Here is a 144,179-nt window from a genome sequence, read left to right on the forward strand (position 1 = left end):
TAAGAAAAACAAAACCCTTGTAGCAAAAGTTCAGTCAAGCAAAACAATTTTCAGGATTAGCTCAGTATAAAAATAGTACCAGTAGTAAAGTTCTTTATAACTATTTCATTTAGGGGCAGCTAGGTGGTGCAGTGGATAGAACACTAGCCCGTAAGTCAGGAGGACCCGAGTTCAAATTTCAGACACTTAACACTTCCCAACTGTGTGACCTGGGCAAGTCACTTAACCCCAATTGCCTCAGCAAAAAAAGAAAAAAAGAACTATGTTGATCCCAACAACAAACATAGGAGGTAAATGTATTTTGTCATGCTACTAGCCCATCCCTGCCTTGCACACCTGAAATGAGGAGCAAAGGGGGTATTCCATAATGTGATGATTTGGGCTGTTCCAGAACCGATCATTGAGTTACTTGTTCTGTGTGGCTGTTTGTTCAGTGTTTTCACCTTTCCAGGAAGTTATAGCAGTGGCCACACTCTGACAAAATTGTCAGGGCAGATCGGCTTGCCAGACTCAAACCTCTCAGGAGGAGTTAAGGAGGTATCTGCCCTAGATGTGTGAAGACTTTGCTAGGCAGAATTGGTACAGGGAAGAAGTAAGAAAAATTTGGCCCCCTGGACATGAAGGTGACTGAAGTTCATCAAGGGAGCACGTAGAGCTTGGTAACACATTGAAGATGCTGTCATCTGCCACATCCTGGAGCATCACCAGTTCTTTTGTCCTATCACTGGACTTCAACAATTCTGAAAGAGGCTGCAATTCTGTCTTATTTAAATTCAATTCACATGCAAAATGAACCATCACCTATGATGTCCTCTTCGAAAATGGATTTGTATATGTTTGTATATTGTTATTCACATTTTACAGATAAAGAAACTGAGTCAAACAGTAGTAGTTAAACTACTTGCTGAACATCACACAGTTTTTAAGTGTCTGAGACCGCATTTGAACTCAGGTCTTCCTGATTCCAAGTTCAGTTTTCTATCCACCTCTAGATGTAATGTTCAAACAGTGAATTTATAGAAACTGATTTCTTTTAGCCTTTTTAGTTAAATTTTTTTCTTAAATTAAAAAGTATTTATTTTTTCTATTTCTGACTTGCTTCTTCCAAGAGCTTAAATAATTTAAAGACTTGGGAGTGATTTTGTTATATTCTAATTATCTTAAAAGAGGGGGAATTATATTTTTTAATTACCAATAATCATTTTTTTCTAGTTTCTATTCAGTGTCCTTGTAGCTAACAGTGAATGTTTTTAATCATTTCCAAACTCTTTTACTTTGACCGAATCTTTGAATTTAAAAAAATATGGTAAAAAGACATTTCATTTCAGTTGTAAGGAAGTTACATTTGTAATTGCAAGGAAAAGTTTGGTAAATTGTCCTATCTTGTTACACTAGAGTTTCTGCATCACTGAAGAGTGAAAATTTGTGAGAAACGAGTTCATTAAATATTCTGGGACTAACTCCAAAGCTTATCATGCTGTAGAAAAGCAGTAATTCATTACTTATTTACCACTTCCTGGCATTCCTATACACCTAGACATCAGCCAATAAAAATAACTGTGGGAAAAATCCTAGCAAGCATCAAACCCACAATTCCCTTAATTGCTGGTAGTGGTAGAAAAATTTAAAGGGGAAAAAGTTGTTTTCCTCAAATTCAAAGATGCTTGTTAAGCCTGGATTCCCGTGGGTTTTATACACTATTGAGAGCTGCAGCTTGTGCTCAGACCACAGGGCTGAAGGTATTTCACACACTGGGTGGTCTGGAAAAGGAAGAGATAATAACCCTGACATCTATTCAAAATGTACATGGCACTGTGCTTCCTGCTGTGAGTACAAGAGTAAAAAAAAAAAAAAAAAAAAAAAAAAAAAAATCAATCCCCACTAGAAGGAACTCATATTCTACAAAGAGAAATGACATATCCAAGATTGTTAAATATTAAGTATGAACATTTACACTTCAGAAAGCAGCAAATGTTATAAATCAGGGTCAGTTTTGTGGCTTTTCTAGCCCTAAAAGTTTGTCATCTAGCTACCTCTAGGCCTAATGTTCAAATAGTGAATTTACAGAAATTGATTTCTTTTAGCCTTTTTAGTTAATTTTTTTTCTTCAATTAAAAAGTATTTATTTTCTCTACTTCTGACTTACTTCTTCCAAAACCTTAAATAACTTAGACTTGGGAGTGGTTTTATAAAGCGGTAATTGACTCTCCCTTAGCCCAGTGCCTAGCACATAGCAGGCACTTAATGTTTATTCACAGACTGCCCAAATATAATATTAATATAAGTCTGCATCAGAGGTGGGATTGGAACCATCATCCTCCGATGCTAGAGCCAAGGCTTTCTCCACTGTAAGTTATGGAAAATTGAGAGAATATGCAAAACAAGAAGAATGGTTTGTTGATTTCAGGGGGACTACTAGTAGTAATCTAACTTGGATGGAATACAGGGTAAATACAGGATTCTAAATTCTTTTTCATTCCTATGGACTCACCTCTATCACATCACACCAAATGTTTTTAGGAGGTTTGTCAATTAAAAAAAAGTTTTTGAAAACTTCCTTAAAACATCTTTCAGATCAAAGTTTTAAATTTTTACTTCAGAATTATGAAGCCTTTAAAATGTAACAGGCTCTTAAAGGCAAATTTGCCAAATCTAAGATATTCCAGCTCCAGAAAACTGCAGCTACATCATGATTTATTAATGGGGCTAAGTCCTGAAAAAAAGATATAATCAGTATTTTACTTGCAGTAACATCACCATAGATTTGTGAAATGAACTATTAGTTACAAAGAATTTTCACGTATCTATTTTCCTTGATCTTCATGATACCACTGGAATACCAGCTCATTCTAAATGCCTAACTTGGGAGTAGGGGAGCAGGGTAAGAGAATTGGAGGTGGTGGTGGAAGCAAACATGGAGAATATTGTTGTTTTAATCCAGTTATTTTCAGCATTCCAACTCTTTGTGCTTTCCATTTGGGATTCTCTTGGTAAAGATATGGTTTGCCATTCCTCCTCCAGATCATTTTACAGATGAGGAAAAACAGGATTAGGTGATTTGCCCAGGAACACACAACTAGTAAGTATCTGAGGCCAAATTTGGATTCAGGGGAAAAAAAAAAAAGGCTTCATGATTCCAGGCCCAGTGCTCTACCCAATGTGTCACCTCGATACCAGAAAAATGTATTATAAAACAAAATTAATTCACAACCTGAACAAAACTACCTTTTAAGTTCAAGCCATCTCTTTTCTGTATGACAGACACAGATGTATAGTTCAAGCATGTAGTAGATTTTTATTAAGCATAACTTTGGTTCTAAGTATTCCACCCTCATTTTTTTGTAATACTTTCAGTTAAAAACAATTATACAAGAGCAAATACAAAAAATATTAAATTATGAAATTATGAAAACAAACCCATTAAGGCTCCCTTTATATATATTATATACACTCAAACAAGTCAAGGTTTTTTCAGATAGAAGAATAAAGTCATAGTGTAGCTTAGAAAGCAACACAAATTTGTTACCATGCTATCAAAGTGGGAGACAACAAAATTTTCAAATATTTTAAGAGGACAGAAAAACAGTTCAAATAAAACATTGGACCATTGCAAAATTAGAAAGTGGCTCAATAACAGAACTGCTCAGAAAATTTCTACAAATTCTAACCAAATTGTATAGCTTTTTGATGTTAAAGGAGATTTTGCTTGCCATATTTAACTCAGACTTATAGGTTGGACCTATTGGATCCTAAGATGAACTCTAACTATATATTCTACCTGTCTTGTAACAACAAACCATACTTTCACACTATATTTACAGTGCTGTTTGGAGGCATTTTTATTAAGCTAAAAAAGCATTCAGCACACCTACTAGTGGGTTTGGGAGGAAAATATCAATCCACTATTATTACTCCTTTTGGTTATTCCTCACTACTGCCATAGAAGAATAAGCTTCAAGCAAACTAAAGATACTGAGGGATAGGAAGATCCTTTGAAAGGACTGAACTGAGCAGGCAAAGCATATTGGTGTCTTCAATTTGAACAGCCCAATAATATCTGTCAAATGGGAGATTGACCACAAATGGAGGAAACTAAAGAGCTAAGATCCTGCTGAATTATGGAGAGTTATGGACTTATCCTAAATTCTGGTACTATAAATCACTCCATTGATCTCACACACAAAAGGAAGAAATCTAGTCAATATGAGATTAGAAATATCCTCTTGAGATGATCCATCACCATACTTTCTCTTCTCAAAAGTAGAGAAATAGGAGGAAAATCTCAGCCATTACCATTTCATTAAAAAGACAAAACTAATAGGATAAAATAACATTTTTGCCTATATTCATATTTGTATTTTATAGCAATAAGCCTCACTGATATACTGGATAATCTATTCCAAATATAATTTGCTATTTTTTAAATTTTATGTTGTAACTTTACATATTTGTGCTATGCTGTTCACTTGAGGATTTGAAATCTGGTCCTACAAAATATCCCTCAATGATGCCAATTTCTATTATGGTTTTCAAGGCCTTCAGATGGCTTCGAGGTTAAACTTTATATGAAGTCAAGCAAAAAATAATGTCTTGCCAAAAGAAGTCACTGGCTCGATATCCTAGACAGAGAACAATACTGAAGCTACACATTTCCCAATTCCATCCAAAATAGGAGGCACATGCCTAAGATAGAAAATATATTTGCATAAATATTTAGTTATAATTCATAATTGGGAATTGCTTCTTAACAATGCTCTGGCTAGCAAGAAGAATCTTAGCAATCTCTCCCTTAAAGTTGGCTTTTCCTGAGAGAGGGAATTTAGTAGTCATTACGACTGAGACAGTGGTAATATGTTGCCTTCATAAGGAAAAATACAAACAGTAAAGGCATGTGTGATCATTAATCAAAAATTTTCAAAGTTTCAGTTCTAGCATTCAAAATGTACAAATGCAAGAAAATCTTCTAATGTAAGTCTCCTTGAGACCAGTTTACACTCGCATCAAACATTAAGTCAAAATATCTTGCTACAGAGCTCCCACTTAGGATGTTCCCCATGTGGCTAAAAGCAGACCAAAGTAATAAAAAGGATTTTGACCTCTATTTGTAACACTGAACTTAGGTCTACAGAATCCCAACATTTTGCCTAAAAAACAGGCTTGAAAAAACAAGAAAAGAAAATACTGAGAGGGACAACTATGTTAACAAACCATCAGAGAATTTGTTAAATACCCTCCTTTGGATTGGAATGTTAACCAAACAATATATTGCTGATCAAAAATAGAAATGACTGAAAAAAAGAAAAAAATTTTTTACATAATCTATGTACTATGGTTTTCCTAAAAATGGGTTCAGAGTTTGGAATTTTTATTAAAACTTTCTCACAGCTTTCTAATTCTGTAAATTCAAGATCAATTAAGATATAACCTGTATTGATCATTTAATACAAATGAACATTTTTTCCATACTTCGGTGTTAAGATTTAACCCATGCTAAGATTTTCAGGCTTTCCAAACCAGAATCACAGTTGTAAAAAGTAACAGATTAAGCACATTTTTATGTAAGCTAAGTTCTTTAAAAGATAACCAAGAGTTAGAAAAATAATATTTTTTTAAAAGAAGAAAAAAATACAAATATTATGTCCCCACTACAGTTAGATCGGAAGAAACCAAGTAGTGCAACACTTAAGACTCCAGTGTCCTCATCCTTTCTTTTGAATCTCTGAAGACAAGTCTGTTATACCAACAATAAGCTGCTTATCTGCTGGTCAACATATTTCATTTGGCGAATCTGAACTGCAGCTATCATAGTCAATTTATTCCCCCTAAATTCAAGGAAAACTGATAAACAAAATAACCCTTTTTAAAAATTGAAACTTCTGCTGGCTGGCATTTTCTCAAAAACCGATGTCTCTCCATGCTACTCTTGGCTCAAAAGGAAGCAGCACTGGAGATGATCCTACAGGAACGTCCTCTCTGCAGCAAGGGGCTAAAATCCAGCAAGTTTTTTGTATAGTGTATGCCTAAGAATCCTGGACTTCTGCCATTTCTTGGCCTGTTCTTCTCAGGTTGCCTTTCACCTTCACAAATTCTGGGGCATTTTCCTGCTCCTCTTGAATCTTCTGTTTTTCAAGTTCAAGCTTAAATGAAAGAAAAAGTTGGGGAAAAAAAAAAAAGATGCTACTTAGAATAATAAGTTTCTTTTTTCTTTTCCTTTTTTTTTTTTGCTGAGGCAGTTGGGGTTAAGTGACTTGCTCAGGGTCATACAGCTAGGAAGTGTTAAGTGTCTGAGGCCAGATTTGAACCCAGGTCCTCCTGACTTCAGGGCTGGTGCTCTATCCACTGTGTCACCCAGCTGTCCCGAATGATAAATTTCTGTAAAAATTTCTTAAATAGTCATCCCTTCTCAACAGTTACTACTCACATCCACCAAACTCCTACTTTTCTCTATTTTACTAAGATGAAAAGAAAAAACTATTCCCATTTTAGAGACCAATTAAAATGTTACTGATCAAGTAACACCAATATGTCCCTACATCATAGGCCTTTCCTTTTCTTTCCTTTCCTTTCCTGAGTTTCACTCCATCCATTTCCTTCACTGAACACATTTTTCCTACCCAGAGTTCTTGTACATTTGTCAGCTGGGCTCCCTTTGTGCCTCACCAAGCAGATAACATTCATTGTCCCACCCCTGCCTACTCACTTGCTCCAACTTTTGCTGTCGTTTCAGTAGTTCTATCTCCAAATCAGATTTCTTTTTCTGGGCTTCCTCTTCCTTTTGTTGTTTTATCACCTGGTCTCGTTTTCTCTTCTCCATCACTTTCTGTAGCTCTGGTTTATTCTGAGGTGCAAGGCCCCTTCAAAAGCAAACACATTTCAAGTTTAACAAGAAAACTGTTGGTTTTTAAAGTATCTACTCACAGTTAACCAAAGCCATCCAAGGCAGGGACAGAGGAATACTGTGGTAAGATAGCCTGATATTCTAACCCAATAGGTGAATAACCAAAAGATATGGATTCAAATTCTCTCCTTACCATTTAATCCTTGTGTGACTGAACTTGGATAATCACTTCCTTCCTCCAGGCTTCATATTCCTCATTTGTAAAATGAAGAGGTTGGTTTTGATGACGGATCAGAATGTTTTTTGTGTCAAGGACCCCCTAAGCACCCTGGTGAAGTCTCAGCACCACTTTCTCAGGAAAAAATTCACAATTATAGGGAAGTATATAGGAAACTAATTAGCTGAAACAAAAATATGGCTTTTCTCCCAACCAACTTCAAAGGCTACTTCTATTCATGGACTTTCTTAATGATCCATGGACATGAGTTTAAGAATCTCTGGTCTAAATCAGATCACCTTTTGAGATCCTTCTGGTACAGAAAATCCCGCAATGCTCAGTTGCCAACTAACAAACCCTCATTCCAAACTGACTCACAGGGTGGCAGCCAAGGAGAACAGGCCCAGTCTTCCCAACCGTGACACAGAAAGGGTTCAGAAGACCTGGTACAACCCACTCCATTTCCCAAATGAGGAAACAAAAAAATCAATGAAATTAAGTGACTTGGCCAAAGTCACCCAGCAGAGCAGGCAGTTAAGTCTACATCTTCTGACTCTTCCTTGCACGTTCTTTCATATGAGCAGAGATTCAGAGTTAGAAGCAGCTTCAGTCATGATAAAACATTCCATTTTATAGATAGGAAAGTAAGGACCTTTCAGAAAGGTAAGGCATTTTGTCCAAAGTCACACAATTAATGAATATGGCAGAGCCAAGATTCAAATTCAGAATTCTGATGCCAAATCCTCTATTTTTTCTACTATACTACAAAGTCCTAAAAAAATATTAAATGACATAACTTTAAAAATAAACATAGTAAAAAAAAATCTGGGGCATCTAATAGGAAAAACACGATTGGCCAGTCTCAATTAATGAACAAGTAATTACTCAAAAATCCAGGAAAAAGCATGAAAATTCAGGAGGGAGAGGAATGTGCATCATTATTAAAACAAAACTAAACATAGATATCCACTATCAAAGAATACTGTGTAGCATGTTCATTTATTAGTAGCTTATTCTATTCCCATACGAAATGGACATTCTCTATCTGGAAAGAACCATGTTTGTTCCCTATAATCCTTTCCAGTCTTCACATTAATTCAAGTCAACAAACAGATATTAAATGCCTACATACAAGGCATTGTCTTAGGCATTAAGGCAGAAAGACAATAATGAAATAATCCTTGCCTTCAACATTACAAACTATAACAATGTTGCACAAAATAATTTTAGGAGATAAAACTACATTTAATTTGGGTGGGATAGGGTATTAAAAATCAGGAAAAGTCTCATGTAATATTTCTAAGTATCCCTGAAATGTAACATTAACAATTTGTAAACTGGTATAAAATTCCACAGCTGAAAGGTGGCTTATTAAAAATCAAGTAACAAAAATGAAGCAATCCTGCCAAGAACATCAAATAATACATTTAGTCTTAAATAACTGAAATACAAATATTTCAATCACATGTTCATAGCACCTTACTCATTTAAAAAGGAGTGGGGAGTAAAGGAATTATAGTTTTATACACTGAGTGATTTATGGCTCAGTTACCTCATTGTAAGCTGTCTATATTTTATGAATCAAAATGCTGACAGATTAAAGGATAGCAATATTTTTCTTTTTAAAAATTATGAAATGGTTACCAAAAAGTACCCCATTTAATAACTGGATTTAACTAATAATACAGTAAGATAATGCTATGTTACTGCTTCAAATTTTTAGGGTTAAGGAATTTAACTGCCTACAATATTAAAAATTACAATACTAAAAATTCATTTTTATATGCTACTATCCTAATGTACTTCTATTAACAAATTTTCCAGCTTATAGAAGGATCCAGGATCCACAAATCTGATATTCTTCTCAATAAAGGAACAGTTTAAATATTATGTAGGATTCAATTTCTGTTTAAAGATTTTATATAATAGCACCAGTAATATAAAATATTTATTAACAAAAAAATCAGGAACAAGGTGCTCAGACATTATTTCAAATATACTAGAAGTTGTTAAGATTTTAATTAATATTTCATGACAATGAATTGCTTTTAATTTTCTATGTGTGCACAGGAAAAGTCTAAAGCTCTTCATTTTGATTCTCTAAATCAAAGAGAGTTTGTGAGTTTATAACTATGGCTCTGGTAAAATAAAAATTCATCCTTCTTCGATTATTCTTATAAGTGTATGGATTGCAGCATGGGGGAAGGGAAGAGAAATGTTTTTGAAAATTAAAACAAAGGGGGAAAAAGACAAATGTTTTCTTAAATATTGGGTAAAAAGCAGTAGTGTTATTATCCAAGTTATGATAGACAATCCATTCAAATCAAACAAAAGAAAACAAATAGTTATGCTAGTTGCTTCAGAAACAAATGAAAAGGTGAAAGAAAAAAAAATTCAGTATGATCCTAGATTCTAGAAATTATGGTGGCAATATATTCATTTCAAATAACTGCATATCTTTAGATCTTCTTTCTGAAAGCAACTGTAATTCTTTAACAATTCAAAGCAAAATTTTGAGTCATATAAAAAAATGTTCTAAATCATTATTAATTAGAGAATGCAAATTAAGACAACTCTGAGATACTACACTTCACACCTCTGAGATTGTCTAAGATAACAGGAAAATATAATGATGAATATTAGAGGCTTGTGGGAAAACTAGGACACTAATGCATTATTGGTGGAGTTGTAAACTGATCCAACCATTCCAGAAAACAATTTGGGAACTATGCCCAAAGAGCTATCAAACTGTGCATACCCTTTGATCTGGCAGTGTTTCTACTGCGTCTGTATCACACAAAAGAGATCATAAAAGAGGAGAAAAGACCCACATGTGCAAAAATGTCTGTGGCAGCCCTTTTTGTGGCGGCAAAGAACTGGAAATTGAATGGATGCCCATCATCTGGAGAATTGCTGAATAAATTATGTTATATGAATGTTATGGAATAATATTGTCCTATAAGAAACTATCAGCACGATAATTTCAGAGAGGCCTAGATGATATTAAGTTAAGATGAACTGATGTTAAGTGAAGTAAGCAAAAGCAAACTAAAATTGTACACAGTAACAAAAAAAAAAAATTAGATTATGATCAATTGTGATGGACTTGGCTCTTTACAACGAGGTGATTCAGGTCAATTCCAATAGATTTGTAATGGAAAATGCTATCCTCATCCAGAGAGAGAACTATGGAGACCGAATGTGGATTAAAGCATCGTATTTTCATCTTTTTTATCTCATTTTTTCCCTTCTGATTTGATTTTTCTTGCATGGCATGAAGAATATAGAAATATGTTTAGAAGAGTTGCACATGTTTAACCTATGTCAAACTGCTTACTGTCTTGGGGAGAAAGATGTGGGGGATAGAGGGAAAAAAATTTGGAATACAAGGTTTTGCAAATATGAATGTTGAAAACCATCTGAGCATTTTATTTTTCCAAATACATGGAATTAAAATATTTAGTCAGGGCAGAAAGAAGACAATCAAGATGAAGTAAAGGACAAAGCACACAGGCCACGGACGAGGAAGCTTCCTCCAAAGGGTCACCATCAAACATATGTAAAAGATTTTCAATAGTTACATATTTTAACATAAATTAAAGTTAATTTCATGAATAAAATAATGTAAATTTTTTAAACTTCCATTTTCAAGAATAGGTATTAATGTATAAAAATGAACATAAGCAAGAAAAAAATGAACATGGAAAAGAAAAGAAATAAAACACTGAATGCTTGTATATTTTGTCTATAAACTTTTATTTTCTGAAAACTAGCTCTAGATATACTCATATATTGGCTTTAGCATAATGATAATCTTATCCTTGTTCTCTAATCCTTTTTGGTGATTACGAGCCATATGTTGCTGTAATTGTTGTCTCACTACCTGAGTAAAGTTAATATTGATTTCTTTTTTAGTTTTGCTTTATTTATATTACTTTATGTTTTATATATCTTCCCATATTTCTTTAAATTTTTCACTTTAATTATTTTATCGCTCAATATTATTTTAATCTGCTTAGTCTCATCCTAAAATTCTAGAGATCTATTTTGTTTCAAGGTTTTTACTACTGGGAAAAATAAAAAACCACAAAAAGAATAACAAAATAAAACTGTGCTATAAGAATTATATCTGGAAAGATGTTTTTCTTTTTCTATCTATAATCCTTAAGTAGTGTGATCCCTTGGAGAAAGGGTATAAGAATTTAAAAATACTTATTGCCTAATTCCATATTGATTTTGTTAAAAGTGTGGACCAATTTTCAGCTCTTTCAAAAGAATGATTGTGTACCTATAGAATTATATATAGAACTTTAATACTAACCCAAAGTACCATAGTTTCTGATTGTAAAAGACATTCAGTTCCCCATATTGTTGCCTCAGTCTGACTTCTTCTAGGCTTAACATATTAAACATATTAAATTTCATAGAGATTTCTTAATTTTTGACTTTGATTTGATTTGAAACCATGCAAGATGGTGTAGTTGTTTCAGTTTATATGGACTCCACATTGGGTAAAAAATCCTTTGGGACAATATAGACATGAATCTCAAAGGACAAGAATAAGTAGATAAATAAGTGGAAAATAAATAGAAACAGAGTGAAATAACTATATTAATGAAGTGGCCTAAACTCACTTAAGTATTGACATATAATCTACATGAATACAAGAATAAGTGCTTCTGTCTTGCATTACTTATCAATTTTCATCCATCAAGTCAGATGCTATTTCCTGTTTTTGATCTAAAATATCTATGAAAATTTTTCCCAGTATGTACATACTAACATGAGAATTTAGAGCTTGCTCCTTTCTAGCTCTAAAATATTATTATTATATGATGATATCTATATCTATGTATTTTATATCTTCTAATTATAGGTAAAAATAATTTTTAACATTCATTTTTTAATGTGTTACAAGTTCTCTCCCTCCCTACCACTCTCATTGAGAAGACAAGCAACTTAATATAGGTTATATGTGTGTAGTCATGCAAAATTTATTTCCAATTCAGTCAAAACAAGAGCAAAAAAAAAAATAAGTCTAGAGAAAAGTATGTTTTAATCTATATTCAGACTCTATCAGTTCCTTCTCTAGGGATGGAATTGAATCATATTTATAGAGCCATTCTTCAAATGATAAATGATCAAAAAGATATGAACAGTTTTAATATGAGAAGGGGGAGAAATCCCCTTTTCCACTTAAATGAAGAACCTAAAAACTTTCTACAAAATAACATTTTCTATCATAAGTTCTTCAGAGTTGTGCAACTTATACAACTGTATTGTGGAGAATAAGTCATTCATACTTGATCATTATGTGTGTGTGTGTGTGTGTGTTTTTAAGAACAACATGAATTTATTACCTGTAATATCCTAGAAAATGCTTTTTGGAAGTATAGGTGGCCAAATATGCCATGTCATATTTACATATGCTATTTAGTTCACTCATAGAATAATATGTCTCCAAAGGGTATTAAACAAGTAGATGACCACTCTATATGATGTACAATTAAATCATTCTTACTAGCTTTTTTCCTTGCTAAAAATGCTGATAATTGTCCAAAGGGAAACAAAGTAGGCAATTACAGATTTCTCAGTCATTTAAATACTGAATGCCACACACACACACACACACATACACACACGAAATCTGCCCGTCTTCCATTCCATTGAAAATCTTGTGTTTGCCAGATGAAGGTAATAGTTGCTTGATTCTTATTAAACTGTATCCAGATCACAAATTCAAAGATTTGATCTAAAACTTGGGTGAGACCCAAAAGATATAACAAACTAGTATTCCATTAATCTCAAATATGACTTCCCTGAACATAATCCACATAAAATTGAGGCTGAAGATAACTATATTAGCTGAGTTTAATAATTACCTTATGGAGAATAATTTCTAGAAAACATTTGAGGTTTGAGGAGGAGGAGGAGATAAGAAAAGGCTTGCACAGTTGACAGGAAGAGGGAAGTGTAGGGGAAATAAGTGAACTAAAGTTCACCTCATCAGAGGTTCATTCTAACCTAAAGTTCATTCTCATCAGAATTGGCTCAGAGAGGAAATAATATACACACTTAATATAGGTCTAGAAATCTAACTTACCCTGCAGGAAAGTAGGAAAGGAAGGGAAAACGAGAAGTGGGGAAGGGGCATATTGGGAAAGGGAGTAGACAGAAGTAAATTGCTTTTGATAAAGGACAGAGTGAAAAGAGAGAGAGAAAATAAACAAGATAGGGAGAATACAGTTAGAGCAATTCTCAAAATAATTTTGAAACAAGTTTGATAAAGGCTTCATTTTTCAAACATAGATGGAACTGAATCATATTTATAGAGCCATTCCTCAATTGATAAATGATCAAAAAAGATATGAATAGTTCACTTCATTTGAGAAGGGGGAGAAATACCTTTTTCACTCAAATGAAGAACCTAAAAACTTTCCACAAAATAATGAAAGCAAGGACTTACCAAGAAAATTTACACAGAGGAGCCAGTTTGGCTGAATGAGTCAAGATTCTAAAACAAATTACTAATAAATCATTCCCTGACTCTGGAACTGTTTCCTTATTTATAAAATAAATAATTTGGATTGAATTATCTATATGGTCTCTTCCAACACTAAATACCATAATTCTTTAACTTTCAGCCAAATTTACATTATCCAGACATAAGGCAAAAAAACAAAACAAAACCTGTTAGAAACTGCCAGGTGATGATATATAAAAAGCAGAGGAACATTTATATCCTCTCAACAGTTTTGAGAAATGGGGAACAGAATAGTGAGTAATAGGTAAACTAGAAACAGAAGCAAAGGTGAGATGAGGCAGATGCAAAAGCAAATTTTAGAGACTGTGCTTATTGTACAAAAGTTTATGCAAACAGGAGTATACTTTCATTTGTGTAACCTTTGGTGTACCATTCATACTTATAAATAGCCTGATTCTAAGTACATTTGAAAGAAAGGTGATGATTTGATATCTTTCCCAAAGAACGCTAGCAGCATTCATTGGTGTTTGGTTTTTTTAGAGACATTTAGAGGGCACAGTGGACAGAGCACTGGTCCTATAGTCAAGGAGATCCAAGCCCATGATGCTGAGTGAAATGAGCAGGACCAGGAGATCATTCTATAATTCAACAACAATACTATATGATGATCAATTCTGATGGACGTGGCCCTCTTCACCAATGAGAAGAATCAAATCAACTCCAACAGAGCAGTAATGAATTGAACCAGCTACATCCAGCGAAAGAATTCTGGGAGATGACTATGAACCACTACAAAGAATTCCCAATTCCTCTATTTTTGTCGGCCTGCATTTTTTATTTCCTTCACAGGCTAATTGTATGCTATTTCAAAGTCCGATTCTTTTTGTACAGCAAAATAACTATTTGGACATGTATACATATATTGTATTTAACTTATACTTTAACATATTTAACATATACTGGTCAACCTGCCATCTGGGGGAGGGGGTGGGGGGAACGAGGGGAAAAATTGGAACAAAAGGTTTTGCACTTGTCAATGCTGAAAAATTACGCATGCATATAACTTGTAAATAAAAAGCTATAATAATAATAAATAAAAAAATAAGATCTGAGTTCAAAGCCAGCCTCAGACATGTACTGTATGACTTTGGACTACTTCCCCTTTGTATGCAGTAGTTTTCCAATAAACAAAATGGGGATAATAATAGCACCCATAATGAAAGGTTATTCTAAGGATCAAATAAGATAATAATGATAAAGTGTTTAGCATGGTCCTTGCCACATATTAAGTACTATATAAATGTTAGCTATCATAATTTTGTTTTTGCCTTAATTTATGTCAACCTTAAAATGGTTCTACTATTTTTCCCTCTTTTCCATGTGAATTAGGACAATTAGCAATAGAAGCCTAACAGTTAATTAATAAGATTTTCTCCATAATCCTTTTTAGGTTCTTTAGAAACTGACTTATTTCTTGAAGTTTTAAAGACAAGTAATTTTGGTAATTGAATCCAATCTCAATTTTCAAATCCCACTTCAGACAACTACTAGATGTGTGACCTACATACTACTATTCCCTTCCTGCCATATAGCCCAAAAAACTTGGGCAGTATACCTAATTTCTTAACCTCCTACAAAATACAAAAGAGAAATTCCTGTGTGTGTGTGTGTGTGTGTGTGTATGTGTGTATGTATGGGGGGGGGGGGGGGGTGTTGGAAAACAACTCATATCTCTAAACGAAGTTCCTCACTTAAGATTTTACACATCTTTATGAGCACTATATATGTATTTCTTTCACCCTTTTATCTTTCACTCTTTCACCCAATTAAAAATCTTTCCTCATGTAACATTAAAATTTTCTTCAGTGTCAAAAGCTGAGAAGAGAAACTTAGAATAATTGAAAAACTGATCAATGACAGCGGTAGATCTACAAATTAAATCACAAGTATGATTTCAGAGAGAGGCAAAAAAAGACATGGGTAAATTTATAATAGAGTAAACGTTTATATTGTGTTTGTATATAAAAATGTACATAAATGTATATTTATGTCTTTTTGGTACTTTTGAACTTTAGTGCATAGAGTTTACTATTAAATCCATTGTAGTGAGCCTGGAGGAAATGGGGAAATGTGAATATGGGGAATTTGAATTTGAAGATGGAATAAAATGAAACCCAGATGTGAATCCCCAGGGCAAAAAAATTTTTAGGGTTTGGGGAAGAAGCTCCCAGATACCCCAGAGAGTCCCCATTACACACACACACACACACATATCAGGAAATGAGCTCACCTTTTCTGATTCATTAGAAGTTCTCTGTGAAGATCTTGATGATTCCGAGAAATTTTGACAGGATTGATTAATTTCTGAGGCTTGATTAATTCAGGATTGTCATCCTCTATATAGTCAGGTTCAGCCATGATGTTTTTTGGAATAAGAGTGAAATCTTTCAGTTCAGGATACTCAACTGTATTATCTGTAACAGAAAGAAGAAACAGTTTTAAGCAATCTGCTTTTCACAGATTCTCATGCCAATTGGGATGTGTAAAATGTCTTATTAAAACATATGAATGTATCAATACTATTCTTCCATTTATAAAAAGGCTTTGCAAAATATAAGGGAAGGAGTTTAAGAGGATGTAGTTAACTACTGTTTAATGCCTGAAAGAACTCAAGAGGAAGGGCTGTATATTTTGATTAAAGTTTCAAAATGGAAGAGAGTCACCATTATACCATGGAGTTCCTAAATTATAGCCATTGTCACACCCCCACGTTTTTCTGGATAGGAATTGAATCTGTTATTTCATTGGTAAGAAGAACTCCCAGATGAGGAAATTTCCTATATCAATGTAGATTGGCACCGTCTATACAACTCATAGTTATATAAAGTTACCTAAGGCAGGTGTCAAGCCACCTAAGGGCCCACTGGAAGAGTAAATGTCAGAGGCTGGACTTGGACTAAAGTCTCTCTGTTTCTTAGGCCAGCACCTGAACTTCTCTTCTGAATAAAATGACCCAGGTTCAAATCCAAGCTCAGACAGAAGCTGAGTGTTCCTGGGAAAGTGATTTAACCTATAATAAGTCTCAGCCAACTTTATGATTTATTTAATAATACAAAAATGTGATGTATTATGGAATAATTGAGTTCTCTAATCTGATGAAATTGCTGAGGCAATTCTATTAGTCCCAGAGGAGATCTGGGCTAGCTCTCTGGAGGCCTCAGAATCAGTCAGAGACAGGATAAATTAAAGTCACTGGTCTTTAGGGGGAGAAGTGAAGTGAAGGAGGCAAATGATCTGCCAAGAGTCTCCTGGATTCTCAAGTCCAAAGTCACCAACTTCTCTGCTCTTTGTCCTGCCACAAAGTGAGTCTGACCTGTCTCACCCCACCTTCTAATCCTTGCCTAAGATTATCTTAACATCAAACATGGAGTAAGCACCAATCAGTGAGAAGAATCATTTATCCAAACATATGCTAATAGAATCATTGTCTCACATCAAATAGATAATTAGCCTTAAATGCTTGGTTGTCTGATTCAAGTACACCTATTCATAGTTTCAGCCCTTTACAGAGATGTGAGATAAAGTTTCTCAACTTTTCACCCACAATCAAGATATGGCCACAAAGATCCCTTCTGTCAAATGCTTTGATTTTCAACATCATAGCCCTCTCCAAGGTAAACTTAATGCACCATAATAAAAGATGCTAACATATTGTTTTATTTGTGTCTCCTAAGCCAAGGAGAATATAGCTTCCTTAATTCTCTGGCTTACCATTCAATATACTGTGAGAAGCAATGAGTAACAAATGCCCTTAAGGAAATATACCTCAAGTGAATATCAAGTCAGAATGATTTGTAATTAAATTTATTTTATAATAATAATAATAGCTCAGCTTTTTTCTACTGAAAAATGAGGATAAGACCCTTATAATGTATGATCATACCCAACACAAAGTTTTTTTAAAAAAATTTTGTAGTGAAACATTTTAGTCACAAAGTTATTGCCAAAGAAATTGAGTTTCCTTTAGTATCCTTCCCATTTTATGATCATACTTTTCTTTTTTAAATTAATTTTTTTCAAAAGTCTTCTTCCCCCCCCTCAAGGAAAAACAAAGATCAAAATCTTTATAACTAATATTCTTAGTCAAACAAAATAAATTCATGCATTGGCCATGTCCAAAAAATATGCCATAGGCTGCATCCTGAATCCATGACTCTGTCAGGAGATCAAAAGAATGATAAACAAAAATTCTTGATAAAAGTCAGGCACTATTCTTTTTTTAATCTCAATCTACTGGGTTAGTACTTCCACAGTTTTACTCCTATAATTCTAAATTTGACAAAGTACCCCTTGTAAGCCCATTCATGACAACAGCAGCATGCTCCCACGTAAGATGATAAAACAATGGAAAAGGTACCTCTTCTCTGGGAAGAGAAGTAGCTAGAACTGAAAAAAAAAAAAAAAAAAAAAGATACATCAATCAGACTTTCATAATGCACCATTGCATGTTGATGCTTTGGATGAGAAACACTGAACTAAGGGACTTAAACTCATCAGTTTTCTTGGATACAAAGTAATCCCTAAACCACAGTGATCAATTTATATGATGCTTTAAAATCTCCCAAGAAAGTTATTAAAAAAAAAAAAAAAAAAGGTGTCAAAACACTTTTCACAATTTCCTACAGAATTAGGGAAAAATAATTCCCATTCTATGCACTGCCATCAACGCATCAGATTTAAAGCAAGACCAAACTGGACTGTTTAAAAAAAAAAAATTGGTGAAAACAAAGTATACGTAAAACTTCACATTAAAGCATGTGTGGTGATTTTTTTTGAAAAAAAAATTCTAAATATAAGATAGCTATTGAAACTATTCGGGTATTCGCTACAATAATACCAAATTCAATCAAGCAACACTGTAAGAACTCGCTACTTCTAAAATTATATACCATATATCTTAAGTACAACCTTAGATGTAAATACTGTTTTTTTTAGAAAACTTAGTATAAAAAAAAGTTTCAATTATTTGAAAATATGTGAATTAATTATAGTCATCCCTGGTTGTAATACAGAATGTTCCTGTTCTCTACCTAAGGTACGAAATGTCATATGGTAATGATGAGAGCAAAACTCTGACCTGAGACAGCCCTGTAAAGTTATATAAAATCACCAAAAAAAAAAAAAAAACTATACAAACTCAAATGGTCTTACATTCTCTGGAGACAGGATGAGTCTCCAGATAATGTCTCTTTTCATATACAAACCCAAATGGTCTCACACCCTCTGGAAAAAGGAAGATGAGTCTCCAGAAAATGTCTCTCTTCATATACAAATTCAAATGGTCTTGCCTATTCTTAGATTCCTGTATAAAATAGGCCTTCAGAAAATGCCTCTTTGCAAAATCACTTCTCTCTTGAGAATGATGTTGCCTGCACCTCTCCTTCGCCACCCTGCCCTCATCATTAACAGTTAAAATACATCACAAGAATCTTTATTCTATGCTGTAAAGTTACCCATGCATATATCCTATAAATAAAAGGCTATTAAATTTAAAAAAAAAAAGAATCTTTATTCTATTATAGGTATACATTAAAAAGTAACAACAGTTTCACTGTGGTAAATTATTTCAAAAGACATGTATTAAAATTCCTAAAAAGGCTGGGTTTGTTCTCAAATAATGGAGGATACAGTCAACACAGTCAAGACAGATGGCATTCCAGACTCAGTCTATTAAAAGTAAACAAATGAACAACTATCCAGGATATGAATCATAAATCTCTCACTGATTGACATATGTCAGCCTATCATACAGCTATAACTTTTTAATGAAGCAGTATAAATATGTCATTACCATATACTATAAAAAGAAGTAGTTGAGTGCTTTAGATACGTTATCTTATTTGATACTCACAACAATCCTGTCAGTTATTATCTCTATTTTGGAGAAAACTGAATGAGTTGCCACTGGTCACAAACCTTGTAAATGTTACAAAAGCAGGAATCTGAATCAGCTAAGGATTTTAGGTCTCTACCTGTTTATGAGGATGCTTCAAGACACTATCTTCTATCTAGCAACATTCCCAACACAGGTCTGAATGTTTACTGAAATTGACTTTTTGAGGAAAAAAAAAAAAGCTATGCAGGCATTCTACATTTGCTGAAAAGGAATTATCTGAGTTTCAATTGCCATATAACTTAAGAAGGTCTTTGCTTCCCTGTAGTCATTCCCTTCTGTTGCTACACTGCTTCAGGAGTTATAAGATTTTATTTCCCTTCTTTACAGTCAAGGTCATCTTTTTGTGAAATTGTTCCACCACCATCTTTTTTCCGTGTGTGTGTGTGTGTGTGTGTGTGTGTGTGTGTGTGGCTATTTTGTAAAAATTCTTTTCAAATATAAGTTCTGGGGGCAGCTAGATAATGCAGTGGATAGAGCACTAGCCCTGAAGTCAGGAAGACCCTGAGTTCAAATCTGACCTCAGACACTTAGCATTTCCTGGCTGTGTGACCCTGGCCAAGTCACTTAACCTCAATTGTCTCAGTATATATATATAAATTCTGCCTTAAATAACTTGATTTCTAGTATTAAATCACTCATTAATTTCCTCTGAGACTTTGAAAAAGTTATTTAACCTAAACTGTCTTTTCTTCATTTTAAACTGAAGTCCTGAACTAAATAATCTCTAAGGCCTCTTCCAGCTTTCTAATATTCTATTAAACCTAATCCTTAACATTAGGGGGAGCATGTGGCCAAATTTAATACTTCAAAGGAAATAACTAAAAAAAATACATTTAAAACTTTAATTTATAAAATTTCAAAGATAGAAATTAGGTTTCTTCACCTAAGAATCTAGGGGAAAAGATAGCAAAGGTGAGAACAGTTTGAAAGGGATTTGAATAGGGGTAAAAAAAAAAGTTTTGTCAAAAGCAAGTTATTTACTTGGCATGCAAGGAAAAATGTTTTAATCTAGTGAACAGTACATTGTGAATATCAAGGAAAATTAACTAAGATGTGTTCAAATTGTCCAAACCTGCTATATATTTTGTGTGCCCAATATTCAGTTATAAAATCCAGAGTTTGGGGCTTCTAATCTAACCAAAAATCTCTAAAGAGCTGCTCAATAAGGCTATCCATCAGACTCAATTTATTCAATCACTGGAGGCAAAAGTTCAACTTTTATTTCCTGATGTATAAGGAAATCCTAATTTTAAGAGTAAATATTATTTCTTTGCTTTTAATAATCTATTTCAAAATAGCTACACCTCTAGCTCCTGGATTTTTTGTTCTTTACTTCATAGAGGAAAATACCATTCATGGTGATGAATTTCACACTAAGCAAGAACCCATCCAGTCAGCAAAGACTAAAAAATTTCTAAGATTCATTTGTATAAAATTTGTTTATACATATATTCCTTTTTAAACACACACACACACACACACACACACACACACACACACACACACATTTGTATAAAATGAAGATGTAAAAGTCAGAACTATGAGATTTAAAATCATAATCAGCATGAAGAGATCATAAATCTCCCATCCATCTAGACTTAGAATAATACTGCACAGAAACACTAATGTTTGAATCACTTTTTAAATAATCTCATTAAATTTTAGAGTTTGAACAAGCCCAACATGTTTTAAGTCTACTCAAATCAATCAAAAGATTATTTTGTGAAAGTTCCATTTTTTTTTTAAGTCTCTGAACTGAAGAGCTTGAGATTAAAGTAATTCTACAACATTCTTTCAGAGAAACTTGGGTGCACATTGTGATCTCTAATTTTAAGAGGCTCTAGAAGAAAACCACTAGCAGTGCTCTCCTTGGATATATGTTATGTAATCAGTGTATGCACATACACGGTATGTTGCAACTGCTGAAGAAAGGAAATCCTCCAGATCCTATCATCATTTTCCTTACAACAGAAAGTGTTAGATCACCTGAATTCCAATCCTACCCCTGACCTTTATCTAGGACATATCACCTAGGGCCCTGGTTAGTAATTTAATCAGGTTTTGTTTTCATTATCTATAAAATGAGGTTTCACTAAATGACCACCGAGATTTCTTCATACTTTAGATTTATGATACTTCTTAGGTAAGGTAAGTAATATAGCATTAGTTTCTTCCCAGCTGCTCATCTATGAATAAAGGACAAATCATATTACCTCTCTACATTTGGAGGGGGGGTTTTGTGAGTATGTAAAAAGCAAAAGAGTTAGACTGCATAACTTTTTCAATTTTCAATCTATGGTCCTGTCAAGATAGAAGAAAACCGAGTATTTAATACCTTCATTCAAACAGGGAAGCTATAGGAAGGTAGTAAGTACTCTGGCATTTCTTTCCCTTCTCCCAATTGAGTGCTTTCTGCATACTTAGGTTCTAACATGCTAAATTAAAATGATTTTATCTCACAATCCCTGGTCCTAACATGGTCCAAACTATTTGATTTTTATCCTGTGAGGCAGAACTACAAATGCAGAGAACTAATTTGAGCCTAAAACAAAAAACAAAAAAAACCTCACTTTTCTGGACATTGGATATATCTGCAAAATCATGTTTAAAGCCAACTATTGCTTTCCCTTACCCTACTAGAAGGAAGGTCTGCTCCTACATATACCATATAAAGAATATGAATACAAAAAGCGAACCATACATTCTCTTTTCTTCTTGGCTCCACTATTGCCTTTAGGCAAGTCCTTCAGAAATTCCCCAAATCACTATTTACATAGAAATAACATCTAAAAGAAGTAAATGGAAAGCACTTGGCAAAGAAACTTCTGTGTAAATACCAAAGAATGACATGCTTGAGAAAATATCAAAAGCATTTACTACATCTTTACAATATGAATCTTTGCAGATGCTTCCCAAATTTAAAGTTCAAAAGATGAAAATAAAGAGAGAGATCCTTATAATAAATAGAAATCACAGTCTAGACCATTGGACAGTCAGTCAAAGAGCATTAGCTGGGATGCTGTGGCACTGGCCAGTAGGTGGCACTGGCTCTTTGGACAAGCATACTCCTCGCCAGTGAAATATATACTTCATACCGTGTTTCTCCGATAATAAGACCTATCCCGAAAATAAGCCCTCCCCTTACTGTGTAAGATTCCTCTAAAATAAGCCCTCCCCCGAAAATAAGCCCTCTGGTGTTTTTCTGTCCAAAAAAAAAATAATAATAATAAGACAGTGTCTTATTATCGGGGAAACACGGTAGTATCCTACATGCTATTAAAATCTACAAAATAACAAGTAATTTTGCCACCCGTCTCCTAAGCCACATTAGTGAATTTGCATTACAGGACAACTTTATATAATCCAGAGATTTTTTTAAAAAAAGAAACATACATTGTGGAACCAATAGATGTCTCTGGCATTGCTGCAATGACAGAGGCACATTGTAATGAAAAGAACACAGGAGTTGTAAAAACCCCAAGGTTCAAATCCCAGTGTTAGTGCTTTCCTAGCTCTGGAGCCTTCACAAAATCACTTCCCTTCTCTCTGGGCATGTATGAAAAATATGGCCAAGGCTCAGCCTGGCTGGGGTCCTGTTTCCTTTTATAATTCTATGCATGTTTGTGTATTTAAAAACATTATAAAAAATAAATAATAATAAAAACATTCTGAGAAAGGGCTCACATGATGCATCAAAGGAGTCCATTGCACAAAAAAAAAAAAAGATTAATTATTCCAAGAGTTGTTGAGGACCTTTAGGGCTCTTTTCCCTTTTAAATCTTATGAAAACCCTATCAAAGTTACATGGAAAGAAACTACAGTTGATCTGAATCTAAAAGTTCATATTAGCGGGGCAGCTAGGTAGCGCAGTAGATAGAACACCAGCCCTGAAGTCAGAACAACTCGAGTTCAAATTTGACCACAGTCACTTAATACTTCCTAGCTGTGTGACCCTGGGCAAGTCACTTAATGCCAATTGCCTCAGGGCAGGGGAAAAGTACAAATTAGCTATGTTCTCTGTTCCAGTACAACTGGCCTGATGGCTGTTCACAAAACAGTACATTCTATCTCCAAGTCCTGATTTCTACTCCTTACCAATCAACTATCATTCAGTCTTTCAGGAGAGATTATCATATTTCATTCTATATGCTTCATATTTATTTGTGCATAGTTGTATGCTTACACTGGATTAAGCTCCTTGAAAATAGTGTTTTTTTGTTCCTTATAGTCCTAGTGCCTAGCCTAATGACTTACACATAGTACATATCCAATATGTGTTTGTGGAAGTGAATTATTTCATACATTTAATAAAAGTTTCAGGGAAGCAGAATGGAGACGGTGACAGAATGCTAGCCTTGAAATCTGAAATGCCCGAGTTAACTTCCCACCTTCAACACAAATTGGCTTCCTGATATTGGACAAACCTGAATGTACTCCAGGCAATAGAGATAAATTGCAGATGAGATAGAGATATGATTGGCAGAGGAAATTTCTCACCCCATAATGAAGCCACAGGTCTAATAAAAAATTAAATAACATGTTCAGTTTGAGAGATGCAATTAATAACTCTCATCCTTAGTTTATCAAGAATTGAACATGCCTGATCCAAGTGATATTACTCTCATACAGGGTATCTCCCATTAAGTATATATAGTAGACACTTAATAAATTCATTACTAGACTTTTTACATGTCATTAATGAAATAATCAAACCTTACCTGATTCTTCCCTATACCCTAATTGTAAAGTATTGGAAAGTACCTTTTTCTCCCTTGAACTTACTTCACAGCACTTACAGTATTCCTGGTATGGATGATAGATATAGCTCTTTCTCTGTCCCAGAGGTTGTCATTATACCTACTTTTCAAGTGGGAAGAGAAACCAAGATTTTCTAATCAAAAACACCAGAAATGGGATGAGACTCCAGGTCACTCCAAACTCCACAGTTTGGGGCTTTCCCCACAGTTTCCTATGTGACACACGCATAACCTGCCCTATTTTTTCTCCTAGGAGTTAGTCTCACATCATCAACATTTCCCATCAGACCTTGCTTCTATTCCTCCTTCCCTCAACTAACATAATCTCTTGCCTGGAATCCTGTGAGAGCCTATTAATTAGTTTCCAAGCCTCAACTTTTTCCCTCTTCTAGCTTCTTTATAACTGCCAAAGCGATATTTCTGACACATAGGTCTGACCAATATCACTTCCATGTCAAAACCCTTTTCCACATAGGTCAAACAAGGCCTCTAATGAACTGTTAGGGGACCTGTGAAATAGCTTAGCTAGTATGGATCTCAACTGAGAATTAGACAAGAAGTGTGGTCACACTCACTCAATGATATCACTACTGGGTATATGAACCAAGAAGTCAGGCAGAAACAAAAGGTCTAATATACACCAATTATTCATAGCAGCACTCTTTGAGGAATAACAACAAACCAAAATGGGAATTCATTGATAAAGAAATCAAAGCTATACCAATAAGAATAGCTTAAAAATTATGGAATGGAATAGTATTGTGCAATAAGAAATGAGAATTTCTGAGAAATATGGGAAAATCTGTATAAAATTATACAGAACAAAATAAGAACCAAGAAAGCAATACAGAGAACACCTACAAATATAAATAGAAGTGTAACTCTTTAGTAAAGCACTATTGGAAGATTAACAAAACTCTGAAGAACAGAAAAAACAATGACGGTTTCACAGAATTCTTCCCCTCAAGAGAAAAGGAGGTCTAATGGGCAAAAACCTTGTATACCCTATTGCCAGATTCAATCAATGCAGGTCTTTTTGTGTAATCATCTTTCTTTATGACAGGGAAGGCTTAAAATGACTTTAAAGATAAAAAACATCAAAATATATTTTTAATAAAAATAAATTAGAAAAATATTAATTGGTTATGGGTAGGCCAAGCCAACAAAATAAAAAAATGACAATTCTACCTAAATTTATTTATTTACTACCATACCAAACACTCAAAAAATTATTTTATAGAGCTAGAAAAACAATAACAAAATTCACCAGGAAGGAAGAAAAACTCAAAACCATCAAGGAAATCAATAAAAAAAGAATTCAAAAATTCAAAAGAAGGTGGTTTAGTCACTCCAGACCTTAAATTATATTATAAAGCAGTAATTGTTAAAAAAAAAAAAAAAAAAAAAAAAAAAAAAAAAAACCTGAAATGGTTAAGAAACTGAATGGTAGATCAGTGGAATAAATTAGGCACAAATTACATTATAGTAAATGTCCACAGTAAATCCAAAGATGAAGATAATCCAAAGATCCAAGCTTTTGGAACAAAAATTCATTAACAAAAACTGTTGGGAAAGCTGGAAAACAGTAAATAGCAGAAGCTAGTTACAGACCAATATCTCATACTATATACCAAAATAAGATCAAAATGGGTACATGATTTATATCTAAAGGGTTATACCATAAGTAAATTAGTGTGGAATAGTTTTATCTGTCAGCTTATTTATGGATTGTGGGAAAAGTTAGGCCAAAGAAAATACAGAGAGCATTAGGAAATATACAATAATAATTTGATTATATAAAATTTAAAAGTTGTTACACAAAATCAAAGCAACCAAAATTATATGGAAGCAGAAAACTGAGGGGAAGGGATTTTTGCCAACAAGTATCTCTGATAAAGGCCTCATTTCATATGTAAAATAGAGAACAAAGTCAAATTTATAAAAATACAAGTCATTCCCCAATTGATATTGTCAAAGGATATGAACAGGCAGTTTTCAGATAAAGAAATCAAAGCTATCTAAATCATCAAAAAATGCTCTAAATAACTACTCATTAAAATGCAAATCAAAACAATTCTGAAATATGACTTCACACTTATTAGATTGACTAATATGACCCAAATATAAAAGGGGGGGGGGGGGGAAGAAAATGTTGGATGGGATGGGGGAAAACAGGGATGCTAATGCACTGTTGGTGGACTTATGAACTGATCCAAACATTCTGGAAAGCAATTTGGAATTATGATCAAAGAACAATCAAGCTGTGCACACCAGATCCAGCAATACCACTGCTGGGTATCCCAAAAGCATCCCCCCAAAAAAGAAAAAGGGCCTATTTATATTTATAGTAATTCTTTTTGTGGTGACTAAAAATTGGACAACAAAGTGATGCCTATCAATTGGGGAATGTCTAAACTAAATAAAATTGTAATGAAATATTCTTGAACTATAAGAAATGACAAGCAGGATGACTTCAGAAAAAACAAGCTTACGTGAACTAATACACAGTGAAGTGAACAGAACCAGGAGAACATTGTGCAAAGCATACCAGATTTCTCAATTCTCAGCAGACGAACAGTCCATGACAATCCCAAAGGACTAATAATAAAGAATGCTATCTGCCTCCAGAGAAAGAACTGGTATTATTTGAATACAGGCTGAAGCATATTTTTTTTAAACTTTATTTCATTTTTTTTTCTTTTGTTCAAGTCTTCTTATACAAAACAACTAATATGGAAATGTGTTAACATAATCGCACATGCACAACCTGTATCTGATTATTTACCATCTCTGGGAAGAAAGGAAAGGAAGAAGGGAAAGAATTTCTAACTTTAAATTTTAAATAAAAATTTTTAAGAAATTGGAAAAAAATTAAATATCCTCTTTAAAATAAAAATAAAGGACTAGAAGATCTCTTATATAAATAATATATCTCTTATATTCAACATGCATATACCTAGAATATACTTTATTCTCAACTCCAGCCCTTACAATCCCTAGATTCCTTCAAGGCTTACTTAGTTCATGGGTTGTCTCCCAATAACTTCTGATACTGGCTCTCTACCATAACCTTATATCTAATTTTTACACACGCACACACACACACACACACACACACACACAAGAAGAGGTAGGTAAGAGAGAAAAGGAACAGGATAGAGAGGGAAGGGGAAAAAAACTTTAAATTTTTGAGAATATATGATGTTTCTTCTGTACTACTAAAGCACAGTTGTATAACCTAACAAAACATGTCAATAAATATTTAGTGGTAACACTAACAATAAAAACACAGAATCTAGGCTGAGCAAGTCTTGGCCTGGATCTTCCAATGATCTCTTGAGTAATAAAATAGTTTTACAAAAGAATCCATAAACATACTTCATTATAGCTTTGCTGGATATTAACATCACTCGAAACTTTGTATACCTTTAGGACATGATCAAATCTTATAATTCATCTTCTTTTCCCCAAACTCTCTACCAAGGAATTTTAATCCCATCCAAAAGTGGAAAAGAGCTTATTTTGGAGACAAAATCTGATTTCAGAAGTTTGGGAGGAGGTGTTTTTCAGGATGACAATAGAAAAGTAATATTAAGGTGACAATAGCAATAGTTTAGTTTTCTGTAATTGTAACTGCATCATGCAGTTTTGCTGTTACATCACTCAATATTTAGTATAAAGCCTTTCTTTTAATTTTCTACTATACATGCTTTAAAAATTTTGTTTTTTGCTAAAAAAGATATGTCTAAACATGGAATATTCAAAGACACTGATGAGGATAAGTCATGGAAATTGGCAAATGAAGTCAGCAAACATTCCCTTCTCATCTCAAAGTCAGAATATTTTTTTTAGGGGGAAGAATTTACTGTTCCTCCCCAAGGCACCATGCTATTTTTTTTAATTTCTAAAAATCGGTAACCAAAAAAAAATTAAATACAAATCATCTGACTCTCACTGTGAAGCTGAGTGTCCAAGACTAACCAGGAAGGAATGCAAAAGTAAAATTAAAAACAAAGGGGGGGAGGGGAGCATAAAGGAATGGTGTAATAGTGTACATATATAATAAACTAATATTAAGAAAAAAGATCAAATTAATTATAAGCATATATAACTATTAGAAAAAAACTTGGAAGACAACACCTTTATTTTACAAATGTCTCAACTGAGACCCAGAGAGGTACCTACTTGCTGAAGTTCAAAATGCTAGCCAAATAAAGTCTTTGGTCCTTTAGATCCAATGTTCTTTCTACCCTACCACATAACCTATAGCACCCTAAACTGTACTTTCTAAAAAGTTATGTATTTTATTAGATCATAATATTATCAACATAAGCTTGAAAAAATATACATGTGGTCATATTATTCAGTCAGGTTACTAAATAGCTTTAGCCAAATATTAATTTTCTATTTGATGGCTAATTCTAAGCATTTTTAAATAAAATAATCAGAACACATTTCTGTACTTAAGAGACCTGAAACTTCAAATACTGGACTTCCTGACAAAACTTAAGTCTCACACTATAGCAAATGAGGCTTATAGACAAATACAAATGAATTAGAAACCCAGAAGACAAATAAGAAAGCCAGCTAGTGCAGTTAGTCTCAATGTGATATCTGTGAGCAAAATGGTTCTGACCTTGTAATACACCTTTTAAATAAAATGGACAAAAGAGAAACTTGCAAATCAAACCAAGCTATATCTGCTAATCAGCCTATGCTACTCTACTTTAAAAATTACCTGTATGAGAAAAAGCTTGTAGTGATTTTGAAATAAGAAACTCAAAGAATTTAGGGCTTTTCCCCCCAGGAAAGTACCTGAATTTAACAGGGGAAACTTCCACCTGATTAGTCATAGTAATGTTGGTCCTTTCTGAATGCTATTGTCCAAGTCAGTCCTCATTCTTCTCACACTTAATTATATGTGACTCAGAACTTTTTTCTCTATTCAGCAAGGTGGGATCAGATGTTCTTTCTGAGAAAAGAAGCTACATCCTACACCTTGTTCCCCTCTAGACTGGATCACAAAATCCATAGCAACATCTCTATTTTCTATATCAAGCACAGAATCAAATAAGCAAACTTCTCATTTACTGAATCAAAACCTAGTTGACTTATTTCTATCATTTTGGTAAGAAGAGTTCACAAAGATAGGAACTGACTTTTCTCAGTTGTCAGATTTTGGACTTTTCTAAAGCCCTAGATGCTTCTGACTGCACCAAACTCACCTTTTTAAACTTCCTCCTTTGGTTTCATATACATTTTTTCTTTCTCCCTCTTAAATTTTTGTTTCCTTTGGTGATTTCTTTCTAAACCTTAAATATGAGCTTTCCCCCAGATTAATAGATGGCTTTATGTTCTCTCTACCTTGGTGATCTCATTCCCTTTCATACCATAACATATGATCATAGATTTTTAGCTGGAAGAAACTTCAGAGAGGCTGAATAGTCCAATTTCCTTATTTTGCAGATGTCCCCTGACTTTAGAGCCAGCACACTTTCCACTGTATCATGAGGTCTCTTTATCTATATCAATGACTTCAGCTCAAAGCTGCAACTACCTTAAATTTTAAACAAACTGAAAACTAAACTTCATCAATTGCCCCAAATTAGATCCCAGTACTGACTTCTGTCAATGGTACTATCATTCTTCCAGTTACTTAATTTAGAAACATAGAAGAACTGAAAAAGGATGGGCAAGATATATACCTAACACACACAAAGCAATGCAATTTTAATTATCATTTTATAAGCAATAAAACTGCTATTAACAAAATGCCCTTGCTGCTTTCTTTTCTGTTTACCAAAATTCTGTAAATATTACTCAAATATACTCCAAGAAGTTTCATCCAACAATTCCAACTCACAGTATATACCTTTATTTGAATTGTTGTCTATAAAGCTAAGGCTATCTTCCTCCTTAACTGTGACAACTTAAAATGCTGAACTGGTTGCATGGAAAAACACAAAATTTGGCCACATGGAAAAGTTATGTACAAAAATTAAATGAAGAAAAGAATTTTTAAAATAGAATCAGGAAAAGAAAAAAAAAAAAAAAAAAGGAACAAAAGCTCCAGGAAGAAAATAATTCCTTAAAAACTGAAAAGTGGTAAAAGCTTAATGACTTCATAAGTCATTATAAAGTCATTACTGTGTAATGTAAGTAATAATAAAACAGTAGTAATAATAATAAAAACAATACTAAGAAATAATAAAAACAAAATCAAAAGATTGAAAAAATAGGATAAAATGTGAATTTCAGTGGAAATTAGATTCAGGAAAAATAATCTAAGAATTATTGAACTACCTGAAAACCATGATCAAAAAAGTAACGTGGACATCATCTTTCAAGAAGTTTTCAAGGAAAACTGCTTTGATATCCAACAAGAGGAAAAAACAGAAAGTAAAAAATTCCACTGATCACCCCTGAAAGAGATATTTCAAAACAAAACTCCCAGTAATAGAATAAGCAAATTCGAGAGCTCCCAGGGAATGAGTGTGAATTGATTATGAAAAAATAAAAAGGATGAGAAAGAGAAATGTACTGGGAGAGGAGAAAGAGAGGGATACCAAAAAAAAAAAAAAAAAAAAGCAAAAACGAGCTTTTACACTAGAGAAGGAAATGAGGTTGAAGAAGGCAGAAGCACTTGAATGTTATTCTCATCAGAATTGACTCAAAAGGAATAACATACACATTCAGTCAGTTATAGAAATCTGGCTTACCCTACATAGAAATTAGGAAGGATAAGAGAAAAAGGGGAAGAGGGAAGGTTAATAGAAGAGAAGTTCGTTTGGACAAAGCAGTAATCAGAAGCAAAACACTTGAGGAAGAACAGCATGAAAGGAGAGGAAAGGTAAATGGGAGAAAAGGGGATTGAGGAAATACATGACAATCAAAACAGTGAAAAAAAATTTTACAGCCAATTCCCTCTAATAAAGTCCTCATTTCTCAAACACATAGGGAACTAAGTCAAATTTATTTTTAAAATTCCCCAATTGATAAATGGTAAAAAAGAAGTGAATTGGCAGTTTTCAGATTAAGTAATCAAAGCTGTCTATAGTCATATGAAAAATGCCTAAATCTATTGATTAAAAAAAATTCAAATTAAAATAATTTTGAGGGCCCATTTCTTATCAGATTGATGGAAAAGGAACATGAAAAATATTGGAGGTAATGTGGTAAAACTGAAACACTAATGCACGGGTGATAGAGTGCATGAACTGATTCAACCATTCTGGAGAATAATTTGGAACTGTGTCCAAGAGGCTATAAAATCATGCCTACCTTTTGACCTAACAATACTAGTACATCCCAGAGTTTTTTAAAAAGGTAAAGGACCTACATATACAAAAATACTCATAGTAGATCTTTCTGTAGTAGCAAAGAATTGGAAATTGAGGGGATGCCCATCAATTGGGGAATGGCTAAACAAGTAGTAATAAAATGATTGTGGTAGAATACTATTGCATTATAAAAAATGATGAGCAGGATGCTCTCATAAAAACCTAAAAAAACTGACACGCACTGATGCAAAGTGAAATTAATAAAACCAAGAAGCAATGTACATAGCAGCAGCGATACTGTATAATCATCAACTGTGAATGACTTAGCTATTCTCAATATACAATGATCCAATTCAATTCTGAAGGACTTATAATAAAAATGCTATCTAAATCCAGAAAAAGAACTAATGAAGTCTGAATGCAGATCAAAACTTACATTTTAAAACTTTGTTTTTCTTGGTTTTGTTTGTTTGGATTGTTTTGGTCTGTGTTTTCTTTCACAGCATAACATGCACATTAAACATGTCAAGTGTTTAATGTTTAAACATGTCGCCAGAATAAGAAAACGAATGGAGCTACTACCCTTGGTTCCATCCACTTTTCCTAATAAGTGATATTTCTTCAACTTTTAAGATTTATTTTCTATAAGACATTTTTGAGGAGTTTTTTACTCTAATCCATTAACATCCTTACCAAGTTCTATTTGTAACTTAATGTACAAGAATTTTATCAAGGAAAATGAACCTTGTGTTAGATAGTCTATATAACTGCTGAACAAAACCAAATTACCTAGCTCACAAAGGGACCAAATTCATAAACTTTTGCATAATGGCCAAACATAGGTGTTTTCAAAAACTTTTAGGCTTTAACTTTATTATACATTTTGTTAAAGACACAGAACTGTAATCAAGAGAGATTTTATTTTCTATAAAAAAGCAGTGTGATATAGTAGAAAAACCATTATCTCTGCAGGCAGAGGCCATATATTCAAATCCTACCTATCTTCTATGTGACTTTGAACTAATCCTATGTTCCATGATCTTAGTTTCCTCGTCTATAAAGTGAGAAGACGGGACTATGATCTTTGAAATCCTTCTCAATTCCAAAGCTGTGATCCTATGTGTTATAAATAAGGTAAATAGTAAAAACACAGTTTATGCCACTTTGTAGACAATAATCCAATCTGGAAATGGAGATTGGGGGAAGAGAAAGAACAAACAAAATATCTGGATGTAAAATGTCAAGGGACAAAAGATACGAGATTACAATAGAATGTATTGAGTTAAAAGCCAGGATCTGCTTGATTTCTAAGGATGAGAAGTTGTAAGAATTATGATATTTCTTATTACCAAATATTCTTTGATTATACTTGTCACTAGAGAGTACAGAGAATTGTAAATATTTGAAAAGTATTGGTTTAAGAAATCTACATAAAGATAAATCATATATAATCTAAAATATGCATGCATAAGATATATACAATATCTAAAAATCCATTCATTTCACAAATACACCTAAAACTTAATCCTTTTTTTAAAAAAATACCTCCATTAAACTGTAGGGGTCCTCAGACTACAGCTGGAAACTACATTAAAGAATGATAGAATGGTTACCAAAAAACTAATTCAGGAAAGTTGAAATATAAAGTACTACAGGGTTTGGAGTCAGGAGTTTTCCCTTCTTTGTACGATAACAGCATTTTACTGCCTTACTAGTTCTAAAAATAAATAAATAAATAAATAAGAAAGAAAGAAAGAAAAAAAAAAGTGCCTATAGCAATCAATGGGGATACTTATAAGAACCCACGAATCTGGATTTATTTTGAGATTATAGCTTTTTATTTTCAAAATATATACATAAATAATTTTTGACATTCACCCCTACAAAACTGTGTTCTAATTTTCCCTCCCTTCCCCCTCCCCCAGTCTGCAAGTGATCCAATATATGTTAAAACATGTGCAATTCCTCTATACATATTTCCACAAATATCCATAAGAAAAATGAGATCAAAAAGGGAAAAAAATGATAAAGAAAACAAAATGCAAGCAAACAGCAACAACAAAGATGAAAATACTATGTTGTGATCCACACTCAGTCTGCATAGAGAGAGAGAGAGTCCCAGAGAGAGGACTGGGTGCTGATGGCTCTCTGAATCACAAAAGCATTGGAATTGGTCTGAATTGTCTCATTGTTGACGAGAGCCATGTCCATCAGAATTGATCATGGTTTAATCTTTTTGTGGCTATATACCATGATCTCCTGGTTCTAATCACTACACTTAGCAACAGTTCATGTAAGTCTCTCCAAGCCTCTTTGAAATCATCCTGCTAATCATTTCTTATAGAACAATAATATTCCATAAATTTTATATACTATAACTTATTTAGCCATTCTCCAACTGATGGGCATCCATTCAGTTTCCAATTTCTTGCCACTGCAAAAAGGGCTGCCACAAAACATTTTTGCACATGTGGGTCCTTTTCCCTCCTTTAAGGTTTCTGTAGGGCACAGACCCAGTGGAGACACTACCTGGGTTCAAAGGGTATTCACAGTTTGATGGCCCTTTGGGCATAGTTCCAAATTGCTCTCCAGAATGGTTGGATCAGTTCACAATTCCACCAACATGGGCCTGCATTTGTCACAAACCTAAAGCAAACCAAGTAATTGATGCAGAGCAAAATGAAAAAGAATAATCTTATTTAAATAAAAAAAACTCGCATTCTCTTTGACAGAACCACAGCTCTTAGCTTTATATATACCATGATTAAATGTCCTCAGAAACTAACATCTGAGAGAATAAACAGAAGGGTAGAATCTGCCTAGATTCTGAGTGGATCAGATAAGAAATGTCTGTTATATTCCCAAAAAAACACAGTTTTTAGAATGCCTAGAATTTTCCTATCTTAAAATCCATTTCTAATTTAAGAGGCAATATAAAGTAAGGAAAATGAACTGGACTCAAGAAGAGCCCAATTGATCCAACCATTCTAGAGAATAATTTAGAACTATGCACACTCTTTGATCCAGCAATATCAGTACTAGGTCTATAATTCAAAGAGATCATAAAAGGGAAAACAGTCCATATACACAAACACATTTATAGCAGCTCTCTTGGGGAAGGGAGCAAAGAACTGAACACAAGTTGGGGAATGGTTGAACAAGATGTGGGATATGTGGGGTATTATTGTACTATATAAGAAATGATGAGCAGGCAGATTTCAGAAAAACCTAAAAAATATTTACATGAACTGATGCTGAGTTAAGTGAGCAGAACCATGATAACATTGTTACAGTAACAGCAACACTGGGTTAGGATCAACTATGATAAACTTAGTTCTCAGAAATATAAAAACAATCCAAGACAATTCTAAAAGACTCCTAGAAAATGGAATCCATATCCAGAGAATGAACTAGATAAAAGCATACTATTTTTACTTTTTTTGTTTTTCCCTTTTATTCTGATTCTTCTTTCACAGCATGGCTAGTGTAAAAATATATTTAACATGAATGGATATGTATAACCTAAATCAAACTGCTTGTTGCCTTGGGTAAGAAAGCTGGGATGAAAGGAGAGAGAAAAATCTGTAACTCAAAATCTTTATAAAAGTGAATGTTGAAAATTATTGTTACATTAAAGTGGAAAAGAAAATATAAAGTGGGGAAAAACAAGCAACACCCCCCTCAAAAAAAAAAACAAAAAAACAAAGAGAAAAGTCCTAGATTCTAGTCTCAGTTCTACACTTAGCTTGCTATGTGACCCTGAGTTGCTGTAGGGAAAAATAAATTGGACAGTTGTCCATCGTCCAGGAGAAAGATAATAAGCCTCTAAACCCCATTAGTAGGTCCATACTTGAAACTATTATAGCTTGGAAGAATCTACTAGTAATTTGAGGCATGCTTTTTGAGAATCCAAGGACTTCGATGTCACAAGGGAAAAAAAAGTAAGAACAGGACAGAAACAATGAGTTACATGTTCTGTAATACTTTAAAATGTATAAATTACATTTTTTACAACCACCCAATGACATAGACATTGCAAGTAAGATTTCCTGAAGAGAGAATGCTCTGTTTTAGAAATTTATGTATCAAAAGGTACTGAAAAACTATTATTCAACAACTAAATCCTAGAGAATTGTCTGACTGCTAGTATCAAGGGAAGGATATGAACTAAAGTCTTCTGGACTATAGCACACTATGAATTTTGCCAGAAATTTTATTTTTTCTTTGTTTTAAAAATAATAATAGATTTTTATTTTTCTAAATGCAGGCAAAGATAGTTTTCAACATTCACTCTAGCAAAACCTTGTGCTCCAGATTTTTCTCCCTTTTTCCCCTCCACCTCCCCAAGACAGTATACAATCCAATGTAAGTTAAACATGTGCAATTCTTCTAAACATATTTCTACATTTATCATGCTGTACAAGAACAATCAGATCAAAAGGGGAAAAACGTGAAAGAAAAAAGCAAGCAAGCAAACAACAACAAAAGGTGAAAATACTGTTGTGATCCACATTCAGTCCCCATAGTCCTCTCTCTGGATGTAGCTCACTCTCTCCATCACAAGTCTATTGGAATTGTTTGCCAGCATTTTTTCAAACTTTTTGGTATCAAGATCATTTTTTAACACTAAATCTTAAAAATTCTTGGCTTTTGCCAACAACTATTAAGCTTTTATTAATCAATGCTTACAATATTAGAAATTAAAACTGATATCCTTTAAAAATATTCACATATATAATAATATATGATATAATATAATAAACCCTTTACAAGGTGTATACCTCATTTTTTAATGAAAGATAGTTTTTTTTTTTTTAAATCTTAAGACAAAAGCTATACTCTGGAGGAGCATTCTAATACTAATATAACAGTTTTGACACTGGATTCCCTGAAAAAGGGCTCAGGGAGAACTGCTATATTTACACCATTTGGTTCTAATAATAGAAACATTTTTTTTAAATTTTATATTCCATTTTATTCAATGGATATCCAATGGAATATCCAATTTTATCCAATCCAAATATCCAATATATTTATATTCCATTTTAAAGTTGGGGGAAAAAAAAAACAGGTTTAGAAAGGTAAAAATACTTGCCTATCTATGGTCACAACTATATAAAGCACTGCAATCTGGACTCAAATCCCTAATGTTTACAAATTTCATGCCTGGGTTCTTTGGACCACATTATAATATTCTCTCTCAGACAAATCATGTTAACTCTCTGACTTCCCTCACCAGTAAAATGACTGTAATCCTTTTCAGCTCTAAAATTCTTGTAACTCTATGAACTTTTATCATTTCCAAATCTCTGTCCATTCAGTAATTTAGGTCTTTTAAACCCTTATCCTTTTTTCCCTTTTCCTTGCCTACTCCTACTATTAAAAGTCCAAAATAATCCAAGGTAAGCTGAAAAATGGGTCATTTCCTTCTCCCTAATTCTCAACTTTTGGAGAAAAAAAAAGAGTCTTTGTTTGTCTTATCTAAATCACAACTACTTGTAAACTGGGTCATACATTTGGTTGGTTGAGGTACAGAACCTAAAACAGTACAGTGAACTGAGTACTATTTACTAAGCAACTAATTAACTAGTGTCAAATTTCCCAGGTGAGGCTTTGAACTCCAGCCCAGAAGCAGCTAAAACTAAGAATAGATTTTACAAGGCAAGAATTAATTTATAAGATGACAAAAACAAAATACAACAACAGCAACAAAAATCACGTGTCTGGTCATATCTTCAACTGCCTTTGTTCCATCTTTCATTTTGTTTTAAGAGGATTGATGTAACTCATACTACAAAGATTTAGGTAATCAATGAAAACCTTGTTTAATAAAACTAAGCCATAATGTTGCAACAGACTATATAGTGGCAACAAATACATCTGGGAGGCATGAGGGCTCTAGAGAAAATAAAACCACCTTCTCTTACGCAAAACATGAATTGACCCAAGCTATTTCTTTTTATCCTTACACTACAAGCATTTTCCTCCTCTTAGAATAAAAGGTATGAAGCAATTACTATAAAGTAGAACAGGAGGATGATACTGTAGTTTCAAAAAGTTTTAAGTAATGCTGTCTGAGGGTGGGTAGGAACCATCCTTTCTGCACTACATTGAAGTGTGATCACATGCCAGTTACGAAGATGGGAAGGGGATTCTGTATCCTCCCTCCAATCACAGCCAAGGCTGGGTAATGTAATCTCTTCTCGGGAGGTTTTGCATTTTCTCTAATTTTTTTTTTTAAGGTTACAGATGACCTGACTTTTATGTTCCTGAATAGGTATGTGAGGAGGAAACATGAACGGATAGGCTAATTGGGGAAGAGAGGAATGGTCTGTAACCATGTGTGTAACTTGTTACCTTTTCACCCCAGCTATTTTTTTTTACCGGGACAACATTTTCCATTCCCTAAATTTTGACAAAGGGGACCAACAGAAATACTTACAGTTGTGATACTAAGCCTTTTAAGTGGAATAAGATTTTACCATGAGAGTAACTGAGACACCCTTTTAATTATGACCATCAATTTGCTACCATACTGTATGAAGAAGTAAGAAGACTGTACACTTTTACATAAATAACCAAGGGCTTTTTGGTTCCCTTAGGATGTTCATAATAAACAGATAAAGATCTTTGTGTCATGAGCACACATAAAGCATACCTCTCTTCAAAAGGAGAGTTAAGGGGAAACAAGAGACTTGTAACTTAAAATTCTTTTAAAAAAAAAAATTTTTTTTAATATTTTCATATTAGTCATGTTGTGAAAGAAAAATCAGAACAAAAGGGAAAACCACGAGAAAACAAGTAAAACCAAGTATGCTTCAATCTGCAATCAGTCCGGATGTGATGTCTCTGGATGTGAAGATATTCTCCATTCTTAAGTCCATTGAACTTGATCACTGTATTGCTGAGAAGAGCTAAGTTTATTAAAGATGATCAGCACACAATCTTGCTTACTATGGACTATGTTCTCTTGGTTCTACTCACTTCATTCAACATCAGTTTATTGAAGTCTTTCTAGGCTTTTCTAGAAAAATAACAACAACAATAATAAACAATAATATTCCATCACAATTATACACCGTAACTTATTCAGCCATTCCCTAACTGATGGCCATACACTCAATTTCCAATTCCTTGCCATCACAAAGAGAGCTGTTACAAATAATTTTGCAAATGTGGATTCTTTTACCTCTTCTATGATCTCTTTGGATACAAAGTCAGTTAGTGGGACTGCTGAATCAAAGGGGATACACAGTTTTATAGTCCTTTGGGCATAGTTCCAAATTGTTCTCCAGAATAGCTGAATGAGTTCATAACTCCACTAACACAATGCATTAGTGTCTCAGTTTTTCCACATCTCCTCCAACAATTACCTTCATCTTTTCCTATCATCTTAGCTATTCTGAACAGTGTAAGATGGTACCTCAGAATTGTTTTAACTTGCATTTCTTTAATCCATATTGATTTAGAACCTTTTTTTCATATAACTATAAATGACAATAATTTCTTCATCTGAAAATTTTCTATTCATAACCTTCAAACATTTATCATTTGGGGAATAATTTATAAACTGACTCAGTTCTCTATAAATCTTAGAAATGAGGCCTTTATCAGTAACACTAACTGTAAAAATTGTTTCCCAGCTTTCTTCTTCCTTTCTAATCCTGGCTGCATTGGTGCAAAAAAAAAAATAATAATAATTTAAAGTAATGTAATAAAAATTATTTATTTTGCATTTCATAATTTTCTCTATTTTCTGTTTAGTCACAAATTCCTTGCTTCAAAGATCTGAAAAGTAAAGTCTCATATTCTGCTTATAGTATTATTACTCTTTATGTATAAATCATGACTCTATTTTGACCTTGTGAGATATAACTTAAAATTATAAAAATATTCCGGTTCCCTTCAGAATTTTCATAAGTTTCCTATTTACTTAATTAATATCTTCCAATTAAACCTGCTTATCTTCATATATCAGTAATTATTCAAAATAAGTGAAAAAAATTAACCTAATTTTGTTATTGTTTTGCCTTTATTACCAGTATTGAATGGCATCAGAGAAAAGGTCCCTAGGCTATAATCAAGAAACATAGAAATTATAATTATGTAGTAGGTGTGTGACCTTTAGCAAGTCACTTGTAACACCCTCAAGGCTTAAATTTTCTCTTCTTTATAATAAAAGTTAAATTAGATAATTTCCAAGATGCCTTCCTATGATTGTATTTTTCTTAACAAATACACAAAACTTCAACTAACATCAATTAAGAAAGCATCTGGGGAAAGAGGAAGGATAAGAATCTAATTACCGTTTAGAAACAAACAACATGTAAATATATATTTGTGAATTGGGACTTCTCAAACTTAACGAATATATGAATAATCACTTTTAAAGAAGAAAAAATCTTTGATTTTTAGTTCAATTTTGAAAAAAGATAAGTATATGAGGGTCTAAAGAATCAAGCATTTCTCATTTGTCTTCTGAGGCTTGTCTGTGTCTAGCTACACTCTAGGGCTTAGTTATTTATACAGCCTAGGTGCTTTCAATTAAAGTCTGTTTTCCAACTTGCCATAGTTTGTTGCTGATCCTTTGGGCTTTCTGTGGACAACAAGTAATAAAAATCTCACCACTGACTCTAAAACCAAAAATGGGAATCCCAAACCAAAAAGAACTACTTGACTGAAAGGAATGAGGTTAATAGGAGTAATTTTGCATACCATTTTCTAAACCAAAGAAGGAAAATTTCTCCATTTTACTGGGAAATGAATCTTCCTATAAATGAAATAAATGCAACTTCCTTTTACCTAATGGTTGGTGTTTGCAGAGCAGTATGGGGTCCTGAGTGTTGTGTTGTAATCATGAATGGCTCTCTGTACTAGCATGGGTTGCCATTTAGCCCATCTGCACTTTAATTTCAAAGTAGTAAAGTGGTAACCACAGCAGTAATAACTTCCTGTGAAGGACTTTGAGGCTCTGTAATAAGGTACAATAAGTTCATGGTATCATTAATGGTAACTTGTATGCATTTATTCTTAACTTTTCCATCTATAATAAGTTATCTCTATTTAAACTGAAAGTTTTGACAAATTTCAAAATACTATCCTTGTCTATATAGTTACATCCTCATAAACAGACATAAGAACTAAATTTTATTTACATTTCATCTTTAATCACTGCATACATTCTACCCATAAATCCAATTCCCTTAGGAGGCTGATTGGGCCTTCTCTCTCTTTTCCCACAGGCTGACTTGCATATTTAAAGCAAAACAAAAACAAAAGAGACTAGCCACCAATAATTTACCATAAATAGCTATTACATTCTCCTTCACACTCTCCTCACTGTGTCAAATCAGTACTGAAGCCTGAAGTATATAAGAAAATGGAACCCTGGACCTATTTTTTACTTGGTCATAAAAAAAAAAAAAAAAAAAACAATTCAAAGATTTCAAGAAAAAATAGAATTAGAACAATCAAAAAATTCCAGGTTAAAAACTCTGCAAATACCAGGAGATAACCAACTTGGAATGATAATAGAAACACATAACCCAAGATTTAAGAAACAAAATATTTTAATTTTTTAAATCATTATTGACTGGCCTTTATTCACACTTTTGGTAGATTGTCATATCCAAGTTTTTAATTTATAAGAGTACAATAAGGCCAGTTTTAAGGAAAATCTAAGATTATTGATACTGCAACTATAAGTCAATCAAAAATTTGTATTCTTTGAAATATACATGTCAGGTATCATTACAATGTAAAAGTCACTGTAGAGAGAATATGAGAAGCAGTTTCAATATCTTAAAAGGACTATGAAAAGAATTGAGCTTTTAAAACAGGAAACAGGGAGGGGCTAGGTGAAAAACAAAATTATTACAGTTTTAGGATTAGCACACATGGAGAAACAAAGATACATGTGTATATGCACATACACACGTATTTATTAACTCAAATATTCTAAACCAAAATAACTGAATGCTTAACTATACAACCTTGAAAGTCATAAAGCCCTATATGCAGCCAGAAATCATCAAACCCATCCTGATCCAAGACTTTTAATACCCAATGACACACTAACCAAATTTAAGGATTTCCTCACTGTCCTAGAGCAACAGCAAGTGTTAAGTACAGAAAGACAGGGTAGAAGAAACACTGAATTTAGGAGTTGGAGATTTTCAGTGGCTTTTGATAAACCAACTAAGGCTAGTTCTACAAAGGATTTAAAGAACTTTGTGTTCCCTCCAAGTTACCCAATTTTTGCCTATTCTTGTTGCAACAGGTCTCTTTATTCAGGAACTTTGCATTTTAACTGTATTCAGTAACTTCTCAACAGCATTAATGCTTCACTCAGCTTTTAAAATAAAGTTCTGATCTTCTTTGACTGCTGTAAATGGTATTTGTTTTTAAGATACACATATTATATAAGGCAGGGGACTAGTAGGCCTATTACTTTCATTAACTGTGGAAAAGAACAGGCAGGACAAAGGTTGTATCAATATGCTCTTCCCTTACAGTAGGCTATAAAGGAAATTGTAATCCTTTCAGAAAGACCAATTATAAAATACTTCTCTAATAAGAATTTCAATATTATCATATTAGCCATTTCTCTTATTCTTTAAAGAAACTCTCTTTAAAGAAATGACTAGTCTAACAAGAGCTTATTTTAGTTTTAGGGTTGAAATGGTTTCAATATTACAGACTTTTGATGCAGCTTTTGTTAAATAGAAATAAACAAGTCAAGCAGAAACAAAAGGTTAATTCATTCAACAAAAACTGCCTACTATGTGTACTTTGCATATTTATCTAGTATATTAAGAATTTACAAGGTACTTTACATAAATTTTGTTCCCTACCCACAAAAGTTACTTTCAAGCAGTAATTTCAAAGAGTTAAACCAGAGGGAACAACTAGGTGGCACAGTGGATAGAGCACCAGACCTTAAGTCAGGAGGACCCGAGTTCAAATTTGATCTCAGACACTTAACAATTCCTAGCTGTGTGACTCTAGGCAAGTCACTTAACCCCAATTGCCTCAGCACAAAAAAAAAAAAAAAAGTTAAACCAAATATTAAAAACCAAGACAATACTGAGAAGCAAATATATTGTGTTCCTTATGACTATCAAAATGGATATACCTTAAATATGTATACATTTGTTGTATTTAACATATACTTTAACATATTTAACATGTATGGGACTACCTGCCATCTGAGGAGGGGATGGAGAGAAGGAGGGGAAAAGTTGTAACATAAGTTTTTGTAAGGGCCAATGATGAAAAATTACTCATGTATATGTTTTATCAATAAAAAGATATAATAAAAATGGATATACTTATCAATACATAAATGATATACTAAAGGAGTTTAATATGCATATTCAGTCACCTCTCTATCCATTTACAATTTGCTCTTCACAAATTCAAAGAGTAGGAATGCTCTCAATAAAATTATTCTTCTTCCGCATTGTAATTTAAATAAGTCAAGTTTCAATGATAAGTAAAGCCATAAGTTTATTTTTACCTTTTAAAGACATATTTGATTTCCTAAAACTAATCCTGTTAAATGTATATTAGCTAAGTAAAGCTTCTTTCAAATTGTTTTGAGTTTTTTTGTTCTGCACTTTTTCATTAGGTAGTTTTTGTTTAATCCTTTATTTAGTTACCCATTTAACCTTAAAAAACAGTCCAAATGACTCCCGGTTTACCAAATTCTTTCAAAGTTTCCAATGCTTTAGTTCCTTCATAACAGATTAAAGTAGACATCTAACAGCAGCAAATTTTTCCATTAGTCTCATCCCCCACCTCCTGTCTCTACCTTGCAACAAAATTCTAACCTAAAAAAGTTAACAAAATTATAATGGCCTACAAAATAGTGAAATCATAAGCAAAATAGTAAAATTCTAATTATATATGGGAAATTTCAGTGACTATTATAAGACTAAGTAATTTGCTGCCCCAAAGCTCATGAAAACAATCACTACAAAGACCATCAAAATCGTAAAACCCTAAACTGGACACACTAATTCACTGAGATCAACAAATAGCTACTTTAAAAAAAAAAAAAAAAAAAAAAAAAAAAAAAAGCTTCCATCAAAGGCTTTCTTCCTATATAGCACAGACAGAATTCTCTATGGAACTGTTAAGATAAACTGAATTTATTCAGCCAGTGTTATGAAAGATCTTTTAAAACTATCAAGCTAAAAAAAGGAAGAAACCTAAAAGATATTAAGGCTAATAATAATTAGCTATTAGATGTAGCTAATATACAATAGGTTTATATTGCTACACCTATTGTTTGGCAACTCATCAGATTTTCCAAACAACAAAACCCTAACTATTGAAATCCTCCTCTTTTCACAGAAATAATCATTCCCCAATCCCAAGTCTCCACTCTCCTCCATCACTCCCTCTAACTTAAAAGTAATTTCATGCTCTTCAGATTTTTTCCTAAATCTGGACTTCTGGTTTACCCTAATCGTATCTGCTTTGCATTAGCTTCTTTAAACTGACTTTTCAATCAAATGAAATGTAAGCTCCTTGGGTAAGACTTCTGCCTTATTTCATCTTTCTAGCCACAGAACTTAGTACATAGCAAATAACAAACATTTGTTTGTTCAAAGTACAGTTAAGAATAATTTGCTCAAAATAACGTTTTGGTCATGTATACTTATTGTGTATCTAATTTATATTTTAATGTATTTAACATCTACTGGTCATCCTGCCATCTGGGGGAGGGGGTGGGGGGTAAGAGGTGAAAAATTGGAACAAGAGGTTTGGCAATTGTTAATGCTGTAAAGTTACCCATGCATATAACCTGTAAATAAAAGGCTATTAAATTAAAAAAAAGAATAATTTGCTCAAAATACCCAAGGCAACCATTTCTGTCAGATACTGAAAACTTTAACACAAATGAAGAGAGGGGAAGAAGGATGGTGGTGAAGAGATTTATTCCTTTTTTCTACTTTTCAAACTTTTAAGTTAGAATGAACCACTTCCCTATTCACAGATGAAAAGGTACAAAAATCAACATTTTAAGCAGCCATTATTGTTTTTTAAAAAGAAAAATTATTAGAACATAATAAAAGCTAAAAATTTTCTAAGAGTCCTTGGTAGTAAAATTCATTCTGTACATGTGTACAAATTAAAAAAAAAAAAAAAATCAAACAAAACAAAATCCCAGAAAGAGCTCTAGATACTTTGTGTTGATTATCAACAGCCAAATCAATTATTTCTCCATGTTTTCTATGACCACTTTTTAGCTGAGCATGAGTAGAAGCAATAAAATTAAAATTATTTTGTTCCCTAGACTATTTCTGATAAAGTTTTGATAGGGAGATCTGAATGAACTGCAAATGCCTCCAAACAGAATAAAAAGACTAGAATGAATTCAAGTAAGAGAACTGACATCAGAAAGAAAGGATGTTGTAAAGACATCCCCCTACATTTTGTTGGACTTTTCCCTAGGGAGAATTCATAAAAATCAAGTACTTTCACTTTTCAACTTCCTATGTGAAACTATGAGTTTAAAATTAAACCATCCAGTTCATCCCTTTTTCAAAGGAATACTGGGAAAATTTACTAATTAGACATTCTTCCTGATTTTAAGGTTAATAACACATAATGCAGCATGCTCTTTGCTATTCTGTCATCTTTCCATTTCTAGCCAGAAAATGGTAGATTTTTGTTTCTTATCTTAGTCCATGAACATAATGAATCAGTCAGCATCACAGAGGTTGTGACGACACCTAAGGTTTTTGAAAAGAAGTAATATGATTAAAGGATTACATTAGGACAATTATTCAGGCAATGGATCACAAGGTAAAAACTACCTAGCAGACTATTGCAATTAGAAGAGATGAGAGCCTGAAATATGTTAAAAAGACAAAGGGAGTAGATAGGTACATAATATCCACAGAGGCAGAATTCACATGATTTGATAAAATAGTACAGTGGATGAGGAAAAGTTTTTTTTAAATAAATGTTGATTTAACCTAAATCTTTCTAGCAAATATCCCTCCTTGTTTTGTCCTGAGTAGAAACAAAGGGAAAGCGGGCACTAATTCCTGTTTAAAAGACTTTATTTTAAGGTCATTATTAAGTCAGCCCTTATAACCTTCCCCTTTTCCAAACTGAATAATAACCCCACCTCTTTTAAATTCATCGATTTTCTTTTCTGTTTAAAAATTTTCCCATGTCTCTGTGTTGTACATCTCCTCTGAAAGCTGTCTACATCTGCTAATTCTCTATTGTACTATGAAGCAACCAAATCAAACTTTCTGAAGTACTCAATAAAATGGTAAGTAGAATTTCTATCATTTTTTCATATGTTGTGCTATGGTTTAAATATCTGAACTTAACACTTTTCTTGAAAAAAAGGCACTATAATGCTCAATCAATGGTTCAGTAGTAAATAACATTGCTAAACACACTTGAGACCTTTTTTCAGACTTTCCAATATCCAGATGACAATTTTCTTGCACCACATGCTATTCTTTCCCACAAATATTTATTATCTATTATAATCATGCTGATATTTACATAAGATTCAATTACAAAGGGTTTTGTATAGATCTCATTTGACCTTCATAGCAGCTCTATGCAACAGATAGTATTATTCTCATTTTATATTTGAAAAGACTGACATTCAAGGAAATTAAGAACTTGTCCCATTTTAAAGGTATGATGTGAATGAATTCAAATTTCTCCTGATGCCAAATCCTAGATTCTCTTTACTATGCCACTCTACTAACAACAGATATCCAGCAAGTATTTGCTATTTGAAAAGCATGCTTCCTCTTTATAATTTATAATCACAGGAAATTTATAATCTCTTTTGGGAAATGAAAATAATACACATGAAATCATTCAAATGTCAATGATTTCAGGGAATGGATAAGTTTAACACCTAGAGAAGCTAAAGACAGTTTCATGGAAAGGGCAGGGTTTGAACTGGGCCTCAAAGGAAGAATAAAACTTGAATGTGTAGAAAAGGAACAGAGAAGACATTCCAGAAAAAGGAATACAACATTAATTAGCAAAGGCTCAGTGAGTAAAGCTAATATGGAAGACAGTAATCATAAACCTGACTAAATTTAGGGCTAGATTTTAAATTTAGAGCTACAAACCTATCTATAGTTAAGAAAAAAGGAAATTAAATTAGATGAGATGATGCTATATTTAGAAAAACAGGAGCAAAAGGGTTTAAACTTGACTATGATAGACAAGAAGTAACACTATCACTTCTTGAACAAGAAACTGACAATATAGAGGCAATGTGTTTGGAGAGCTAGATGTAAGTCAGAGACTTGGGTTTAAATCCCACTTCAGAGCTTCAGAATCTGCGCCTATAAAATGAGGATAAACAATACAAATGCTGTGTAAATTAACAGAGATAAGCAATTACTTTGATGGGTTTCCATTTTGTGTCAGTGATGGGCACATATATGTTTCCACTGACTGTCATTCTGACCTTTACTAGAGGAAACCAGATTGAGCTGGTTTACCTACCTTTAGTTAGTTTTGTCAGTTGAATGTTGGATTTTCTGCCTTCCATAAGTATTTCACTGTTTTCTTTTGATGCATTTTTAATATGGTTTTTAAGAATATATAACTTGAAGGAAATGTGAAAAGTTGTGGATCTTAAAAAAAAAAGTACACTTCAATGAGCATGAGATTTTGAAGTTGTTAATGTGGGGAAGTCAACTGCTTTAAGCACTATTTAATCAAGTCCACAAAAGAATCAGTCACACCAAAGAGCAGAGTGTAAAGTGCAATCAAATAAATAAAATCACAAACTAGTGATTCAAAATAGTCTAACTTATTCTCAGGGAGAAAAAAAAAAGACCTTCAGAGGGAATGAACAACTTAACAACGTAAGGAGTTATGTCTCACATTTCTTTGTAGTTTTCTGAAGTGGGAAAAGCTGCTAGAAAACTAGTTTTTTTAAATGACAGTCAATAGTGATATGAAGAAAAACACTTCTTTTGAACAAGACAATATAGTCTTTAGTGTTGAAGATTGAGGGCAAAAAACGGTTCTGTACTGATGAGGGCCAGCCCGTGAAAATGCCCAGAGTTGGGAGATGAAGTATCTTATTCAAGGAACAGAATGGAGTCCTTTGTGATCTGAACTCAAAATCAATCAATCACGCAAATGAATAAAATGAAAAGCAAAATAAAAAAAACCTCTTCCTCAGATTCTACATAAGAGTATACACTCAGCATTTCTAATCCACAAAGCTAAGGAGAGAAAGAAATTCCAGGAGTCACCATATTCCTTCTAAAATCCTGAAGAATTCAGGATGCATTATTTTAGCAAGGGAAAAAAATGAAATAACCATGAAGTGCCAGGCAAAAGATTAGACATCTTTTAAATAAAAGCACCATTTAAAATACTCAAGCCACATAACAAAGGAAGTGATTTTCTGTGCCTTAGTAAAGTATATGCAGATTCAAAATATCGACAGATCTATAATACAAAAGATTATGAACTATTGATTTGCCACTAGTATTAGGCACTAGTATTAAGTTTCCTTGAGCTCTTATTTTTCTCAGGAAATACTAAACAATATCAAAATATCAAAAAACGACAACTTTCTAACAAATATGATATCTTATTTTGCGAACTGATTTCTTGCTTTAAGGATGCTTTATATTTTCTGAAATTGTATTTGATCAACTATTCAAAGCAACGGAGAGGCAGTATGACAGTGTACAGAGAATCATCCAAGTCTAAAAAACTTAGAATTAAAGTCCCATCTCTGATTCACAGTAAACAGCAGGTCTATTTCTCACTGCCCAGAAAACTCTCCAGGAAACTAAAATTTGGAGCAGGTACTGACTGACATGAATAGAAGAAGCTCTTCACCAAAAAAAGAAAAAGGCCCATAAAATAGCATATGACAGAATCCTACATTTCCATGAAGAGAGACCAGATTCGGATATATATCTACAGACAGAATGGATTATAAACACTGTCACTTTAATGTCTGTGTCTTATGAACATGTCAGCCCAGTAGACACAAGTTAATAAACCTTATTAAATAAATCTAAGAAAAATTAGGAAACTCATTTTCATATATGAGATCTGCCTACACATATCAACATCCTCTAAGGCTCCATTTTTCAACAGCTACGATGAAATTCTTAAAAGAGAAATAGGCAATACTTACATTATTGGCAAAATCAGAAACCAATGAAGCAAACATTTATCAGTTTTTCTTCCTTTCTCCCTCTGCTTACATCCATGCTATCCCTACTAGCTGTCAATGGGCTGAGGTAAAATGAAGGAACTTGAATTTTTGGGGAGAAAAGGAGCCCAAAATAGCAGCAATATCTATATCAATATAGAGGAAAATAAAGGAAAAAGGAGGAAAAACTCTTTGGCAAAATAGAGAAAAGGGGGATTTCCTAGGGCTATTCAATGATGCAGCTGTTCATAAATGATGTATACTTAAACTAGGTGCTGTCAGGACAAGGAATCAGTAGTTTAGCTAATCTGAAGAGCTGGAAAATATTTTTTTGAGCTATCTAATCCAGTGATTCCCCATTACCATTTCCAATAAGTCATCAAGAAGTCATTGCTTGAATAACTCCAGGGAACATTTTACTCATGAGTTTTCCAAGAGTCTTAATTATTAATAACTTTTTTCATAAAAACAAAATCTGTTTCCCTGCAGCCTCCACTCATTTTAAGAATATTTCAAGTTTGTTCTCTGGAGGCTCACACTTTCATCCTTCCAGTCACACAGACTGAAAACTGGATCATTGACTTTTCCTCCTCTATATATATCCATCCAGTTGGCATTTTTTCTCAATTCTACCTTGACATCTTTCACAGTTGCATCAATCCATCTTCTTATTTTTTTCAATGGGTCATCACTGATTCAGGAACTCATCCCTCTACTGAAATACTCCACTAAGTGGTATCGCTGTTTCCATTGCATTTTCCCCCTTCTCTAAATGGTATTTTAAACAAGTGCCAAAATAAGTTTTCAAGAGCACAGATCCAATTATGTCACTTAATTAATTAAAAACTTCAGTGGTATCCCTCTTTCTTTTAGAAAAAAAATACAAACAGTTCACAATCTGCTCTAGATTGAATTTTTAAACATTTCAGATTATTACTTTCATCTACTGTAAGTTCCAGACAAGCTAGCTGTTCCTCAAACTCACTGGTCCCTAAAACTCTCTCATGCATCAAATATATACATTCCTTATTTTGACCCTTTAAAATCCTTAAGATTTTTTAAAGTCTTATTTCATGTGCCACCTCCAAAAGGAAGCCTTTATTAATCCTCCTAGTTTTTAGTACCCTCTCCCAATCCTACTAGGGCTTGTATTCTTTGGTGGAAGGAATTCTCCCTGATTAAAATCACAAATCCTTCCTGGAGTACTAACCTGTATATTTTTCCCCTTCAAGGAAAAATAAAATTCCTAAAACATAGGAACTTTTTCATTTTTATATCACTTCGTTTCCAAAGATATAAACAATCATTTGAAATTCCTTTTGAACTCTAATTGTATGATCTGTATAATTAGCAATGGATTATAGATTCTTAAGAGAATTTCCTAGGACACTGAGAAGTAATTTTTCCATGGTTATACAGCACGTGTTAAGACCAAACTTGAATCCAGGTCATTGTGAGACTATTTGTCCACTATACCACATAAAATCTTACCTGCTCAAAGTGCTTAATAAATGCTTATTAAATTAAATTTACTTTAAAAATTCTTATGGGCTAGAAAATAGCTCTACCCTCCTATTCACTTCACAATTTTGTACTCATTAAATCTCTTCAAATGATTCCTTTTGATAGATTAATTTCCCACCTGCACTTCTCTAAATCACATACATTTGTCCTTACTAATATATTCATTAGAACAGGAATTGATCTGTGTCTTTTGCTTATTTATCATTTTTCTATTTAGTATATATTTTTATTTAATATTTATCCTATTATTAATATTTCTATGCCGAAAGTTATTTTTAATATACTATTAAGGAACTATATAACCCTCTATCACAGAATTACAGACATATGATATTAAGACTGAAAAAAATGAGGATGAAAATGAATGCATATACATTACAATGCCAGTTTTCATTTCTTAAAAAATAAATCCACCAAATCCTCATGGATTTGCTGATGTAATCTTCAGTAAGCAACAAGCAGCATGAAAATAAATTTCCTAGTAAATGTCAAAGGAAAAAATTTAAACCTTCTCTATAGGGGTTAGGGCGGGGAGGAAGGATGTTGAAAAGACTATACCATCTGGTGATAATAAGTCCTATCTATGGTTAGCCAAGAAAACTTACCCACAGGGTCCATTGTTTCATATAAACATTTAATCATCTTAATGGAGGGTGGAAAAGACCTATAAAGCAAAGAAGTCTGCCCAATCTTCTCACCTCAGAGACTTCATCTCTTCCCCTTCCCCCACACCCCAAAAATTTGGGGAAAAGGAGGCAAGTAATAGAAGACACATACATAAGGGCCCTAGCACTCCCATAGAAATCAGCAGTCTGGGGATTCCTTAACCCTTTGTAGTAGATATATAAACTCCTTTTCTTCCCTTAACATTCAGCTTTAGTTCTTTCACAAGAGCTTTTCTTTCCCTCCTCAACCCTTCAATTTATTTATGGCCCCAAAAACTACTCTAACAGGAAGAGATGGGACTCAATCAAGTCTGTTCTAAAGCTGGTCAAGTTCCTCTATGAATTGGAGGAAGATTCCAAAGAAAGCCAATAGTAGAAGCCACCGCCGTTAGTGGCCTGCAAGGTTTGGAGCCTCCAAACCTAAAAAGAACTCACACTGTCCACCTGTAAAAATATACATGGGGACTATAAGAATAAATCCCAACCTAATAAATGGAAGTTTCAACCAATTTAACAAAGAAGTATTTCAATAGATACTCAAAAAAGATAAGGTTTCTTATAAAAGTTTAGGTTCAATATTAAGTTAAACAACAGTTATGAAAATTTAACAAAAGTTCTTATACAACTGAACATGAAGTAAATCAGCATCTGATTCTGAGGGAAAACAACCCATATTTTCTAAATGGAGATCTTACAAGGAAGGGAGGGAGAAAGGGAGGAAGGGAGGAAACATGAACTATAGTTAATAAGGAATTGTTTTTCATGAATTTTCTTATTGCAAAGAGCAGGAAGTTGAATTATTCTTTTAACTGGGGAAAAAGTAAGCCTCCATTTTATTTAATGAGTGCTCTTCCTCCTTTCTTTATAGGGAAGAGAGGAGTTATTTAACAATTATGTAACCTTTAAGGATTGTGGGTGGATCACCAAATGTCTAGCAGCAATCAGAAGATTTCCTGATTGGCTGAATATGATGTTTGGCTTATAAAGGAAAAAAAAAAAAAAAAAAAAAAGAGGGGGGCACCTCAGGTTGAGGTAGAGAGCACCTAAATGGGACAATCTTAAATGACCAAGTTCTATTGCAGATGGGAGGAAGGAAGCAGAATACTTACATAGGAACATGTTTTGACATGGTATCTAGGCTAAAAAGTCATTTATGTTTTATATTTGTCCACAAAAAGTTCAGAGACAGGACAAACTCAAAAGTTGGATGCCATCCAGTTTGGTTGAGCAATCTTTTATACATATTTCTGTTTAACTTACCCTGCTGTGTAATCTCAATTTATATCTTCTCTCTCATTGTAAATAAATATTTTTGGTTAAACCCAAGTTAGCTCGGATGTAAATAGGTTAGAAAGAGGGTGCTCGAAATGGATATCTAATTGGGTGCCAGGTGAAAAGAAAACAAACGTGATTTGCTACAGCAAATTTCTAAACTCAAGGAGGCTCAACGTTTTTGAGCCAGGGATTAGAATTCAGCAAAAGTTTAGAAATTAGTAAAGACAAAAACCCTTGAGGTCAAAACAAGGGTACCCTGGACTGGTACCAAGAAAGAGCAGGTATCCTATAAAGCTAAAGGGAAGATTCAAAAAACCTAGGACTGATTTCTTAACAAGCTACTGCAAAAAATGAACATAAGAATCCACAGATAAAGAAAAATAGTAATGGAGATTTGAGTTAAGTACTGAAACTATGCCTAAAAAACACACTGCTTCAGTCTTTATCCAGGGAAAGCATCTCAAGGGGAGAAAAACTGACTCAGATCACCATCAAAAAAAAAAAAAAAAAGTGAGAAACATATTACATTTACAAAGGTTTTTAGAAATGGTACAACATAAGACTTCAACAAATAGAAGAAAAAAAAATAAAGGGAAGTAATGGAAGATTACAACTTTTAAAAGCTTTCAACTACTATATATTTTAAAAACGAATATGCTGACTTCAGCTTGTCCTTTAGTAATAGCCCTATAGCTTTCATTTAAGGCTGTTTATTTTGGTGATGCTAACAATTTTATAAGGAAAGAAAACTCACAACTTAATTTTAGCTTTAATACTCCAGGTCTACTGTCATAATCGTATGTACATTAAATGTTTATTTTTGCATTCATTTTATATAACAACATGCCAAAGACAAAGCTAAGCACAAGAATACTGGGGGAGAAAGGGAGGGAAAAGTGACAAAGGAAATTTAAATGGAAGTGATTTTAAAGTAGTAAGTAAAAAGCTTGGCTTTTCTGAGAGGTAGAGAAGAAAAACACTGGAGTAATAAGGAGACATTTACTATGACTTCATAACATTTTCCCACAAAAATAAAAGATGTTCAGTAGCTCTATAGCATACACAGTAAAATTTCTGAGTTTCCTAGGGTTTGTTTTCTTTTTTAAAAAAAGATAACTTAAAAATTCATATCTCCTCTATCAAAATATTTTACCTATTAAGAACTGACAGGAACATATTTTCTAAGGCTTATATCTCACTCTTGCTGTAACAAGTGAAATAAAGTATTTGGGGTTAGGGAGAAAAAAATCTATTTGGCAAGAAAAAAATATGGACTAGGAAAAAAAAATCCTATATCCATAATATCTAATACTGTGTTTAGATGGAAAAGGATATAAGATCCAAATATTAACATCTTAGAACACTAACTATCCAGCCTCCAAATCCATGACCACTCTCAAAAAATTCTGAATCAAAAGATAGGCATTAATTTTTCCCCCTATAGCAAAAGATAAAATAAATAAAACTTACTTTTCATGAAACCAATTTAGTGTCCAAAATAAAATGGAGAAACAGCAGCAACTTTTAGTAAAGACTTATGTCTGCATATACCAGTCTTTGTGTAGAGCTAAATGACCTCACAGGGCAAAGAAACTAAGGCAAACAATGAAAAACAGACTGTACAAACTCTAGTACCAGTTACTGATTTCATAAGCCAATGGAAAATGCCGTCTCAGAATGAGCTGTAAGATTTTAGTTCTGCACAACTGATCAGCTACTCTTTAGTGTAAATATTCCTGCCACAAATTAATTTAAATCTATTCGCTAAAGCAAACATTTGGCACTTATGAACCAACTCCCTCATTAAGTGGCATGACAGTGTGTAATACATAATAGGTATTTTTAGTCCTGGAATGGTTTATGGAACCCCATTTACATTTTTACAAGATAACCCAGATTCTTACTCTTTTATCTCTTTTCCAGCTCTCTATAAATATCTCCCTCAATTAGGTTGATTTACCATAATGTCACACCTATCACATGTAGATTTTAAGAGTATTATTTTTTAAGAATTTTCTTTTTTTAAAGAAAAAAAAAACTAGGGCTCAGAGCATCAACCACACTTATTAAGGAAGTATGCTTCATTTCTTCAAGGAAGAGCAATACTCTTCCTTGCTACTTAATATTATTTAAAATTTTTTAAATCTGCACTTTTATAATTTAAACTTGAACTAAGTTTAGAAAGTCAAACTTTGTTCTCAGCACAAAAAGAAAAAGAGGGAGGAAGGAGGGAGGAAGACACAGACTATAAAAAAACTCTTAGGGAAAGTTATATTTCAAAAAGCATATATGTTCAACTAATTTTGATGATGATTAAAATGATTCACTGGTCCAGATCACTGCACCCTCTCCCCTCAAATCAGAAACAATAGATATATCTGGGATTCTTTGTTTCTTCTCTGCATTGAAAGAGTTAAAAGAAAACAGTGGCAACCAAATAAGCAAACATCGACTAATGTTTCATGAGGGATAAAAGATCATAAATAATGCTGTATGTTTGGTCCATATTTTCTACACATATCTTCTCTTCCAAACGATGATCTTACAGGCAAAAAAAGGGGAAAAAAACCAACAACAATGAATCTTGAAGTTCATCTCTCTGTCCTTGTTACTCAGCCCCATCTCACCTGAATTCATTCAGGAAATGATACTGCATTCATCTTAGTATAAAATTAGTGTCAGAAGAACTGGCTTATTATGTACTTAAGAAATCTGATTGCTCTTTTAATAAAAAAAAATCATAATTCACTGAAAACAGCTTTTGTATTGGTTTTAAATTTAATTTGTTTTTATAACTGAAGAGTTCAATATGTATGGATGTGCCTCTATTTTTAACAACAACACTAAATTTGGGAGTCTGAAGACCTAGGTTTCAGTCCTAACTCCCAACACTTACTACTTGTGTAGGCAAGTAATTTCACCTCCTGAATCCTTGTTTTGTCATTTATAAAATGGAAATAATATCTTTACAACTTATCTAAAGGATCCTAAAGGATTATTGTGATGAAAGCACTTTGGTAAACTGTAAAGCTTAATATTAAAGGTGAGCTGTTATTGTTTACTATCAAAAATTTCAACAAATTATTCCTTAATACCTGGACAAAAAACAAAAAAATTCAGTCCAACTTTATTCAATTTCCACTTTGCCAAGCTTCCAATTCTCTAAAATATTACAGATGTTTTGACTATCATCTCTACCTCAAATCCCAGATAGGGTAAGAGGTGTCTGTGTGTGAGCAAATTTCACTTAGCACATTACACATCCTTCTGCTGCCAATCATTAGTCAACTGTGGGCTAAACATTTCTGTTTCTATTCATTGAAACAATGCTAATCAAGGTTAACTTTTGAGAGAAATCTTAGCATACAGGATTTTAATTCTAGTATTTTTTTAAAATAGGTGTTTGAAAACAATACACTTTAAAAATAAGCAATATATCCTATATCTCTCTAACATCTGCATCTGAAATCTTATCGGTCACATTCAGTCAAGAATGTACTAGATCGATCTCTAATTGGCTCAGAACACCTTCTCATTGGCCTCTATTCCTTGATAGCTAAAGCTTCTCCTCCCTAATAACTGTTGATAGGTACTCCTTATATAAATCTCAAGAAGAGAGGAAAGTCAATTAAATTTTCCTTTAATTTATTCACATAGGAACATCCAAGTATATCCTAAAAATAACAACACAAGTTCTGTCAAACATTATCTATTTTAATGATTACTTAAAGAGGATGATAATAAGATTATGAATTATTTCCAGGCTAATAGCCCTACTACACTTAGCTTTCTCTAATGCTTCTATACTTTGCCATATCTATCACCTCCAAACAGAGGCTAGAAAAGAAAAAGAATTCAGTAAGTGCCCTCTGCTGAAAAATTAACAGAGCAGGAAGTTCAAATTAAATGGTAATGAACTTTGAAACAAGAAGCAAATCAAAGAAATTCATCATAGTAGATAAGCAGCACACTTAGAACCCAACATATTGTTTTCTGAATAATTATCATTGTTTAAGAGAAAATGCATACACACCAAAATGTTGAATCTTAAAGAAATACTGTAAAGTTATTAAAAGTTATAAACTGAAAAGTATCAGTAAAATTTTTTATAAAGATGCTAGACACATAGGTAGGTGGCACATTGAGTAGAGCATCACTCCGGGAGTTCAGAAAACCTGAATTCAAATTTGGTCTCAGGTATTTATTATGTGATCGTGGGCAAGTCACTTAATCCTATTTGCCTCAGTTTCCTCAAATGGGAGAAGTGGACATTCACAGGAGGGGCAAAAATCAAACCAAACTAAAATTAAATGAATACTTAGAAAATTACTATCTATTCTATGTACTTTTCATTGGTCATATAAATCTATTACAATGACCCTTTTAAGGTGTGTCCCATTAAGAAAAAGACCAACAAATTAGAAATCAATCAGTTTGCAAGGAGTCTTTGATCTTTTAAAAAAAAAAAAAAAGAAAGAAAGAAAGAAAAAAAAGAAAGATTTTCTTCAAGAATAAGGAAAACCCTTTTTTAAGTCTTCTAAATACCAGGGAGAAGGTTGAGATATCAGTAACTTAAAAAGCATGAACACACCTCCACAAAAACAAAAGACAGAGATATATAAAAAAGAGGCAAAAAGTTTTAGCCATGTTCCTCCCCTGCTGACTGGAGCGATGCCCTTGCTGAGGAGGGAAGAGGTCCATGCCTTCTCCTTGCCTGTCCTTACCCATACCTGCCTCTCTTATCTATAACCAGGGTCCACTATCTCCTTTAACAAGTCTATAAAGTACCTACTTAGTGCTGAGCATTAGATACAAGTGAAACAACCTGAGCTCATACAGGATTTTTGAACCCAAAGATATGGAAATGCTATTAGTTCACAAGTGGGACTATTCTAGGCATTTCAACCCAGCACTGAAGACGTATTCTCTCCACTATTCCATGCTGCCTCCTTCTGGGGGTGGTTTGTCACAAGCCAATAAAATAAGAACAAAACACTATCAGCTCTAGTAAGAGAGAATGAATCTGTAATAAAAAAGTGGTATGGGTCATTCACACACAGTCTCAAAGACTCCCAGCCTAGGAAGTCCTTAGAGGGAATAGACCAACAGAGAAAGCAACAAAGTTAGAACTATAAATGTTCTGCTATGAGAGGCTATAATACATTTAGGCAAACCAAGTATTAGGAGCCCCCGGGCCTATTCCTGGCTTTATTTACCACCAGCTGTATGACTAGGCAAAAATCAACTATTCTATAACTCAAATTCCAAAGTTAAAATTTAAAAAAAAAAAAATCTAATACAGCGTACAAGAAAGAGCACTGGCTTTGAAGTCAAGAGGGCTTGGATTCAAATATTATCTAGGAGGCTAAGTATATGACCTCAGGCAAAACATTAAACCTCTTTTCTTTGTAAATAAGAGAATTTCACTAGTTGGTGTCAGAGGTCTCTGCCATCTTTAAATGTAGGATATTGTCACAGTGCGATTTAGAAAAAGGAGAAAATAAAAAGCACTTGAAAGTCGTTGGTATTTGAGTGCTACATCACTTCAGATCTAAGTGTTTTTCCACTTCTGTGAGCCTTATACCCACATTAATTTTTTTTTTTTTTACTAAGCAAATGTGCAAGATGGATATGATATTTTTGGTTTATTATTTTTTTCAAATAATATTTTAAATTAATCTGTCCCTCCCACTATCTTTCCCTCCTCACACTGAGCAATTTTTCCTAAAAACCCAAAGCCTAAGAAATAAATATTTTGATACATATCTAATCAGGAAAAATAAATTCTCACATTAAACATGTCCAAAAATATGACTTCTGAATTTTAAGTTCATCACCCCTCTGTCATCTTCATGCTTTTTGGATTCGTGGTTTATAATTATTGGGTCAAAAAGCTGGATATAGTTATAAACCAAGTTGAACAGTCTCTTTCCTGTTTAATTAGGTTTAGGCTTAATGAAATCTTTCCTTTAATTAAAATTTGAGTTTTGAAGGTATTAAAATACCTATCTCTGAGGCCAGTTTTAAACCACATCCTTAAGATTACAGACTAAAAGTAGCCAAGGAAGCCAACAGGCAAAGATGAAGAGGGAGAGCATTCCAGGCTTGGCAGACAACCAGAGAAAATGCTGGCTCTGACAGATGTAAGTCTTTCTTGTGAAAGTTAGGAAATCAGTGTCAATGAATTGAAGAGTAGGTGGGAATTATCAACCTCTAGACAGCATGAAAAGACCTGGGCCTGAGTCTTTATCTCTCAAAATTTTATATGTAACTGCATTTTTTGTATGTGCCTGTATGCTCATACTAATTTTTAAAAAGCCTAACATTTCATTCGTAATTTCCTTCAAGAATAATGAAGGAAATACCTGTGAACTCGGAAAAACATGGCAAATAGCAAAGGACTGGGCAATTTTAGTCTGTCCTTAAGTACTGTTTACTCAAAATGATTAACCTTTATTCTGAGATACTGATCACCTTGATTAAATGCCAGAAACCAAATTGGGCCAAATATGGTTACTCTTCTTGATTTAGCCTCAACCCATCTTTTGCCACTGGATCTAGTTCAATGCTTACTGCATACTTCTAAATGTGAATACTTCCCAAACAAAACAGGATGTTTATTTTGCGTTCACTCAGCAAAGGGGGCAGAAGGGAGAGAAAAGGACACACAGCCAGTTTGTGGGTCCTTCAATAACAAGGTGAAACAAAACAAGATTGTGGAAACTAGGGCTGATAATAACTACTTTTCTGCCACACGAGTTCATAAAAAATCTGTTAAAGGATGAAAAGTGATTTTAAGAGATGGCAAATTCTGAATCTAAAATCCCACTTTCTGGAAGAAGCTTTTGCAGGGGTGCTCAAACTTTTTAAATAGGGGGCCAGTTCACTGTCCCTCAGACTGTTAGAGGGCCGGACTATAGTAAAAACAAAAACTTTGTTTTGTGGGCTTTTAAATAAAGAAACTTCATGGCCCTGGGTGAGGGAGATAATTGTCCTCAGCTGCCGCATCTGGCCCGTGGGCTGTAGTTTGAGGACCCCTGCTTTAGGGTCTTCCCCGGCCAAGATGTCTTTTGTCTCATCTCTTTATAGCCTTAGTGCTTATCACAGTGCCTGGCACTCAATAAATGCATGCTGACTGACTGATTAACCAATCTGTAAGAACAGTATAGTACAGGAAAACTGTCTGAATTCTATCTCTGCTGCTTAAGTTTCAGTCACAGAATATTTTAGTCTTGTCTTTTTCATCTATAAAATGAGGATAAAAGTAGCAGTGTATATTGGCTACAAAGAGTCAAAAATGAAGCTCAAATGTAAGAATACACGAAAAGTACTTTCAAACCTTAAAGCACCACTACACAGATCCCCCTAAAGAAGACAACACCATCTTCCCAGTCACTGAGTCTCAAAACCCAGAAGTCACCCTTGACTCCTCACCACCTCCCACCCTACATATGCAATTTGTTGCCAGGGCCCGTGGATCTGAAATCTGAAACATCTGCTGAACTTTCTCCTTTCTCCCCTCTGCCACTATGCCGAGTGCAGACCCTTATCATCTCATACTGGGCTGCAGCAATGGCCTGCTTCAATTGCTCAAGTCTCTCCTTACTCCGGTCCATACTCCATTCAGTCAGTCACCAAAAAGATTTCCTAAAAGCCCAGGTCTGACCTGATCAATAACTCCAAGAGCTCCCTATGACCTCCAGGATCAAGGTGTCGAGTGCCTAAATAGGAAGACAGCTGTGTTAGTGATATAGGACCGAAAACAAGAGATGTTTTGGAGATAAAACTGACAAGATTTAACATGGGATTGGAGAGGAAAGAAAAAGGAAGTGGTTAAGGGGATTGTGGATCTACATGACACAAGTAGGAAAATTACTTTAGTAGAGAGAAAGAAGAAGAGAAGGGAAAAAACATTTATGTAGTAATGTAGTATGTGCCAGATGTACTGAGAGTTTTACAAATATCTCATTTGATCTTCACAATAATCTTGTCAGATAGAAGCTGTTATTATCCCCATTTTACATTTGAGGAAACTGAGGCAAATAAATTTTCCAGGAATCACACTGCTGCTTAAATCGGAAGGTTAGATTTAAACTCAGGTTCCTGATCCCAGGCCCAGTATTCTATATCCCTTGCTACCTATCTATCAGTATAGACAGAAGTAACACTGAAATAACACTACTCCATAGGACTTCATATTACCCAATCCTTCAAAAGGAAGATTTTTCTTTAAGATGGTAATTCATGTTCAACCTATTCATAATGCATATAATGGCATGGATCATTTAGCAGTATTTCTCCCTGGTTGAGCAACATGTACTAGCCATTCTGAAATATGTACCTTCAGTCAAAAGGAATTTCATTTAGTTAAGAATTACTCTTCAGGGGAAAGGGATCTGTATGTGCAAGAATGTTTGTGGCAGCCCTCTTTGTAGTGACCAGAAACTGGAAACTGAGTAGATGCCCATCAATTGGAGAATGGCTGAATAAATTGTGGTATATGAATGTTATGGAATATTACTGTTCTGTAAGAAATGACCAACAGGATGATTTCAGAAAGGCCTGGAGAGATTTACACGAACTGATGCTGAGTGAAATGAGCAGGGCCAGGAGATCATTATATACTTACACAACAATACTATATGATGACCAGTTCTGATGGACCTGGCCATCCTCAGCAACGAGATCAATCAAATCATTTCCAATGGAGCAGTAATGAACTGAACCAGCTACGCCCAGTGAAAGAACTCTGGGAGATGACTAAGAACCATTACATTGAATTCCCAATCCCTATATTTTTGCCTGCCTGCATTTTGAATTTCCTTCACAGGCTAATTGTACAATATTTCAGAGTCTGATTCTTTTGTACAGAAAAATAACAGTTTGGTCATGTATACTTATTTTGTATTTAATTTATACTTTAATATATTTAACATGTATTGGTCATCCTGCCATCTAGGGGAGGGGGTGAGGGGAAGGAAGAGAAAAATTGGAACAAAAGGTTTGGCAATTGTCAATGCTGTAAAATTACCCATGCATATAACTTGTAAATAAAAAGCTATTTAAAAAAAAAATTACTCTTCAGCATCAGAAATACAGAGGATATGATCTGCTACTTTAGAGAAGACAAAAAAGGTTGGAGGTTATTCGGAATAAAAATATGAGCACATTCTGTCTGCCTAATGTATCATTGAGATCACAAGTAAGCAAATACTACTAGTCTTTGCAACAGTGAAACTATGATTTGTGTGCCACTACTAACTAAATTATGTATCTCTTAATCATAGACTCTCTAGAAAATATGGAAGATTAATATTCAAATTCAAGTTTAAAAATTCAAGTTCAAAAATATTAACATAATTCCCTTTTTAACTTTAACAAATTTTAATGGAGAAACACCGCATATTCCTTCTTTTTTTTCTATCAATGTGAAAACTAAATGCATACATTTAGAAAAACTTTTACTAAAAAGTGAAGCCTAAATCAAGTTATTTAGCTATCAGGCTAAGTAACTTTCTAATTTTTAAAAATTCTTAAAGACATAATCACCTTCCATCATTTACTATAATAAAGTCTAAAGAAATAAAAAACTTAAAAGTTACCTGATCACATTTATGACTGGGGAAAATTCCAAAACAATTATGGGGAAAAAATTGAAGATAATCTTGATAGTATAAAATTAATGCACCTCTAATAGAAAGTCTCAAATGAGAGGGAGAAAAAAATCACTTTATATAAAACATCCCCAATAAATATCTGATATCTAAGGCAAAAAGTGATTTGACTCAAAAGTTGCACAGTGTATTATGGAGCGGAACCTGGAATCAAGAATACTGGTTCAAATCAACCAATTATACTAGTTAGATGAACCTGCTGTACAGGTCACAACTTCTACCTCAGTTTCCTCTTCTGTAAAATGGGGGTTAAAAGAGCACAAATCTCTAGCGTCATGGGAATAAAATGAAAATATTTGTAAAGTGCTTTGCAAATTTCAAAAATGCTATATAAATGCAGAGACAGAGAGAGAACTGAAAAGGAATAGAAAAGAATACATCTGTTTCTCAGTTGTATATGGTACCTTTATTAAAAACTGACTATTAAAGCATAAAAACATTAAAATTGGGGAAAATATTATAGAAATATCTATGATAAAGATCTTAAAGCTCAAATATATAAATAACTCAAATTTTTTAAAATGTATACAACTCATTCCCCAATTAATGGTCAAAAAGCATAAACAAAAATTTTTAAAGGAAGAAATCCAAAATTATACATTGTAATATTAAAAAAAAGCTCTAATCACTACCAATTAGAAAAACTTTGATATATCATCTTACAACTAATATTATCTTCAACCTAGACTGGCTGAAAGGATATAAGAGGAATATGACAAATGTGGGAGGGCATGTGGAACTGCGAACTGATCAAATTTTTTGGAGCAATTTGGAATTATCCCCAAAGAGGCATAAAACTATATATATACCCTTTGACCCAACAATACCTATTATTAGGTCTGTTTCCCAAGGTGATAAGAGAAAAAGTTAAAGAACTTTTATGATCTAAAAGATTTGTAGCAGCTCTCCTTGTAGGGACAAAGGACTGGAAATTTAGGGGATGTCCATCAACTGGGGAAGGGCTAAACAAGCTGTGGTATATGATTGTGATGGAATGCTGTTGTGCTATAAAAAATGATGAGCTAGTTGATTTTAGAAAAAGATGGGAAAACACATAAAAACGAAGAGTAAAATAAACAGAACTAAGAGAACAGCAATATTGTTCTACAATTTTTAACAATTAAGTCATTTTGAGAATTATAAATATTTAAATCAACTACAAAGGACCTATGAGAGAAGATAAAGAAGAGGGAAGATCTACATGCAGAGAAAAACAGATGTAGAGTATGATTTTACTATATATACACACACCCCACACACACATTTTTGTGTCTAATAGTAGCTTTTCTAGGGCAGGGTGAGGAGTGGGGGGACAGTGCAGAACAGAGAACAAAGGAAAATTTAGAAGGAAACACAGAAAAATCAGGGAAATTTTGAAAATGATGTGTTGTTGCATTTATTATATAGTTTTTCTTTTTTAATGTATTTAAAACAAAGGCAAAATAAGAAAAAAACAAAATAGAAAAGAAAAAAATAAGAAAAAATATGTTCTCAGCAGAACATTGGGGAGAATTAAAATTATGTAACAAATTTCCATTTCAAAAAAACATATACAATAGTAATAAAAGACACTATATTCAAAACTGTCTATCTTTTCTTTGCTTCCTTGTAGGAAAAGACACTATATTCAAAACTGTCCATCTTTTCTTTGCTTCCTTGTAGGTTTTCTTTTGTTCTCTGCTGTGCACTTTTTACTTTAATTCTTTTTCTCCCTTTTCACCACCCCTCTCCTTCCCCCAAGCAAATATATTTATGTATATACACTTGCATACAAACATAGCATACACACACACACACACACACACATATATATATATATATATATATATATACACACACACACACATCTAAGGCATTAATATGGCTGACACACTGTAGATTTCTCTTTTGATTGAATCTTTTTTAAGTTTGACTTTGTCTAAGATCAATGATTACTAGCCCTACTTTTTTCTAACAAATTCTACTCCTGTATCATTGTTATCCTGTTTGTGTATATCTCTTATTTCCTATTCCTGCTAAATCTTCTACTTTACTTTTACCTGTTGACTTGCTATTACTTAATCTCTTCTACCTCCCCCATCATGGATCCCTCCTTTATTATTCCCCCCCCATCTTTTCCCTCTCTCTTTATACCATCCCTATAGACCTATACACCTAATCTCACTCCTGTTAAACATCCTGTACCCCACCTTATCCTATGTCCTCCTTCTTCACCCTCTTAAACTCTTTGCCATCAATCTATATACATTATCCCATCCCCATTGATTTATACACCCTTTTATGCCTTACCTTATTCTATTCCTTTCCCCCTTCTTATAGATTTTGAAAAGTACAATATCCTTCTTGTTTTATATATATAAACGTATATTCCCTATTTAACTTATTCCCAATGGGAGTAGGTTTTCAGAACCACTAGCCCTCCTCCCCCCTTCTACTTCCTCTTTCTTGGTTTGTGCTCTTGCACCATTCAAATAGTGTAATTATTTTTGCTTTTTCCTAGCATTTTGTTTTTTTAAGTCAGATCATAGTCAGCTCTGCCCCAGTTTTTCTTTTGGACTATTCAATTCTTGATGTCAATCTTAGAGATCTAGTTTACACTTCCATATTTAAAACAGTTTGTCCTTGTTGAGTCTCTTGAAATTAGCTTTTGATATTGGCTTTTTTATGTTAAATTTTCTATTCAGTTCAGTTTTCTTTGAGGCAAAATCTGGAAAATCTTAAGAATTCACTGAATGTCCAATTTTTTTCATTCAATATTATACTTAACTTTGCTGGATTATGAAATTAATGCAGGCCTAGGTCTTTTAATTAACATATAATATTCCAGAATCTGCAGTCTTTTATTGTAGTTGCTGATAAATCCTGTAGCAGCTCCAGTATATTTGAATTCTTTTTTTGTTTGTTTCTTTTAAGACTTTTTTCTTTGATCTAAATTTAGCAATAATGTTCCTCTGTGTTTTCTTTATAAGCTCTCTTTTTTTTTCTAATTCTAATTTCGACTCTTGTTCTATCACTTTAGGACAATTTTCTGTGATTATTTTTTGCATTGTTGTGTCAAGGTTTTTTCTTTTATCATATCTTTTCAGGTGGTCCAATTATTCTTATGTTTTCTCTTCTTGATCTGTTCTTCAGATCTGTTATTTTTCTTATATGATGTTTCACATTCTATTTTTTTTATTCTTTTTATTTTGTTTTATTATTTTTTGGTCTTCTGTAAATTCACTAACATCCCCTTGCCCAATTCTAATATTCAAAGTCATTTTTTGCTAATTTAGGACTCTCTTTTTCTAGTTAACTAACTTCCTTTTCATAATCTTATTTTTTTTTCTTGAGTTGATTTTTTTTTTTAGCTTTTCCTCAATCTCTCTCATTTAATTTTTAAAGTCTTCTTTTATTTCTTTTACAAATTCTTTTGGGAACAGTAACCATTTGATATTACTCTTTGGAGTAAGGGGATATTTTTTTAACTTCAATATTCTCCTCTAAAGATGAATCCTATTTTTCTTATTCCCACAGAACCCAACTACAGAAAGTTACTTTCTCCTCTGCCTACTCAACTGAACCCAGAGTTTCTTATCAGCAGAGATTCCCCCACAGTCTTCCTTGATTTGGACCCTGACTCTCCTCATCATCTCAAGAGATGAAAAGTTCTGTGGTTCAGGCAGAAACTACCTCAGAAACTAGCCCCAGAACTCCCTGCTTGCTGTTTCAACAGAACTAGCCTGGAGGTGTTTACACAGGTTAAACCTCAGTCTTGGGTTATTTCTTCTAAGACCTCTGTTCTGTTCTGAGAGTTCTGAGTCTTATTTATCTTTCACTGGCTACCTCAGCCCTGAGGTGAAATTTTATTTTGTTTGTGGGGGAAATCTGGAGAGACTAGAATTTTCAATTCTCAATCTTCTATTTATAGTTTGTTTTAATTAAACAGTGTGAAGTAGAAATTCATGGTTTTATACTGCGCCTTTTTTTCATACTGTGCTGTATACTTGGAAATGTTTTTTTTTTTTTTATCTTTTGTATTTAAGTTCAAAATTAATCTTAAAAGAAAATCAAATGAATACTCCAAATCATTAGAGATACACAATTTAAAAAACAACCATGAAGCTTTACCTCAACCAGAATAAAAAATTGAAATCAATGTTAATAGTTTTTCCCCACACCAAAATATTGCCTACTATTTATATTGGATACATATAAGTATTCATATGACTTTTCAAAAAGAAGTTAAGTTTCTTTTGGGGAGGTGGGATAAGAAAAAGGGGAAGGGGAAACTATTTCTTTTTTTGCTTTATATACCCAGTATCTAGTACATAGTAGACACTTAATATGTTCTTGTTGACTGAATGTTGTAGAGGTTTTCTGGGGAAAAGAGACCCACAAATATACTATTCCCGAGTTTTGCATTCATTAGTCCAATTGTTTTTTGAAAACAAGTTTGAAATTATTCAATAAAAATCACTAAATTGTTCATACTCTTTTACGAAGTTATTCCTCTAGTGGTACTATATCCCCAGGAAGTTAAAGACACCAAAATATTTATTGTAGCACATTTTTCACTAGCAAAAAACTGGAAACAATGTGGTGTACCCACCAACTAGTGACTGGTGAAAAAATATAATACAATATATAACTGTATAGTAACAAAAAAAATGGAAAAATTCAGAGAAAACATGCAAATTGAAATCAGAAGAACAATGAGAATAAAATATTTGCTAAATGCAATAAAGTAATTTAAAACAATAAAAGACATGTGAATTCAAACTAAATAAAATGACCAATCTTAACAGATGAAAGACAAAACATCTCCCTCAGCAGAGAGAAAGCTGACTATGGTTACAGAATGTAATGTATGCTATTAGTTATGATGACTTTGTTGATCAGGTTTACTTTGTTACAAAGGTTGGGTTTCTACATGTGTTAAGGAAAGCCTGTTGACAATATATATATTGGGGAAATGACTTTTTTTTAATGCTTCAATAAATAAAACAAATAAATCAAAATGCAATTCTCAGACACCTCTTTCAGAATAACAGTATTTAAATATTATTGAACAGCTGTATTTTAAATTAGGTTCCCTAGGACAACTCAAATTCATTTAAAAATCTTTACTGAAAAGGAATGAGTAGTCTGTACGCACAAGTGAAACTGAAGACAGTTTCATCTTGAAACTCTAGTCAAATTACCCAACATTTCTTATGCCCCCAACATTTAATCACCCTGAATTCATCACATTTAAATACGGGTGAATAAAAATATAAAACGGAGTGAGTAGGAATAAATAAAAACTCCATAAGCTTTCAGTCAGTGTCCCTATTTAAAAAGCAAGTAAATATAAAAATTTAGAATAACAACAAAATGAAATAGCCATATAAGAAGAGGAAATGCCATTTGTCAATGGTTCTCTAGCTAAAAAAAAAAAAAAAAAAAAAAAAAAAAACTTAAAGCTTAGATTCAATGTGACCAATGTTTAACCAATTAAGAAATTAGAAATTTAGACTTCAAACCCCCTGAAAACAGACTGCCAGTTTACCATGCTACTCTTTTTTTAAATAGTATTTTATTTATCCAAATACATGCAAAGATAGTTTTCAACATTTATCTTTGGAAAACCTTGTGTTCCAAATTTTTCTCCCCTTCTGCCTTTCCTTTCCCAAGACAAGCAATCCGATATGGGTTTAAAATGTGCAAATCTTCTAAACATATTTCCATATTTGTCATACTGTACAAGAAAAATCAGATCAAAAGGGGAAAATACAAGAGAAAGAAAAATAAACAAGCAAACAACCACCCACCACCAAATAGGTGAAAATACTATGTTTAATCCTCATTCAGTCTCCATAGCTCTCTCTCTAGATAGATAGCTCTCTCCATCACAAATCTATTGCAATTGCCTTAAATTACCTCATTGTTTAAAAGATCCAAGTCCATCACACTTCATCATAACATAATCTTGTTATTACTATATATAATGTTCTCTTGGTTTCCTCATTTCACTTAGCATCAGTTCATATAAGTCTTTCCAGGTTTTTCTGAAATCATTGTGTTCATCATTTCTTATAAAATAAAATTCCATTACATTCATATACCATAACTTATGCAGCCATTACCCAATTGATAGACACCCCTTCAATTTACAATTCCTTGCCACAACAAAAAGAGTTGCTACAAACATTTTTGCACATATGAGTCCTTTTTCTTTTTTATGATCTCTTTGGGAGACAGACCCTGCAGAGACACTGCTGGATGAAAGAGTATGCACAGTTTTATAGCCATTTGGGCATGGTTCCAAATTGTTCTCCATAATGGTTGCCATCCTACTCTTCAATAGATTCAATATTCAATTCAATAAATATGTCTACCACATTAAAGATACTGTCCCAGGCATTGAAGATACAGCAACAAATTAAATAGCTCCTGCTCTCTCAGAGAAACGCTATTTTTATGGGAAAGACACAACATTACAAGTAAAAGAAATACTTTTTGATAAGGGAAAGAACATAAACAATGAATCTAGGAAAGTTCACAACAGATCTGGTTCTCCAAGCTGAACCCTGAAAGAAGTCCAATATTCTAAGCTGTACAAAAGAGAAGGGGGATCGCTTTGTTAAAATATAGGTGGAAAATGGAATACATAATTTGGCAATTCCCCAGTATTAATGAATCTAGTTCGAAATTTAAGGTTTACAAAGAGTAGTATAAAATAAGGTTGAAAAAGTAGGTAACAATTAAGACTGTAGAGTGACTTAAATGTGGAATTTGTATTTATATATAAAAAACACTGAGGACTCAGTGTTTTGATCTCCTTTTCCATTTTAATATTCTATCTTTGGACGACTATCTCTCCTGAGAAGCAGCAAACATTACTTCGCTTCCATTCAGTAGCTCTCGATTTTGTTGTTTTTTTTTTTCCTTTAAAGGAGTAACTGAAATGGTCATGGTGAAGACTGTTCTATGGAGTACAGGATGGGAAAGCAGAAAGGAGACGTAATGCAAGCCCAGCAACCTGCACATTACTTAGTTACCTTAAAAGGAGGGGGATGAAAAAGTTTATTATGAAAAAAAACTAAGGAAAAGAATTTTAGCGACCATAAAAATACAAAGGGAATCACATTTGAATATGCATATGAATAACCAGAGCACCGTAACTCATGCATATAATTAAAGAAACATTTAAGTACCTACTATATGACAGGGGCAGAGGAAATAAAGACAAAACAAAGAGATCCAAAAGCTGAGGAAATCCGAGCCTGTAAACTGCTTTTTATTTTGAAGGACTCCCTAGGGGTGTTGGGTTTTGTTGATACCTTAAGAACTATGGAGATATAAAAGAGGTAGAAAAAACAAATTGAACTACAACTGTTAAAATAGGAATTCCTGACTACTGTTGAAAATCCTGGATCCCAACAACCAAACTATGTTTGAAATAGTTACTGACAAAGGACAAACTGAACAGCACTCAAGGAAGAAGAGGCTCACTTTATCATCAGGAAGCAGGCAGCAAGGCAGAGAGAAGTGTCACAAGACCCAAATTCATACCCTATTAGTTACTCCAGGGTGGCCCTAAACAAATCATTTAATATCTCTAGTCTTGGCAACCTCATCTAGAAAAGATTTCCTTATTTTCATTCAAAGAATGTTTCCAGAAGCATAGTGCATCAAATCAAGAATCTAAATTTCATTCCCTTTTCAGTCAAGTCATGACCAGGGATAGAATATTTTTTGTCTATGCCTCGTTGGCTTAACTTCATCACACTTATGGGGGGAAGAAGAAATCATTTATGCTTTTAACTGCAGAAACAATGTTTATTACACCTTTAGAGACAATAAACTAAAACACCACAAGATAAAGATTTTTACAAGATAAAGATAGATACATAAATCTATCTAAAACACACACAGTATATATATAAACAGTCCCTGAATACCAAACTCCTTGTTCCCCCAAAGCACTATTTTTCCCATGCTGCTCCCCAGAGAAAGACTTTTAGGGGTTTTGCATCATTGAAAATGGAAGGGAAAAAAAATGCACTTGGCTGTAACAAATCATGGCAACATTTGCTCCACAAAACTCTGAGGATTTTGCAGTATTACATTGATTTTATCTTTGTCATTCAGAACTTTAGCAAAAATAGAGATTACAATACTTTTTCTATCTCATATCACCTTCTTCATTTCTCTTTCTCCTACCTGTCTATGAAATAACACTGTGAAATATCTTGTATGATTTAACATTTTCAAAAAAATTCTGTATTCTTTTCATGAAATTCCATGCCAAAAGATTTCACCATCAAATAGCCTACCAATTGTGGCCTCTACATATTTAGCTTGGTTTGTCCATGGACAGCTGACTCAATCTGATGCTGAGACCATACTGGAAAAATCTTTCCAACTAGGAAGAGTCTGCTGGAACTTGAGTTCTAAAAGGAAGAGTCTTTAAGAACTTGATAATCACTTCCAGATTTAAATGGGATATTTGTAGGAATGGGTCATGTAGTAAAGCTCAAGATATAACCTAAGAGATGGACTGGTGGCCATGAAAATAAGAAAATAATTAGCAATATAAAAGATCCTATATAATCTAAGAAATTCATTTTTAAAATAGAGAAACTAATACAACGAAGTTCTCAATTAAAAACCCAGGTCCTCTGACTCCAAATCTAGACTTGTTCCAGTAACATCAAAGACTTACAAGAAAACCTGAATATAAGAACCATAATAAAATGAGAAAATCTAGATGGGTTGAGATCAGTACTGAAGTAAATAATCCCCATACTGATAAAACCATAGATCCACTGATGCTTAAAGTTAAAAGTAAAGAATTAAAAATGAAAATTGTTAGAGGAGCACTGATAGGGATTGGGAAGCAGTTGAAAACTATTTATACCCTCCCCTTCCACCACCTCAAACACTAAATTGACTTTTTAATCGAGGGGTATTACTTCTAGACCTATATGCCAAAAAGAAAACAAAGAAAGAAAAAAAAGATACCTATACCTAAAACATTTTCATAGTAGCTCTTTCAGTAGCAACAAAGAACTAGATATAAAGAAAGTACCCATTAACTGGGGTATGACTGAACAAATTATGGTATAGGAATATAACAGGATATCACAACCCAAAAAAGTGACAAAAAGAATAGTTTTGGAGAAACCAACTTGAATAAACTGATGCAGGGTAAAGAAAGCACAGACAAACAATTTACATGGTAACAACACTGTATATAAACAATTTTAAAAAACGACTCAAATTCTTGGGGAAAACACAAGGAAAAATCACCCTCGACTAGAGAGAACACTACACATACAAGCAAATACGCAAATACACACACACATAGAGTACTCAATCTTATTCACATCCAAAGGAGTCAAAGTTTAATACAATCTATATATGCAAAATTCCTGAACACATGGAATAATGAGAAATAATCATGTGGCAAGTGCCTTTCGGAAGCCAAGAAAATAGAATGAATACAATTAATACTGCCAATATTTGATTAGCCCTAAAAAAAATTGGTTCTCGTTGGTTAATAAGAGGTACCTCTCAGGCACACAACACATTAATCTCGTGTATTAATATTTAAACCAAAGTGTGAACATTCAATCTATCAATAAGCATTTACTAAATGTCAAATACTATGTTAGGAATATAACAACAGAAGTAGAGCAGTTCACATATAACATAAAACATTTTAAAACAGATCATTATCTCATTGTTCTTTCTGTGAAGTTTAGGGACTTTTGAGGTAGCAAGAAGAAACATGGAATAGAAGTGTATTAATCCAAAAAAAAAAAAAAGATGCTTCATTAGACTTTTTTATTATTATTAGACTTTATTAGACTCATTCTAATCTTAAGATTTTATTTTCAAAAAAAATTTAAATTACTATAAGACTAAAATGACATATTTTAGAAGAATTTTAGGGATTTTAAAGAAAATATTTGTCACTGTTGCATCAGCAAATCAATTACTAAGTGCCAGATATAGCTCAACTATTTAATCTGCAGTTTAAAACATGTATTTTTTTTCATACTTTTGATGAAACAGGAAGAGTCCAACATGTGAGACTATAAATAGGAAATACTTGAAATTATTCTATTATGTACTAGAGTCCCCAAAAAAGCACATGTAGGCAACATGTTCTAAACCTTATTTGCCAGTTATTTTGTTTCTAGCACAAAATAGGAGGAAAAGCCTTAATATTTCAATCATCACATATCTCAAATTTTAAAATGTGGAGAAAAACATTAAAAAAAAATAAAGTATAAAAAAACAAGTAGCTTATGAATGAACCAGGTGGAAAGCATAAAAGCAGTTTGCTTACTATGTTTTAAAGCATCTGTGCTAAAATAAAGTTTAACAATAAAAGCCTGAAGAATACACAGAAATACAGAGAAATCTTATTTATATTAGAAGAGTTCGTTCTCAGATTGAAATATCAGGGATCTGTTCAACCTATGCTAGTTAAAACCTATTCAGAACATCAGAACCTCACAAAAGCAGTGATTCTGATAGGCAGTGAGGAGAAATAAATAATTCTACCAACTGGACACTGAACCAGGCCAAGGAAGATTGTTAATAAAAATGACCTACAAGTTAAAACTAAGATAATTAAAAGAGATAGCAGAATAACATGAAGTTGTCCAGACTTCAAGCCAACAGGCTCAGATTTCCTAATGGAATAAATTCTCCATCAGAAATTGACAAGTAGAGACTGCACTCCTTGTCAGGGATGGTTAAGGAAAGGCCATCATACTAAACTAGTAACCTTAAGAAAATAAGAAAAAGCCTCTAAATGTGTGTATGGATATAGACAGATATACATAAATCTATCTAAAACACACACAATATATATAAACAGTCCCTGAATACCAAACTCCTTGTTCCCCCAAAGCATTATTTCTATGATTAGACTCCCAATCCTCCTCATAACCACATATCATGAAAATATCTCACCTTGAATTAAGGGATTTCTTTTTGTATCTTCAAGATTATTATTTCCTAGTATCATTTAGGAGAAAGGGGAAGAGGAGGCCAAGAAAAGTGGATTAACAAAATCCTATTGGAGAGATTCCTGCTTTTCTAAACCTTGAAAATTGAAGTCATTAGTGATGATTTCAAATGTCTCAATAATATATATTCAATAGATTTTTATCAGTTTCATGGTTCTTCATGGACATTAAAAAAAGTCACCACCTACCAGCCAGTCTTTTCTACTGAAATGCACTTCCCATTTACCTATGTTCCTCCTAAAGTCAAGTAGGATCCTGTCACCTGATTGTTATTAAAATCTGTCATACTTATGTCATACTATCCTCTGAGAATCGAGAGGACAAGGCCACCTCTGCCCCCACAATAAGTCATGAAGGTAATGTGTCTTCGTTCCATGTTATGGAATATTATTGTTCTGTAAGAAATGACCAGCAGGATGAATACAGAGAATCTTGGAGAGACTTACATGAACTGATGTCGAGTGAATTGAGCAGAACCAGGAGATCATTATATACCTCAACAATGATACTGTATGAGGATGTATTCTGATGGAAGTGGATTTCTTCGACAAAGAGAAGATCTAACTCAGTTTCTATTGATCAAGGATGGACAAAAGCAGCTACACCCAAAGAAAGAACACTAGGAAATGAATGTAAACTGCTTGCATTTTTGTTCTTCTTCCCGGGTTATTTATACCTTCTGAATCCAATTCTCCCTGAGCAACAAGAGAATTGTTCAGTTCTGCACACATATATTGTATCTAAGATATACTGTAACCTCTTTAACATGTATACCCTGGGGAGAGGGGGAGGAGGGGGGAAGGAGGGAGGAGAAAAATCGGAACAGAAGTGAGTGCAAGGGATAATGTTGTAAAAAATTACCCTGGCATGGGTTCTGACAATAAAAAGTTATTTTAAAAAAAATGTGTCTTCGTTCCAATTCAAAGTTTCTGCTTGCTGCAAGTAATCTTATGCAAAGGAAAGCATTAGTTCAAAGTTTTCTAGATAATCTTTAAAAGTGAAATGAACTATCCAGACAGCAGGGTATAGTGAAAGAAGACCTTTCCTCAAAATAATCCCATGAGGCTGATAAACCAATTCCAATTTTACAAATGAAGAATTTGAGTTCCTGAGTAGTCTTGTGACTTGCCCAAAAGAACAAAGCTTAGTTAATGGATGAAAAGGAATTCAAAACTCCATAATAATTAATAAGAAGTTAGCATTTATGTTGCACCTTGAGGTTTGTAAATCATGATTTATTTACCTCATTTGATTCTCAAAACAGCAGTGTGAAGAAAATGTTATTAGTCCCATTTTACAGATGAGGACTCAGACTTAGCTTATACAGCTTAAGCAATATCTGAACTGAGGTCTTTCCCACTCCCAAGTCTACTCCTCTTCCTCAAAGGATCACCTAGCTGCTTCAGACTTCAAGTCCAGGGTTCTTTCCACTGTCACCAATGCTGCCATTTTATGTGCTTTAGAATATATAATGACAGATATGCTTTAATTTCTGGATAGTAAAAAGGGAAAGAAAAAGGGATGCTAAAAGCATCCTTGACAAACCTGGTATTGTATCATTCTGCCTACATAAATAGTAGGTGCTTAATATTTTGGGTTTCTTGTGTGTGTGTGTGTGTGTGTGTGTGTGTGTGCGCGCGCGCGCGCGCTTTGATAAACTGATTGTCTTGAATTGCCCTGTGTATCTTCAACTTAATTACAGAAAAATAAAGGTTATGGCATAAGATACTGTATTTTAGTGGCTACCAAAATGGAGAGCTTACCAGATGCATTGACTAAATCACCTTTAATTTAAAAGTTGCCATCACATAATTTTATCTTCTGTTAGCATAATGGATAGAGCACAAGGCATGGAATCAGGAATACTCATCTTGCTAAGTTCAAATTTAGCCTCAAGACACTTAATAACTGTGTGATGCTAGGCAAGTCACTTAATTATGTTTGCCTCAGTTTCCTCATCTATAAAATGAATTGGAGAAAAAAAGACAAACTAGTCAAGAAGAGTCAGTCACAACTGAAATGATTGAACAACTTTGATTTTATTTCAAATCAAAATTAAGAATTAAGCCAAAATTTAAAAATTTATTCTCTTTGAAAAGATTAATTAATATTTCTATAGTCATGTAGAAATTAGGGAAACTGAAGCAAGACAATGCTAAGTATCACTGACTTTACCAGGAATGAGCCAGAGTTTATATTTAAATAGGATAAAATTTGTGTCTTTGATCCCCTTGAACTTCCAAATTCTTCTTTAGTCTAAAAATGATCCTATTTTCTGAACTAAAAAAAAATCAGGACATATGCATTAAGAAAGGCTATTCCTTTTGTAAGGCCTCATTTTTAAAAGTACACTTTTTTTTTCTTGAAATCAAGTCTGGCCTGGAAAATCTGTGTCATGTGGTCATCACAGAACTAGAATTAACTCTTGAGAGGGTATTCTGTTTAAAGATGTTACAATTAACTTGGAATCATATACTTTTGAATTTGAAAAATCCTTTTATAACTAGTTCAACATCAACTTCACTGTGTCTATGCCTCATTTTATAATAAGGAAATTGGGAAAATTCAGTGACTGGGCCAGAAGGAGAAGCCAGGTCTCAAATCCCAGTTCAGTACCCTTTGTAATGAACTATTACCAAATATTGTTTAAAAAAAAAAAAAAAAAAACAAGTATTTTCAATAACCAATGAACTGCTTTGCAAAATAATGGCACTAGACTAGATGATCTTCAAGTCCATTCCCAGCTCTAATGTTCTCTATAGATAAAGAGATGTGTTGAGTTAAAGCCAATAATAGACTTTGACCTTTTGGGTCTCTTCACAGAGCCAAGAGCATTAATGAAAATTAATATGTATTTTTTAAAAATGAGGATACTACGCATATGTGGGGACAAATGATGAAATATGGTTAATGTTCACACAAAGATGGTAAAAAGCCAACTATCTTATTGTATGTGGTCATTTCCCACCAAGCTGATATTTACAATAAATAGGTTTTTTTTCAAAAACAAGCCTTGCCTAATTATGCAGCTGTACGTTTTTAATTAAGGGAAACTCAGTTTCAACAGAGTTCCTACAAGAATGCTACATAAATAGATCACGCTAAGATTACACTATAATTTCTATTTAGTTAACTCTAGAATTAAAATGTATAATACACAAATAATCTTTTCCTCCCCTCTGATCATAAAATATAATTTCCTGGTTAAGAGTGCTGTCCCATCTATAATTCCAATAGCCATCAAAGGACAAAAGAATCAAATAGATTTGAGAATCTTATATTATACTTTTAAGACAACTATCCTAATCAGAGTTAATTCTAGTAAAGTAGATCACCTTTTCTTGTTCTTCTATAGGAAAGATATTGTTGAAAAGCAAAGGTATTTTCTTCTGTTATTTAGTGTGCCAGCATTTTCTCAGTCCAGTTTCCCTGACTTCCTGGACTTCAGCCCCTCCATTCAACTTCATTGGCCCTTCTCAGTTTTGGTGGTTAACTAAAACTTTCGAGTAATCATACCCTGATGGCCAGACCTTATCTGACTACCAGGCTGAATCCAGTGAAGCTGAGAATCACAATTTTTAATAAATACATTTTAACTGTGTTAAAATACAGCAAATTTCCTTTATTCAATGATTCAGGAGTGCCCTATTATATTCTCAACATCCAACTTGAACTGGAAAGGCTGGAATTAAAGCCCTGCCTATGGCATCTAACATTTCTTATACAAATGTTATGTAAAGCATTCTTTTATCAACACTTATTATTTTATCTGCTCCAACAGCATTTATTAGATATTTATAAAGGGTATCCCAAAAGTCTTGGTGTAGCTTGAAGCTTTAACGGGTAATTTAAACAGGGAGACCCAAAAGTCCTGATTTTTGAGACAACTATACATCACTCTAATCAAGGAGCTAGTATCTTGATTTCTAAGGTTAGTCCTATCTACTCTGCATTTTTCTTACATGTACCTATTTCTATATATGTCTCTGACATCAGAATATAAGATCCTTAAGGGTAGAGGTAATTTTTGCTTTTTTTTGACAGTTCCCAGGCAGTCCTCAAATTTTTTAAATAGGGGGATAGTTCACTGTCCCTCAGACTGTTGAAGGGACGAACTATAGTAAAAACAAAAACTTTATTTTGTGGGCCTTTAAATAAAGAAACTTCATAGCTCTGGGCGAGGGGGATAAAAGTACTCAGCTGTTGCATTTGGCCTGTGGCTGTAGTTTGAGGACCCCTGCAATGGCTGGCAAGTAGCACATACTTATTAAATTTTGGTTGATTGATTTGGTAAATATTTCTTTCTATGAATTTAGATTATAACCCTTCTACAATTAGTAGAACTTTTAGAGCAATTATGGATAAAAAATTGATTGCCCTAAAATCAGCTAAGTGATGGATTTCTCTAACTTAAATAGGCAGGTCGCCAGATGACAGTTCATCATACTTTGTACCTGTGCACTAGCTTAATCAGAAAGTCTGACATTCCACTGTCATAATCCTGGAGAACCTGTATTAACTTCAGGACACAATGAAGCATCAAAGTAAGAAGAAGTAGACAGAATGCTTATTTTACAATTCAACTTGTGTAGAGATGAGGAAATCAAGGTCCAGATATTAAACTAGCCATTTGGCTAATTCTGACAAGTACAGAATTGGAGGGGCCTGTCACAAAAGAAAAGAACAAATTAGTGATGTCAATGTCATGGTCTAAGCAGGTATTTAGTTACAAAAAGACTGAGATGCAAAATGGCATGGAGCAAGAACCAGGACAACTTGGTCTTTTTATTGTACTCTTGTATCTAAGGGCTCATTCCTGTCCATTCTTCTATCTCATGACTTATGCGTCTATGTATAATGAAAGACAAAATGACTAATACACTACAAAAGAATCAAGTACCTAATAAGGAATAAGGACAAATAGAAACCTAGAATTCACACACAAAATCCAGAATTCACACACAAGAAATGTATCTGTCAGAAACTATGCATATTAAAAAAAAAAAAAAAAAAGGAAGAAAAAGACTGAGGAAGGTAGAAGTTGCAAGACTATAACCCATACTTCATTTCAACACCTGTGGAAGGAGCTGAGATGAGCTCAGAAATACTGCACTTCAGTTAGTTAAGTTTCACAATCACTATAAGAATAATTTTTCTTCATATTTCTTCATTTAGAGACAGAAGAGAAACTAGAAAAATAGTAAAATGATATATCCAGGGACCTATTATGATTTAGGAACAGAATCAGGAGTCTTAAGTGATGATACCCAGACAATTTACAAACAAGATCATGACTTCAAATAAGGTGACTACATTAAATACAAAGTTCCCTCTTTCACAATAGATAAATCTAAAATATTTATGTTATTACAGAATGCTACTATTTCTCAATTATCTCCCCAAATCTTAAATTATCAATTTTATGGAGGGCACTAGATGGTTTGATGTTGATGTACACTGATATATAAAAGGTTTGTAACAAAGCCTTTGGAACAATTCTACTAAAAACACATAAGAAGTGGAAACCAGTCTTCATTTTTCAATGCTTGTCTCCTCTAATTTTCTTTCCTTTCCTTTCTGAATTTAAAAACTATCTGGTTTCAAAATATCTACTCAACAAATATTTGTTGAGCACATATGGTATAGTGAATACCTATTATGTCCAAAGTGAATATTGTAAAATACATAAAAACGAATAAGTCAAAACTACCTTCCATGCTTCTAAATAGCTTATTTTTTTTCTCTTCTTTATCAGCTCCTCACTAAAACTATTAGTTTTCCATTCAATTACATATTAGACTCAAGTACAGGACTGAGCTATGCTCTCTCTGCCCTCACAAACATATCCAGAATAATACCAGACCTCATCTAGATAACAACCAGAATTCTCCTAGAATCACTTGTGACTGTTAGGGCCCCAGGACCAATGTGTTGCAGTGTATGGAAAATAGGGAGAGGCTAAGTGGGACAGACAATTCAAGGGGACACTAAAGTGGAAAGGGTCTAATCAAGTACAGGAAAGCACCACAGCGCCAGTTTGAGGTTATAAACTTCATCACTGTAGATGTAATTTAAAATCATCCCACTCTTAAGACACAATTGATCAACCACCTGAAAAGCATTTTTCACATGGTCTTTTCCCTATTACACATTTAGAGACACTCAAATATCCATCATCAAATATAATTTAAGGAATCTCATCTAGGTGACCTGGATACATGGAAAAAAACAAAAAGAGAACTCATAAATAAAATAAGGGTTAGCTAGGTGGCCCAGGTCATGCCTAGGATCAGTTAGAGCTGAGTCCAAACAAGGCCTCAAATATTCACTACATCTGTGACCCTGGGGGAAAGTTCCTTATTTCCCCTATCTGTAAAATGGGAATAATATTAGCTATATGCTAATATTCTTCGAAGTTTTGTTGTAAAGGTCAAATGAGATTATTTGTATGGTGCTTAGCCTATTGTCTGGTACAAAGCTGGCAATAAATATCAGCTATTATTATTATTAAATAAATATTTACATAACAGACATTGTTCTTTGAACCCAACACAGTGAAAAACTCACTGGACTTGGGATCAGAGGACCTGGCTAAGTCACTTAACTCCTCTCCCAGCTTTAGTTTCCTTTCCTGTCCAAAGTTTGGTCTGAATGATCTCTGAGGTTCTCTATGTTATGAGCTTGTGAGCCTCCTACAAAGGTAGTTAATGCAAAGATTAACCCTAGAGACTCTTACCTATATTCACTGTGGCTAAACAGCACCATGTACCAGGAAAACAAAAAGGAATGTTGATTTTATCATCCCTTTTACTACCATTTTTACTATCAGTATGCCTTCTGACACGATGAGGGGAAAGGTAAGTTGTTGCTTCCATGCCCTGCCCCCCTACTCCCACCTAGTAGGTTTGCACTAGGCTTATTGTAAAAAGACCTACATAGGGAATCAAGAGGACCTGGGTCCAATCCCAGCTTTGTTACTATTTTACCTGTGTGACCTTGGACAAATATCTGGGTTTCAATTTCTTCTTCTGTGTAATTAGACTAAAACAGGTGACCTCTAAGGTTCCTCCTCTGGGCTCTTATTCATGCACTCCCTAAATGGCAAAAGTAAATCAAAAGTTCACAAAAGAGGGCAAAGTCCAGTACTTCCTCCCCACTACAGAAAGAATAAAAAAAGGTTTATTCAAAGGAGATAAACAAAAATAAGTCAAGATTTGAGAGAAGGGAAATAAGAAAGGAAAAGGAAGTGAACTAGAACAGGGGGCCCCATCAGGTGACTTAGAGCTCCCCACAGCTATTTCATACTTGCTTGACTACAGAGAGTACCTCTTCTTTCCCCAGAGCTAAGCAAGGCTCCTTTTTTTTTTTTTTTTTTTTTTTTTTTTTTTTTTTTTTTTTTTTTTTTTTTTTTTTTTTTTTTTTTTTTGCCTTAGTATCATGTAAAGTTGTCACAGCTTGAAGTCCATCTGAGAACAACATGACAACATGAGTTCTGTTCCCCACTTCAGAAGAGTAGAAGTCAGGATATATGTATTCATCCTCTTAACTGTGCACCACTACCTAAAGAAAAGCCATGAAGTCCTTTCCAACTTTACTTTTCATGGTTTAAAAAACAGGTCATCTGTTTTCAACCTCCTGGTTCTCCCTGGAAGCCAGAACAGACAAACTGCCCACAGCATCTCTCAAATTAATTTCAATCCAGTTTTAAACATTCAAGGAATGCAACTTCTGTTACTTCCCTTAAAACATTTTCCAGCCCAATAAGCAAAGATGTTGTGGCCAACCTATCAAAAAGAGAAGCAGAACATGGCTCCAACAGAGAAATAAGACTTAAAGAAAAGGAAATCAAAAGATCATCCCCATTCTGCAAGGTTATACAAGTTCATCCTTTTAAAGACTGGCTAAAAACCAGGCTCAGGAATTCTGATGGTTTTTGTTTTGCTACTTAATTTTCATCTGGAATCTGCTTTAATAATCAAAAATATTTGTACCACAAAACTAATACCATTCTTCATGCTCCTACCTACCCCATCAGCCACTTCCCTTTCTCTTCCAAATGAGAAGCTTGTTCATTTTAAAGGATATCAAGAACAAAAAAAGCACATTACATTATAACAACAATTTTCTTCTTGTAAGTCCTCCCAACTCCCAACTTTTATTATACCATCTTACTACTCAATATAGTAAGAGCAAGACAAGTCAACTAAGAATTTTAATCTTTTGACAGAAAAATAAGAATTTTCATCTTTTGACAGAAAAATTAAGATGAGAGATCCTTGGTACCCAAAGTGTTCAGTGAGCAATATCTTTTAATCACTAATGGGGAAAAAAAAGGAATTTTCTTTTATATAAAACTCATTCAATAAAATAGTTTTACTAGCTCACATTTTTTTTCACTTCTGAGGAACAAGAAGTAATAATGAAATTAAAGCTGAATTATCTCTCACAGTCTTTGTTTATGTTGGGCAAATGAATGGCTATTTGCCCAGCAGATATGTTGCAATATGTAGTATGTGTGTGTGTCTGTGTGTATATATATACACATATATATACACACAATATGACAAATATATATATATACAAATGACAAAAATGTCATTATGCTAAATTTATATATGTAGATATATATATCTACATATATAAATTTAGCATAATGACATTTTAGGTCTGAAAGTAACCCCACTGATAGAAAGCCCCCAAGTAACCAAGTTCCAGACTGACGTCAAAGGAGATGACAAGAAGTCTACTTCTAATTCCATAAGTCTATCACACAGTCCACTAAATTGCAACTCAAACAAAATACCACAACCAATACGTTGCAAACATATAAATATTTCTGGGCACATAACATAGATATGTGCTATACAGTAGAACTTCACTGATTACTACTGAGGAGAAAACAACTGATTTGTAACTTGCTCTTGGTGAAGGCCAATTTGACAAAACGCAAAAATAAGTCCCTTTGCTCACTTAATTGTTCTTTATCATCTCCACATTTCCTATTCTAGGAGAATGACAATTCCACATCCACCACTAAACCAAATAACTTGCTCTACCTCTAGACGAAGTTAGATGACTATCTGTTCAGGCAGCAAAGAAAAAAAATCTGCTGTCCATTTCAGCTCTCTACAGGCTCTCTCATTTTTGCAACGCTGTGATTTTTAAAATACCCGATTCTTGGAGTCTAAGGTTCAACGTTCACATCCAAACCATCTCCCGGTGACTTGGCGAACATGACCCCCATCCAGAGACCCGGCACTGATTTGCGCAAACGCCACCCTCAGGGCACGGGACTTCTTCCCTATCCCGAGTAGTCCACTACGAGTCTCGGGGCTGGGGAGATGAGGGGAGGAATGGTCCGAAGCTGACTGAAGTTATTTCGGATGACTTGTGGGGAAACAAAGCCCCTCTTCCCCTACCACCCCAGGTAGGGAGGGACTCTCCCACTCTCCTTTGTTTGCCGAAATGTTTGCATTCTACCTCCAAGCCCCGGACCTATCCGATGCCATCCTTCCGGTACCCAGCTTGGTCCAGCGCTCCGCGGGATCCTGGCCCCGGCGCGGACCGCCCGTCTGGCGGAGGGCTGGGGAAGCACATGGCGGGGAGCGGAGCAAGCCTCCTCACATCGCAAGCCTCCTCACATCGCGTCCGCTCCATTTTCAGAGCCGAGAAAACAACAATAAGCCCACGGCACCGGCCGAGGGGCTTCCTCTCGCCACCTCCCCCTTCGCGGACTGCCTCCTCCGATTCCGCGGCAGCATCTCTTCCCGGATGAGGGGCCCCCGCCTCTTTCCTTCCTACGTGGGGATGCCCCGGGAAACTTTGCCCCTGACAAGCGCCGGGGAGCAGGGGGCTTGGAGCCCCCCGAGACGCCCTCGGTGAGGCGAGGGAAGGGAGCCCCCTCGCAGCCCGCCGGCTGAAGGCGGCCCCTCGCAGCCCGCCCCTGGCAGCCCGACATCCTCCCTCCCTCCGTCCCTCCCTCCTCCACGCGTCCGTCCGCCCGCTCTCCGCGGGAAAGCCTAGGAGCAAGCCGGAGCAGCGGGCAGGCCGGCCCAGCGGCGGGGCGCTCGCCCTCCGGCTCTTTGTGTGTCAAGTGAAGCAGCGCGCCCGGGCCGGGCACCGACCTACCTCCCTCCCTCCCTCGGCCGGGGTCTCACAAAGGAGCTTCGCGGCGGCGGCGGCGGCGGCGGCGGCAGCCCGGGCTCCTCCCAGCGGCGGCGGCGGCCGTTGCTGGGCTGCCTCTGGGGTCCTGGCGCGCGGCGGCTGGGGGAGGGGCGGCGGGCGCTTCTCGCAGCGGGCAGCCAGCGGGGGGAGGGGGCGACGCGGCGGCCGGGCTCGGGGGCAAGGCTCGCGCGCTCCACGCTCGGGGCAGTTCTTTTACACTCGGCGGCCCGAGCGTCGGAATTAAGCGGTGGGGCGGGGCGGGGGAGGGGCGCAGCTGCTGAGTCACAGACCCGCCCCGGGCCCCCCCTCACCACCTCGGCGTGCACACGCTGGTCCCCTCTCGGCCCCGCTGCCAGTCTGGCCCGTCCTTGCCCTCGCTGCTTTTGCGGGGCTGGTGAGCAGAAACCTGGAAGGAGTTTGGGAAAAGTTTAGTGCTACGCGGGGGGTCGGGAGGGATCTGGTTCTCTTTCTAATCTCTTCTATCTCTCTCCCCAGTGGGGCGTGTCTTCCAAGGATGGGCTGCGCCCTGACGCGGGTGGCGGGTGCTTAGGGAGATGTGAGGAAAGAGGAAAAGAACGTGACCACCGAGTCGCCCCGTCCCCAGATCTGGAAAAGACCAGAGTTAAATACGCGGGTCATCTTTTAAAAACCCATCGCGTCCCTCGTGACCGGCGCAACGCCTTCTGCTTCTCATTCAAAAGGACGAACCCACGGGGACACCGGGGCAGTCCCCAAAACCTGCCCCCTCCCCCCCCCCCCCCCCGAGAAAAGCAGAAAAGCCAAGTCTGGGTTCGGACTGGTTAACCTGAGCAGCCAACCCCTTTCCCCTGAGAATTCGCGACTCTGCCCCACTTTCTCGGTTCGGAGGCTGCCTGAGTGAAAGGTGAATTTTTCCATGCCCCGTAGGAGTTACTTTTATACTCCTGCCTTCTCTCTCCACGCCCACACCTCCCACTGATACATTTGTTTTTAATTCTCTGAAGGTCTCAAACCTGGTTTATCAGCCCAACTCTCAAAAGATCTCTAGATTTAAATCTACCTGAATCACTGTTGGCACCAAAACAAACCCGATCCGTTTCTGAGTAACCCATAACAAAAGTAGCAAATGCCAGCGCCTACAGCAATGCTTGCAACTATTCCGGGAATGCAAAACCAAATACTGCTTAGACTGTGGGGAGGGAGAGGAAGCTTTTATTAGATTTATTCATCTTGACTTTTGCCATCTATCTTAGACTTGAAAGGACAAAAAAGCATTCCCCGGACACCCAAATGACCGCGTCTTGGTCTCTTAATTGGGAGACTTTTCAAGTTAGAGCAGCTTGGGTCAATGATGAGGAAGAAAATGATTGCTCGTGGTCTCATTTATGGACTTCAAAAAAAAAAAAAATAAAAACAATAACTGAAAAATGAAAAGCTCCCTCTCGACCTGAAATCTTATCCTATACAGGCTGTTCACGTGGACTGTATCTGATCGGTCCGCGCTGAGAAATCTCCAAAGTTTTCAAAACAGCTCCATCTCAGACTAAGTACTGCCATTTGAATGCGCTAAATGGAAAGAGATTTTTACTTCCCCCCTAAACCAAATGAACCTTTTTCTAATTTCTTGCCATGCCTTTCGGCAGGGTTTTAGTGTCCAGTACTACAGAAGAGCAAAGACTGGACTCCTCAAGGACCCAGGGACGCATTCCCTATTGATACTAGACAGACCCGCAGGAAGATCTTCAGGGATTCCTAAATTGATATTCATTTTCCATACCTTCACGGACAAGTTTTGTCTGATAACTTCTGGAATAAACCTTACTACTATTGCAGCTGAGAATGGAAATGGTGAACATTGAGGAAGAGTGGAAAAAAAGGCGGGGGTGGGGCAGAGAATCAAGACTTGAATACACTTACCCATCTGACACATGCTAATGACGTTGGACGAGCCATTTGATATCTCAGGCGCCCCAAACAATTCCTCAAAACTGCAAATTGCAAAACAGTTACTACAGCTGTGAATTTCTTCAACCACTCACTGGTCTAATTCCTACCTTGTTTAAGCTAAAACAATAATTCCCTGATAGGTGCTAAAGAGTCAAAAAAAAAAAAAAAAAAAAAGTACTTGACTTCAAGGAAATGATATTAAGTGATACTACAGGTACACAGAAAAATGTTATACAAGCTAATTTGAGAAGGAAGAAAGCATCAGACAAGTGAGGTTCAAGGAAGGTTGCATGAAGGAATTGCCACCTCAGCTAAGCCTCGAAGGACATAAAGCTTCTGAAAAGCAGAGATGGAGAGAGTACACTCCTATCATAGGGAACCACTTATAAGAATATACAGAAACATGAACTGGAAAATATAATTTAGTTCATCCCTAGTAATCCTATTTGATTGTTTTGGATTAAAGATCATTCAGAGCTCAGCTAGATTGCCCAAGATTGCATTCGCTAATAATAACTCATTTACATAAAATATCAGTATAAAATTCTTTTAGAATAAGAAATTTAAGGCTCTGAGCTTAAAACCAGAAGTCAAATTAGAACCACTGGGAGGGAAAAACGGGAAAAAAAAAAATCTTGGCTTCTTCGGGCAAAACAAATTGAGTATAAAGTTATGAAGGAGAAAGTTATGGCAGCAGATGTCAAGATGATGTGGTTGTAAATACCAAATCATGTGATTTGGGAGAGCATCAAATGATGGGGTCCAGTCATGTGGAGAATTCACTATGATCAGGTTACAGACAAAATGAAATACAATAGATACCAGGAATAGAAAATATGAAATAGTTGGAAAAGCACATTGGTAGCAAGGAAAGGGATTTTATCAATTAATGACAGAAAGGACAAATAACCTAGTGGAATTTAACAGTTAATCAGGAGAAAGAGAACATACCTTGAGATTGAAGTATGCCCTTAGCTGGCAGACTAAATAACCAAAGACTGGCACCTCCATAAAGGGTGGGATCACTAGGCTAAACTGATTTCTATCATCACCCCTCCCTGCCTGCAACAGGGAGCGATTCTATCAATGGTCCAGCCCACCTCTGCCAACAGCACCCAATTATTGAGGACCTCATCAAAGAGACTGACATCCTGAAGTAAAAGTTCCAAAGGAAGGACATATTTTAGAACTATTAACCCTTTTGTAATACCAATTTAATATGCGTTGAGGAAGGAAAAAATGGGATGTACTTCAGGATTTAAGTTTTGTTGTTTTGGGTTTTTTTTGTTTTCTTTTTCCGGGCTTTTGCATTTCTTTTATTAGTGATCTGCAGTATTCTTTCATGTAATTGTAAATACTTTGCAATTCTTTTTTGGGAACTGTTCATATCCTTTGACTACTTACTGCGGAATAGGTATTAACCTTATACATATGTTTATTCATTGGATCCAAATCTTCAGAGAAATTTGATTAAAAAAAAAAATTTCTCCATCTGACTACTTCCCTTCTTATAGGAACTGTGTTAATTTTGCCTATGCAGAAGCTTTACGTTTTCATGTAATTAAACTTATCCAATTTGTTTTTGATAATAGCCCCTTAAGAATATCTTTCCTGTCTGTAACTATGAAAAAGAGGATTTCTCTTCTGAATTTTTTATGATATGATCTTTAATATTAAGGTTACATATCAATTTAGAGCATATTGTGAATTTAAAAAAATTCTTATATCAATACATGCAGAAAAGACTTTTGATAAAATACATCACTCATTCCAATTAAAACTACTATAAGTCATTAGAATAAATGAAGCTTTTCTTAAACACTAAATAGTATCTAAAACTAAGAAAAAGTATTATCTGATAAACTAGAAGCCTTTCCAATAAGAGCAAGGATGAAACACACATATCCATTATCAACATTATTTTTCAATTTTGTACTAAAAATACTAGCTGTAGCAATAACAGAATAAAAAAATTGAAAGAATAAAATTAGGAAATGAGGGAACAAAACACTGCAGTTGATAACGATGGTATTATACTTAGAAAACTTTACAGACTCAATTAAAAAAACTAGTTGAAACAATTAACCACTTTAGCAAAGTTGCAGGATATAAAATAAACCCTCCAAAATCATCATTATGTTTATATTACAAAAAAAAAAAAAAAAAAATCCAGATACAAAGAGAAATTCCATTTAAAATAACTGCAGGCATTATAAAGTACTTGGGAATCTACTGCCAAGACGCATGCACGATAACCATGTGGACAGAATTACAAAACACTTTCCACATGGACAGATCCATATAGTTGGAAAAATGTGAATTGTTCATGAGTAGGGTGAGCCAATATGATAAAAATGACAATTTTATCTGAATTAATTTATTTAGGGCCATACCATAAAAATGACTAGTCTTACTTTATCAAACTAAGAAAAACAACAATAAAATTCATCTGAAAAACTAAAAGGATAATACTAAAGGAATTGATAATTTTAAAGAAATTTTAATAATTTAAATTTTAATTTAATTAATAATTTAATTTAATAATAATAATAAATTTAAATAAAATTTAAAGAAGGTAGCCTTACATTTCAAAATATGTTATCCAAAGTAGTGATCATCAAAACCATCTTTAAGAAATAAAAGGGTTGATCACTGCAATAGATTATGTATACAATAAATAGAGGTAAATGATCATAGTAATCTAGTGCTTGATAAAACCAAAGATTCTAACTTTTGGGACAAGAACTCACTATAAGATTAAAAACTTCTTGGAAAACTGAAAAGTAAAATGGGTATAGACCAATAGCTCATGCTCTATACCAAAATAAGGTCAAAATTGGTACGTGATTTAGACGTAAAGGGTGATATCATAAGCAAATTATGGAACTATGGATAAGTGTGCCCACTAGATCTATAAATAAGGGAGATTTTATGATCAAATAAGAAATAGCATTGAAGAATATACAATGGATAATTTTAATTAAACAAAATTGAAAAGTTTTTACATAAATAAAACCAGTGCAGACAAAATTAGAAGGAAAGCAAGGGTAGGAATGAAATTTTAGCAAGTTTCTCAAAACTGAGCCATATTTATAAAAATAAGAGTAATTCCCTAGATGATAAATGGACAAAGGATAGGAATAGGCAATTTTCAGAAGAAGAAATCAAAGCTATTAATGGTCATGAAAATATACTTAAATTAGTAATAATTAGAGAAATGCAAAAATTAAAACCATTCTGGGGTACTACCTCATTCCTATCAGATTGGCTAACATGACAGAAAAGAAAACTGACTAATGCTTAAGGGGATATGGAAAAATTGGAACACTAATATACTCTTGGTGGAATTGTGCAATGATCTAACCATTCAGAAGAACAATTTGGAACTATACCCAAAGAGCTATAAAACTATGCATATACCCTTTAACTCACTAATACCACTACTAGGTCTTTATCTCAAAGAGATCAAAGGAAAAGAAAAAGTACCTATAAGTAAAATTATTTATAATAGCTCTTTTTTGTGGTAGGTGGCAAAGAATTAGCAATGGAAGGAATGGCAATCAATTGGAGATTAGCTAAACAAGTTGTATTTATATATATAATCCAATATGTTAAACATGTGCAGTTCTTCTATACATATTTCCACAATTATCATGGTGTACAAGAAAAATCAGACCAAAAAGGGGGGAAAAATGAGAAAGAAAATAAACTACAAGCGAATAACAATTTAAAAAAAAAGGTAAAAATATTATGCTGTAATCCACACTCAGTCCCCACAGTCCTCTCTCAGGGTGCAGATGAGTCTCTTCATCACAAGATCATTGATACTTGCCTGGATCATCCTAATGTTGAAAAGATCCATATAATCTTATTGTTGCTATGTACAATGATCTCCTGGTTCTGTCCATTTCACTTAGCATCAGTTCATGTAAGTCTCCCCAAGCCTCTCTAAAACCATCCTGCTGATCCTTTTTTATAGAACAATAATATTCTATAACATTCATATATCATAAACTTATTCAGCCTTCTCCAACTGATGAGTAGTCATTCAGTTTCCAGTTTCTTACTACCACAAAAGGGCTGCTACAAAAAATTTTGTACATATAGGTACTTTCCCTTTCTTATGATCTCTTTAGGATACATACTTCGTAGAGACACTGCTGGATCAAAGAGTATGCACAGTTTGATAATCCTGTCGGCATAGTTTCAAACCAATCTCCAGAATATTTGGATCAGTTCACAACTCCACCAACAATGTATTAGTATCCCAGTTTTCTCACATCCCCTCCAATATTTAACATTATCTTTTTCTGTCATTTTAGCTAATGTAAGAGGTGTGAAGGGTATTTCAAAGTTGCCTTAATTTGCATTAAGGATACTACTGAATAAGTAGATTAATTTAGGTAATATTATCATTTTTTATTATATTCAGTCGACCTATTCATGAGCATTTGAGATTTTTCCAGTTGATTAAATCTGACTTTATTTGGGGAAAAGTGTTTTATAATTGTGTTCATATAGTTCATGACTTTGCCATGGCAGGTAGACTCCCAAATATTTTATATTATTTACACTTATTCTAAATGGAATTTCACTTTGTATCACTTGCTGTTGGACTTTGTTGGTAACATAAAAATGCTGATGATTTATATGGATTTGTTTTGTATTCTGCAACTTTTCTAAAGTGGTAAATTGTTTATATTAGTTTTTCAGTTGATTCTCTAAGTAAACCATCATATTATCTGCAAAGAGTGATAATTTGGTTTCCTCATTACCTAGTCTAATTCCTTTAATTCCTTTTTCTTCTCTTATTGCTAAAGCTAACATTTCTAATACAACATTAAATATTAATGATGATAGTGGGCAACTTGTTTCACTCCTAATCTTATTGGGAATGGTTCTAACTTATCCCCATTACATATGATGCTTGCAGATAATCATAGAATTTTTTTGGTTTAGTTATTGATAATCAATTATACTAATAGGTTTCCTAATATTGAATCAGCCCTAATATTGAATTCCTAGTATAAATTCTACTTAGTCATGCTGTTTTATCCTGGGAATAAACAAGTTGTATGATTGTGATATAATACTATTGTATTATAAAAAAATATTATGAGGGGATGAAAAAATTTATATGAACTCATTCACAGTAAAGTGAGCATGAGCAGAACCAGGAGGACATTGTACACAGTAACAACAATATTGTCATGATCAACTCTGAAGGACTTAGTTACTCTAAACAATACAATGATCTTTGATAATTCCAAAGTACTCATGATGAAAAAAATACTATCCATCTCCAGAGAGAGAATTGTGAGTGTACATTGAAACATTCTTTTTTCAATCTTTTTTATTTTCTTATATGACTTCATATGAATAAATAATACCATCTTGTTTGCTTTCTCAGTGAGTGTAGGAGGGGTTGGGGGATTTAGAACTTAATTTTTAAAAATGTTTTTAAAAAGAAATAACGAGATTATCCAAGTTGTAATCTTGAAAATTCCAGATGAAAGTTTTCATTCTTTTAACATTACAAAGTTACTAAAATAGGATCACAGAGTAAGGTACATTTGCAAAAAATAAAATAACATAACATAAACTATTTGCAGCAAATGTATGATACATAAATGTGTAAAATGTGATTCTTAGATTACAAGATTTTCATTCACCTAAAAATGGAATATATCTTGAAATATGTTATGAGATATTGGTCAAAATATTTCCACAATATTGCTTTCCAGTTTTCTCAGCAGTTTTTTTCAAAAAAGAGGGTTTTTTTCTCCCCAGGTAAATTAGGTTTTATCAAACTATGGGTTATTGAGTTCTATTGTTTGCGATTTTCCCTTGTCTAGTATGTTTCATTGATCACTTTACTAGGTGGTTTGGTTGATTGCTGCTTTACAAATTAATCTGAGAGCAGGAAATGATATTATTTCCTCTTCATCTCTATCTCTTTTCATCATTTTTCTTGATAGTCTAGATTTTGGGGAGTGTTGTTTTTTTTTCCAAATGAATTTGTTATTATTCTATTAAGCGCTGTAAAAATTCCCTTAATAATTTGATTGACATAGTATTAAAAATATCTTAGCTTTGGTAAAATTCTCATTTTATTTATTTTGGCACAGCCCAGATATGAACACTGAATATTGCTCTAGCTATTTTAAATTCTTTATTTCTTTAAACAGCATTTTATAATTGAATCTATTCATCTTGTTTTAATAAATTGATCCTCAGATATTTTATGCATTTTGGTAGTTATATGGAATTAGATTTCCCTTTCCACTATCGCTTCTTGTGTTCTGTTATTATTATTTAGAAATGCTATTGATTTTTGAGGATTTATTTTGTTGACTGCAACTTTTTCTGAAGCTATTGTCTTATTTAGTATTTTTGCTGATTTTCCAAGTATAACATCATATCAGCAAATAGGAATAGTTTTATTTTCTTTTCACCTTTCTTTTTCTTTCTTTTGTTGTTAGCATTTCCAGTGCTATATCAAATAATAGAGGAGAGAATGGGCATACTTTTACTCCTGTATTTATTGGATGTAGTGTTCTTTTTTGGTTTTCTGGAAGTCTCTGGAGCAGCCTTCCTTTTAGTAGAGTAATCACCACAAGTGTAGCAAGGTGTTAAAGTCCAAATCCTTTATTATTTCCTTCACAATCTGGTTTCCTTGCCTGGGGCCTGAACTAGCTTTCTCCCAGGAGAGTCACCAAGAGCCTGACAGAAGATGGAATGAATCTCATCCAGTCCTTGCTGGCTATTATATACTCCATTATTGTAGGTGTGAATCTTGTGGAACTATATTAAGTACTAAGTACATGTACTGACCTAGAGAACTATTAAGCACCTTGCTAAACTAGATAACCATTTTCTTTATCAATTCCACTGACTTAACACTTTGTAAGAATCCTTGTTTCAAGTTCAGAGTTCTGGCCCATAACAATTGGAAAAGGTTGTACATTGAGCTTTAGATAGAGGCAAAGAACCCAAACAAGATTACAACCCAAGAAGTTTTTTCTTGTTTGGGATCTTTGTTCCCAATTAGCACTTAATGAACTTATCATAGATATAGTTCATATGTAGTATTCCACAAATGCAGGTAATAGAATGTCAAGGAAACAGCCTTCAACCTTAAAAAATGCATAAAGTACAAAAGACTCACAGGATTTATAAGCAGATATTTAATTCCAGAAAACTTAAGTCCAAATTCTTGAATATGAGATTACTTTTGAGTCAATTCATAAAGCTGAACATTGACCAGAAATATCCTTTTTATAGAGAGAAGGCTACCTCCAGGATCATGCTACTTAGGAATAAAAATCTCCTTCTTCTGCATAATAGATTAAGATTCAGGAGCATTGTCTATAAACTTCTCTATGTCTGAATGGCCAAATCATCTGTTTTTGTCTTGTATCCTCCAGGAAACACCCACCAATGCTCCAGCTGCTGCCACATTTTACATTGAGAAAGTGCTCTTCAAGAAACTCTTCCCTTGGGCTGAATAATTCCCATCAGAGTTGCCCTCTCTACAATAAAGTTTAAATGCTTGACAGAGGATGTCAGTTTCTGGTACCTTATCTTTCCAGGTAATCTTCAGGATCTGCATGAGACAATCCAAGTGGAAGCAGGTCAGTTTTCTGGCATGGTACTGATAGACTGTCCAGGATTCACAGCCATGCACCAGTATAGCCAACACTCATCTCTGTAGACCTTGGTTTGATAGTCAATCCAATCCCTTTCCTCTCCCACACACCCTCCAGGACAGTCCACAGGGATGACAAGGCTGATGCACATATTGCTAGTTAGCTTTGAAAGAAAGTGGGAGAGAGAAGAAGGATCAGGCTGCACACCAAACTGAAGATCTACAGGGTTATTGGGCTGACTACATTGATAAAGATTAATATATAACCCATATATAAAAGGGCTTGATCAAGTGGTGAACATTATTTCATCACTATTTCATCAGAACTCGAATTTACATGGCAACAACTATCAGCTCTGCCTCCTTCCCCACTTTGTTTTCTCAGAATTTATTAAGGGAAGTCTTTTCAAGGAAAGAATAGAGTATATTGTCTGGCCCAGCTAACTTAAAGCATTGTACAACACTGTTAAGGGAAGGAGATTTGCATAGCAAGAAGCTGAAGTAATGTAGCTACAGAGCAATATGACTAGAGAGGGGTCTGATCAAGATATAACAAGGTACAGAGCTCATATAGAAGAACAAACTGGGAACAAACAGCACTTCAGTGTAACTGCATCAAGAGCAATATCAAAAGTCAAATGAATAGTATAAGTCTCTGGAGGGGGCTAATCTGCTAAAAAGAGAAGTGATAAAACTAGTAAACCCTAAGCTATTCTCCCTTGCTGGGGGTCCTACCCAGGGTAATACTATGTCATGATATGGTTGATGGGGGAAGATAAAGCTCATGGGAAGGGAAGGAAAATCTTAACTCCTCATGAATCTTTACAGTGTAATAAAAACTTCTGACATGATCTTGAGTGTTTATAAGGGAAATTGCTGGCCATCTTCTAGGAAATGGCAGGTACTTATGATCCAAGGTGTCAGCTAGGTGAGAATAGATGAACTGGAAAGATTTATGAGATGCTTCCAAATTCTAACAGGGATCTTTGTTTTGAAGACAAAAAATTACATGAGTTATTAATATTACTTTACTTATTTATGACTGTTATAGTTTACCATTAAGACAAACATCTCATCCAAGAGATCTGAATTTTAGGAAAATGCTTTTTATTAGAATCTTGAGGAACTGTTAGATAAAAAAACTCACTAAATATGAAATTATTGTTATTTATTTTAAAGTGGAAAAGACTGAAATGATCTAGATGTATTTACTAAAATATGCTGAAAGCTAGATGATCTGATCTTTCACAAAAATGCCTTCTTTTCACTGGCATTTATGAATAAAAGTATATAATAACTTCATTAAATATACCATATGTTACAATAATATTATCAATGTATAATATTTTTCCTCTTCCTGTATCTTTTAGCTTCAAAGTATTTTGCAAGCACCACAAGACAAGGCTAGATCTCAAAGTCCTTGAGATTTAATAAAATTCTTCTTTGTTTTGTTTGCATTTATGGTTTTAAAATTTTTGAATATAATTTGTTGGGAAAAATATACCTGTTTTCCCAAAAGTGTCTGAAATCTGAATTTTCATAATATCATTTTGAAGACTTTTGATTTAAAAAAGAAACAAAATCTATAAAATAGTGACTATAATTGTGTAACCAAACTGTTAATACACTAAAGAAACAGCTGTTGTTCACATACACAGAAACTAAATTATATGACTATCTGAGTTTTATGTCTTTTTTTTTTTGTATGAGCCTGAAGCAGAAAAAGGATTTCCTGAGAGTTTTCCTGTGTAGTAAAACTAGTTTCAAAAGAACATTTTATCTTAGATTCTTCCTTTCTGACAAAAGGAAATAATTAGACCAAAGCACAGAAATCCAGAAAGAAAAATCCAATCCCAACTTGCCAAACCATTAAAATATTCTAACACTGGAAATTATTAACCAATGTATTATATTTCCACATATAAGTTAACAGAGCTAATTCCCTTATGTTGGTTGCTTGATGCTTGTGGCTAATAGAACTCTAAATGTTTTACAATTTAGTTCACTTTTTTCCTTTTTTTTTTCTTCCTGATTTTCTGATGCTTTCTAAAAGGAAATAGCCATGTTAAACTTTGCTTCATAAACAGTTTTTAACTTGAAATTCTTATAGTAGCAACATCTGGTGATAGACCTTTTCACACATTCTCATGCATCAAGTACATAGTCGTAAGAGGTGTATTGTTTGATACATTAAAGAAAGAACATTTATTTTGCCTATATGTGTAAGTATTATCTGATAAATGTATTCATAAGACCACATAATTAATGGACAACAGATGAGAATGAAGGTTATAGCTCTTGATGGAAAATTCTCCACTCTAGAAATATAATTATGTACTGTTTTCTTCATTTGAAGAAGATGCCACTGATGACGTTGTTTCTAAGTATGGCTAAAAATCAGCAGCCCTTTTCATATTAAGTTGACAGCGAAAGTCCAAACTATAGCTAATGATAACAATAATAGTCTGGCTAATATTCACCTTGACTAAACAAGAAAGCTTTGCTTATTAACTGTGCTTAGAGAAGCATATCACCTGCACATTAAAAATGCTAATAATTGCTGGGTGATTTTAAAGATTCTGCAACATTTTTAGTATTCTGTTAATTTCGTCAAGATTTAACCAAATTTCTAACTGATATTAGCTTTAGCCAGTTAATCAGTTTGTAGTTTAATTGAAACAGTATAGAATTATTGAATATTTATTGAAAGGGACCTTTAGAGATCATTTAGAGTGCAATTTTAGAACCCTTGCAGTAATCTGTCCTATGACATTCCTACTGTTTGATACCTCTAGTGATGAGGGGCTAGGCATTTCACTGAAAGACTTGAATTCAAATTTGACCTCACACAGTCACTAGCTGTGTGACCCTGGGCTTATTTAACCTCTGTTTGCCTAATCCATTGGAGAAAGAAATGGTAAACCACTCCAGTATCTGATAGGAAAAACCCAAAAATGTCAAACCATTCCAGTATCTCTGACAGGAAAATCCCACATAGGGTCATAAAGAATAAGATATGACTGGACAACAACAAGTTCTGAGGAATATAATACTGACACCCTTGGGCTACTGAAGTCGTTTTCTGGAAAGTTTCTGCCCCTGTGGAACTCTGTGTCTACATTTGCCTAGTTCTATATGCTCTGGTTACAGCTTCCCAATTTATTACTCTTATTCTCCAAATTACATTGCTTTAAACCGTATTTCAATACATCTTATGTTTTGTCTGATTTTCCCATGTTGGTTATTTAGAGCAACTACTTAAATATCCTGCTATCATAACAGTAAACAGCTGGATATATTGTGGGGGGGAGGGGTGTGTGTGTGTATGTGTGTTTCTAAGTGACAACCTTATTCCACCCAATTCTATGAAAAATAATTTTTTAAAAAATTTCAACATCAGAAAAAGTTCCTGCTTTATTAATCCAAATAAATATTTTCCTACGTAAAACAAAATGTCCAATAGTTCCTGGTATGTAGGAAGATAAAGTCATAGTGAAGTTTTAATTGATAAAAGCTTGACTATATAAACATCACAAGATGAGAAAAGGTTTAACCTCCAAACCTATTGGACTGGCATGGTTACATCAGTAACAACAACCTTGGACGATTACACAAGGTCTCATTCCATTGGAGGTAGCTCAGTTTGATAAGGGAGGAAGAGAACTGGGTAAAATAAAAAGCTAATTTGAGAGGATAATTATTCTTAATAATTTGAGAACTTTTAGAATTGCCTCCAAAAAACAGAGCTCTCTTGTTTTTACCTTTAACTTTCCTCCCCACCTGGCTTCCTATTGCAAAGGGTAGAACTACTGTATTTTTTTGTTTACGTTATTTAAGATAATTTCATTGAATCTCTCTTTCTCTCTGTACCTAAACATGATTAAGCAGTAGAAGCCCTTTCTTCACTCATGTCTGTCCCTCTCTTGCCATCTGCTTTGAATGGTACTCTAAAAATCATCTTACATTTATACTAAGGTTTTCTTCCAACCTTACCCTACATGACTTAGCTAAATTGAACAGCTTAAAAATTATCCAAAGTCCTAATTTTTACAAACTAGGTTTGTAGGCCAGAGTTGAGAGACAGTAAGGTACAGTGGCTAGAGGGCTAGCTTAGAGTCAGGAAAACTACTAATCCTTATTAGTTGTGACCCTCAGCAAATTATTCAGCATCAATGAGTATTAAGTAACTTTATAAAATTTCATCTTCTAAGTTATAGAATTTCAATGCTAGAGAAGGAATTTTCCCCCTTCATTCCTTTGCCTCTTCATTACTGATATGAAAAAAATGGCAATTCTATTCTTCTGGAACATTTTATTATCTTATTGTTGGCATTGGCCTATCTTACTTTAAGAAGTCAAAAAGATATGACTTTAAGTTAAGGAGCCTGTTGCATTTTTATAAATGATTTCTTTTAAACTTATTGCACATCTTTTTGTGGAAACAAAGAATTGGAAATTGAGGGGACACCTATCAATGACTGAACAAGTTGTGATAACATGAATATAATGGAATACATTTCATTGTGTATATTGCTATAAGTGCTATAACAAATGATGAGCACGCAGATTTCAGAAAAACTGAATGTTGAAAATTGCCTTTTCATGTCATTGGAAAAAATAAAATACTATTTTAAAATATATATATATTCTATTGTATAATATTTTATTTCATTTACCCTATATTCCAGCCAAATTAGCCTTATTGCTAGTCTTTATTCATGACAATATTTTTCCTGCCTTTATACCTCGGTATAGTCTATCCCCATGCATGGAATGTACTTTCTTGTTACTTCTATCTAACAGAATCTACAATTTTCTAAAGACTTCTCTCAAATATCACTCTCAATCAAAGCCATCATCTTTGTCCTTACTCAGTACATGTATTGTATTTGTTTATCTGTGTATGTGCTTTTTCCTGCTAATAAATGTTAGCTTCTTGAAAGCAAAAAATATTTTATTTTTGTCACTTTATCTACAATACCTAGTGCAGAACCGGGCATGTTTAAAAGACCAGACCTGCAGTTTCACTGGTGCAGGTAGTTCCTGACAGGGAAAAAAATTTTCCTCTATGAAGTGGAAATAAGGAACTCTTCTGCAAAGATTATAAATTACAGAAGAGTACTGAAGTACTGTAAAATGGAGTTAATGATATAAACAGGCTAGGATTCAAATCCCAAGAGCTTTGTGTATTGTAAATAATTCCTTTTCCTTACCACTGGTCCTGCTTCTAGTTCAGTTACTATAGCCAACATTGGCACACGATCTCTGTCACCACTAATACCAATTACTGAATAACTGTCACCTGTGGCAGGAGAGCTCAGGAGCCCCCAAAACAGTTATTCTGGACTCTGAAGCAATCATCCAGGAAAGAAAAACTTGTGAAAAGGAGGTTCATGTACCCTACCATCACCAACTACCAACCAACTGCTATCCATTGCACAAGTGAGCCAACCTAGCTCAAAGAGCAAAGATAGGAGGCAGGATTATCAGGTAGAACCCAAAGCCCAAGACCCCTGCGAATTGCATTGTACTTCAGATCACCAATTTTTCTTCTAGCCTGTTCTCCACAGGTATCAGTAAGAAGAGCAATCCTGTGGAAATACAATCACAGTTACTGAAGACTTGGAAAAGAAAAGTTTTTCTCACAAAAATCCTTAATATCATCAGATTTGGTTCGATGTAAATGACATTAAAGAAGATATATTGTCATCAGTTTTTTTACTGCACCCTAAGAACCATAGGACTTTTTCATTTAACTTGAAATTGAAATCTTCCGTTTGTGTCATCACTGCTTTTTTAGAATAGGAACTCCTTGAGAGAAAGGATTGTTTTGGTTTTTCTCTTTGCATCCCCTGTCCTCAGTACAAGCTTGGCACCTAAGTTCATAGCACCTGTTTCACAGGGCTGTTGTAAGATTATGTAAAGTGAAGTGAATTATAACTGTAAAGCATTATGTAAAGATTAACTATTTTTATACTACTATTAAAGAATATAGGGAGGCTGGAGTCAAAAAGTTCTTATTTGTGAGAAATTATAAAAGCATATATTTTAATAATTATGTTTTATTTAGCCATTTTTTTTTATATTGTCAGGATAAAAATTCTTAAGCAAAGCTGCAGAGAATTATGAAAATCATTTCTACAATGATCTTTTTCTCCATGTATATTATCTTATTTCAAGAATTTATTTCAAACTCCAATTTTCCTCTATGAAATGAAAATGAACATTAGAATAACTCCTTCTTTGGTATGTAATTCATCATTAAGATTTTGAATTAACATGGTCTCTAAAAATTGTGACAGATATCCTGGGTGAATTATTTAACTGCTCTATATTTCAGTTTCTTCTGTAAAATAGAGCTGATAATAGCTTTCTTATCTTCTTCACAGAGCATGAGAAGTTTAAAATAAAATAACAGATATAAAAGAGCTTTGAAATTAAGAGGTTTCACAGAAGATTGTTATCAGTTTTAAAAAACCCACTAATAATCTAGTCCTAAGGAGGGCTCTACCAACCCCAAAACAAAACAAACAGAAATCAAACTACCTTACTCTAGCCAAAACAAAAACAAACAAAAAAGCCAACCAACATCTCCTAAAGTTAGCAGAGTTAGTATAGGTACCTACTCAGGTATGATTTAGAAGATGATCGTATGTTTAGAGGAGTGTGTTAAAAATAGAATCTGATATCAGTTAAAAATACTCATACAACAAAAGAACAACAACAAAGTCTAATTTAGATCAAATGGTTGAATCCATACTAGCATTCCTACTCTTTCCTGGCAAGCCACCTCCCACCCACCTCCATTTCATGTCCAATTTCATCTCTGAGTCCTTGTTCAAGTTTTTCCTTATTTGTAGAATGTCCTTTCCCCCTTTTCTCTTTCACTTTTCAAATTCTCTCCCTCTATACATGAATGTACAGTTCAATTCTGAAGTTTTCCCTAACTATTGCAGTTCCTAGCTCTCTCTCATCTTAGAAAAACTTTTAACTTGCCTTGCTTTATGGTTACTTAGTCTATAGTGAGTATGTATTTATATTTGTGTATATATAGATATAGGTATGTATGTACATAAACACATATGTACATATATATGTGTGTGTGTGTGTGTGTGTGTGTATATATATATATATATATGTAAGTGATGTAGTGGATAGAACATCAAACCTAGAATCAGAAAGACTGAATTCAAATCCAGTTTCAGACATATGCTAGCTGTATGTCTCTGGGCAAGTTAGTTAATTTCTGCTTATTTCAGTTTTTATTATTAATAGAATTTTTCTTAGGGTTGCTCTGAGGATCAAATTAGAAAACATTTGTAAAATGCTTAACACAATGTCAGGTACAGGGTATAACTCCTCTATTCTCTAGTTCTGCTTTAAGCATCTGAGGGCCAGGACCATATCTGACATTTCCTTTTATTCTCTTTTCATTGCCTAGAAGTGATTAGCACAGAGTGGGCAATTAGTGGTTTGTTAGTTGATTGTTCTCCTTCATAACTACTGACAGGAACCAAAATGACATCACTACGTTGGAGTCAAGGTATAGTATATCTGCCTATAGATGATCGTACCAATAGGAGCTCCAAAGACTCTACCACGTCAGGCACAAATAGTCCACATGAACATTTGTAGGGGAGATCTCTAAATTTATACATTTCACGTTTCCTTTGAGCAACTGCAATTCTGCTTTGCTTTTATAACACAGTGCTTTCTTTGATACAGGAATGCCATGCAGGGCAGTCCTGTGCCAATGTCTTCCAAGTCTCATAATAAGTTCCAAAGTTCTTCAAAGATATCTTGAGTGTCTTTGTACAGCTTCTTTTGACTTCCATGTGAACACTTGCTTTGGATGAGTTCTCTGTAAAATAGCATTTTAAGCAAATAAAGACTTGTCATTCAAACAGTGGCCAGTCTGTCCAAGTTTGCTTTCTGCAGTAGAGTTTGAATGCTTGGTTGTTCAACTTAAAAAAGGACCTCAGTGTCCAGTACCTTATCTTGCCAGGTGATCTTCAGAATCTTCCTAAGACAATTCAAATGGAAGTGATTCAATTTCCTAATGTGGTACTGGCATACTGTCCAGGTTTCAAAGGAACACAGGAACACAGCATTGAGGTCAGCACAACAGCTCTGTAGACTTTCAGTTTGGTAGGTAAGCTAATAGTTTTTTCTCTCACAATTTCCTTTAGAACTTCCCCAACACTGAGATAACTTTGGCAATATATGCATGCATCAACCTTATCATCTATGTGTGAAAAGTATACTGCCAGGTTAAGTGAATTCTCCAAGCATTCAAAATTTCTCCATTTGCTATAACTGAGGGTGTTATGTATTAATGGTGTAGTTTTTGGGTGGTGGAGAATCTTCTTAATAATTAGTTCAAAATTAGCATAAGTAGCAGAAAAGCGATCCCTATTCTGTTGTATGTCAGCCTCAGAGATTCCACTGAGTACAAAATCACCTGCAAACAAAAAAAATCATGCACCAATTCTCCCTCTACTTTAGTCTTAATTAATAACCCTAGAACTGAAAATTTTGGATAATGGAATATCTTTAAAGTTCAATTTTATTGTTTCTGGGTGCAGTTAATCAACAAACATTTATTAAATGTTATCAATGTGTCAGGCACTCTGAAAGAAAAAATGAAAATATCCTTGCCTTCAAGATATATATATATATATATATATATACATATACATATATGTGTGTGCATGTGTGCATACATACATATATGTATATGTGTATGTATATATACATAAATGTGTGTGTGTATATAAGCAATTGCAAGATACATAGAGTGGATGGAAGAAAGCCATAGAGGGGAAACACTAGCAGGTAAGGGGACCAGGAAATCCTTCTAGTACTTAACCTAAATCTTTTTTTAAACAGCTGTTATATTAAATAACCAATTTATAAAGTCAGACCAGTGCTGTGATTTAGTGGGAATATGAAATTAGTGCTTATATCACAACTGTTTCCCTCAATCACGCCTTGATTTATGGTATGAGAAAGGAAAGGGAAAGCAGTGAACTAAACACAGCACAAATCCCAACAGGGTTTGGTTTGAGAACAACAATCTTGCTCCCATCTGCTCTTTTCACTCCACAACTTTATATGACATGTCTATAGGCTAGAGTTCCCATCCAAATGAATAAGATGGGGGCTCTGTGGTTTCCATTTCTAACATCATAAGTACCTCTCCCCCATTTCCACTAACCTATTTAGGATAAAATTGACCGGGAGAGAGCAAAAATTAATTATGATCAAAAAGAAGTTGGGGCAAGGAAAAAGAAACATGGACAGAGGAATATAATGTGGATTCAAATACATAAAAATGCTATTAGAGAGAGACTTAAATTCTACAACAGACCAGAGGGACAAGGATCTCCAGGCACACATTTTAAGAATCTGGGCATACCTTTTTGTATTGATAAGAAACTGGAAATTGAGAGGATGCCCATCAGTTGGAGAATGGCTGAAAAAGTTATAGTGGATGAATGGTATGGAATATTATTGTTCTGTGAGAAATGATCAGCAGAATGATTTCAGAGAGGTCTGAAGAAACTTACATGAACTGATGGTAAGTGAAATAAGCAGAAACAAGAGATCATTATACATGGCAACAAGATTATGTGATGATTAATTCTGATGTTCATGGCTCTTTTCAACAATAAGATGATTCAGGCCAGTTCCAGTGATCTTATGATGGAGAGAGTCATCTGTATCCAGAGAGAGGATCGTGGATTCTGATTGTGGATCACAACATAGCATTTCCATTTTTTTTATTGTTGTTTGCTTGCATTTTATTTTCTTTCTCATTTTTTCCCTTTTTGATCTGATTTTTTTCTTGTGCACCAAGGTAATTTATGGAAATATGCGGAGAAAAATTCACATATTTAACATATATTGAATTACTTGTCATTTAGGGTAAGGGTGGGGGAGAAAGAAGGGAGGAAAATATTTGGAATTAGGTATTTGGTACCTAATTTGGAATTAGGTACCTTGGTTTAGGTATTTGCACCATATCTGTATAATAAAAGGAATTTGGTATGACTCCTTCTTTCCCTATTTTTTTCAAATAGTTTGATTAGTATTGGAATAAATTGTTCTTTAAATGTTTGGTAGAAGTCACATTTAAATCCATCTGGCCCTGGAGATTTTTTCTTAGGGAGTTAATTAATAGCTTGTGCTGTTTCTTTTTCTAAAATGGGATTATTTAAGGAATTTATTTCCTTTTCTGTTAATCTGGGCAATCTATATTTTTGTAAGTATTCCTCCATTTCACTTAGATTTTCAGATATATTGACATATAGTTAGGCAAAATAGCTCCTAATTATTGCTCTAATTTCTTCTTCATTGGTGGAAAGTTCTCCCTTTTCATTTTTGATACTAACAATTTGATTTTCTTCTTTCCTCTTCCTAATCAAATCAACTAAAAGTTTATCTATTTTGTTGGTTTTTTCATAAAACCAACTCTTAATTTTGTTAATTAACTCAATAGTTTTCTTACTTTCAATTTTATTAATCTCCTCTTTTATTTTCAGAATTTTAAATTTGATATTTAATTGGGGGTTAATTTGTTCATTTTCTAGCTTTTTTAATTGTCTACCCAATTCATTGATCTTCTCTTTCTCTATTTTATGCAAGTAAACATCTAGAGACATAAAACTTCCCCTAAAACTGTTTTGGCTGCATCCTATAAATTTTGATATGTCTATTGTCATTTTCTTGGATGACATTATCCATCATATCTATGATTTGTTATTTTATCCATTCATTCTTTAGGATTAGATTATCTAATTTCCAATTAGTTTTTGGTCTATTTTCCCCTGGCCCTTTATTACATGTAATTTTTATTGTATCATGATCTCAAAAAAGATGCATTTACTATTTCTGCTTTTCTGTATTTTGTTTTGAGGGGGTTTTGCCCTCAATTTTTGTGTAAATTCCATGTACCACTGAGAAAAAAGTATAAACCATTCTGTCTCTATTCAATTTTCTGTAAAAGTCTATCATACATGACTTTTCTGAATTCTATTTATTTCCTTAACTTCTTTCTTATTTATTTTGTGGTTTGATTTATCTAGTTCTGAGAGAGCAAAGTTGAGATCCTCCACTAGTATTCACACAATGTTCATCCCCCTCTCTTCTTAACCTTAATTGTAATAAGTCATTTTTGCTTCTTCATGAGATGTAATTTACCCCATTTTGACTCCATTTTCCTCTTTTTCCAGTAGAATCCCATTTCCTCCTCTAGTTTCTTTTTTTGGTCATCACAATAAAATCAATACCCACACCCTCTAAGTATACCCATAACAGAAATACAGATCTCAAGAGTTAAATATATCATTTTCCCATATGGGGATATAACCTTTTAAATTTTTTTAAAAGTTATTTTTTCCTTCCTTTTTATCTTTTTATGCTTCTCTTGATTTCTGTATTTGAAGATCAAATTTTCCATTCAGCTCTGGTCTTTTCATTGGAAATAAATGAAATTCACCTATTTCATTGAATGTCTATCTTTTTCCCTGAAAGATAATGTTTAATTTGCTCAATAGTTGATTTCTTGGATGTAATCCAAGTTCATTTGATTTTGATTCCAGGCCCTATGATCCTTTAAAATGAAAGCTGCTAGGTCCTAGATAATCTTTATTGTGGCTCCTTGATATTTTAATTGTTTCTTTCTGGTTGCTTGCAATGTTTTCTGATTGATCTGATAATTCTGAAATTTAGCTATGATATTTCTTGGAGTTTTAATTTTGGGGTGTCTTTTAGGAGGTGATCTGTGAATTCTTTCATTGGCTATTTTATTCTCTGGTTCTAGGACATCAGAACAGTTTTCCTTGATGATTTCCTGACAGATGATATCTAGGTTCTTTTTTTCATCATGGTTTTCAGAAAATCCAGTAATTCTGAGATTATCTCTCCTGGATCTATTTTCCAGGTCAATTGTTTTTCCAATGAGGTACTTTACATTTTCTTCAATTTTTTTTCTTTCTTTCCTTTTTCGATTCTTTAAGTCTTATTGAGTCATTCACATCTATTTGTTCAATTCTAAATTTTTATGAATTATTTTCTTCAATTACCTTTTTTATCTCCTTTTGCATTTGGCCAATTGAACTTTTAAATGAGGTGTTTTGTTCATTGGATTTTTTTCCTATTTCACAAATTCTGTTTTTCAACAAATTGGTTTCTTTTTCAAATGTATTTTGTAAAGAGTTATATGCTTTTTCCATTTCATCAAATCTATTTTGTAAGGAGTTATATGATTTTTTCCATTTTACTAAATCAGTTTTTAAGGAGTTTTCTTTTAATGATTTCTATGTTTCCTTTTTCAAACTCTCTTGCAAAGTTCTCATTTCCTTTCCCCATTTTTCTTCTCTCTTTTAAAATCCTTTTTGAATTCTTCCAAGAGAGCTTTGTGAGATGGAGACCAACTCATATTTTGGCACTTCATCAGGCATATATCATGATTTGCCTTTAGTATCCTCAGAGTTTGAGGTCTTTCTTCCTTGTCTCCATAACAGCTATCTATGATCTATGATCAAAGTTCTTTTTGCTTTTTTGTTCATTTTTTAAAGGTTGAAGTATTTTCTTTGGGTAATGGTGGGAGATAGTCTTGAGCTTCCTCTACAGACAACAGTGGTTTTTAGGCTGTTCTGGGCCAGTACTACTGATTTTCTTCTGGTGCTAGGTAGCCATGGTCAAGATCTGCATTATTCTGGGGTTCAGAGGCTTACTATTTGCCTTTTGTATTTGATTTGGATGTCTCATAGTTAGTTTGCTGATCCACCAGTTTCCAATGAGAACAGAGTAGCCAACACTGCTGTATTTTGGCTAAGAGCCTTCCAATAGATTCCCCAACATGTGGACACCACATCATCCTGGGTCCCTGCATTTTGCCTACACTTGGCCACCTTCCCCATGCCTGAATGAAACAGATCTTTTCTAAAGTTCTTCCAAAATATCTTCTGTTGGAAATTTGTTTCATTCCAAATTGTGGGTTCTGTCACTCCAAAACCAGTTCACAGGCTTGATCTGATATGGATATGAGGGACACCAGTAAGAGCTCAGATAAAGACCTGTCTACTCTCTGCCATGTTGGCTCTGTACTCCTCCCATGAAAAATTTTAAATGACTGTTGAGTTTATATTTGATTCAAAAGCAGAAATCTTAACTTTTTTATGTTATGGATCTCTTTGGCAGCATAGTGAAGGCTACAACCCCTTCTAACAATAATGTTTTTAAATGTAAAAAAAGTTGCAAGGATTACCTAAGAAACCAATTATGTTGAAATGCATTTGTGAAAAAGGCATTATACTTGGTAATTAAATCAGCAAGATTTAAAATTCTTATAATACTAATATCTTTATCATTTTATTTTCCTAACTTTTGTTTTGGAAATGGAGAAATGTTTCAGTAGCTTTTCAGGGAGTTTATCAGAAATGGGGTAAAGAGATATAGGAATTGCTCATTGGCATAGTAGGATCTAAGGGGGAATATTTTTAAAGATGAGAAAGATAAACCTGTTTATAGGCAGCAAATAAAGAACCAATGTAAAAAAAGGAGAATGAAAATTAAAAGTGTGATAAGAATGACACTGGTAGATAATATGCTGGAAAAGACAAGAAAAAGATGGAATCAAAGGTGTACATAAAAGGCATTGCATTAGCAAGAATAGTCTCCTCTTCATCAGAGATTGAAAAAGGGTATAATGAGGGATGGTGTCAAAGGGATCTTAGATAAGAAGAAAGTGAGAAGCAGAATCCCTTACTGAATGACTTCAAGTGTGTCTGTATGAAGTATAAATCAAAGACCTCAAGTGATTGAGAATGTGGGATAAGGAGGGTTCTTTGAGAATCTTGAGGAGAGAAGAAAAGGTTTGGAACAGCCACTGTAGTGAATAAGATTCAAAAAAGATTAAGAAAGAGTATTAAGATTGCTTAGCTTCAGTGAAAGTCTAGCTGAAATTGGGTAATATGAATTTGCAGTGGATTCAGTCATCTTGGTTTCATAATTTCCTCTAGTTTTTTTCAATAAGCAAATGGTTGGAATAATATAAGATTGATGTTTGAAAAGACATGATAGTAATAGAACATGAGAATAAAGGGTTCAAAACTAGACAATGGTATGGAGTTAAACTGATTCACCCATGGATTGATACTGGGAAAGAAGGCCAGTATAATGGGCTGAGAAAGTCCAGAGAGTTTTAAGTACTGAATAAAAGAATGGTAATAGGTTTAAGAGAAATAAGGAATAGATATAGATACAAAGATCTAAGACTTTGAAAGGATAAAGGAATTTCAATTCTCAGCTATGGAAATAGAACACTTAATAGTGATAATCAAGGGTATGACTCTATGTGTAGTTGAGAAGTAAAGGAGTAGGTCATGTAAATTGAATAGGTTAAGGAGACAGAAAGCTAGAATATGTGAGGGAATATCAACAAATTTGTTACAATCCTTTATATGAGGTCAGGAGTTGGGGTGTAGAGGAAAACTGTGAAATAGGTACTGAACTCATTGAGGAAAAAAAAAGGAATAATGTTTTGGAATTGCTAGATAATGAAATCTGAACTTGAATCTGAATTAAGAGACAAATTTGGACTCCATGAATCTCAAAGAATGAGAAGCTGCTGACTGGTGAGAGAAGAGGTAGATTATGGAAGTGGCAATGGGGAGCAAGGAGTATTCTGAAGTCTGATCAAGGATGCTGGATTATCCATGGGAAGCCAGGCTTCAGAGGTGCTGAAGATGGAAGGAACAAGTGAGGAACAAGTATAAGATGAAAGGAAGCTTGTTATGGAGCAGGACTTCTAGAGGGGCAAATCTGAGGTGAGACATTGTGCAAGTAAGATTGAATTGAATTGGAAAGGCAGAGCAAATGGCTAGAATTGGAAAGAGGGATTTTTCCTTTAACAGTCACAGTCACTGGAATATGCAGAGTAAGGAGTGATAATGAGTTAACCAATAGGGAAATGGTGCAGACAGTGTATTAGTGAGGTATAAGCAGTAATAATAGTGTTGCTAGCATTTAAGTCCTTGGGGGGGAAAGGAAGATTACACTGATGAATGCTGCTGATATGTGCTGTGGTCCTGTGGTTATTGCCAATTCTTTTAAAGACAAGCCTATGTTTCACTAGATTTGCTATCCTTGGCATTCAACTTGGTAGACAAAGTAAAAAATATGACTTATGGGACCAACTTGAAGGCTATTGGACATTTAGCAAAATGTTAGAGTAGATGAAAAGATAATAACTATTGTTTTAACTGAGATTTCTACATGTCCCACTGCACTCTAAATGACACAGGATAAGCTCAGGAGACTGTTAATGAGGTAGTGATTATAAATATGCATGAGCTGGAGTCACACCAAGAACCTAAGAAAAGATGAGGTTGAATTGACTATGATTAGCTGGTAAGAGAATTCAAAGAGATAGGGAATAAATCGTTAGTTAGAGGATATTCCTTCAGAACTTTTCTTTAAGATAAATTTTTTCTTTTGGGATATCTTCATCTGAGTTATGCAATAAAAATAAATAACAATGTCTCATTTATCTGGCATCAGTGGGGAATAAGTCCTTTCCATGAGTAAATTTTCCAATTTAGTGTAGCCAGAAAAATATTGGAGTGGGAGTCAGGAAACCTAGCTTTGAAACAAATTAGCTATGTAAACTTCATCAAGTCACTTAACTTAAAACGTATGTCTTTTTTTAAAGGTCTATTTAAAAAAAAAATTAGATGAATCTTTAAAAAAATGTACTACATGATATATTTTATTAAATACAATCAACATAATTTAACTTTTTTATAATAATAGCTCTCTTTTCCTTCTATTCTTCCATTTGTCTGTCTGGATCTGTAATTTCATCCATGTGAAGAACTCTATGGTACAGAAGCTCCCCACAAACACAGATCATGAGAAGTTCAATGGTTTGTGCCTGGTCACGTGGTCTCTGTGTGTCAGAGGCTAGACTCAAATCAAAATTTTCTTGACTCCACAATCAGATCTCTATTCACTGCCAGGGGCGGCTTCTCAGATGACATCAAGTCTATCAAGTACTTTATAGATATCATTCCCTTTTATCTTCACAAAGACTCTTAGAGGAAAGACCTGACTCAGGTTTTCTTTGGAAATTTCCTCTCCAAGGTTACCCTATATCTGCTTTGCAAGTTTATACAAACACATACTCATTCACATATGCATATATTATGTAGATAGATACATATATGCATATATGTACATATATATGTGTGTATATCATAACCTCATTGATTTTATGCATTTGATAGCAGACCATTGCAATAAAGGAAATACTGAAATAAAGCAAGTCACAAATGTCTTTGTTTCCTGGTGCATATAAAATTAAGCTTCGTGCATATTATAGTCTATTAAGTGTGCAGGGGTATTATGTCTAAAAAAGCCAATGTACATACTTTAATCTTAAAAATACTTTATTGCTCAAAAAAAAAAAAATGCCAAACATCATCTGAGCAAGTCTAAATCTTTTTGCTGGTGGACGGTCTTGTCTCAGTGTTAAAGGCTGTTTACTGATCTAGTGGTAGTTGCTAAAAGGAGGGATAATTATGGCAGTTTCCTAAAATGAGAATGAAATTTACTGCATCAACTAACTTTTCATTTTACTTGAACACATAGAAGCATTGTAGGGTTATTAATTGACCTAATTTCAGTAATTTTTGTATTTCAAGAAATAGGGAGGCTGAAGAAGGGGCAGCGGGAATGCAAAGGAAACAATGGTCAGTGGAGCAGTCACAACATTAATCAGTTAAGCTCACTGGTTCATATAGGCTCCATTCTTAGCATCCCAAAACAATGACAATAGTAGCTAGAGATTTCTGATCACAAATCACTGTAACAAATATAATAATAATGAAAAAAAATAAATATTGCGAAAATTACCAAAATGTGACACAGAGACACAATGGAAGCATATATTATTGAAAAAAAAAGTTTTAATAAGACTCTCATACTCCAGGATTGCTACAAACGTTCAACTAAAAAAAAAAAAAAATACCGGTTTTCTGTACAAAGAAAAAGCGAATTGTGTGTATGTGTATGTATTTCCTGATATAGAATGTAAGTTCCTATAGGGCAAGAATTGTTTCAATTTTGTATCCCTGCTGCTTAGGAACAATTTCTGATACATATTAGGAGCTTAATAAATGTGTATTGAGAGAATGATTTAGAGCTGTTTAACTCTAAACTAAATGGTCCCAGGCTGCCGCTGGTGGTTTTATTTCCTCCCCCCTGCTGTGTCTTGTTATCTTTCACAATGTTTCAGTTTCAAGTACTCTCACTAACCAATCCTGTCCCATCATCCTGCTGTTTCTAATCTGCTGTCCTAGTCACCTAGGTAACTCTAAAGGGCAAAACAGATAAATGAGTTTATTAAATCAGTGGCCTTCATTTATATATCTTTAAGTTAGTAGGCTCTGAAATCCTCCCCTGTGGAGTCGAGTATGTGAACTATAGAACATTGGACTTTTTCCCGGTTAGTTCCCTGCTGTGATTTTTAGGTAACTGAAGTTGCTAGGAGTATAACTTTGTAATAAATGGAGTAATACTGTATCTAAGTAGAAAAAGGAATAATACCGGGCACATGACTAACATTTAGTGGATTTACTGAATAGAAAACTCCCAGTGGGATAAGCCTGAATAGGAAGTAGATATATAAGCAAAACATATATAATGTCCTAATCTCCTCATGCTATAACTACTGGAACTGGAGGTAGACGGCATTGTGAGTACCATGCCTCAACCTACTATCACACAGGTAATAAAATACACTCCATGAATATTCAGAGGACCTCTATTTTGATCCTGGTTTTGCTTCTGTATAATCCTGGTAAGGTCACTGATTTCTCTGGGTCTCAGTTTCCTTACTCAAAAAATGATGTTTTTTGATGTTTTGATGTTTCAGCAGGTGACATCTGATGTTTATTTGATGTATTGAATTTTTCTACCTTTAACTTCTAAAGTCTTGAAGTTATGTCCACTCTCTGTCTTTCTAGCCTTCCATATATTCTGTGCACATCTTAGCTCCTCTCTATTCCCATACCATCCACCATAGTTCTCCATCCTCCCAGCATATTTCTAATTTTATTATTTTTTCTAAAGCACTCACTTCTTCCATAAGTTGTTCAGGTTTTGTTTTGGTTTGGTTTTTGGCCTAAAGTCATCTTTTAATTTAGCTGATTAATCAGTAGGGCATACTTATTTAAAAATATGAACTCCTAAGGAATTAAAGGATGTTGGGGATTTATAGAGTTGAATACTGGTTAGGAGTTGAAACTCAAGATTAGGAAGAAGACATTATTAAAAATAAAACAAAACAAAACTAGTGAGTGTTTTTGCTAAGTCGCTGTCATATAATTGCAGAAATATTGTGAAATATTACAAAATTTTTGAAATATGAAATTACAAAATATAAAACATACTGTAGGATTGAAGTACAAAAATTGTCTAATTTTTCAAAAAATGGATTATGAAGTTGTCTTCAACTTTTTGCAAAATTCTAAAAAGTGGTACTAAAAGGAAAATTTATCAACCTTTAAAAAGGAAGGGATGATCATGAGCTTCAGCCTAGCTTCATCAATAATAGTCATGCAGTCATGCCAGTCAATAAATGATTATTTAATTTAAAAATATGAACAACTAAATATCCTTAATGGACATTTAATGTACTGTTTTAAAATACATGAAATAATCTCATTTTGGGTAAGGCTACTAGATTATAGTTAGGACAGATCAAGGTATATGGTTATGACCAGATTTTAGCCAAGTATTTGATGAAACCTCTCGTGCTATCCCTATAGACAAAATGTTGAGGTGAAAAATAGAAAAAGAATATTCTTCTAGCAAAACTGACCTTGCTATTCTGGCAACTCAATATTTTATTTTCTTTGTCAATAATTTCAAAAAAAGTTATTCTTCATGTCTGCAATGCTCTCATTCCTTTTGTCCACTGGTGAGAACCCTCAGTTTCATTAACGATATGCTCAAGTATCAACTTTTATAAAGAACTTTTATTTTCAACCATGCCCCCAAAGTTAACAGATTATACATGTGTACCAGATTATGGACAAGTTGAATTTCTAAATCCAAGGAATATATACTTAATGAGTCGAGTCAATCTGAAATGAGGTCTTTAGTGGAGATCCCCAAGGATTCACTCTCAGCCCTGTGTCATTCAACATTTTTATCAATTATTTTTGTAAAGATATGGATGATATGCTTGACAAAATAACAAGAAGTTTAATCTGAACTGTTAATATTTTCTCCATTGCTTTCTTAAATCTAGACAATCAACAAAATATAGCTCCTTGATCTCAGAAGCACTGAGTAGTGCAGTGAACAGAATGCTAAAGTTGGAATGAGGAACACGTGAATTTAAATTTTGCCTCAGACATTTAGCTTGCATGATCTCAGGCAAGTCATTTAACTTAACCTCAGTTTCCTGATCTGTAAAATGAGAATAGTAACACTTACCTCACAGGGTTGTTGAGACAATCCCATGAGATAACATGTAAAGCAATTTGCAAATCTCAAAATATTATGTAAATAATAGCTATTAATATACTGGTTTCAAAACTGGTACACCTGTTCCTTATCTTTGTCTTCCCTAACCCTTCCTCCACACAACCAACAGAATATTCTCCCTACATCATAACATGAATTGTCACTGCCAAAAATCTTCAATGGTTCCCTAATTACTACCTGAATAAAATTGAATCTCTTAGTCTGGTGGTTTTAAACACCTTCAAAATCTGGCTCCTACATACCTTTTATAGACTTACTTAATATTATGCTTATTCATGGGTTCTACCTTCTAGTTAAACTGATCTTGCTATTCTGAGAATTCAATATTTTACTTTCTTTGTCAATTATTTTGAGAAAGCTATTCTACATGTGTAGAATGCACTCATTCCTTACTTAGCATTGGTTAGAACCCCCAGTTCCATTCAAAGTTTCATTCATTCATATCAACTTCTACAAAAAGCTTTCCCTAGAAATTTTCATCTATGCTCCCAGTTATGGACCCAAAACTAAATTGCACATAGTTCCTTGACTTCAGAGGCACTGAGATAATGCAGTGGATAGAGTGCTGGAGTTGGAATGAGGGAGATCTGAGTTCAAATTCTGCCTCAGACATTTAGTTTGCATATTGGGCAAGTCACTTAACTTCTTTGCATTTCAGTTCCTTATTTATAAAATGGACAAAATAATAGTGTTGTTGTGAGGCTCAAATGAGATAACATATCTAAAGTGCTTTGCAAATCTTAAAGCATCATATAGATGCTAGCTTTTATTATTATTAATATTGTTACCACTACTTGGCCTATGTTCCTAAAAGATCAAAAGAAAGATGAAAAGAATATATGTGTGTGTGCAGAAATATGCATAGCATTTTTTTGATAATAGCTTTTTAATTTCAAAATACATGTGAAGATAGTTTTCAACATTCACCCCTGTAAAACCTTGTGTTCCAAATTTTTCTCCCTTCCTTCCCTTTTCCCCCTCCCCTAGACAGCAAGTAATCCAATATAGGTTAAACTTGTTCAATCCTTATAAACATATTTCCACATTGATCATAGCATCTCTTTTTGTAGAAGTGAAGAATTGGAAACTAAGAGACTACTTACCAACTAGGGAATGGGAGAACAAATTATGGCATATTAACATAATGAAATATAATTATGCCATAAAAAATTATAAAAAGTTTTCAAGGAACCTTGGAAATACTTGAATGAATTGGTGCAGGGGAAAGTGAGCAGAACCAAGAGAAAAAGTTATATTATAACAATAACATTGTAGACATAAACAATTTTGAAAGACTTAAGAACAATACAATTTTCAGTCATGATTCTAGAGGAGTATTGTGAAGAATGCTGTCTGCCTCAAAGAGATGATGGACTAAATCTACAGAATGAGACACCCCTTTTATGGAATGATCAATTTGGGAATTTGTTTGGCTTGCTTATGCATGTTTGTTACAAGGTTTTTATTTTTCTTTTTTCTTGGAGGGTGGAGATTTAGGGAAAAAAATGTGGAAGGAAGAAAAATAAATGCTGAAAACTGAAAAAATTAAATAAAAAGCAAAAAACTTTCCCTGATCCAGTTGTGAGCTCTCTCTTTCTTCAAATTATCTTGCATTTACTTATTTTATATGCTTATCTCCTAGAAAACTATATATTTTTTTGAGGATAAGTACTGGTTTTCATTTTGTCTTTTTCCTCCCAAAGGTCTGCCACAATACCTTGCTCATAGCAGGGGGTTATTTCTTGAATTAATTGAACTGCATAACTTGCCAAGCCTAATAAGTGCATATTTAATAAAGATGATAAATGTAAACTCCTATATTTGAGCTCGAAATACCAAGAAATACCAATTCCTCTTCAGGTGTGGTTGGACTAAATGATCTCTGAAATTCTGTCAGAGATCCTATGTTTCTGTGATTGATAAAAATGTCTACTTTCCCTTCCTGCTCTAATATTCCATGATTCAGCTCCAAGTCATAAAAAAATCTCTCTCTCATCATCAAAAATCTTTTTTGAGTGTTCATCTGCATGTAATCCTATTAACTAGTATATAGCCTGGGAGTTTACTTGTCTTCTCAGTAGTTATAATCAAAGAAAGAAAATGGTGAAAAATAAGGCTTAAGATTTATAGTAGAGATATGATCTTTATTTCTCACTTTCTAGCCACTGAACCACAGGAAAAAAAAATTAAATTAAAATCCACATAGAAAAAAATAACAATTTAGCTTCTTTCTCTCCCCTACCTCGCTGGGCCCTGGATAGACATAAAACATTCAATTCATTTGATTTTTAAATTAAAATACACTTCAATTATTACATTTTTATGTTCAATTAGTGGAGTATAACAAAGAGTAAAAGAAAGTGGGGGAAAAGGGAGACAAGAAGACAGAGGAAGAGGGAGTAAAGTTGGAGAGGAAAAATGCAAAAAGGATAAAGAGATACACATAGAGAAAAGCTTGAAAACAAGGATTGTTTAACTAGTGCTTAGAATAGTGCTTGGTACTTAGTAACTACTTAATAAATGCTTTTGATTAACTGATTAAGTGAAAAGAGAGAAATGAAAATAATACTCATAACTAAATTTATATAGCAAATTAAGGTGTGCAAAACATGTTATATACACTATCTTCATTTGTTCCTCACAATACTCTATAATGCTCATACTGTTATAAAGCCCATTTTACATGTGAGAAAACTGAAGCTCAGATTTATAAATGATTTCCTCAGTATCATAAATTACTGAGGGAAAGGAAGAAGTTCAAGGCTAAGAAAGTTGATAAGTAAGAAAGAGACAAAGATATGAAAAATGGTGAGATAAAACAGTGATCTATTTTAGAGTTAAATATTAGCAGTCATATTCATATCATCTACGCTGTAAACTTAAAAGTGTTATGACTAATTACATATTTCTCTTTGAAGTGTTGATTTCCTAAGTAACCTCAGTCCATAGCTCAGTTGTTCCATTTCTAAAATAAATAGATGCTCCCAGCTGAATGATAAAATTATTTCACTGAGATAAAAATTCTACACCTGAGCTACTACAACATTGACCAAAGCAGTTATTGTTTCAAAGGTTTATGAAATCAAATAGAGGGCCACTTTTGGAGATTCTACACATGGATTTACAGAAAAAAAAAAAATGCCTTCAGTTCAAATAATTTTAGTTGCATCTGATAATACTATGACTTCATTATAAATATTAATCTAGTTGTTAATGGATCTACAAAGGCAAGTTTATATTTAGAATTAAGTAAATTTTAAAGCTATATTTGGTGGGAAATTATAGAATGGTTGGGTTTGCTGTTTGGGAGAATAATAATGATAATAGTTCTGCAGAAGGCAGAACTATTTAACTTTTGCATTTGTTTTCTGCCAAAGAGAAAAATCTTTGAATTGGAAAATGGGGGGAAAGTGCTAATGAAGAATTGAAATCCAAAAATAATTAAGATGATATAGTAAGAGAGTAACTGCCTTTCATGAATTCCAGTTAGTGTGTCCTTATGAACTAGATTCCATATTACTGAAGGAACTGCCATCAATAAGTACTGAGCCATTGTCAATAATCTTGGAAAGATTCTGAAGAATAGGTGAGGTACTATAAAATTGGAACGAGATAAATTTTTTTTCACAAGGAAAGAGAATAAAACTTGAAAATTTAGTCCAATGAATTTGAATTAAATTTCTAACAAAATTTCAGAACAAGGTATTGATGAAACTCACAATTTAATTAGAGAAACAAGTAATATTTGCAAACAAAAAGCTAAAGAGATCTTAAACTGCACAGGGTAAGGGAGATGTTAGTCCTGTGACCTCCTCTGATTAGACTATATGTGGAGTATTGTTTTCAATTTTAAGAACACCCATTTATTGTAAATGGCAACAATAATGATGAAGAACATCAAAATCATGTTGTACTAACTTATAAAGAAAGTAGAAATATTTAACTTAGTAAAGAGAAGACTTAGGGCATGATAACTGTCTTCAAAAACATTTGCAGGATTATCTGTTGGAAGAAATATTAAACTTGTTCCTGATCTACAATGCAATTTGACTAGTGGAAGTAGAAATGAGACAGATAAAAGACAGATTTCAACTTCACATAAGGAAAAACTTACTAACAATTAACAACTTCTCAAAAATTGAATGGGATGGCAGGGTCAGGAAGTGGTGAGTTCTTCTACACTAGAAATCTCAAAGTTAAAACTGGCTACTTAACAGATATGTTGTAGAGGGAATTCTGGCTCAAGTATGGGATGGAATAATGGCCTCTAAGGTCCTTTTTGGAGACCTTTGAGGTTCTGTAATTACTTCAAGAGTTCACAAAATTTTATATTCTATACTATGTGGCTTAGATCTGGTTTCAATTTTCATGGCCACAAGAAATGTTGTACCTTCGTTATTTGAGAAGAGAAAAAATCAGGTCTATTGTGTGTGTTCTTTCGACTTAAGTTTTGTAATTGCTTTCTATAATTATTATTGACAAAGTTTATATTCCAGATTTAAGAAATCTTAGATCATTGATGCGATAAATGCCTACTTTGATTATAGAATTCTTGATTCTAAGATTTTTAAGTGGTAAGGTTTAAAATGTTCATATATCACATTTTGTTAGTGAATTTTTTTTTATGCTACTTTTTAGTATACCCATAAAATGGAACATTTGGTGGCATGACCATGTGACATAAGGCAAATACCACAAGACGTGGGGTAAATTAATGCAAATCAAATAATTACAGTAGTTAAGACTAGGTATTAAAGAACCTAAAGTTTAGGAAAAAACATAATATCTAGATATAATTTTCCTTAATTAAAGGAAACAGGATATGTGGGTTTGAGAACTCCCTTATATTCACAAACCAGATTTTCAGAATGTGTTGATTTGAGGTTGGGAAGAGAAAGAGAATAAACAGAGCTTGAAAGGAAGGATTCTGAATTTTTGAACCATTCCCAACTGACATGGAATGGTACTGAAAACCTTCCCAAGTCTCTTAGTAGCTATAAGAATCATAGAATTAAATCATTAATTATAGAGCTTGAAGAGAGCTTAAAGATCATTCAGTCAAACTGTTATTCAAAACATGAATTCCATCTACAACACCTTCATCAAGTGGTCATCTGACTTCAACATGAAGTACTGTAATGACTGATAACTTATTACTTACTTTGATAACCCCATTCATTTTTGAACATCTGTAGTTGTAAAAAAGAAAAAAAAAAAACCTTTCTTTATTCTGCATCAAATTGTATTGTTCCATTTTACAGATAAGAAAAGCAAAGCACAGAGTGATTAAAGAACTTACCCATGATCACAAAGATAGCAAATATCAGAGCCAGGATTTGGGCCCAAGTAGTTTTGATATTAATATTCTACCATGATGCTAAATTAAGGACACAGGTTAACATTCTTTCAGAGACCAGCTTCCAGTCTGGCACACATGCCCCATAAAGTCATCATAAAAGAGAGCAGTTCTAGTGGACATGGGGCCTGCCATCCCTATCACCAGCAACACCTGCCCATGGGCAGCCTAAGAACTCTAGGAATAATAGCATTCCTAAATCACCGGTGCTTCTTCCAGTCTATGCCTGTAGACATTGTCCTGAGAAACAATCATTGCAGAGATGTGACTTAGCAACTGCCTCTCCAGATGTTACAGCCCCTGCTTCCTTAGCAGCCATAGCAACTGGAGACCCACAAAAGACATTTCTTGCCATCAAAGTCTTTGGCATTGTCAAATGGTTTGACATCAGAGATGCATATTGTTTTATGAGTGGAAATGACATTAAAGAAGATGTATTACCATCTGCTTTGCTGTTGTACCCTAAAAAACACTCAGCCTTTCAATCTGACATGTAATTAAAACTCCTTCTATTCATTTTCTCCCCATCAGAATTTGAGAGCATGAATTATTTTGCTTTTTTGTTTATATCTTGAACACCATATAATAAGTGCTTAATAAGTGTTTTTCTATGCATTATCACATTTTTTCTTTTTGATTAGTTTTGTAGGAAACTCTCCAAATGAACCTCATATAATTTTATTAGTGTATAATGAATTCTGTCATTTTCAAATGGATCTCTGCAGATATTTTTTTGAATCTAAACATGAGACAACTCAACCATGCCTGCCCATCCTGTGTGATTCTTGTCCATGTTCTTCCTTACGTTTTTTGGACACAGGGGTCCACCCAATGTGCAGGATACCTCCATCAATTTCTCTTGAGAGGATAGTCACAGAATGTAAATAGACTGTCCATTGATTATTCCTTAGTCTCTCCTCATGATCCTGCATTTTTACATGATAATATAATTTATTCTTCTTCTCCTTTTCAACCCCCTATTTAAATTATATCTTGGTCGAACCAAGATATACTTTTCCATTGTTCTTTGGATTGTTGTCAATTATTTTTAATTCTGATTTTTCAAAAGCTAAAATGTTCCATGTCTCACAACCATAAAACCACACTGAAAGAATATTATTGTTAAAAGGCCTTGTGTTTTAGGGAGAAATTTGAGGTCCCTTTATGATTTCTCAAAGGCAATGGAGTTTGCTTTCAGTAATGGATCCAACTCATTGACCACTTGGAGTCTAAAAGGCCTTCCTTTGACAAAATGTCTTTATACATTTGTCAAAGTCATATAAAGTTCTTCAAAAGATATAACAGGGATAGCTTTGTTAATGATTTTCTGATCCTTAACACTGAGCAAAGTATAAACAGAGAAGCATATGCTGACCAAAAGTGTTTACTCTTATGGAGGCAATTCATCTGTAGAGCTTATATGAAGGATTATCCATAAACATTGAGATTTTATAGATTCACCTCTTCATGAATAACATTGTGCAGAAAGCACCAATTCTTCTCACCCAAATATTGGGGTTAGACCTTCCTGAATGAGAACTATAACCACTCAAAATAGTTTGATCTCCCTGTTCAATCACAAAAGAGCAGGTAAAGAATTCAGACCATATAGGCTATGATTTAGAGTTGGATAGACCACCTGAAATGCTCATTTGTTGAAATACTAGCAGGTTAATTCAGACCACTTTCATAGAAATATTTGTCTTCCTTAAAGAAAAATCTGAATTATAGGGAAGAGGAGTCAGAAGAAATGACCAGGCTGCAATGGAGATCCTGGGAAAAGTGAGCTAAAAGTCAACAATTTGATAGACTTCTCTAGCCTGTTACTATTGCTATACTACAGAGGGGCTGCTGACCTGAGGTTCAAATCATTCCATGTTCAATCTTTTTCTTTTTCTATTTTAGAATGGGTGGAGAGGAAGAACAGAGGAAGTGATTGATAAGCTGAGTTTCTGAGATTCTGAGAAGACATGGAGAATGAGGCAGTTGCATTCAGTTCAATTAAACTGACCTCAAAAGAGCAATTATCAATGTTCAAAGGCAAATATGATTGCAGCCAAAGTGTCCAAATCTTTTGGGAGAGTGTAATTGGGAAGAAAACAACTCCTTTGTCATTGATGTAGAGAGCTGAAGAAAGTTTCATAGGTTATCTATTTGTATCCCTACTGCTTTGCAAAAAGTAAATGAATAATATTTTTTCATTCATTCATTTAGCTATTCGTTCTAACTGAAAGAATGCAGAAGAGAGACTTTTCAAACCATATTATACATGCTTCTGGATGATGGAGGTAGCCAGAAGAGTCAGTGAAAGAGCTGTAATCAGAGAATCCTTAGTAAATCAGAGCATCTTTAGCTAAAACTGAAAAAGGTTAGAGTTGGTAAGTTACAGAGAGCAATACCTGGCAAAAATCAGATCTAGTCAGTCTAGTCACCAAGCAGAGATCTATCAGAAAATATCATCAGCTTTCCAAGATTGGACGCAATATATCCCATTAGATATGTGCCCTACTGATACATATTCTCCATGGACATTTCCTCTATAATGATGACCATATGTGTTCCTCATATGTATCTGCCTTACATATAATTCCTACAGAGGTCCATTATTCCCATGAACTATGTTTGTATTTGTGGTAGAGCAAATTCAAGGTTTATGGGAGTAGAGAAGGAGAAGATATTTTTTAGTTATTTTATTTACCTGGTTACATAATTTAAAATGTTTTTATTATGAATTAAATTTATCCTACGGTAAATATAAATAATGGTACAGGATATTTTGTGCATTATTATACATTTTTCCTGCTGAAAATAAACCTAATTAAAATTTTAAAAACATACACACACTAGTGCGAATTCATAAGTCATAATATAGGAAGAGGGACTTGACCCACAAAATCAAAATCTGTTTTCTATCACCTGTATGATTTTGGAAAAGTCAGCCTCTAAAAGTTTCAATATTTTCTACCCTAAAAATGAGGGAGTAGGAATTAGATGATCATTGAGTGCCTTTGCAATTCTAATTCTACAAATCTATAAGCCTGTGAGTTCATTGCTTAGTACCCGAGATAGGTAATTGTGGTGGGGCAAAAGTGAAGGGAGCCTTGTGGATTGCAATGGGGAAAAGAAGTAAAGTGCTATTCCTTTTGAGCATGTGCTGTATCTAGACAGGTCACCAAACAGCGACTTTTAAGTAAACAGCTTTAACAAATATGTATGAATTGTGAATATATAACTAAATTGTGTATATGTAACTAAATCATTTCAGCATACAATTCTTGAAAACAATACATCTTATTTCATAACTGTCAGAGGATAATATATTGTAAAAGTAAATTGAATAAGAATATGGAGACAGGATTAACTATCAAATTATGAATGAAGTCCTTTCCAACTCTTAAATTCTTTGAATTTTCAGGAAACAGGGGGCAGTAAACTGGAAACACAAAGGAAGAGGCAGGGGAAAGGATGGAATCTAAATGGAAAAAAATACTTTCAAGCCATAACTTATTAACCACAAATGAGTGAAAATATTATAGGTATTATTACAGTTATCTGTGAATCAACAATCTATGCATAGTCAAACCATCAATTCATCAGAAGACCAGAAGTTATAATAAACAAACAAAAAAAAGTAATAAGGGGGAATATATGTCATATAATTTAAAAGATTTGAATTATTTAAACAAACTATTGAAAATTAAAAATGAAAACAGCAACAGAAATGACAGTGGCATTGACTACAATATTATCCAGACATTAAACCAATATAAATCATTTGCCACAATAAAAAAACAAAAAATGTTTAAAAAACATTTTAGTCAGTAAATATTTGACTTACTTGAAAAATAAAGAGATGCCCATCAAAGGTAACACCAAATTAGGACTCAAAATCATTTGTAAAATCTTAAGAAGAAGGATGATAGATTATTAAAAGCATTATCATCTCAGAAAGCAGTGGAGAGGAAAATCAGTCTAAATAAAGCATGGCAAAGTAGCCACACAAAGTCATCCTACAGGTATTCAAGAATAAAAATGGTGAAAGGACTATAAACAAAAGGAAAAAATGCAAGATTTGCAAAAATTATAACACACCATTTTCTGCATTAAGGATAATGGAAATATCACATTATGACCCTACTAAAAAGGCTTAGAAAGGAAATAGAATTGGCACTAAAGAAAATAAAGGTAGAAAAATCAGTCAAATTAAATCAAATATTTTTAGTAGAAATCCATGCTGGAGACATTACAGTTGTGAAAGATTAACTTACAAGGTATCTAAAGTAGAAGAAATTACTAAAGGCTGGGTATAAATGTCAGATCTAATTGATTTCCCAAGAAAGATGACTGAGAAAACATCAGTGTCACCAAATTTCTCAACTACACTAAATCGTTGTGAGATTCATTGACGCTTAAGCTAAGAGGATCCTCAATGAAGGCCTTAGTAGGGTTGCTTTTACAAAAAATATTCAATACTAGACCACCTCTTTCTACTATTTCAAAACTTGCTGAAAGATGAAGAGGATAGAAAACCCTACTGAATATATTGATTGCTAATTATGAAAAAATATTTACAATATCTTCCATCTTTATAGAAAGATCATTGAAAATTCCTTGGGAGATATAACAACAGAAATCACACTTTTCAATAATTCAGAAATAATCAGAGAAGCATGAAACAAAAAACGTGCTTTCCAAAAGTATTTTTAATTGTGATAGAGAAAACCCTAGTGGAAAAGGAATTGCCTGTGGATGTTGAAGTCCTCAACGTGCTCTTATTTATAAATGATATTATGACAACCAATCAGTCAAAAACAAATTATTTATTAAGTATAAACTATGTGTTAGGCACTCCATTGAGTCTGGGGATACAAGAAAAAGCAAAATCACAAACCTTTCTCTCAGGGACCTCACATTCAAATGGGGAAGACTACACACAAAAACAACACAACAACAACAACAACAAAGCCTTTGTACATATAAGATAGAAACAGGGAAGTAACTAGCAGTAGGGAGGACATAGAAAAGCCTCTTGCAGAAGGTAGGGCTTAGCCTAGTCTTGAAGGTAGCTAGGGGAGCAAAGAAGTGGAAATAAGAAGGGAGAGCATTTATATCTGAGGGACAACAGTAAGAAGACATAGGGAAATGTTACATCCTGGTTGAGGATTAGAAAGTAGGTCAGTTAAGTTAAATAGACAGAAAAGTAGGAAAAGGATAGCTTGTGAAGGGCTTTAAAAGCCAGAAGGTTTTATATTTTATCCTGGAGGTAATAGAGAGCCACTGGAGTTAACTAATTAAGAGGGTAACTAGGTCAGATCTGTGCTTTAGGAGATCATTTTGACAGCTAAGTGGAGGATAGACTGTAATTGAGAAACTTTAGGCAAGAAGGCCAATCGGAGGACTTTAGGCAGAGAGAGGGCCACTGGAGCCGGCTCTAACTGTCTCTAGCTGATTATTAAATTTTCAATGTAAAGAACTCCAAAATCGGCAAATGTTACAAATCAAGATTTATTGTGTTATTGTACATTTGTTTTTGTGTTATTTATTGTGTTATTGAAAATGATGAAAAAATGTTAATAATGTAAAATAAACTTAAAAGTTTTTAAGTTTGAAAATTTTAAAGTTTAAAACTTAAAGTTTATTTTGAAAATGCATTTTCAAAGAGCCATTAATCATTTACCAGTACACTCCTGGTGATAGTCAAGTTGTAGGATGACGAAGGCCTCTAACCCCAAAACACTGCAGTGATTTCTAAAAGAAATCTATAATCACTTTAAAGAGTTTGGCTGGCTCATTGACACAGGAAAGACCAAATAGATGAAGAATGAGTATTACCCAGATCTCAGTATTCATCTGAATAGACACCCTATACAATTTGTTCAACAGTGTGTTGTATGTATATGTATGTATGTATAATATATATGTATATATGTGTATATACATGTATGTGTATGTATGAATGTATATATATATACTCATATATATAAACCCATGTTTTCAAAGTAAACCATTTATTAAGAATTGTATAATAGAAAAAGAAGATTAAAGTGGTCACATTTTAAGAATGGGGGATAGCCACTGTGCTTTATTGGTACCATTGGTTAGATGGAAGAGAAAAAGGGAGGAAAATCTTCAGTACATACCCTGTAATAGACTTTTGGAAGCAAATCGACATGAGTCCCACCCAGCATGTGGGCAGAAATGGACAGGGTGTGATTTCTATTATTAGAAAGAATTCCATAATAAACCAATCAAAAGCATTGCTTAAACACTATGTGTCACAAAGTATAGCACAGTGGATCGTGGCTTTGAAGCCAGAAACACCTGGATTCAAATCCTGCCTCTGACACATCCTGGTTGTGTGACCTGATCAAGTAACTGAGTGTTCTAGGCAACTCTCTACATATGAGTTGCAGGGAGCTTAATCAGGTGAGTTTCCTCATTTGCAAAGATTTTTTATTTTTTCAATTAATAAAAATCCTTCTTTCTCTATCACCTGTCACATCTTTTTATTGGAAAAAAAAAACCTGGTAATAAATATGGGAAAGCAAAACAAACTTCAAAACTTACTATATTCAAAAAATATATATCTTAATCTGCATGCTGATTTGTACATCATTACTGCAATGTTAGGAGGTGGGTAGCTTGTTTGATCATGAGTCAGTTCTCTGGAATAATGGTTGATCATAGTTAACTGATAAGAATTTCTAAGTTTTTCAAAGCTGTTTGCCTTTACAGTATTGTTGTTATAGAATTTGTTCTCTTGATTCTGCTCATTTCACTGTGCATCAGTTCAAACAAGTCTCTGGGAGTTTTTTATTTCAATGAAATCATAGATCCAAAGCTTATGCCTAGTCTCTATGTGCTAGTAACTTCTGTGAGCACCAGAGAGTACAAAGAAAAGTAAAAATTGTCCTTCTCTTCTCTGAGATCGCATTCTAATGTGTGAATTAATACAAGATAGACACTGATAGAAGAGAAGGCACTAGCAACTAAAGAGATCATGAAAAGCCTCCTATAGAAGGTAGATTAGAGATCACAGATCAATTTGAGTGTTTGATACACTTTATAAGTGCTTTTACATTAATTCATCCATGAATCTCAATTTTATTCCTCTGTATGGTACAATCAGACCACTCAATCTGAAATAAGAGGACTTGGGTTCAAGTCCCACCTTTGATCATTACTAACTTATGTGACTTCAGCATCATTTAAATTCATAACATCTCATTTTCTTTATCTATAAAATTAAAGTGTTGCATGTTTAAATTATATTGGACTCCTTTCTGTCTTTGGGAGGGGAGAGGAGGGAAGAGAGAGAAAAAAATTTAACACAAAGTTTTGCAAAGGTGAATGCTGAAACTATCTTTGCATGTATTTGGAAAAATAAAAGACGATTAAAGTAAAAAAAAAAAAAATGAAGGTGTTAGACTATTTGATCTCTGCCATCCCTTCCACTTCAGTAGCTATGATTCTACAATTAATTCACTATCTTCTTATCCTTCCTTCCCTTTTTCAGAAGTGGTCCTTCTCTTTTCTAATACACATTCTTTTCCTCAGGCTCCTCTTCTTCCTCAAGTTCCTTCTCACACTATAAATATGCTTCATTCTCCCTGTCCTGAAAAATTCTTTCCTAACTATATCAAGCTATAATCCCTTCTTTTCCCCTTCACTCCTAGAAAGAATAATCTAGGGGCAGCTAGTTGGTGTGGTGGCTAAAGCACCAGCCTTGAATTCAGGAGGACCTGAGTTCAAATCTGGCCTCAGACACTTAACACTTCCTACTTGTGTGACCCTGGGCAAGTCACTTAACCCCAATTGCCTCAGCAAAAAGAAGAAACAGTAATCTAAATTCACCACTTCGATTTCTTCTCCATCTACTTCTTATCCTCTTTAAATCTCAATTGTATTACCCTCTCTAAATTCATTAATTATCTTAGCACCAAAACCAAAGATCTAATTTCTTTCTTCATATCTCCTTAATATCTCTATGGTATTTGTCACCATGTACCAATCCTCCTTAATTCTTTCTTTAGTCTTAGCTCTTAGTATCTGTTACACTTATACATCATGGTACTTTTCCTATTTCTCTGACCACTCCTACTATTTCTTTTGTTTGGGCAGCTAGATGCCATAGTGAGTGAATAGAATGCAGGGCTCAGAGTGAGGAAGGCTCATCTTCCTGAGTTCAGATACAGCTTCTGACATTTAATCTTGTTTGCCTCAATTTCTTATTATATGTAAAATGAACTGGAGAAGGAAATGGCAAATCACTATATTATCTTTGCCAAAAGAACCCCAAATGGGATCATAAGAATCAGACACAATTGAAAATGACTCAACAAACAACTGTTTCTTTTATTCAGTTCTATACAATTGAATATTTCCATGTGTCATGTTTCAACTCATTCCTCTTTCTACCATCTTTCCCTTGGCTTCTCCTCCCATGGTTTCCATAAACACCTCTATGCAAATGACTCACAATCTATATTTATATTTTCAATCTTTCCCTAGAATTCCAATCTGGTTTTTCAGTTCAATTCATTTAATTCAATAAACATTTTTAGGTGCTTGCTACATGCAAAGTACTGTGATACATATAGGGGATATGAAAACAAAAATCCTTGTCTTTAATGAACTGACAGAATACTGAAAGAATACAATTTGTATAGGTGACTACATACTCTCTACAATCTTTACATAAACTCTACAGCTACTCTAAAGTCATTTGAAAAAAGGGAGGGGCATTAACAGCTGGGGAGCTGAGCTGAATCTTGAAAGGAACCTGGCTTTCAACCAGCCAAACAGAGAAAAGAGATTTTCTAAACTTGTTCAAAAGATAGCTTATTCAAAGGTGTGGAAGTAGGAAATGAAATATTATATAAGGGAACTTTTCTTTGCATAGTTTACTTAAACTCTCTAATTGCCTGTCCTGATAGTTCCTCTAAATTAACATGTCTAAATCTGAATAGCTCCTTTTCTTCTCTATATTTGCCCTACCTTTTAGTGTCTCTATTCCTGTTAATGGCTCATCCTTCGTCTTAGTATCCCACACTGAAACCTTTGGAATCACCTTTTTTCCTTCTCTTTCTCTGACTCCATAATGCCCTTATCAAATTCTATGATTTTTATCTCTTCAATATTTCCTTCATCCATCCCCTCCTCTTCTCTTTTGTGCTGCTCCCTCCTTAATTCCTCATCCATTCTTGCTTAGACAGTTGCTCAAACTTCCTAATTGCTTCTCCTCTTCAATCTATCCTCTACATTGTCATCCTCAACAATTTTCTAATGTACCGCCATGATACCAGTCTTCTGCTGAAAAGCCTTCAGTAGTCCCAACTGCTTAACAAATCAAGTTGAAGTCCTGACTCCAATTTACCTGACCAGCTTTTCCTCAAACTATATCTCCTTCATGTCTTCTAGAGTCTAAGTCAACAGATCTCCTCAGTGCCTCATTCTTATTTAGCTCTTTCCTGTATTTTTGTCTTTACTTCTATCACTCTCGACTCACTTCTATCAACTCTCCACCTTTTTTTTTTCCTCTCTTAAAGTCTCTCCCAGTCCTCAGAGCCCAAATCAATTCCAAGCTCCTCTTTCCTTCCAGGTAAAAGTGATTAGCTACTTAGAATCACAATTGCAGAATTTTGAGGGTAGGATGGCCCTTAATTAATAATTATTTAGTCTTACTCTCCTGATTTCTTTCCAGAATTTCTTCTTTATACTTCTCACATTTCCTGTCAGAGATATTAGTATGAACATTCTTCTTGCCATTAAATTGTAAACTTGAGAGTCAGGTCTGGGCTTGTATATCTCTATCACCTTAATATAATATCTCATACATAGTGGATGCTTAAGTGTTTCTTAAATTGATTGGAACTGAACTAATCTTGTTAAAAAACATGAGTAATAAATCAAGTTTATGATCCTATGGTCCTATCTGTATCAGTAAAGATTAAATCATAGGAAGCACTTGGGGTCTCTTGGTGGCCTACTGAAACGAATAACAATAGATCTGCTCACCAGCACAATACTCCCACATGGGTTTTTTTCTTTTAGCCCTGCCTGTTTTCCTGCCTGGAAATATGCCCTCTGCTCTTGCCTCCCTCTAATGTCTAATCACTCCTCCTTTCCCAGCCTACAAAGTGCCTCGTTTCCATCCAGCTCGACACACCACCTAAGCAGTCCTTGGCTCTGTGCTGCGTCTTTTATAATTGCTCTGGCCAAAGCCTGGCATTCATGAATGTGTCTGTTCTGCAGACCCTGCAGGGAGCAAATAAGAACAGGGTGGAATGAAGAATGAACCCTGCTAGGCAGCTGTGACATAATATGACAGAATAGACCTTCTTGCCCTGGGAGGAGAAGGGGGAGAAATAATACAACTCACATTTGAATTTTGGTATATTTCATAATCCAGATCAGATTTCAAGGCCTTTTATTATGGGGAAATCCTTGTGGTTTCATCTTCTGATGCTATTATTAAAAAAAAAAAAATAATCAAGGGACATTAGGGAAGTCAATACAAATAAATATTGTGTGAGTGCTTTAGTCCAGACTCACTCAGTGTGAGATTATAAGAGAAAATACAACCCTGTGTGCAGCTGCTTGTGGATAAATGAACAGCTAATTTTAACAGGGTTGCTGAATAATCAAGCTTAGAAACAGATTTCCGCCTAGAAAATTAACTCTTATTTGTCTCATTGGACAAATAGGCATTTCTACATCAAAATGCTAGGCATCCTCTCACCTCATTAAAAAATTGGAGAGGCTTAGAGCTGCAGAACTGCCCAGGTAGATTTAGGATTAAAAAAAGAATAATGTACTGGTTGTTTTGAGGTTGCCAAAACAGAAGAGAACAGAGATGGGCTGAAGTGGGGGAAAGCCATCTCTCGTTGTTTCTGAAATGGTTTCATTTAAAGCATGACTGGCTGGTTGCTGCCAATCCCTGGGTGGCCACAGATTAACATAAACTCACTTGGTTAGAAAGGAATCCCGGGGAGCCTCTTTGTCATACAAGAGGGACGTCTCATTTCTCTTTCTCAGGCATTTTACATTGTGGGAAAGGATAGAATAATAATGATGATGATGATGGCTCTTTGATTTCAAAATGTTCTCTTATACTTTATCTTATTTGATTCCCACAGCAATCTTATAAGGTAAACAAGTGACATATTATTATATACATTTTCAGGGAATTGAGAATCAGGGAGGTTTATTGTTGAGACCTGCCTGACTCTTCCTGACCCTTACATACCATACCATACTGAGAAATTGGAGTTCTATCTATTGAACCATCTAGCTACCTCAGAAAGGTTACAGGTTAAAAAAATTAGTGCCAAAGGGAATCCCAGAATTACTTCCTATAGTGCAATACAAAAAACAGAACTTGAGGTAGGGTTGATGGCAGGAAAGAAGTAGAGCCATGTACCTCCTTCCCTCTCCTCCCCTTTTCTTACCTCTCCCTACAAAGCAGGACGGGAAATAGAGGGAAGAAGAAAACAAGAAAAGAGCTTGCTTTGTACTGTTTTTTTTTTCTATTAGAAGCTCTATCTCAGGTTAAAGAAGAATTGGAATGTCATTGGCCCTCATTTCATCCCAGCCATTGCTCTGGCTGGGAATTGACAACCACCTAAATGAATCACTTTCATTTAAAATCTAATTTAACCCTCTTAATTCATCAAAACTTCCATCTAGCAACACTGATTATTGCTTGTTCATCCTAACAAAGATCCTCACTGACAAAATAGCTTGCGTTGGTTTACAAAAAATCCTAACTTCCTGAGCATCTGGCTTATCTGGAGTCCAGTTTAAAAAATACACCTGATTGGACCTTGTGACTGTCCTAGGAAAATAATTCACTTCGTTTGAGAAACATTTATTAGGTGTATATCACACTCAGAGTGCTAGGCACTTGGGGAAATAAAAAAGTCCTCTTGGATCCTACAATCTAACAAATTTACAGGATATTCCAAAAGACTTAGGATAGTTTTGTGCTAGTTGAGCTTAAACCTGAAGTAAGATTTTGGGAACAACCTATATATAACATCCACAAGGAAGTACCTAAAACTCCCCTAGATAACTTTGATTTCCTGTAAGTATAGAGAAAGTGATAGCAAAGGAATATGGCTACTTTCTAGGTCAGGGAATTATTAGGGAGCTTGAGTAGCGTGGACAGCATTTCATCATTAATGAAGTTGTGAAGTGAATTTTAATCTTTGCCCCTTTCAATAAGTAAGTTTGGAGGCCTTATCACCCTAGAACCAGTTGTCCTGCAACAAAACTATAACTATCAACCTCCTAATGCTATACTCTATTCTTCCCTAAAAGCCATCTTTTCCCACTTTCTCCATCCATTGTGCCCTATCCATCTGGAAGTTCAATTCTAGCATTAACAAATATCCTGTGGTGTGTTAGAGTTGGTTCTTACTTGCTCTGGAGAATTGGTTGTTAAACTTTTTAACATTTATACCTCAAAAAATGCTATAAATTATGTAAATGCTATAAATCATGGCTTGATTTACTGACTAATTGATTTCTAGACTTAAGAAAGTGATGGAGAAAATGTTAATAATGCAGATTAAATATACACATATGCCATGCATTTCTGAAGATCCAGTTGTTAAACATTTGCCATATATCCCTGAAAAATTTCCTTTATTCTAGACCTTTTCTTCTCAAATTCCTTTCTATTTTCCTGTGCTTGTAAAAGACTGGCTCTCTCTGGAAGACTTTGAATTCCTGCCCACCCTCTGCAGTATTTGGTATTTATTCTTTCATGCTCTCTGGCGCACTGCATGTTTCCTCTCCTTTATTTCTTTTCATAGTATTTTTTCCATTTGTAGGTAAAGACAATTTTTAACATTCCTTTTTATTTTCAAAACATATGCATGGATAATTCTTCAACATTAATCTTTGCAAAGCTTTGTGTTCCATTTTTTCTCTCCTTCCCCCACCTCCTCCCCTACATGGAAAGTAATCCAATATATGTTAAACATAGTAAAAAAATATGTATTTTTAACATTCATTTTTTTAAAATTTTGAGTCCCAAATTATTTGCTTCTCTCCTTCATCAGCCTGTCCCTAGGACAGTATACAATTTGATATAGGTTATATGTGTTCAATCATATAAAATATAAGAATCATGAAAAAATTTTATAAGTTAAAAATAGTATGCTTTAATCTACATTCAGATTCTATCAGTTCCTTTTCTGGATATAGATAACATTTTCCATCATAAGTCTTTTGAAACTATCTTCGGTCATTGTATTGCTGAGAAGTTTTTCATTGTCTATCATTGCACAATACTGTTGATGCTGTACACAATATTCTCTTAGTTCTGCTCACTTCTGTTTTCATCAGTTCATGTAAACCTTTCCAGGTTTTTTCTGAAATCCACCTGGTCTTCATTTCTTATAACACAACAGTATTCCATTACATTCATATACTACAACTTGTTTAGCCATTCCCCAGTTCATTGATATCCCCTCAATTTCCAATTCTTTGACTGGACTACTTTATTACTCTATTTCCAGACTTTTGCTCTGCCACTGTCACTCAGCAAATAATCCTGTTCTGAAGTTCATTTTTACCTGTGTATATCATTCTTACCAGGATTTTCATTAAAAATGATCCCCTGGCCACTAGGTCACTCTCTGTTTTCTCAAGGAGTTTAGTACCAAGATCAGTCCTCTTTCATTTCTAGGGATTTCATTATATTCACTGATGTTCCCTCAAATATCTTGATTTTGCAATTCTTCATCTTCCTCAATTTCTCAACAGTATTTTACCTATTCATTCTCACTCTGATATCATAGGGGAAATTGATCTCATAGTTCCACTTTTCTTTTAAATGCTTTATTGATGTTAACTTGTTTTTATTTCATTTTCCTATCCCAATAACTCTCCCATCCCATTAATAATAAATGAATGTTGATTGAGAAAGCACTTATTAGATACCAGACATGTTGTGCTAAGCCCTGGGGTATGGTAACAAAAATGAATTAGTCCTTGGCCCTCCAAGAGTTTACATTCTATCTGGATAGAATTTTCACATGTATAAGTATACAAAATATATTAAAAAGTAAACTATAATTGGAAGGGGAAGTCTTAAAACTGAGAATCAGGAAAGGCCTAAAGCAGTTATCATCTGAACTGAGCTCTGAAGGAAACTAGGGGTTCTAAGAAGCAGAGATGAGAAACAGCTGAATTTCAAACATAAAGGACAACCTGTACAAAAGTAAGCAGAAAGGGGGTGAAATGCTGTATGGCAAGAAGAGCAAGAAGTCAAGCTGGACTTATAAGTGTATAAAGGAGAGTTAGACATAATAAGCCTAGAAACATATGATGGAGTCAGGTTGTTAAAGAGCTTTAAATGAACAACAGAGTTTTTATTTTTTTTTTATAGAAGTAAAATAGGAAACCAGTAGAGTTCATTGAGCAGGAGAATGACATAATCATGTGTATGTTTTAGGAATATCATTTTGGCAGCTGTTTGAAAGATGGAGTGGCCAGTAAGGAAAGCCATAAAAATGAAGCAAAACTTGCATCCTGGGTCCATTCATGCCTGGAATATAGACTTTCTTCTACTCTATATCTTCATGTTGGTATTATTAACAGGGTCATCCAGAAAAGAAACAAGAACTCTTTTATTTTGTTTCATTTTTCACAGTTCTTCGATCAGCTCAAAGGCACCACATCTGATATCCCAAGAATTTAGTTGAGTCAGTTATATCTGTTAAATGCCTACTATGTGACAGAAACTGATAAGGCTTGAGTTGCATGTTGTGAAAAGGTTTTCCTTGCTTGAGTATTTATTTTTTTATTAATGTATTAATTTACCCCTTCTTCCTGAATATAAAATGCCAAGGAAGATAATTTCACAAACACTTATTCAGTGTCCTTTGTGCAAAAGAAGCCCACTGGTCATTGGGAATATAAATCCAAAAATAAAACACAACCCTTTAAGTTCATGTTCTGCTAGAAAAGATGAGTTCTCAGCATGTTAAAGGACCTCCTTAGTACAAGACAAACAGTGCATGTGTACTGTGTATAGAAAACATATTAAAAATGACAGAAAAAACAAATACATTTATTTTTTATATATTAAATATTATATATTTCAAACTTCTACCTCAAATTCCTGTCAATGAATCTACTTGTGAATTTCCATCCAGTGCACTGAACTTCATTGAAAAAAAGATTATATATTACTGTTCTGTAAGAAATGACCAACAGGATGATTTCAGAAAGGCCTGGAGAGACTTACACGAACTGATGCTAAGTGAAATGAGCAGGACCAGGAGATCATTATATACTTCAACAACAATACTAGATGATGACCAGTCCTGATGGATCAGGCCATCCTCAGCAACGAGATCAACCAAATCATTTCTAATGGAGCAGTAATGAACTGAACTAGCTATACCCAGAAAAAGAACTCTGGGAGATGACTAAAAACCATTACATTGAATTCCCAGTCCCTATATTTATGCACACCTGCATCTTTGATTTCCTTCACAAGCTAATTGTACAATAATTCAGAGTCTGATTCTTTTTGTACAGCAAAATAATGTTTTGGTCATGTATACTTATTGTGTATCTAAGTTATATTTTAATATATTTAACATCTACTGGTCATCCTGCCATTTAGGGGAGGGGGTGGTGGGGGTAAGAGGTGAAAAATTGGAACAAGAGGTTTGGCAATTGTTAATGCTGTAAAGTTACCCATGTATATATCCTGTAAATTAAAGGCTATTAAATAAAAAAAAAAAAAAAAAAAAAAAAAAGAAAAAAAGATTATAATGACTTTGTTTCAATCTATATATTTAATTTCACAACTAATTATATGATGCATATTGAATGAAAGATAGCCTATCCAGTGGACATATATTATAATTATTTGTTAATATTTTGGAACCAATAGAAAATTCAGAGCAGAATAAAGCAAAGAAAAAGGCATGATGGACAGAGAATTTACAACACAAATACTTTTGTTTCAGTCTTTATCTTAATTGCATTGGTCTTGATGAACTATCACCATTTGAACCAATGCAAAGCTTCTTGACATAATATATGAAACACTCTTGTTTTTTGACTCATTTTTTTCTTCCTATCCTTGTCTTTAAATGTTGAACCTGAAATTGTTTCATGGTCCTTTTCAAGAGTCTCTGCCTTGAATTTTATGTATTATCAATTTAAATAGACTATTGTGTTATCTTGAATTTCTTATATCTCTAGGAGAAGTTCATATCTATGGGCTTCTTGGGTTTACCTGACTGCATATCTTTGTAAACTAAGTTAACTTAATCGAGGAGTCTCAGTTTGAATTTTAGAGTTTACAATATACCATCACCTGTAGAAAATTTTAAAATAGACTCATTTGTTTCTCATCAAGTCTAGACTTCTTATAGAAAAGAGTCATTTGATCCTATTACTTAGTGGTTGATTTCCTAATCTAATTCTGCTACCATGTCTGTCTTCTCCTTTTGTTTCAAGACATTCCCAAAGAGTAGCTTGGTCTTCAAAGGTTTTCCAATACTCATTTGCAGTCTTTATTGGCTTTAGATGCCCAAGAAACCTGACTCAGATACCCCCTTTATTGGCTTCTTCAAAGAAAATCCATGAGCCATCCTTTTATTTAACATCAACCTTCTTATATCTTCTGATTTCATTTAAGGTGAGGTTGTCATTATCGACATGGGTCAGTTTTAACAGTGATATGTCTTTTCACAAAGACTTCACATTTAAAGGACTAATAATTAAATTCATTAAATGACCTATGCTGGGAATCTTGACTTTTTGATATCATAGACCTCTGTGACAGTTTGCAAAGCCTGATGAACCTTTTTCTCATAATAATGTTTTAAATACAGAGAGAAAAGTACAAAGGAAACAAATTATATTTAAAGCAATTATCAATTTTTTTAAGTTCATGGATTTCAGATTAAGAACTCCTGGTCTTAACTATGTGTGATTCTTAGCACCTTTGGCTTTTGTCACAGGGGAAGGAAGCAGAACTACCAGGTTTGATGTCTGTTTTGTCTTTTTCTTTATTGTACATGTTGCTATGGCCAAAGAATTCACCACCTAGTGGAGAACCCACTGGTGATGAATGTCTCTGATCTTCAGACAGTAGACAATCTGTCACCCATTACAATACCTGAAGTCTTTCCAGATTTACTAAAACTGCCAGAGTAAAACTACTCTTTGAGTAGACTTGTCATATTCATTCTAAGATGAAGCATTAGAGAAGGATTTTTTTGGATGAAACAATGATAATAATACTCAATATTAATATAACAACAACAATAATGGCAACAAGGGCAAAAATAATTAAATTAAATCCAGGCAAAGTGCCATCTATCAGTTAATCAATTTTATACTATCTTATCTAAGCCATTTACTGAAATGTTATTTCTTCAATAAATATTTCTAATTCTGCTTACAGTATAGAAGAATACATTGGTTATCATTGCTGAAATATTTATCATTTCTATTTTGAATCATCCCCCTCATTCCCTCCCTTGCTCTCTCCCTTGCTCCCTCTCTTGCTTGCTCTCTCCCTTGATCTCTTCCTCACTCTCTCCCTCGCTCTCTTCCTTGCTCCCACCCCCTCCCTTCCTCTCTCCCCAGGCTCCCTTTGCTACCCCACCTTTCCTTCTGTTATCTCTCCCGCCCCCATGGCATCTTCCTTGCTCCCTCCCTCCATTCCTCTTTCCCTCTCTCCCTCTCTCCCTTCCTCCATCTCTCTCTCCTGCATCCCTCTCTCTTTCCCTCCCTCCTTCTTTCACCCTCCTCTTTCCTCTCCCTCCCCTCCCTCCTTCCTCCCTCTTCTTTCTCCTTCTCTCCCTCACCCTCCCTTGCTCTTTCCCCCCTCTCTCTCCCTTCCTCCCTCACTCCCTCCCTTGCTCCCCTCCTCCTTCTCCTTCTCTCTCCCTCCTTCCCTCCCTTGCTCTCTTCCTCGCTCCCTCCATCTCTCTCCCTCCCTCTCTCTCTCCCTCCCTTCCTCCCTTGCTCCCTCTCACTCCCTACCTTGCTCTTTCCCTTGCTCCCTTTCTTGCTCGCTCTCTCCCTTGATTTCTTCCTTGCTCGCTCTCTTCCTTCTTTCCTCTCTTGCTCTCCCTTGCTCTCTCCCTCGCTCCCTCCCTCCCTCTCTTCCTTGCTCCCTCCCTCCCTTTCCCTCCCTTCCTCTCCCCCCCGTTCCTGCTCCCTTCCCCCCCGCTTGCTCCCCCACATGCTTTTGCTCACTACTTCGCGCGGTCCCGCTTGCTCTCCCGAGTGCTACCTTCCTTGCTCCCTCCCTCCTCCCTTTCTCCCCCTCTCCCTCTCTTCCTTCCTCCATCTCTCTCTCCCCCCTCCCCTCTCCCTTCCTCTCTTTCTTTCCCTCCCTCCCTCACTCTCTTCCACATTGCTCCGTCCCTTGCTCCCTTCCTCGCTCCCTCGCTCTCTCCCTCTCTTACTCGCTCTTTCCCTTGATCTCTTCCTCACTTCCTCTGTCTCTCTCTTCCTCCCTTCCTCATCTATTTTTCCCTCCCTCCCTCCCCTTGCTCCCCTCCTTCCCCCTCTTGCTCCCTCCCTTGCTCTCTCCCCTCCCTCTCTTTGCCTCTCCTCCTCTCTCCTTCTCCTTCTCTCTCCCTCGCTCTCTCGCTCCCTCTGTCCCTCTCTCCCTTTCTTGCTCCCTCTTTCCCTTCCTCTCTCCCCCACACTCTTCTGCTCGCCACCTCCACTCGCTCCCTTGTACACTACCTTCCTTGCTCCCTCCCTCCCCTCCCTCCCTTTCTCCCTCCTTTGCTCTCTCCCTAGCTCTTCCTCGCTCTCTCCCTCGCTCCCTCTCTCACTTCCTCCCTCACTCTCTTCCTCGCTCCCTCCCTCCCTCCCCTTCTTCTCTCCCCCACATCCCCACCTTCTGCTCCTTCCCGCATGCCCCTTCCCCCCCTCACTACCTTCCTTGCTCCCTCCCTCCCTCCCTTTCTCCCCTCTCCCCCTCTTCCTTCCTCCATTTCTCTCTCTCCCTCCCCTCTCTCACTTTCCCTCCCTCTCTCTCTCCCTTCCTCCCTTGCTCCCTCTCTTTCCCCTCCCTCGCTCCCTCCCTCCCTCCCTCACCCCCCCTCCCTCCCTCCCTTGCTCCCTCCCTCCCTTCCTCTCTCCCTGCTCTCTCCTTCTCACTTCCCCAGTGCTCCCGCTTGCTCCCCCGTGCACTATCTTCCTTGCTCCCTCCCTCCTCATTTTCTTCCTCTCTCTCTCCCCTTCCTCTCTCTCTCTCCCTCCCTCCTTCTCTCTCTCTCTCCCTCCCTCCCTCCCTTGCTCTCTTCCTCTCTTCTTCTGTCCCTCGCTCCCTTCTTCCTCCCTTCCTCCCTCCCTCGCTCGCTCCCTCTGTCCCTTGATCCTTTGCTCCCTCCCTCCCTTCCTCTCCCCGCAAGCTCCGGTTCCCAGAGTACAGTTTTGAATTAGATAGAGAACAAAAATTACTATTCATGTTCTAAAGATGGGAAGAGGAAAATTTAGGTTAAGTGACTTGCTTGAGGTTATAGCTAAGTGAAGTCAAGGCAAGAAATCAGATCTATGATGAATCAAACCACTAGACTATCCTGCTTCCCTCTAGGGACATTAAAGTGATGAATTGGCCAAGTCCATGTAGTTTTAACCATTATCATTTTCAATGTTTATAATATTTAGTGCTTTCTGCCCAATATTGATATGAATAGATGGGTCATCGTTTTTTCATCAAGTTTCCTGGACTTGCTTAGTACCTAGGGGATGGTATTTTACATGATTATATATGTAAAACCTATATCAGATTGTTTACTAACTCATTCATGGAAGGAGTAGGGAAAGGTGAAAGGGAGGGATAGAATTTGGAACTCAAAACTTTTTTTCTTAATGTTAAAAATGATTTTAACATGTAATTAAATAAAATATTATTTTAAAAAATCCTTACCTACCCTATGTTTATTTGCATAGTATCTGCTAGGAGAGGACTATATAAACTGAATTCAAATATATTCAAAATAGAGTGTTAATGACAAAAGCGGGGAGAGTGAGATAGGGAGGAGATGGGTTCCTGGAATTTCTAGAAAAGTAAGATGAAAGTGAATGAGTGGTTTTATCTAGTAGTTCAAGCATCTTTGTCATAGACAATGAAATTTTATGTTTTTGGTCATTAACTGCTAGGAAAGGAAAAATCTTTCCAGAGTAGTATCAGAGTTTCTGATGATTTGAGTAAGCCTATGGAGTAATGTTGCCTCTTGTTTTTCCTTATGTATAAGATGAGGGATTAAACTCAATGACCTCTAAAGTTCCTTCCCCCTTTTCTATCTTAAACACAGAACAATGTAGACTAAATGTGACCTGAACAGAATAGAGTACAATAGGACTGTCACCTCCCTCATTAGGAATCCTATGCTTCTAGTAAAGCAATCTACGATCAGATTTGAGGCTACTTTGATTAAGTGTTTGCTCATTTTGATTTTGTGTCAGACCTTTTTTCCAAGTCTATTGTTGTCTCCTTGCATTTTCCTCATCCTGTGCTTATGTGCATGGTTTAAATGGAGTGTTTATTAAATGTTAAGTTGAACTGAAATCTTATTAAATTTCATTTTTTAAATGTCTCTTCATTCTAACCTATTGAGATCTTTTTAAATCACAAGTTTATTAGTGGTTTTTAAAATGTCTTTTGAAAAGCATTCTATTAGAGTCTTTATCCATATCATTGATACAAATAATGAACTGAACAAGATGTCTGGGGCCATCTACCAAAGATCTCTTTGCAAGACTGAGCTTTCACTTATTATCAATACATTTAGCCACACTGAAATCTAGCCTACTTCTAAATCTTGTCTGAAGTCATGATAGACTTTGTCAAATGCTTTACTAAGATACAGCAAATATTTATGCTATTTTTTGAGTTTCCTAACCCTGACAAAAATAGATGTGGAGATGGTTTGGCATTATCTATTCTTGATGATGTTATGATGGTTTTTAGAGATCACCACCTTCTGTTCTATGTGGTCACAAAATATGCTTTTAATCAAACATTTTTTGAGAATTTTTCAGGAACTGAAGCAAAGTTTTCTGGCCTTTAGTTTGAAGAATTCTTTCCCTTCCCCTTTTAACAATCTGGACAAAATTTCCCACTTCTAGTCCTGTGGCAACTCTGTTATTTGCCTCATTTTTTAATGGTCATCAAGAGAAGCTCAGCAATTCTAGGTATAAATACTTTCAATACTGTACATTAGAACTCCTTAAGGGCAACTTATCCTCTTCTCGAATATCTTAGATTTTAAGTTCCTGGTTAACCAACTTTTCCCTCTATCCTTTTTAGTCAGAAGATCTATAACTATATTATCCCTAAAATTTAACCTGAAGGAGAAAAATTACTTATGTTTATATTGACTTAGAAATTGAACCCAATTGTTTTGTCTTTCTAAATACAGTTAAATGTAATTTAATTTTTAAATTTAAAGTTTTTTTAAAATCCATTTAACTATTCATCAGTTCACCTAAAATGTGAAGACACTGAGCTAGACAATGGAAATTCAAAGACCAAAATTAAACAGTCCCTAATACTCTCAGAAATTTTATTTTGCTTCCAAGCAAATGTAACATATAGACAGAAGTGTATTACAAGGCAATTTGAAAATGGACTGAGAACACACAAGTAAAACCATCAGGAATGGCTCTATATAGATAGAACCTGAAATGAGCCTTGAAGAAATGAAGATAATGTACATACATAAATAAGTACATGAGAAATAAGGCATAGGGGGTTAGGATGGGCGTTCCTAGTACCATAGAACAAATGAGAAAATAGGATATTTAAATAACCTCATCTTAGAAAAAGAAATTGAACAAGCCATCAGTGAGCTACCCAAGAAAAGATCCCCAGTGCCATATGGATTCACAAGTGAAATCTACCAAACATTTTAAGAACAATAAATCCAAATACTATATGCACTAACTGGGAAGAAAAACAGAAAAAAGAAATGACAAGGGGGATAGCTTCAGAAAAAGAAAACAACAAAACCTATGTGATCTGATACAGAATGAACTAAGCAGAACCAAATACTCAATAACAGATTATAATGATGGTTAACCATGAAAGACTTAGGTATTCTAATCAAGAAATTAATCTAAGGCAGTTCCAAAAATTCTATCTACCTTCAGAAAGAGAACTAATGAACTCTGAGTACAGATTGAAGCATACTTCTACTTTTTATTGTTTTATTTTTGTGTTTTCTTTTGTAATATGACTAATATGGAAATATATTTTTATATGACTTCTCATGTATCAATGAAATAAAATTGATTGCTCTCAAAGAGTTGGAGTGGAGGGAAGACTCAGGAGAGAAGGAGAGAATTTAAAACTCAAAAATTTTTAAATGACTGTTAAAAATGTTTTTATATAATTGGGAAATACTTAATAAAATAAAAATATTTAAAATTTTAAAAGGAGGGCAGCTTTGGCAAGGAGCATTATTATCTTGTTCCTCAGAGAGTGGGAGAAAGAGGCAAAGAAGTAAATTGGAATGGTCTGCAGTGGTCCTCAAAGTGTAGTCCAAAGAATTGTTGGGGTCTCTGAAACCCTTTCAGAGTGTCTACAAATTCAAAATTATTTTTTATTTCTACTATAGTAAATAGCTATAAATATAACCCATGTGAACAAAAACTCTTTGAACAGATCCTCGAAAGTTTTTTAACAATATGAAGATACTGAGAACAAAGGTTTGAGAACCACTGGTCTAGAGGAAGGTATAAAATAGGGAGAAGAGCCCTCAATTTTCTCAATAAAGTAGTGAAATCCTCTGTTGATAGGTAAAGGTCAGTGATGTAGGAAGCCTAAGAGGAAAAGAGTTTTGAAACAAATACTATATGGATTGTCATAGTCATAAAATCAAAGATCTAGAGCTGAAAGGTATTTATATATGAATTATGAATTTATGAAATTAAAATAACTTGCCCAAGATTTCATAGGTAATAATCATGAGAAGCAGGATTTGAACCCAGGACCTCTGACTGCAGAGCTTGTGTTCTCCTTCCATTGTATTTTGATGCCTCTTTTCTACCCTTTCACACTTTCAGGAAAGATCAAAAAGATAGTTGTGCAGCAATAAAGGTCTAGTTGATATGAAAAAACATAAATCATGGACATGGTCAGCCTGGATGTATAATTTCCTCTAGCATCAATTAGGAGCATTTGTCAAGAAGAAAAAGCTGATAGTAGAATCTGGCAAGGGATGAGTATGATAGAACACAAGAACAAAGGACCAAAAAGGAGTGAACAGTATGTAATTGTATTGCTTTAGGAACAAGGGAAGGAAGCAAGCATTTATTAAGCATCTACTGAATGCCAAGTATTATAGTAAGTCCTTTACAGATACTATCTCAATTTGATCCTTACACAACCTTGTGAAGTAGTAATAAAATAGGTGCTTTTTTGACAGATGAAAAAAATTGAGGCAAAGTTTGAAGACTTGCCCAGTTACAGAATTAGTAATTGTTTGAATTCATATTTGAACTCTGCTCTTCCTAAATTCAAGTCCAGCTCTCTATCCATTATACCACCTAACTTGCCTATAGGGTAAAGGCAACGAAAGTGAGCACTGATCAGGAGTGAGGGACAGAAAGTGGCTTTCAGAGCAAAGTATTTCAGAGGCTGAGATTATGAAGGGAGCAATTATAGTGAAAGTGAGATCTGTGGATGGCTGCAGAGGAATAAAGTTGTAAAAATGGGGTGTGGGTGGAATGTTGAATGTGCATGTTGAATTCCCTATGTCTGAGAGGAAGGATCTGGTGTCAGGAGGAAGACTGTGGGCCAGATGCTAAACTCTTTTGAGAAAAAAGGAGAAAACCAGAATCTGGTAAATGACTCCAACAAAGATCTGGACTAATGGAATGTATCCGCAAAGACAATGATTTCATGAGGAATTTCTATTCCTCACATGCAGAGTGTTTGCAAGGGGGATCAAGAACAAGTGGCATGTCCACTCCTCCTGGTCCAGTGTATCAGAAGACATGAGAGGAGCTAACCCAAGCACTTGAAAAAAAGGAGTCATATTCCTACAAAAACAGAAGGATAAAAAGAATGTGAGAGGAGGAGGACTAGAATCTTAGAAGTTAAGTGTTTTTAACATTTAAAAAATTTACTGATATCTCTTGTTCAATTTTCTTCTACATTATTTCTCTTCCTTGTCCCTGGGAACTTTCCCCTATAAGAAAGAACTATTTTTAAAGAAGAAAAAAAATTAACAGAAATAATTGATATATCTTGCCCAAGATTTATGCAGTGTTTCACAACAATGGATCTTCCACCTTTGTTTTCTCATATTTCTTGCTTCCTCTTTGCAATTTTGCAATATTTATTTTAATTGTTTTATGCTTGTTTTTCCTTCCAATTGATAGCATTATAGCCATTTGATATATTTTTCTTGGCTCTGCTTACTTTATTTTGGATACCTTCTTCATATTCAAAATGCTAATCATTTCTTATATCATAGTAATATTCCATTCCATTCATGTATCACAATTGGTTTAACTATTTCCCAATTAATAGTCATCTACTTTGTTTCTAATTCTTTGCTATAATAAAAAGTGTTGCTATTACTATATTTATGTTTATAGAACCTTTCTTTTAGTCAGTGACTTACTTGGACCCAGCCCTGGAATCTCAGGGCTAAAGGGAGGAAGGTTGCTAATCATGAAATGGGTATATAAGAAGACACAATGGCATGAAGAAGAAGGCAGCAGGAAAATCTAAAAACTAGTCTATATTGCCTATATGTTTTGACTTCCACTGTTGCTCTTTGAGGACAACTGTCCTTTGTTTCCCAATGCAGACCCCTTGGTCTGCCATCAACCCAGAAAAGTACCTAATCTTATACATATATACAGAGAACTTAATGTTGTTAATACACTTTTATTCATTAAAACTCTTGCATATGCAGCTATATGGATTAGCAGGGGAGATGTATCACTGATATCCTTGCTTGGAACTTTGAATACACTTTCCCATAGAAATATTCAGTGTAGCTAAATATATATATATATATATATATATATATATATATATATATATGTCTTAATTAGGCTCACAAGAATTGCCCTGAGTATATCAAGTATGACACATTTAATGGTAAATACATTCAGAGTTCCAAACAACTTAGTTTAAAATAACATTTGGGATTACATCTCTTTCATAAATTAGAGGCAACAGGGCTTATCCCAAGGGTACAAACCAATTGAAAGCTAGAATCAGTGATCAAACTGGCAGGTCTAGAGTTGGAAGTTATTGGGTATAACTTGCCTAAGCAGTTGAATCACCTTCAGAGTTAGAGTTCTGTAAGTAATGAAATGTCCACTGTTAAAATAATTTCCTTCCTTTCAAGATCCCATAGAATTTTAAAAGATCACAGATTTAGAACTTGAAACTCTCTCATTTTACAGGTGAGGGCACTAAGGTCCAAAAAGGCAACCTCAAGAATACATAATATCATATGGCAAAAAATTCATTGAATTTAGGTTTTTGAACTCCAAAATCTAGTGTTATTACCATTTTCCTATCAATCCTTGATAAAAATCTTCCTAGATCCCTTTAGATGATAATGATTCTCTTTTCCCTAAATACATCAAACTATGCTGTGCTACTATCACTTATCTATTTGTAAGATAATTTAGATTATAGTTGTTTGGATACATCTTACATCGTCACTAAATTTTAACACCACAAAAGTAAAGACTTTGAATTTTTTTTCTTGTTTTTAGACCCTAGAGATAAATTTTGCATATGAACAATAATTGTAAGGACCTATGATATGAGTGTGACAACTTCTTCCACCAATACATGTTCTAGCTCACCTATAATTTGTCATTTTAGAGAGTTTCTTGAGGTCTAAACGTATTAATTGACTTATCTATATGGTTTTACATCTGTTCTTAGAACTGGGATCTTAACCCAGATCCTCCTGACTTTACTGCACTCTTAACCACTATATTAAGTTGCCTCTCTGCTTTGTATATATAGTAGGCACAGAATATATGTTTATTGAATTGTTGACCAAAGGCTTAATTGTTGAGAACATAGATTGAGGCATAGTCTCAGGTGGGGAACAGGGTCAATAAAGTAAGTTGGAGAGACAAATTTAGGTTAAGACCAGAAAAACCAGAAAGTTAGTTGATTTCTGAGATTGTTGCCAGAAATCCTTTCAATCAACAATTAGTTTCTAGCTTTATGTGACCTTTTAGTTATGACCAATTTTTTCTTGATGGCTCTATCTTAGGGAAATAGCTCATAGATCCAGGAATTGTCATCTTCTCACAAAATCTGACACATAAATATTTAAAAGAAAATAAAATTGCTGTTAGAAAAGAAGACTATGATGAATAAAAGAAAATGGAAAAACACATATGAACCAATATAAAGTGAAGCTGTTGTTCATTCTTTGTTTTTGAAAAGGACCAATGACATCATGGGGTGATATCTTGACTTATCTGTGAATTGAGTTTAAGTGAGGCAGAATTGTACAAATTCTTCCTGGGTAACCAAAAGTCCATTGGCAAGACAAGTCAGGAGGATGAGTGATAGCCTGGGATGCAGTAGATACCTTGATGTTGACCAAGCTCTAAGCATTGCTTAAAATCTGCTTCAGCTGCCTTCATGATCCTTGGAACAAGTTG

The 144,179-nt window shown here is 34.3% G+C and overlaps 1 protein-coding gene across 2 annotated transcripts; it reads right to left on the reverse strand.

Annotated features, from left to right (window-relative positions):
* Positions 1-3,270: 3,270 nt before the first annotated feature.
* Positions 3,271-83,073, reverse strand: LOC100928830 (protein FAM107B). Of its 2 annotated transcripts, none has more exons than XM_031938612.1 (4): positions 82,993-83,073; positions 15,830-16,013; positions 6,701-6,854; positions 3,271-6,137 (listed from the first exon to the last, which is right to left on the reverse strand). In XM_031938612.1, the coding sequence occupies exons 2-4, from the start codon at positions 15,955-15,957 to the stop codon at positions 6,021-6,023; spliced, it is 399 nt and encodes a 132-aa protein (XP_031794472.1). In that variant the 5' UTR covers positions 15,958-16,013; positions 82,993-83,073; the 3' UTR covers positions 3,271-6,020. The 2 variants fall into 2 exon arrangements, with proteins under 2 accessions (XP_031794472.1, XP_031794471.1); XM_031938611.1 differs by lacking the exon at positions 82,993-83,073 and adding an exon at positions 53,652-54,187.
* Between the last annotated feature and the right edge of the window lie 61,106 nt (positions 83,074-144,179).

Source organism: Sarcophilus harrisii, chromosome 5, assembly GCF_902635505.1.
Source record: "Sarcophilus harrisii chromosome 5, mSarHar1.11, whole genome shotgun sequence".
Lineage (NCBI taxonomy): Eukaryota > Metazoa > Chordata > Mammalia > Dasyuromorphia > Dasyuridae > Sarcophilus > Sarcophilus harrisii.

Excerpts from the sequence above, each read along its gene's own strand:
- LOC100928830 (XM_031938611.1), bottom strand. Across the intron at positions 6,855-15,829 it reads CTTCTAATGAATCAGAAAAG|GGGCCTTGCACCTCAGAATA; the intron begins GTGAGCTCATTT and ends TTGCTTTTGAAG. Across the intron at positions 6,138-6,700 it reads GACAGCAAAAGTTGGAGCAA|CTTGAACTTGAAAAACAGAA; the intron begins GTGAGTAGGCAG and ends CTTTCATTTAAG.